Below are 144179 nucleotides of genomic sequence, written 5' to 3'. Positions count from 1 at the left end.
GTGAGTGCAGCCACAGTCCTCTCTCAGCATTGTCCTCGTGCACGTCTCTCTGCCCCTCTTCCCAAAAGAAAGTGTGCAATCTCCTCCTTTTCATCACTTCCCTCACCAAGAGATGCTTGCCTGTTGTCCTGGCCATGCTCTGGGGGTTTTCCCATTCCATAGGAGTCTGTTACAGGATTCAGAGCTGGGGTGGCTTGTCTGTGGATACCACTCCGAAGTTATCAAAAGCGTTTGCAGCCATGCTCAAAACCAAAACCATGCCAAAGACCTCGCTAATTTCAAATGAGGTGACTGTGTCCCTGTGTCCCAGAGTGCTTCTGGAACTGTTTACTCTTGCTGTCATAGGCTTTACATTTTACAGGAAGTACTTTTTCCAAATCAAATGTCTTTAAGTGCAAATTATGAAAATAATTATGAGAATAAATAGCGTATCAAGATCTTAAAGTCTTCTAATTTACTGAGTGTGCTACCTGAACACCGAGGATATTTCAGATTATCATACTATTTTCTTCTTTGTGTCTTCTATGACCATATTATAAGCATTCAAATGTCCCCTACTACTTAGTTCTGTTTACCAATTTGCCTTGTTAACATTGATGATGTGGTGCTATTTGAAACCACTGGTCTTATTTTAATGCTGTCCTCACAAGTTTAGCTAATCTGTTTACAAAGGTATTCTCTGTCTCTTCTTCTTGAGAATTTCACTCTTGTTTGAAGAAGCCAAAGCCTTTCCCAGTACCAAAATCTAAGTCAGACATTCATGTTCTAGGTTCTCCTTGTCTTCTGGACCTTTTTAATCTGCTGCCACTGATGGTCACTAGTTAGTGGCGAGTAGAGCCTAGTCAGTCCCTGTAGAGAAGCTGGTTCACCTTCTGAGGCTGTTCAGCAATGCTCCTTCTAGCCAATTTATCCTTGTTCCTGCTTTGTTTACACTTGGCTGACTATGCCAAATACCTTTGAATGCTTTCCAGTCTAACTTCTTTTATTGGTATTTTTACCTCTGCTTTCTGAGAGATTGAGTAGGAGGCATGCCAGACAGCTTTCTCTTCCCTGCTTTCATTGATAGAAACCTTTGGCTGTAGTGTCCAAAAGTAGATAAAAGACAAGGATTGAAATGGGTGAGAAAAAAGGGGCAGGAAGCACTTAGAATCTTCGTATGGATGAGGTATTCATGCCAAGAAAATCTTTGTCATCATTGGTTGTGATGATAATCATAATTGACTTTTTTTCGTCTCTGAAGACTTTTCTTTACATTCTTTCCCAAAGCTACCTTACTGTGCATGTTTCTCTTCCAATGTCTGTTAAATATAATAGCCTGTTAATCTGTTAAGCTCTTTTGGGCTTACAGCAAGTCCTGTCCTTTTGCTAAGTATCACCAGACGCCAAAACTAGTGATGACAGGACAGCCAGCTACACCATTTTCTTCTCTGCCTCACACAGGAGGCCTGACACTGTCAGTCACTGACACACACCCTTCAATAGCTTTATGTCCTCAAGTTCTAAAAGAGGGTAAAGAGCATAAATTTAGATTATGTATTAGTCAGAAATTATTTACTGTGAGGGCGGTGAGGTACTGGAATTGGGTGCCCCAGAGAAGTTGTGGAAGTGTTCAAGGCCAGGTTGAATGGGACCCTGGGTAACCTGATCTAAGGGGAAGTTCCCTGCTCATGTCAGGGGCTTGGAACAAGAGGTTCTTTAAGCCTCTTCCAACTCAAACCTATGATTCGACCATTCTACCTTTGCAACACAAATAAAAATTTCTTACACTATTACCTTTGCAACACAAATAAAAATTTCTTACACTATTCCAGGAAATTTAAGAATGCTAATATTACTTTAGTTTTTCATTCTTCAGTAAAGGATTGTTTCCTTCATTGCCAGAATTCCAGAATTCTTTACCTCTATCTGACAAGAAGCAAATGAATAAAAGGCATGCTGTTCTATATGCAGTCATAAAGTGAGAAAATGGTGAATCAGGTTTCACAGGAACTCTTGTATCTATAACGTCACACCTTTTGTATAGTATCTTTGTCAGCTTAGGTATTAAAATTATTTTATTTAGTCCAACTGAAACCACTGCTCTATTAAAAATCATGTTCTTTTACTGCACAGTGGCTTCAATTACCTTTGAGAAGACAGTTTTTATTTCTTCTTAAATGCACAGAGATTTGCTCAAATTTTCATCTCTGAAATTCTTTAACAAAAGTACCTTGACACCTACTTTGCTCAAGAAACTCTGAACACATTTTTTTGCCCTGCCAGTGTGACCTTTCTATGCCTATTCTAAATACTCCATTGAATAAAATTCAAGCTGCTGCTTCTCAGTATCAAAGATTTTGTTCTCTCTGCTAATCTAGTATCCTGAAAGTTATTCAGCCATATCTCAACACCTTCTGGTCTCCCAGAAATGCAACATTTGATTAGACGTCTTTCCATTTCTACAGTTTTCTACAGTTTCTACAGTTCCACTTAAAAAATTGGATTATTTTAAATTTATTTGATTCATCAAAACACTGCAATATTCTTTAAAAAATCCATCAGTGTTTTCCTTAACAGTCCTCATGATGTCTTTAAGAAGGTGAAGAACTCCAAAATAGTGAAAGGGTAGTCATATGATATTTTTTCATGCATCTATAAAGAAAATACATAAAAATATATAATCATACATCTATTATCTGAATTGTCTTAATTTTTTGTATTACTTTTTTCTCAGTCCTTTGAAGTTTCTGCAAATACCATTTACTGCAATATCAGCAATATATAAAATAAATTGCAAAAATCATAGGTTATAATGATTTAGAAGTTTCAACACAATTGAAAAGAATAGATTAGTATAAAGACATGAGTAAGGGTATAAACATGAGCAGAATATCTCAAGAAACAGACCATTAGACATTCTGACAGCCAATATCATGTTATATTACTATCAAATCTTCTGAAATTAAATGCCAATTGTACCAGCTTTATTAGAACTATCCGAATCTCATCCAAAAGCAAATAACTGCAGTAAGTTTTGGAGAAGAACATACAGAGACAACATACTTGTTGAGATGTGTTGTATGACTGAAAGATGCCATGTTCAATAAATTAAATGTGAGAGATTTGGCAGCAAAAATACTGGCACCATCTAAGCTTCACACAGAGAAGAATTGTCACACTGCAAGGAATTATCCTCTATTAGTGTGGAGACACATGGTGACGCTACATGTGTAATAAAATGTGTGTCAAAAAAATAAAAACATGGACAGGCTAGCAGGTGTTCAGAGAACCACAAATTTTTTAAGTGCTTATAGAAGGAAGATTACAAGAAAAAATTAATAGAGCTTGTATTTTTTCTTTATTAAGATATGGGTAGAGAAAAGAATTATTATTCACAGTTGTTATTTATGTCTAAACGCTTAGAAACAAAACCTCAGCTCATATAAATCTGTGCAGTATATTTGAGTACACAGTAGTCATTCTGATTTTTTGTGGAGAGTAAGGCACTAAGGAAAGAAGTGAAATATAAGATGATATGGGGAAGGAGGAAGAGGATTTTAGTAGAAAATAATGGAAAAACCCAAACTGTAAAGAATCATTGCATTTTAGAGCAGATTCACAAAAGAATTTGACCAATCAAGACTGCCATAACTAAGAAAGTGAAAGGTATAATAAATTGCAATTCTTAATGGCACACGTGAAGGCCAGCACAATGTGACTGTGATTATTTCTTTCCCTATTTCAAATTTCTGGGGACAAACAAAAAGACTGAATTACAAGATTTTGAGGCTGTGATGTGTTTTTCTTACTTTTGCATGCATTTATATATGGCAATAAGAACCACAGATTCACAGTCTCTGAAATTATTATTCTGACATTTATGCAAACAAAACCAAATCATTATAGTTTAGAAAACTCCAACTAAAATATTTCAAAGCCCTGCTAGACAGCATTATCTGATACCTGTAAGAAGTGTTTATTATGGTTTATTAGGAACTAACAGCAGCACTGCTGTTGGCAACAATCTTAATTCTGGCATGTGCTAAAAGGAGGGCACTGTCCCTGTGTCACAGTCATGTCACTTAGGAATTTTTATTATGTTCTCTTTTACATGGCGCCATTCCATTTGTCAGACTCAGGTTTTTCAACTCCTTCACTTTCTTACCTCTCTACCCTTGTAAATATGACTGTTCCCTACAAAATGGGAGACGCAACAGGAGAGGCTCAGTGGGTGCCTCTGTGCTGCTGCATTGGCACAAGCTCCCTGCTCACACTTGAGTTCAAATTCTACCATTGTGCATACTGTTTATGCATTGAATCAAACCATGTTAGATGACTGGCTCAAGTACTTGGGGAAGTACTCACATTTTTTGCAAACTTCTAGGTGAGTAAACAATGGAAAACTGAAAGCAGGTCCTATGGACTGTTGCAGCATTCCAGGGTGTCCAGAGAAGGGCAACAAAGACAGGGAATGGGCTGGAGCATAAATTCTGGGAGGAGCAGTTGAGAGAGATGGACTTGTTGAGCCTGGAGAAAACAAGGATAAGGGAAACCTTATCACTCTCTACAACTGCCCCAAAGGAAGTCCCACTACTACTGAAAAGAAAGTTGTAGCAAGGTGGAGGGCGGCCTCTTCTCCCAGGCAACTAGTGATAGGACAAAGGAAAACAGCCTCAGCTTGTGCTGAGGGAGATTCAGGCTGGAGACTAGGAAAAAATTCTTTGATGAAACACTGGTTAAGCATTGGAACAGGCTCCCTAGGGAAGTGGTGGAGTCACCATCCCTGGAAGTATTCAAAAAATGAGTAGAGATGGAATTTGTGATGTGGTTTAGTGGGCACGGGGGGGTACTCAGTCAAAGGTTGGATTTGATGATCTTCAGGGTCTTTTCCAACCTTAATGATTGTATGACAAGTCTGGCACTAGGACAAGTTGAAATGTACAGCTGCAAGTGGGGGAGTGTAGCACAGAGATGGAAATGATTGAGAACCTAGAAGTAGGAGAGTGACAACTCTCAAAGCAGTGGGGGCAAGACAAGATGCAGTGGGGATTAGGAAGGTAATCTGATGAGTTGAAGGAGGATTGGTGAGGGAGAATGTGGAGTTGAGAGAAAGACTGTAAGCAAAAGACTGTAAATTAAAAGGAAGAGTTATGTAGATTGGAAGAAACCCAGAAAGAAGTAGAGTTTTCTGTGCCAGAAAAATGGGACTGGGAAGAGAATCAAGTGTGGGAAAGAGATGGGAATGGTTCTGGCTTCAAGTTAGAGAACACACAAAAAAAGAAAAGAGAACAGGCTTTGAATGAATGGGCAGAAACATATGTATTCACAAGAGATATATTTTCTGAAAGCCTTCAGTGGAGCTGACATGGCCTGAGTCTCACTCAGTTTAATCCTGGTAGTGTTTAGAATAATAATATTCATGTATAGTCTTGCAAGTTTCCGATAATCAGAATTTCTAAAAGTCAATAACAAATCAGATGTATAACTCTCTGTTTGTTATTAATAAATGACTGTATCATGAAGTTCTTTTAAAAAATCTATTTCATATGTTTAAACAGAAACCATAAAAACAGAATGTTGCACAATCTGCTTTGCTATACTCTTGGCCAGAGTTAAATAAAATCTCATAATGAAGTGGTTCAGTTCTAGCAACAGAGCTCTGGTGGCTACACAGTAAATGCTAGTATGCATCTTAAAAGTTTCCTTTATTTTTGCTGCAAAATGCATGGCTCCATGTGAACAGCATGGTAACAGAGGTAGAGCTAAATATTGATTTAATCTCTCAGATGGCCAAAGGAGAGTCATAACTGCTTTTACAGTTTTCTGTCCCTGAAGTCATATCCAGGGTGGAACAGCCAAGGATGATTATATTATTCATTACACTTCTAATAGGTGTAACTTCCTTCTCCTCTCCTATATAGAAAGGTTATTTGTAATATTTTTGTCATTATTGTCTTAGGAGGAAGGAAATGAAGTAATTCCCTACACTGGCAACATCAGGAATCTTAATCTAGCCTTTCCTAAAGAAAGTTAAGGACAGAAGCTGTTAAAAATCACCTCTTATGCACATGAAAGGAAAGACTGTTTTTGTTACTATCTAGTCATAAGGGCAGATATGGGGCTCTAAAATTATGATGATTATGATTTAAAAAATAAATTGATGAACTGGCATCATGCTTCTTTTTTCTTTTTTTTTTTTTGGTGTTTTATCTGTTCAGTTTACAAATAATAAATGTTCTTGCAATTCTGCCAAACTTGCATACTCATTCTGAAATGTCACTCTGTGGGCTTTCTCACGTGTGCATCAAAGACCTGGCACAAAAGTGGCTTGAAATTAGTAGGAATATATCCATTGAAATATATTCAACATGCTTAAGACTAGACTTAGAAGTTCCAGAGACAAAATTTTAATTTAAATACGAGTAATTTCAGTGACTTACATAGGTTTAAATAATCTAAGAATTTCACAGTGTAGTATGAATTAACTTTTTTATCACAATAGACAAGATAAATATCAAACATCAGTGTGCCCATTTCCCTGATCCAATTAGTTCTCAATGAACTGTCTGAGTGTCCAGAACACAGAAAAAAATAGTCTGACATACAAAACAGATGACAGTGTGCTGATGGGACACAGGACCTTGCTGTAAACGAGAACTTACTTAGCCACAGACACAAGATCCAGTGGAAACCACTGTACTTTGTATGTCAGAGATTTAACTCCCCTGAGCATCATGCCAGAATGATGCTGTTATCCTCAGAGCTGCCTTGGCTGCCCTCACACAGCACTGCAGCCTGGGGTGCCATCCAATCCCCTTATAATCGTAGAAAAACTACATGTGGAGGGCAGTGGAAATGACAAAATGTTAACATATGGGATTTTATCTTCAAATTTCCATCACTGAATTTACAAACCAGATACTTAACTTGCGCAGCAACACTTATTAAAAACACATAAAAACCAGCTTTGACATTGAAATAAGCATTAGTTTCTAATATGTGGAAATCAGATGCAGAGAGTAAGTGTGCTGTTTTTACAGCCTAATTTTAATTACAAATATCTCTAACACCAGTTTCCAGGACTCTGTATTGCCAATACAATTACCAACATCCTAAAAATGGTTAGGTAAAACAACATAACTATTGTCACTGCAATCCTATGGTGACATTAAGGAATCCAGAACTGAAATTTTAGAAGAAGCTTTTATCCTGAATCAGGAAAAAACCCCTCAATGAACACATTGAAGTTACATCTTATTGGTTAAATTCACAGCACCATTTTTGTTAATTACATTTTCAATCTTCTCCATCTCTCTCAGTCTGTGATGAAATCACAAGTAGAGATGGGTCTCTAGCTATATCATCAACCTAAAAACCAAACCCAGATCACTAGCAAGATCACTCATACAATTAGCAGGGTGTAAAATTGTTTTTCACAAGGACTACATCCTCTTCTTTCAGCTCTTTTCTTCTTCCAACTCTATCAGGAGTCCCAGTTCAAATCTACCAAGATCCTACCTCTCTGGTCTGCCCCAAGCTCTATGCACTAGCGCCCCAGTCCCCTTCCTCTCAAGCTGCTTCCTTAAAATCCTCATGCCACATTCTTTCTTTCTTTCTTTTCAGAGGAATGAGGCAAATAAATTCCTTCTGAGGTTAGCAGGACTACTGCAATAACATAAGAAAAAAAATTTCCTTTTTTTGACTGATTGAAATTTAAGAAAACTTGTTGTTTGTTACAATTTAGAATTCATGGGAGTTTAAAAAAAAATATTGTCTTCTATTGTCCATTTTGTCCTGCTTCCAAAATAAAATTAATTGAATCCTGTTAAGATTTTTGAAGTATTTTAATGCATCTCCTCATTAGTTTACTTCTTTTAGCACCCTTGACTCCTTGCATTGCAATCATAAAAGTACCAGGAAGATACATTAGCTGAAAACTAAAAGGTTTTTAATTTCTGGCATTACATTGCAAACTAACATTGTAGAAGATTGCACTACCTTTGGGGTAAACAATTCAGCTAATTAAACTAAAATATTTGAAATATTTCCCATCGACATCTTGATGGTAAACCGGTCTCTAACGTGAATTTCCAATTCTAGAAACAAGAGGCTAAAGCAAGCTGTTTTTTCATACAGAAAAACAAAAAGAAGACAAAGGAAGATATCAGTAAATTAAAGATTTATATTCTCTCTTCAGCACACATGAAGATTCAATCCAAAATATTTGGGAGTGGAGGTGGCCAAAACCAAGCAGTCATCCAGATACACACACTACGAACAAGCAGGTAATGATCTTGTACACGGGTTTATTATTTAATGGCTCCCTACTTCAACCAGAGACACTCTACAGCCAACAGTGTTTTTAATGCAACCAGTTTGTGTCTTCTTCTCCAATCACTAGAGTGTCATTCAGCTGAAGCCCCATTTATCAAGAAAGACAGGGGAATCATCCACTAAGAGCAGGGCAACATGCACTATTACTCCTTCATGTGAGGAGAAAGTGGAAAGAAGGAATTTTTTTGCAAACTCTTCTCTCAAGCATGACCTGTTGTCGATAAGTAGCAACAGCAGTAGTAGGCTCTGATCAAATGTGGTCCAGCCACTGAAACTGGGAACATAAAAGAATTAACAATTTTTACTTTTAACATAAAAAGAGAAGGGACAGATTCAATAGGCAACAAATTGAAATATTACTCAGGGGACTGTCATATGCAATTACAAAGGTAGTGCATGATGAGAAGAGAGGTCTGATGTTTAGTCTCTGAGCTTTCAATTTTAGTAAACAGTCTCCCTTTCCTGAAATACATTGTGGAGTAGTTTCTGTGGCAAATGGGCAGTTAGCCCCCTCTGTGACAAAAAGACATAAATTCCAGACTTGGCAGCTAAATACATCACATCCCAGACAAAAATGTGAAGATTTCATAATCATGTGAATTGCACAATTTCTGGTGTGCAATTTTCTCATAGCTTGCCCTTTCATTGAAAGAAAATGTTCTTATTTTTTCTTTCCTAAAAATACAACATGTAGTGTAAACGATGGTAGTGCCAATCCCTTCACCCAGATTTATTCTAAAATGCCTTCTGCCAACTGTAGATACAGGGAAAATAACTGTGGTGTCTCACTGAGTATAGCAGTTCTCAGGGTTGTGAGGGAGCGTAGAAGTTGGCAAAATTTACAGTTTTATAAAGCAGGTAGGAAAAACTGTAACTGAGAGCAAGGTACTTTTGAAAACTCTTGTTTAGTCCTCTCGTCTTCTTCTAAAAAAAAATCTCTCTCCATGCTTCAAAATACAATTTTCTACCACAGTCACTGCAACAAATCAGATCTCTTTTGTTGTTTCAGGTTCTTTTCCTTTGTAGTGGCTGCCATTAAGTACGGATAGATGGTGCCTTGGAAGACAGCAGTTAACAATCTCAAATGTTCTACTAATAGCCATTGTCACAAAGATCTAGCCAACAGTGAAGACAAAGTCTGCATATGTTGGATACATACCTGCAGAAACTTCTGCTTTTACTGTTCCCTCCTCTGAGTTCTCCACCAGTTCCTACTATTTTCTAACTCCGTGGTGATCTAAAAGTCAGCCCAGCATAAAATTAATTCCTTTAAATAAAAAAAACCACCAAACTTTGAACTCTGCATTTCTTCTTGCTGTTTTGAAGAATCAGATGACTGCCAATGCTGACAAGAAATGCAGTATGGAGCTGGAGTGGACAAATAGAATCCTGGCAATGCCAGTAGAGATTAGCTTAAAAATTATGTTGCAGCCTTACGCTCCTACGTGAAGTCCTCAGAATTAAATGTCTGATACACTTTAACTTAAATACTCTATCATTTTTTCATTCCCAAGGCTATTAATGATTATTTAGGCTGGGACTCCAACTGGGCTGAAGAATATATGTTAAAAATATATGTAGTATATAATATAGTTTGATTAGCTGAAGAACAAACTTCTTAGAACAATAGTACTAGAAAAGCATTAACATACCTATGTGGATTTTATTGGGAACAGAAAAGACAAAGCTGTGCTGTTTGCTTTTTAAAGAAAAATAATAAGAGTCATTAATTCTGTAAGAAACAGCAAGAAAACAAACTGGTGTGCTCTGTACCATATGTTCAATGACCAATGAATTTCATCCCATACTGGTGAAATAAGTCAAGGTGACCAGCACTACTAACACAACTGTGTTTTGGTTAATTGGAAACAAAACTGAAATTTGCTGTTCTGAGGGATACCACACTGCTTGCTAGAGCAAATTCAGCAGGGTATTTCAAGTCAGTTGTGGAAGACAACAGAAGGTATATAAAGTGAGTGTCAAGGTAGATATGATCAATCCATTTGAAATACGTACACTCTTTTTATGTACTTTGAACATATGCTGTTAATTATATTTAAATTATATTAGTGAGATTGAATGCAGTGAAACAAAAGGGCTATAACTGTGTTTTAAAGAGTCTCATGAAGGTTAAGTGAATCCCTAGGGTCCAAGCAGCCTGTTTTATTCTGCTATTCTGACATTTATTAGCATATGACTGCGCCAAGACATAGGCAGGATGCTTCTGCAACAGAGTCTAACCAGATATACTAAAACATTTTAAAAATAATTGCCTGTATGCTCCACTTACGCTCTTAAACAGATGCTGATGCAGTAGATTGCACTACACAAAATTGTTTAGCCTGTCTGTAGCCTGGATCTTAAAGGGAAGTTTGAGTCCAAAATGGAGAATTCTAGGAAAACTTATAGGAGAAATAATTTTACTTCGGAAAGAGGACAAGAATTTTGTTTTCACCCTTTGGAGGTATGTTCTAGTTCAATTCATCTGAGCTATATTCATCATGATTTACTGACAAAGAACTCTATGAAAGTGACCACAATATGCTCTAAACCATTGGCAGCAACAACAAAACAAAACAAAACAAAGTAGAAAAATAATGATTGCAGTCAACTTCAAAAAGAATTACCTAAGAGTAAGGAAGCCTGTTAAAAATATGCTAAAGAGGGTAGCTAAAAGATGATAAAAAACTGACTAAAGAGTTAAATCCGTGCCAGCAGAATGAGCACAATTTAGAGACTACACCAAAGGTAAAAAGGATATGCATACTTCCTGTCATGAAAGATTTGAGAAAGGCTAAAGGAAGCCAGCATGGCTAAACAACAGTACAAGAAAGATTAGCAAATGCAAGAAGGCAAGTTTGAAAACGTTGAAGTGGTGTCCAAATATGGAAACTAGAGAGGATGAAACTTTGGCAGGTTAAATATAAAAACAGAGTAAGGCAAACCAGAAGACCATTGGGAAAAAAAATTGAAAAAAAACAATAAATATTTTTTCAAATGTATCAGGCACAGGAAATCTGTCAGAGAGTCCAAAGAGCCAGCAGATATTCAAAGGATAAAAAAAGTACTGAGGTAAGACAGGGCCATAAGAAAAAAAGAAACAAAATTGAACCTTATTTTTTTTGTTTACTGTGGATGAACATGAAGAGACTTTCAGACCAGAAAATTTCTTTACTAAGAACTCATTGAAGAGTTGACCAAAATTTAAGTGCTAGCTATGGAAAGAATATGTAAAAAAGAGTGATAACAATCAGGACCATTCTACGGGGGCAAGGAGGGAGCAAGTGGTTGCATGAGACTCAGTTACCATGAGGTTAAACCATAACACAGCTGCTGCAGTCTACCTGAATCTCCAAAAAGCATTGAATGAGGTGCTCCATCAAAAGTCTTTGTGGGGACATAGAATAAGAATGAATATTTACACGTGAATTAAAGACAAGATAAAGATAAAAAACAGTGTAGGATCAATTTGATACTTGGAAGAAGGGCTGCATGTATGTGTGCTGAGATTGTGCTGCTTAAGCTTTCAGAAAATAGCAGTACAGTATTTCATGTGACTACTACATTATTGGAAGGAGAGTGCAAATAAGCATTAGCAATGATGTGCAGGAGGAAAACAGGAGACATAAATGGATGTTAAAATGGCAGACAAAACTCAGCAAAGTGCTGCACAAGAGAAGACAAAAAATGCTGATGGACCCCACAGGAATGAGTTCAAGCATGCAGATGTTTCTGTGCTCAGTACTCAGTAGTTGTCAGGAAAAAAAAATGTTTAAAAGTATTAAGAAGAAAACAGAAAGCATCAGTAAGCTACTGAATAGACTGTACCATCTTTCTTTGACAAAAAGATCATCAAATAAAACTTGTAATTGGCTGGGTCAAAACAAACAAGATAATGCAGCTGAGCTAAGAAGTTTTATGACAGAAATTTTCAAAGAGCTAATAAAAGACAAAATAATCAAGAGCAACTAAAAGAAAAATCATCCCTGACACAGCATTTTAGGCACTGAGCCACAAATTCTTGGAAGTCCAGAGAGTATTCCAGGGAAGTAATACTGTAAGCTCTCTTTACTGTATTTGTTGCCCCTGGAGAAAAGAAGACTTAGGACAGACTGAATGGCAGCCTTCCTTCCTTCCAGTACCTAAGAAGAGGCTACTGAGAAGACAGAGATTGAACTAGAGATCTTCTGAGGTGCCTTTCGACCTGAATGATTCTGAATTTCTATGATGCATTAAGTTTCAGAGCTGCTAGAAGCATGCTACTGGGCTATCTGGGCTTTAGTTCAATCCAGTGTACTACTTCTCATCTTATACAAATGTATGCATCAGAAACACTGTTAAAAATTTGTGGTCAAACTCAAGCTCAGTAGGAACGCTCCATCTCTGTGAGCTGAATGTGTCACTTATATTTCCAGCTTCAAGAAACAAGACTCACATTCTGAAGTTTACTTTCATGCTATCAAGAAGAAATAATATTGAAGTCCTCACAAATAACATAGATTCAAATATCCTATTTGAGTCCTTTGAGAGAAAACTTGAAAGAAGTTTTTTCTCCCCAGACTCTCCAGCAAGATATTGAAATATGCTCAGGCTCACAATTTTATCTGTAAGGTAGAGGGAATTATTAGGGGGCTACTGCCTTAGAGAAGAATAATAGGTAAAGGAAGTGGTTGAGAATATGAAAATGGAAAATAATTCGCATGCAACTGAACAGAAAATAGTGCAGTACCACTCTAAAAAGAGCAAGGAAAGGATGGAGTGAAAGTACGAAACAATGACAATAAATCAGTTGTTTTAAGATCTAACTCAGGCATGTGTGGGTTTGATCTCATGCGAAGGCAGACAAAAGGAAAAATAAAGCATAGAAGCAAGTACTTACTGAAAGAAACCTTATGAAACACACAATTAACCTGATACACAAAGAAGAGAGGAGGAATGGCTTTTGCTTCATTAGGTGCAACTGAAGCAGAAACAAATCATACAAGAGGTGGAACACATCAAAATATACATCAGAGAGAATTAGTATAAAGTAAGAGCAGAAGTGTATGAGGTAAATCAAGTGTTATTGTTAAGCCATTGAGAAGCAGCAGGTGAAGGGAGCTGGATAAGAACAAAAAGGATTTAGCAGCATGCTAGAAGACAAAGCAACAGGATTTTAAATGGAAGCCAAAAGAGGAGCATCCTTGTTCATATCCCTTAACTCCCAATCCTACAGAAAACTTGCTGTGCAGGAGCTGGGATGGGAAATAATCAGGACCTATATAGAAACTGCAGACCTGAGCCATATTAAGGATATGACATTTTATACTATTTCAGGATTTGTGTCACTTTGTGCAGAAAGTGAATCCAGTCAGACTTGAAAAAAAGAACAGTAAATTAAATAATCTGGCTCAGGTTCTCCTGAATAATTATCTGTTCAAAGTAGCTTGGGCTGGTGAGTAGCTAGGTTATGTTCATTACAGAAATTACTGCACTCACTGATGAGTCTTTTGGGCCTTTACTGGCTGAATGCCCCAGGAATGACAAAAGCATAGGTTGGGTATACTCTGGGAGGGGTGATGATGTCATTTGCATTTATATCTTAAGGAACATTCATACTGTCACATCACAGCAGAAACAGACACTTCTGGTTTCTACAGGAAGGCCACACAAGAGTTGTGCAGCAATACTGCATCCAGAGTAACTTCAGCCCAATTTAGGAATGACTCAATCCAAATCCAAGAGTCTTTATTTGTACTCTTTTTGTAGACTGGTGAATCCATCCATGAATATGTTTTAGTAACATGCGGCTTACTTCATGGGTGTATAGAAGTTTTTGTTTTATGGAAGTTGAGGATTTTCTGAATATGTCCTTGATACACGAAACTTGCTATTAAGATGTGTCACAATGAAAAATGAAAACATATTTTAGAATGACCTTTGAGGTTGCACTCAAATATAAAATATGCAGTACTGTAAACTGCAGAATTGTGTAAGCTTGTTTAGGAAAAAAAGGCTTCTGGTCTTGTTAGCACCAGGAAAACACAGGATATGCTTAGTACATTTGTATTACAATAAATATAATTATTCCATACATAGGGATAGAAAAAGGGCATTATTCGTATAGGTATTGAGTAGTGAAGCACCAGAGACATCCAGGAACCAAGCAGAAGTCAATGAAAATAATGTCTTAGAATTTATTTTCTTTTATATTCAGTGACATGGATTTCTTCACTTTCATCACTTTGAGGTCAGCCAATAAATAAGATTCAAAAGGTACACGGAGTATTATGCCTCCGAGCTTTTTATATTCACTGGCGAGTTCAAGAACTGATCAAAGTTTAAGCTCCCAACGTGGAATGAAAGAAGAGCATCTGAAAACAGAGCCTCTGTTTTGTGGAGTACTTTTTACTTCCCAGGAAATGAAGGCACGAAATATGCATTCCCACCAAACAACTTCATAAAACATAAGCCTCTAGGTATTCCCATAGACATCATCTACCACAGACTATCTAGTTTTCCTCTTTCTAGCTCTGGGCTAGTTCCATAGAAAGTCTGAAGAGCCCATAAATCTCTCTTCAGGCATTTAAGCCTACATGTACATTAACATGTAATTTATCAAACAGTACATTGGCAGACTGAAGCTACTGGTGTCCCTATATCCATATTATGTGTGCTTCAGGGCACATCCTTCAGGCTAGACCTGGTCTGGTGCCTTGAACTGAACATCTTCATCATGTCCATGATTCATAGCTGCTCCAAGGACTGGTCAGTTGCTTGGACCCTCAGTAGGGGTTAGAGCACATCTGAAAGTTCCTGCAGAAAAGTTTCTGGATGAATTTCACACAGATAAAAACTAGTACATGTACACAAAATCTGCTCTATAGCCAAGTCAATATGCATCAAGTGGGGATGACCGAGAGTTAGTTTCAGAACTGCACTGAATCAACAAGTTCAAGCACATAAAACCTATCTCCAATGTGGGACTGTCAACAGTCTTCTGATTTGAAGATAAAGCACATAAAAGTGCACATAAAATAAAACTTATGCTGGAAAAAAAAAAATTGGCTCAGAATTTCCTCTGTGCAAGTGAAACCAAATTCTACCTTCATCTTCAGAGCAGGAAAATTTGCCTTTGTATGAGAAATGGGCATACTCCATTGACAATGCCTTTCTGGAGGGTGGAAGTAAAACCCTGCTGAAAGGGCTGGTGTGGCTGCAATGGAGACATCTGCAGGGGAAGAGAAGGAGGGAGGGCTTATGGCCAGGAAACACATGGTCTTCCATGCTTCATGTTCTTCCTTCCATTGCTGGAGGTCCTCACTATTTGCATGACCTCCCAACCCCAGCACAAGGAGGACAGGGTGAAAGTGAGTGATCAGAGAAGCGCGGGATCATCCTTGCAAGCAGCAGGGTTATGGCTGACTGAACAAGAAAAAACACTTGGTCCTGTATAAGGATGACAATATCTGGAAAATCACCAACTGTAGCAAGCCATTATACTCCTGCTTCTCTTAGCTTCAGGCACCTAGCTCTAAAACTACTCTAAGGGTGTTGCCTGTTCTCCTTAACTTACTGTGTGATAAAATTCTGTGCTTTTTGGACTTCAAAAGTTGCCCTGCATAGAGATGACTCTGCTGTGAAAACAAGGCATAGGCAAAATTAACCTGGGGCACAACTGATCCTGGAAAAGCAGTGCTGACGTGGAAACCAGGAGGAGAATTTAAATGCTGTGCAAAGTAATGAAATGAAAGCCCCAAATCTCCAGCTAGGGCAACTCAATTTGTATTAACAGGTAACAAAAATTGTCTGACACACATCACTGCCACTGTCAAGGAAGAATGGTGGGTGCTAAAGGCCAGAGGTATAATAAAACAATTGTAACTGGAAGACTTGACAGAATGAAAGCCAAGGAAGAGAAAGACAGCATGGTTGTTGAGAAATTTTGTTTCTCAGGTTGAGAAGCAGCATTAGAAAAACTTACAATTTATCTGTGATTTTTTTTTTTCTGGGTTAACTGCTCTAATGTTTTAGTAACTTACAGCCTTACTTAGACAGTAACAAAGAAAACACCAAAATGTAATTCTTGGTATATGACTTTCTCTGTTCCCCCGTGCAGTTAGCTCAGCACTTACAGGTCTAACCTTGGCTAAAATGAAACTGGAGGAGGTCTCAGCAAAAAAAAAAAAAAAAAAAAAGAAAAAAAAAAGAGAGAAAAAAGTGAGAATGTTGTTAGCCCAACCAAAATGCTTAACACTGGCCTTAACTATTTTTAAAGCCCTTGTTTAAATTTTAAAGCAGTAAGGGATTAAGAACAAACACATGCATTTCTCCTCTTGTTTCGTTTGTGTGTAAGTTTAAAGGTCAAGCATGGCTTTTTTGGTCCCTGAAAAAGCTCTCTGCATTTTGAAAGTCAAAAAACATAGGCCAGTGAATGTAAACTAGCAAAGTTTATCATAGTCAACACAGCAGGACAATTTACACTGTTTGAGATTCTGGCTGCTGTTTTGTAGCATTCCAGAAGTAAAACATTACAATGTTTTTTAAAGAAATACAACCTGAAAGAGGAGAGACAGATTTCCTTGTTTGAGTCTCTGCCAGAGGGAATGAACTCATAAGGAACGTAAATCAAGAGAATGAAAACAGGCAGTTGAAATCCAGTTCTGGTGATGACAGGTATATTATTTTTTAGGTTTCCAGTAAAAAGCCAGGCTGTGCTCTCTACCGAGGCACAAAGAGCACCATAGCTTGAGATTCCATTAATTCCAGTAAGTATATTGATTTAGTCATTAGAAAACAATCACATATGCCTCTGAAAAAAGTTTTCTTAAAATATTTTACAAGACCACTTGGTGTTCCCTGGACAGAAGAAACAAGTCAGCAGCCCAAAGATTCCAAGGATTAGATCAGGAGTTTCCCAAAGCTGACTTTAGAATTTGGCACTAATTATAAGCTGTCTTTAGGATATGGCACTAATTATACTGCTTTCTTAATAATGTTTACCAAGTGTTTCTGCTGGGATATCAGAGATAAACTTTGCAATTTTTTTTTTAATTATTATTCACTTCTCAGGTGTCTTTTTGCTAATTCTTGTCAGGATGGTGAAAAAAAAGCAGAGTGATTTCCCAGGTCTCTCCTTCCAAATATGCCCCTAGTGCAGATCCAAATGATGCTTAGGACCTGATTCAAAAGGCAATCAAATCAACTTAATCAATAGAAAAACCAAAGACAATATTATTGGCCACATCCTGTTTCCATGGAAGTCAAGGAAGTAAATTTTCAATGCCAACAACATCAAACAGTACTATTAAGTTTAAAATTCCTCATGAATAAAACACAGAATCTCAGAATCAGACAATCATAGAATGTTAGAATGGTTTGAATTGGAAGGGACCTTGAAGATCATCAAGTTCCAGCTCCATGATGTGGGCAGGGACATCTTCCACTAGACTAGGTTTCTCAAAGCTCCTAGCATCTGAAAGACTGTATAAATAAAATTAGTAGATCCCCATTAAAAATTTTTGCTATTAAAATCAGGCTTTTATTTTCTTTCCCAGTGTCTCACAAGGAGACATTTGATGCTCTCGGAGAAGGATTTTTGAATCTGCCTTTTTTTCTCTGCTCCCATGCTGTAATCACTGCAGAAGTTAAAGAGCATATTCATGTGAGAACACTTTATTTTCTAATTAGGGACAATTGGTATGTTCAGATGATTATTCTTCTGAGTGTCTGAGAAGACATGATCCTTCTCAGACAGTCTGGTATCATGGGCTTAGGTCAAAATAAATATTTTCTTTCACTGTTTCTTTCCCATTTCAGTGCATGTAAATAATAGCTAGACTACAGTCAGTTTTTAACTTATTTTTATAAGAGGGCTGTAATCACAATTCAAGAATCTAATACAAGAAACACTTCTGTGACTACTGTTAACAGAAGGTGAATAGCAATAGAGTAGTTACATAAGGATTACTCCCAATTAATAAATGTTGAAAAGTATAGAGACAAATGCCCATCCTTCCTTCCTGGCTGCTTAAGAGATTTCTAATCCTAAATATAAGAGCAAGCACGGCCAAATATTAAGCTGCTGTACACTCCACATATAAGAACTCTTTCCTAGAACAAGCATGAGCAGGGTACTGGCATTTAGGCCACATGAATAGAAGCCCTCAATAGAATTCTTTAAAGGATCAGTTTTTAGTATTTTGCATTTTAAAAGTTCAAAGAATTTCTACACCAGGATCAAAGTATGGGATTCAACCCCAAAAATATGAATATCAACACACAAGCAAGGTTTAGAACACATCAATTTAATGAGCTTTTGCAATAGAGCACTCTTTCTGTGCTCAGGAGGTATTTCAGATTTCATCAGGCATGCAAGGCAATTTCTTTTGGCGCATTTGAGTTACAGTACTTTGCTCTTTGACACCTGGTGCGGTAAAAATTCTTCCTGTGTAAAAATTTGTAAAATTACGGGGTTTAGCTTTGATTCTTGGGGATATTTGTTCTAAGGTGACAATTTTTCCAATTGTCTGTTTTAACTCTGCTCAAAATCATTAATATATCTATGTAATAATTAATATAATTTAAGTTTTTTGTTTGTAGTGAGTGATATATACTCTGACTGTATTAGAATGTTATATATACATACACAGGCAGGGAAACTTTGTTCTGAGCGAAGCATCTTTGTTGTGTCTGCTCCCTCAAGAAACATTAATATAAAGTGTCAATATATAAGGAACCTCCAGAATCTCAAAGCTTGAGTTATCTCTTTAAACCACATACAGAGATTACAGCTGTCCTGGCATGCATTTTCCAGCCTATGAAATACTAAACTCAAAACTACCCTGCTTTTATTAAAATATTTTTAGAATGCAAAAGGACTAAGAATCTGAGGAAATGCCAAATCAATATTTAGTTTTGCATTTGTTAGTGAGGACATTTTATCTCTTTATGTATCTGTTAAATGGTGAATGAAAAGGAGAAGCAGTAGATGGACATGTAATTAGACAATCAGTAAAATTAATTCATCAAAGACACAGAAGTGTGGTTTCAACAGACACAGTATATGTACCATTTATTAAATTTTGGAACTTTGATACAATACAGGCTAATGGTCACGCATGCTGTAGGGAATTTTCTGTCTTTAATTTAAAAGGAGACGGTGAAGAATTTTCTGATTTGCAAATTAGGCAACATGACCAGGGAAAACCCCTAAACTCAATTCTTCAGCATACAAGCAGACCTGAGCTTAAGATGCCAGTCTAATTTGAATAGCTAGCAGCCAAGGCCAGTTTCTACCACGCATCAGAAAATGTGCTAGTGACTGCCACTGCCACCACCATTCCTGAAAGCCAAGTCCATCCTGTTTCCTTTTCTGTGCCATAATTAGAATCTTGTACTTTGTTGAGGCTGAAGAGCAGAGACAATAAACCCATCCTTCTCCTTCACCCTCCACTTCCATTATCAAGACTCTGAAAGCTTTAGGGCAGTTGCAGCTCTGCATGTACCCCCACAGAGCAGAGCAGGTTCATTTCCAGGTTGCTCATGTTCAGCTAGCACTTTACCAGATTGCTAAGGTTTGCCTGGGGAATACCAGTCCCAGAAAAGAAACTGCATTTTCTGCAGCTTCTAATTTAGACAAACTTAGAGAGAATTTCATGAGACAAAGGAAAACATATTTTTCTAGGCTTAATTGTTGATTTGCAGCATCCCTAGAGAAGATAGAACATTTTACACAAACACAAGGAAAATGTACAGTGAAAATGGGATATAGTAGGCAACCAGGCTGCTTTCCGCTCCCTGTATAATTATTATAAATGTGCTTCCACCCATCCTCTATAAGTTCTGTAAGTATGGAGACTGAGTGGAGCCTCCTTCCAGTATGCTAGTTTCCCTTGTATACAATTCCTTTTCTGCCAAGTAAGAAACCAAAAGACCTAAAGTGGTTACTGCATGCTCATGTGGGCACAGAATTCCAGAACTGAATACTGCCATTTGTCTCCTCCTAATTATCGTGAATTCTTCCTTTATACACTCAATGGAGATTGGATTAACGCAGCTATTCTGTTTAAAAATCAAACCTCAGCATTGTCACTAGCAGTGCTCTAGTAGCTAAATTTATCATATCTTATCTTGCTGAGGAATCTTTGCTGAGTTCCAGGGTCATTTGTTAATGTCACAGCAGGCATTGAAATGGCAGAAGTTCATTATTTTGTTATTGTTCATACAGCATAACGCAACTCTAAACAGAAGGTCAAATTCTGATCATGTGACTATGTATATAAATAAAGAATATTTCCACTGAGTAAGATGAAATTGTTGGAATAGCTGGCCAAAGATCTAATTTATTACTGTGGCATTCACAGAAATAGCAATTAGAAATAAACACATGGACACACATACAGTGACTAGAATATATAATACTATCTTGCTATAAAATTAGATTTCTCTTAAAAAGCAAATGGGAAAAGATAAAGACCGTGACAGCATTTTGCCATAGTTTACAAGAAAATCCAATATCAAGCCTAAATTGCTTGAAATAAAAACTTTATTTGGCTGAAGGAACTTTCCAATAGGATGAATATATTTTACTATAAACCATTTAGTTTAGTTTTGCAGTTTTTTCACTACTCCCTTAATCCAAGAGAACTGGTAATTATGATTTAGAATTGAGCACAGTCCTTTTTAATCCTGTACTTTGGCCAATGATTACTGAAGGCTTTTTTAAAATGTGAACAGAGGCGAGACCCATTTCTAAATCTGCCCATAACATTTTACCCTGCATTAGAGATAGGTTCAGCTCCCAGCATCTTTCTTAGTTCTTCAGTTTCTAGCACCCTTCCATCCTCTCAGAGCATTGAAATAGGCAGGACTGCTTGAGGATAACTGAACATGCCTGAAGCATCCAAAGCCCGGCAGATGTCATGTCTCCCCAGACAGAGGGAAAGCACAGAGAGAAGGGGTTTAGAAGGCTTAGGATCTAGTTTATGTCACAGCACCAGCAAAGGATCAGCCTCTCTTAATATGAAATATGGACACGTTCATACATGTTTTGAAAGATCACTTCTTGGTGGCATTATTCCAACACAAGCTCCTTCCTTATTTCATTTCTAGCTTACCTTTACTGTATGATTAGGTATTTAGCCTGATTCACTGCATTGCAAGGCATACCATGAAGAAGTTAGAACACATACTGATCCTTACAGCAGCCAAGAGATGTGCCACTACCTTGTGCAGGCTAGGCAGAACACTCTTAGACTTTATTTCCTTTGTAGCACTCACTACATCCCACATAAAATCACATCAGGTGGTTCTGTTGTAGAAAGAATGAGCAGAAGATTATAAAGGACTTTGGTGACAACGCTTGAGAGGGAAATGCTTCTCGTTGAAGAGATGTATTACACAGCACCTATAGAGGCATACTGGCTATTAGTAAAAACCAGATAGTAAAGAATTCATGCACTAATATTCTCCAGAAAGTCATGATTATTACCCTTCTGGAAGGAGAGCAAGAGATGGCATTGTTCTCCAGCTCTTGTCACCTATGATTCTTTCCTACTAGCACAACATATCATCCCTTCCACAGAGTCATAGAAACATTTAGGTTGGAAAAGAGCTCTAAGGTTACCAAGCTCTACCATTACTCCAGCACCACCATGTTCACCAGTTAACCATCACCCTGTGTCATATCCACACTTCTTTTAAGCACCTTCAGGGATGCTGACTTGATCACTTCCCAAGCAGCCTTCTCCAGGGCTTGTTTTCTGCTTTGGTGCAGAAATATTTCTCACATCCAATCTAACCCTCCCCTGGCACAGTTTAAGGATGTTTACTCTTGCTCTATCACTTGCTACCTGGGAGAAAAGATCAACCTGGCTGCACCCTCCTTTCAGGGAACAATAAGGTCTCCTCTGAGCTTTCTTTTCTCCAGGCTAAACATCCCGAGATCACTCAAATGCTCCAGACTTTCATCAATATCTCTGTCCTTCTCTGGACTCGCTCCTCACTCCAGCACCTCAGTGTCTTTATTTCTCCAAAATAAACCTTCTCTCCAGGTGTTCAAAATTTTCTTATGACAGTATTAATAGAATTTTTCACCCATTATTAAAGGTGAGACCTCAGGAGAGCCTCATACCACAGCAGCTCTGTATTGTTGCAGGGAATATGGGGGGACCAATTACCTTATCTACATTTTCCACAGCCACAAGTGACTCTGAAATATTTAAAAGCTTGGATGATCCTACTTTATTTCCTTTACAAAGTTTTTGTCCACTGAAAAATTTTATTCCAAACGTTGAAAAAAAACTCTGCTTCCTATATTTGTGATTTTTGTCTTTTAGGATTGGACTTATTATTTCATTTTCCGAAGAAAAGAAATGTGTTGGGAAAGTAAATGTCTTAGAGAAGTTGAAGCTGGCAGCTCAAAGCTGTCTATTTGTCACTAGCTGCAGTGTACAGCTGTAGAGCTCCAGGATCACACACTGCCAAGGGAACAGCAACCAATTTCAGTGCCAGGGCTGGGAGGCAAGAAGTTGGCAAGGATACCCTCCTCCTTCTATACAAATGGATCTACAGGGAAGCAGGGACAGCTAGGGCTAAGTCTCAGAAGAAGGAGGAGGAAAGGCCATTCAAGCACAGAGGGCCAAAGCTCCTGAGGAAAGGCTGACATTAGGAGCAACAGAATTTGTTGATAGAAATTTTTAGCTGCTGGCTCCTGTCAGATTTAACCACATCATATCCAGTACCATCCTGAAGTATTCTGTTTGCATCACTACATTAACTCCTTTCCTGTCTGAAAGAAAAAGCATGCCTTCATTCAGCCTCTTTCTAAGAGGGTAAGCTATGACAAAAGGTAGAAAATGGAATTTATCTAAGTTGTGGTGTGATTTTCCTGTAAAAAGGCACTAAAAAGGTTATATTATTAGTCTAGAGAAAATATAGACAGATATACGTTAGATGTGCCACAAACAATTGAGCACCAAAAGTATACTAAGTGCACTTCTATAAATTCTACAATATTCTAATACAAATTCTACTTTGTGTTAAAGAACACAAGTTGGATTAAAACAGAAAGGTGCTTATATTTTACAAGATGCAGTTAGCTTGTGAAATTGATAGCAGTATAATAATTGAAGAATAACTTCAGAAAATTTTAAGATTAAAATGAAGTGTATAACAAAAATATTTTCATTGCATTTCCTCTCTTTTTCACTCATGCTTTCCTAATGCTTTCTGAAATAACCCTTTACTAAATCTATGACTATAGAAGAAAATATGGGAAACTACCATTCTGAAAACAACTATCAGAGAGCATTGCACAATGAGAGAAAAATAAAGAAAGTGAAAGTCATTTACAGAGCTGTAAACTCTGGGGAAAGAGTTGTGACATGATTTTTTCCTTATAACAACAATACATTGAATTCATATTACTTCATAAATGAAAACAGACTGAACTACATTTCCTTTTTTTAACCACTTCTTAAAATGAGCAAATGACTTATTAAATGTATTGAATTAATACATTTCACAGATTGAATGTATTAAATGAGGACTACCACTCTTATACAAAATCTTAAGAGAGATGAACAGGAAAATATATAATCCTTTCAACATACAGGTGGCATGTTTTTTATGAAATAAGGTGGTTAACCCCACATGAAATCCATCTGTGGAATGATTTAGGCTAATTCATGTATCACAGCCCTACATTTTGCATTATTTTCAAACTGAAAGGTAGGAGAAAAATGTCATCTTCACATTTATTGATAATGTATCCTGTCAGATCTCAGGGCTTTGCATGGATTAGTACTGCCATCTTAATGAAAATGAAAATCAAACTAAAATAGTTTAGTTCTGTATTTCCTTATGTTGAAACCTGAACCATCAGTTTGGGTTTTGTCTGAACTATCAGACAAAAAAAATTAATTTCAAACATTTCTCATCATTCTTACCAGGACCCCTGTTTTGAACAGGGCGCCTCTCTAGAGCAGCACTGAAAACACCTGAGTGACAACGACTCCTTGTAAATGAAAAAAATCCTTAACTTTCTACCTTTCCTCTCTCTTTATCCTGCAAAGGATGTAGATTCACTGACTGGTCTCCCCATCCTCCCTTCTTGATCACTTTAGAAGCTTTAGCCAAGCGCTTCCTTGCAGTGATACAGGATGATGACCATTCCTCAGGGCACCACAACACCTTGTCGGTACAGCAAGATCTCATTCCTCTAGTGAGCTCCAAGAGCAGAGGACCTTAGTATGAGAGAGAATACTTCAGCATGAGGTCATTTTTGCATTCTTCCCTTTCTTCTTGTTAATAGAATGCTTTGATTGAATTTCCAAACCTCAAAACAGAGGAAATTCCAGAATTAAGGTTGGCTTTTACAGCACAGGTGCTGTGGTTGGGTATTTCCTGAACATCTGTTTTACCAACCTTTTTTTTTTTTCTCAGCATAATTTGCAAATACTATTTATAGTGTTTGCACTAGAAAAGAAAGTCCAAACCACAGCTTTAGGCCTGGACACATTCTCTGGCCGCAGGGTAAGTGGCAGAGGATGGCTTGCATCCACACAGCAAAACTTTCTTCCTTCCCCAGAAACTGCCTGCTCGAAACAGGCCCTGGCTTGTACTCTTCCTCTGAGCTCAGGCCGGGAGATCACAATGCTGGCTGGACTGAACACATGCCAAAATGAGTGCTAAAAGTTAAGCTGCAGAGACCATTGCATGCCAGTACTTGAGCTCAGGCTTGGTCTCTGCTTCATTTATTACTATTGTCAGTAGGCTGAGGAGGAGGATCAAAAAGCAGCGGAGAAAGGAAAAAGCTATTTACGGTAAAGCGTAACTTCAGCCCAAGAACAAACAGGTATAAATTAACAATGAATATATTAGGCTTCAAATTAAAAGATGGTTTCCAACCACGAGATGAGTCAAATTCTAAAGCAACATTCCCATAGAAGAGCAAGAGCAAGAAGGTTAACTCATTTTATGCTGGAAATGGATAAACCTTCAAATCAAGGACTGAATGATGCAGTTCTTCTTGATGGCATGAATCTCAGCCTAGAAGTCCTTCTACTCCTACCTATATTTTAATCCTTGCTACGGTCCTAACACAACCAGACTTAATAAAATAAAGAGAAAAGGGATGACATGTTATGGCTGTGAGGTCACTCTACCTGATACTGTACCTCTCCCTTCCTTCAGACTAAATACACTTTATGAAAAAAAGATGTCAATTTTTCATTGAAGAGGAAAATATAAGTTTTCCCTGTAAACAGTGAATATTTACATCCAATACCACTTACACAGAATTTTGTTTCCAAATGAACCCATTTTATCGTGAAACTCCCTAGGGCTGTAATTTGTAATTACTGTGACTAAGATGACACAGACCAGTGCAAATCAAGAGATGTAGGCAACAAATCTAGGAACACAGATATTTATTTCTCCTACATTTATCCCTTCCAAATTACTGGAATCAAAATGTGAATATAACAAGGAGCTATTTAATTATGGTACAAATTATAAACTGTTATTTTCTTTGGAAAAATAATTGTACAAGCAAAGTAACACCTTTTTTGAGCTTGTATAGCCATAATTTATGCATTAGGCATGACCTAATGAGAGGCAGAAAACAAGAATTTTAGATATAATAAGCAGTGATTGTCCTGTCCTGTAATAAACATCTAGTTGCACTGTAGTTGCTCAAGGGGATGTATCAGCTTGAACCTGCCTACCTCCAATGCTGCCTGGCTTGGTGATTGTAGTGCATAATTATTTTATTTTTTTCCCAAATTGGAAAATGAGCAAAATGCCAAGAACGCGAAAAATCCTGTGAATGTTGGGGAAATAACGATTATTTAATACAGTAACTAAAAGTCCTTGTGATTGCTGTAGGCAGTGTGTTTTACACTCTCCCTGGATATGCTCCTTGGAAGCTGTGGGCACATTAACTACTGCACTCTGAAGAAATTGCTATCTGTAGAATACAATAACTGCTCTATTTTCATTCAACATCTCTGGGGACACCCCTCAGCAGATGGCTGGTAAACTTCAGCAAGAGAATATTTTCCAGAGTTAGGGCTAATAACTGCATCTGCTGATCAGAGATTTGAGCACTGTTCTCCAAAACTCCAACCAAACCCAACACAAAAAACTCTGCAAAGAAGAGCAAATCATCCTTGTGGGCTTGCTATACCATCATTTCAGAAAAAGAAAAAAGGTGTTGATTGTACTCTGGTAAACTGAGCCATGCTGAACACTGTTGAACATAACCACTAGCAACTACCACAGCATGGTAGTGGCTGGAGGCTTGGAAAACAGCTTATCTGTCCATCCTCAGGTATACTCCAGTCTCTTCTTGAATGTCAGGAATCAGAGTTGGAGGGACACCATTTATCCCTGCTACCTCCCCCCCAAGAGAAAGAAACAGAGGCATGCCCTGATCTTTCAGGGGCACACACATAAGTAATTCTTCAAAAGACTAATGTTTTTTAGTGCAGTTCCAGATTCAGATCCCTCTTGGCACACATGTGGAGAAAACCCTGAGAGTTAAGACCAAAAAAAATCTTTGAAATGCTGCTGTCCTCTGATCTTCTGGGAACTTTAGTGGCTGCAAAATTTTACATGAGTTTCAAGGAGCTTCACATTTCTGCTAACATCTGTGAACATCATGAGGGTCACCAGAAGCCAAAAGGGGATTGCCAAGGATCAGAAAACTTCAGCAGCATCAGCTCTTCCCAGGTTTTGTTCTCCAAGTAACATTTTTTTCTTAGCTGAGAATCCACCCATACCAGTGAGATCTTCAGAGGCTAAAACTGTAGCATACTGAAAGAATAGTAAAAATAAGATTTCACGTAAGTCATAATGGTTACTTTTTGCTATCTACAACTATATTTTTACAGGCTCTGATTGAGTTTTAACAGCATCAGTGCAACTTCCTATTTTGGGCTTGTCTTCCTTGCCAAAATTTCTCTTAGTAAATCAGAGTATCCTCTGCATGCTAATTAAACTGTCATTTTACTGGAAAGTAAACCAGTAAAGACACCAATAGACAGAAGCACTTTTAAATTTCCAATAAAAGTCCATCATTCCTTCACTCCATCACTATTTCAGACCAGGATCATACTCAAATAAACAAAGCCCACCTTCCTTCTACTGACAACAAAGACTACACTCTAGCTTTTTCTACCTGCTTGTCTCCATATCTGCTTCTGGGCAAATAAATCTCACACACAATCATGTAACTCCAGCCTCCTTCACTGGCACTTCTTGAACAGATTTCTAATAGTTTGAAGCTCCCTGGCTCCACTCTTATGATGTACTGCTTGCTTCTTCTTTTTCCATTTAGATGGGTTTTAGAGAAGCATCATAATGAGATACTGAGCTATAAATTCTGTTATTTTAATAAATAATTGAATTTCAATTTATTTTTTTTCCTTTGGAGGTATCTCTGTTCATCCAGAATATTGCATTTTCCCTCAGCTGGTGTTAAGGTCTGATTAGTGAGTGATGCCCCTGCCTGAATTAAGGTACAAACATGCCAAAGTAATTAACACAGATTTGATTTATCAATGAATGCAAATTAGAGAGATAGAAAGAAACAGAAAAGAGGCATGGGGTGGGAGGAGAGAGAGACAGTTCAAGGAGAAGATAGTCACCACCCATGGATCCAGTGAGTGTTTCTGTTTGTCCTTCTTTACCCTGGGCTTCTCTGTGAAGGGGGTTCTGAGGTCATTCAAAACTTCACTATTTATATGTTTTAACAAGCAAAGGAATTAATACTCATTGGCTACAAAATTCTCTCATTCTATTGGTTAAATTATTCCCTCAATCCTACAGTTATTTAGTCCCATGCTCAGTCCTTTTTTTTTTACTAAGTGGGTTTATTGGGTCGATGGGCTGTGAGTCAGTGACTGCTACCTCCCACTGCCAAAATTAACTTTTACCCAGTCTGAGCTGATTTCAGCACAGCTGCTGAGTTGGCTTTCCTTGTGGTCTGTAAGTTCTGCATTCTTTATGTCCATTATCAGCGCTAGATTCTTCTCCCCAGCCTGCTAACCTCCGCCTAGGCCTGAGATAAACCCATCTTTTTCTTATCTCTAGCTCCCTGTGGTGGCTTAATTTACAGTCTAAATTCCAAGCATACATCAAGGCACATTCAGGGGGGTTTCAGTGGCTGTTGGTGGTCACAGATGCCATGTGTCCCATAACTTGGGGTGATCTTTGCTTGGCTGCTAATATGTGTATGAGCAGTTGCCTCTTTACAGTTTGCCACAGAGGGAATTTTTGTCTGGATGCATTAACCAGGATCTCATCTCCACCAGGCTTGGAGTCAGTGCCATCCTCTTGCTTTGTTCTGTGCTTATCTCATGACAAAGTCCTCCTGTGGCTCTAAGAGTGTTTGAGACAGGCAATTGGGCTCTTACAGCTGGTCTGCCAACTACTCTGCCAAATGAACTATGATTTTACTTTTAAGATAATTAATAACTTAATTATCCTTAAAATCTGAGTCTGTACTAATATATTATGAAGAATCCATGGAAACTGCTTCTTGCAAATCAATCTTTAGAGGCAGTTCATGAGAATGAAAAAAATACACCTGAATCCTGTGCTCTTATGGTGCTCAATGAGATAAAAAGTGGCTCTGTAGAGGTGTGTGCGTCCCTGTGGACTAAGTATTGATTGAGTCATTTGTTTACTTACTGACCAGTGATATTGAATATCAGCAGAAGTTTCCTGTCACTTGTATACAGCACAAAAGATGTATGATACTTAGAATAAACTAACAGTCCCTTTTGTAACTGTTGAACATAAGGCTCAATTAAAAATTCAAAATATGTGCTTTGACAGAATATTAAGTATTGGTTTTGGTTGTGCTCTGAAATTAGAGCGTACAAGTTCACAATCACAGAATAACACCTAGAACATTTTGTGGTATCAAAGACCTATTAAGGAGATAGTTATCCCAATGTACTTCCTCAATGTCAAAGTAATTAATGTAATTTTCTGTAAATCTTGCAAGGTTTGTCTTTTCTGTAGAAAGTCATTCCTCTACAATCACATACTTCTGTAAATAAAACCTAAAGAAGTTTGAGGCCATATTTTGGGTTTCTTAGCTCGACACACCTCCATATTAAATATATTTTTTTAAATTCTGTGTGCCTGAAGTAGGTTAGGAATGTGTGTACTTAGTACTCTATGTCCTTAAAAAAGACTGGTGAGAAAGGATTTAACTGAGCTGATGCTACAGGCCAGGTCTCTGTGCCAGGAAAGCGCCCACATGCTCAGTCTGTAACCGATTAGACAGGATTAGTGTGCTGTCTTTCTAATGCACACACACTGGTGTTTGCCTCCACAGCTTAAATGGTTTCATAGGAGAATTTTTTTCAATTTTCCAAGTTGACACAGAACACTTTTTAATCCAGCAATCTCAGTGGCTGAGGCTGGATGTCATCCTGCATATTCCCAAATTCCAGCTATTTCAGCCAGCAGCCAAGCTATCAACAGACTGTGTGCAGAGCTGAAGCTATGGAAAGCAGAGCAGATATTCCATAAAATTACAGAATTAAAAAAAAACATTTAAGAGCCATTTAAGAGCCATCACTCAGCTGGTAGAGATGGTGAGGCTTTTCATGTTAGACTGAAAGGCTTAATTTTCAGTTGCTGGTGTTTCCATACAGGTCCAACAGTATTCCTGGTGAGGACAATCCTGCTGAATGGGTGGAACTAAATCCTGTGAAGAGCCAGGATAACTAACAGTGTTTTCCATATCTTCCCTGTGAAGGAACAAGTTTGCACAAAACTATGACAGGGCCTGTGCTCACCCCCAAGCATTTAGAAATGCAAATAAGGTAAGCCATAGAAGACTGGATGTGGTTTGCAGTTGGGCTTTGGAAAGCTACCAGTCAATGCAATAACAGTCCATGGCTAATCAGTTCTCACCTCTGGGAAAACAAAAGTTAGTACTATGTTGGAAATGGGCAATACTAATAAAAACCTGCTTTCCTAAGGGATACAGATGCAAGATATGAATGAGTTTAAACGATTAAATCTGAACTTCATAGAAAAGTCTTCCCAAACCAAACTGAGAACAGTGTCAGCAGTAATACACTTGAAAATTGCAAACACAAAAGGAAGAGATGAAAAGGCCACTACTTCACTGTAGTTGGGCATTAAACGCAAGGGCAGGTTCAAGTAATCAGATTGGGAATGGAGAGAAAAGGTGCATGATGCCAGGGTGGTAAAGAAACTTAATTATGCCCAAGAGTGTTATTCACTCTGCACGGTTACCAATAATGCAACTGGATACAGGACATCCACAAAATTTTTCCTGTCATGACTAATGGGGAACTGTGATAGAGTGCAACACAGAGGAAGACCAGAAGCATTTTCCATAAGGTAGGTAACTGCTGTGACAGACTGCTCTTTCACACTTTCCAGGCCTTCTCCCCAGGAGACTAAACTGGTCATCTGTTCTAAGGAGGAAATATGCCACAACATTCTAATTTCCTGGCCCTACTTGGTTAAATGTGTAGACAGTGAAAGTGACTTGGTTGATCACTGCTAGATTATGCACAAACCGTCCTTTAAGTGAATGAGGTCCTTGATTTCTTTTGTTGTTACAGGCTTCCTCCCTTTCACTGCTTATCTATTGCTTTAGAGGAAGAGACTATTACTATATGCATATCAAAGTCTGACAAATTCAGCTCAGTAATAATCATGAAATGCAAAAAAAAAAAAAAGACCCTGACAAAAAGGGAATGAATCCATCAGTACTGTCATGCTGTAAAAGAAAATTATTGACCCATTTTTCTGGATTTGATGCAGAAGCAAAATGATGCTAGATCTTTATCTACAAAATTATATTAGATGTTTATCTGATGAACTCCAAATATATAGCAAAGTTGGGGATGAGTTGAAAACCTCTCTGTACCTGAACAGCTCACCTTTACTTTGGCAGAAATCAAGTCTTTACAAAACTTATCATTAATTCTAGGTGAAAATTAGACTGACTTTTCTAATGAAATCTCTTATTGTACATTCTGAACATGCCTAATCTCCTTCAGGAAATGACCATTGACTGGGTCATTCTTTCTTCATTTTAATGTTCTTTAAATTTCCACCTAGTATGGCTGTTTCAGGAGATACCAGTTCCATAAACTGCTCTACATTCCATTTAATTCACAGCCAAAATTTAATTCGTATTAACCTTGGGAGCTGCCTTCTCCAAAGAGGACTCAAATTCTGTGGCTACTGCTGTGATGGATTGGCCAGAAGACTCCAAGCAGTAAGTCAAGTCGCTTTTCCACACCCAACACTAATGCATTATTTACAGGGGATGCAAATTGTAACAGCATGTGAAAAGACCCGCAGGATCACCTTTGAAGAAGCGTTAGGAGGCACTGCTCAACAATTTTTTTCTGTCTCTGAAGCAGGTAAAGGAGTTTCTAAGCTGAAATGCTTATCCCAGCGCTTAACTTGCATTCACCGAGTATGGGAAAGCAGCACTGGAATGGCAACAGCAAACCCAGGGCTGCCACCTCGGCTGTGCGCGCCGCTGCAGCGGCTGCTCCGCTGGGAACACCGGGCACCGGCTGGGAGCCCGGCCAGCCTCCGAGCCCGCTGCCCTCCCCGCCGCGGGCCGAGTCGGCGCCCGGCGGCGGGTTCAGCCGGGGGGCACCCCCCTTTTCCCCAGCGTGGGTGGGGGGACCCAACCCAAGGACTTGGCTCGGCGCCCGCAGCCCGGCTGACCTCAAATGCCGCGGCGGCGTGCGGCTTCCCTGCAAGCTGCCGGAGCCCACCGCGGGCAGGGCCGGCGACCCCCGCCCCGCTCCCCGCGGTCGGCTGGGATCGCCAGTCCCGGGCACCGCGGAAGCCCCGGCACCGGTCGGGAGGAGCCCTCTGCACCCGCCCCCCCCGGGCCGGTACCCAGCGCCCCCCGCCCCGCATGCCCACACCCCCTCCGCATCCCCGCCCGCCGCTCCCCGCGGCGGCCCGCCCGCGGCCCCGCTCCCCTCCGGCGCTGGCGAGGGGCCGGCTCGGCTTGTTCCTGCCTCCAACTTGCCCCAAGTTAACTCGGGTTTCCCCCGCCCCGCAGGGTCTGCCTGGGCTCCCGGTCCTCCGGGAGGGCGGGAGGGAGGAGAAAGGCGTGTCCTGCCTGGGCTGCCGCCGCCGCCGCGGTTGGAGGCAGATCGGAGATATAAAAGACCTGGCCGGGGGCCGGCGGCGGCTTCAGTGAGCGCGGACGCTCAGGCCGTGGGGAGGGGGCGCAGCGGGGCGCGCGGAGCGGCGGCGGGACGGGCGGAGGCAGCGCGGGGCTCGCCGTGGGCAACCCCAATGCGTGGACTATCGGCTGCTGCATTATGCTGGAGCTACAGTTCCGCTGAAGGGAGTTTGCACACGGCCGGCTGGGCTGGACTGCAGCGCTGCCGTTCCTTATGAAGAAGGCACAAGTGAGTGCGGCCGGGCGGCGGCGGGGGGCACCCACCTGCCCGCGGGCGGGGCTGCCCCGCGGCTCCCGGCGGAGCGGGGCCGGGGCCGCAGGCGCGGAGGGGGCGCGGGCCGGGGCAGCCGCGGCGGGGAGTGCGCGTCCGCGGGGGCGGTGGCTCCCGGGCTGTCCGAGAGGTGGGGGGTACCCGCCGGGCGTGGGAGCCGCTGCCGCCGGGCAACGGGTTGGGGCAGCGAGGTCAGGGGGAGAAAAAAAATACCTCCCGGTGTTGCCCTCGGCGCTCCGCAGCCCGTGGAAAAGTTGCAGCAAACGGCCGGACCAGCGGCCGAGCCTTGGGAGATCTCGGAAGGCACCGGGAAAAATTGCCGTAGTAAATCAGTTGTCTGTGTTACCCTGACGAGTGCGAGAACATGAAATAATCGGGGGCAGCAGTGCAGTGGCTGCGGTTCCCGGTGTGTCCCCGCACGCCGCTCCAGCGTGCGGCGCCGGGCGGGTGCTCTGGGAACCCCGGCATTTCGCCCTTCGTCCTCCCGCATCCCGCCGGGAAGTGCCGCCCAGTGCCACTGCGGGGGCCCTTGCCATTATTTCTGCAGGTTCTGTAGAAATTTCAGTCACTACCCTGTGCGTTTTTTAGAAGGAAGCAAGGGACAGACATGAGTGGAAAATTGTAACAAGGAGTGGCTCAAGGAAACTCTAACGGGAGAAAGTTTAAGGCTGGACTTCGCAAGGTGCCGATACCCTCTACCCGGGCAGACCCCAGCGAGAGCCAGGACTGCTCCGGGAGAGAACAATGCATGGACACGCACACCGCTGCCTCTGCGCTGGGGGCTTTTCCCTCCTCCTACATTTCTGCGCTAGAAGCGAGATACTTTTTGCCTTCGTCTTGGCAATTGCTGGGTCACCTACACCTTCTGGTACACACCTACTGGTGTGTACCAGGGAAGACGCTTCAGAATGCAGTCACTGGAAAAGGCATAAAACGTATTTTTATAAAAGATCTTACCAAAATATTTTGGTTTGTTGAATTATTTTTCAAGAGATGAGAGGAATTAGAAATACTCACTTTTTGAAATATTTACATTTCACCTGACCGAAGCACTGGAGAATATACCCATGTTTAAGAACTTAAAACTTGGAGACTTAATTTTTGTGATGCTGAAGTACACCGGGGTTTTATCTTAAATTATCAGCTCTGAATTTCAGCAATGTATGTCCATTGCTGTTATTCATATTAGATTACTATAGATGCCTTGAACAAAGATGTTTCAGACCCTGTACACAATTATTTAAATGTGCTGAATAGATTATTATTAATTGTGAAGGGTCTCTTAAAGTCTGAGAGCGTGTTTATGTGTTTACGAATGAGAATTTATGAGTGGAAGCAGTCAAGCATTTTATTACATTTGAACTGTAAACTTATAAAAGTCAACAGACTACTTTTGCAAATTCAGAGCAAAGCAGGAACAATCCTTCTCTCCCAGTAAACTGGGAAAGACAGGCAGTCTTGGCATTCTGGACCATATGGCTTGACTCAGGGGCTCACAAGCTGTAGCCTGTGGAACAGCTTCTTGTCATGGTGGTGAAGCATCTGTCAGCCTTCAAGCAGTTATGCTTCCTGCTTTTTGGAGGCACTGACAGACTCCTAGTTCTCCAAAGGGTTGTTTCCTATATTTTAAGGAGTAGCAAACAAATGTGATACCAAACCATTTGTCATTCCAACAGGATCAGGGCAGGAGATACTTCAAGAAGACTTGCCATTAAAACCATGAAGACCCTGTGCAAAGAGAGAGCAAGTGAAGTGGGTACAAGAAAGAGGAGTTAAGCCCATGAGGGTACTTGACACATTAAAGTAAATCTTAACCTATATGCTCTCCTGTGGCTACTTCAGTCATTGTCTAGACTGGTAACTGTCATAGTGGAAAGAGCAAGATCAGAAAACTGGGAAAGAGCTTAATATTTCTTACAATAAAATATTCTGCAACAGACATAGTTCAGAAAGCAAGAGCCACACACTCAATGAGCCTTACAAACACTTGGTTATGCCTGGATATTGTTTAAAATAAATCAGGGATTTTTATCTTTGAGGTAATGTTGCACGGTGATAATATATAACTAGTGCAGCTGAAGGAGTAGCTGAGTCATACGTCAGTACAAGGAAAGTGCTGAAAGAAGAGTCGTGTTGAGCGCTAGACTCAACGTGAGCAAGTTGGTCCGTTTATTTAAATCAGTCTTAGCCTGAGAAACCACAGGAACTGCAGGAACTGCAGAAGCACATTCCCCAACAGTGTCAGTCCTAGAAGTGACGTTTATGAAACCCCGTGGTTTGATGGATACATAACCCCCGTTTTAAACACACCAACACCTGGATTTTTCTTAGTAAGTCATGATTTCCTTAAAGAAGTGATTAAGCATTTAGGGTTCAGTCATACAAATCCTTTTTCAATGAGGCTATTTCCATGAATTAATCTTATTGAAGGATTACTTGGATGAGAGGATTTGTAGGCTTATATACTTAGTAATTAAAACTATTATCAGAAGTGAGTTTATGTCCTTTTGCATGCTAATATGACAACAAATAAAACGTAACCGATGTCTGGACAGCCTTTTACAATTTGAATAAAACAGGGTTAGCAATTCCAGTGCGATATGATCTTGCAAAAACATGTAGCAGTTTTCTGATTTGCTTGTTCTTTGTGTGATTTGAAGACAATCTAAATAGGATTAAGTTACTAAGAAATATGTTGCAAAGAGGGGTCACCTGTGGGGTAGCTCTGAAGGCTGATAAGGTATCACAGATACATGGTTCAGGCACTTGATCTCCTGCAGTAACTTAGATGCACATCCTCTTAAAAACCTCAGCATTGAAAGTGTCTTAGATTTCAGCACAGCTTTCTACCTCTGAACGTGTGCATTATTGTTGGGAGTTAAATTACTGTCTTAGGTTGTCCTATCTGTATGTTTGTCTCACTAAAGTGGAAGCTTCTGTAGAAATGATTGTGGACCGGTACCTGGAAAAAGAATTAGTACTTAAATTGGCACTTCTAGTCTCTTATCAGCAGGCTAGATCAGAAATGCAAATCAGAAACCTGATACCTTGGTGTGAGCTTGATTTTAGGTGAAACGGTGACTTCTGATCATCAGTCTTGCTCATTCTGCAAAAAAATGAACACTAGGAACTGGAAGATGTTCGGAGCTCATGGCAGGTCTAGATCTGCTGCTCATTAAATAGAAAAAGAGAATTTGCTGTAGCCAGAAAGATGCTGTGCTATTCATGTTAAGCAAAGGACTAAGGTCTCTGTTCCCCTGGTTTTGACTCTGCTCAAGTGAAGCCAGTTTGCAAGTACTGCAGATGGAAAGAACATCCTGGAAGAAAGAGTGGTATGGAGAATAAGCAGTAGAGACCTGAAAGATTCAGGGGTGGGAGAGCATTTTGTAAGGAATGTTTAGTGATATTTTTATTTATTTCTTTTCTTCGCTTTTATTATGCACCACAAGTTTTTATCTCTGTGAACTATTTGGCACTTGGTTTTGTCGTTTCAAGTGAGGCCAGTAACCCAGTCTTCTCCTGACCCAGTTTTGCCATTGCACTGAAATCTGTTTTTTTCTTTCATGCACTGCATGTCAGTCTTTCAGGTACAGCTCTGCAAGCTGACACTGCCATTCTCCAAGTTTTGTTATGTGATTTAATGGTATGCTGGCTCATGTAATCACCATATTGTATGAAAGTTAAGAGTTGGCAAGATGCAGCCCTTGGCTTCGGATGGGCAATGCTCAGTATGCAGTATGTAAACACAACACCCATTTATTAGAAGCAAAGGAAGGAAAAATCTCCCTACGCAATTCCATTTGAGTGTTGTGGGAGCTAACATGAAAACGAAAGTGCTTGTTCTCGCCCTGGTCTTTGGTGTGCCAAACCTGAGATTAGTCAGCCTTTGAAACACACTGGAAAACCGCTTGTTTTTTGTTGGTTGTGCTTTTCTCCATGTGTTTGTGGGAAAAGGAGATGGATGAATGTGAGTGACAAGGGGTAGCGCTTCTCTTTTAATTGCGTTGTTTGGCCCATGTTTGTGTTGCCGACCCAGTCATATGTAAACCTGCAAAACTGACTTTTTGTAAATATTGTCAATGCTGAAATAACTGGCTGCAGGGAGCACATGAAATACAGATTCCTTTGCTGGATGGCTTTACTTACTGACAAATGTAAATAGTATCAGACATCTATTAGTATGTGGATGAAAATAGGAGAAAACAAAAATGGTGTTAAGTGTTTTATTTTATTAAAGCTGGTAGCATGTACAATATCAGAGGTCATTGATAGTATGATAATGAGGACATTAATTCTACTGTATGTCTGAATAAAAGCCAGTTTAGGAGGTCAGATTTATGAACACTTTGGATCATATTGGTATAGGAAATAATTGTCATCTGATTTCCTACACTTATCTAATAACCACTGGGTGAATGATTGGTTGCTGTTTCTGTTTAAACCGGGTTTAAATTATACAACGTAGATGAATACAGTAATGATTTTAAATCTCATTAGGAATTTTCTGCTCTATATGTGTTTTTCCATTATTGTTGCTGGGTGGAGCAGACCTAATTTTGGGTGCAAGGTGAAAATAGCATCAGGTCTAGCATCAGCAAGATACCACTGCAGGTATTTCCTGAAGAAGTCCCTTATGGTTCTCACTGCTTTGCAGCCACACTGTTTTGCAAAGTGGGGAGGTAAATGCTGAGCTTTGAGCTATTTCATTGCCACTTGAAGCAACAGTAAAAGTGAGACCATGTGGTGCAGGCTTGGGGGACTGAGTGCAGGCTCCTCTGTTGCAGGGCCAATAGCTAACTGCTGCTTCACGGTGGTCAGTGCTCCTGGAAGAATTCTCTCTGAAAGGTCACCTTTCACTTACCTCCCAGCCCTAAACTTTCACTGCTGAAGAACACTTGGTTATTTTTCTTTTTCCTCGCTTTTGTTGTAAAACCTACTCAGTGGAGAAAATCGAGTTTAGGACCCTCAAGATCATACTTAGCCCAAGCCACAAGAGCCACCCTTTCTCGCACCTGTAATCTGGCACCTGTATAACAGTCATTCACAAATATTTGTTAGTGTTCCAGTGAAGAATTTCTAGGAGTCCAGCTGGGTATTTCAGTCCTGTTCTACCTTCACTGGCTTCTCACTGGTTTTAGGCAGCAGAGCTGGGAAGTCAGAGAGAGGTGTTGTGTTGTGGCAGCCTTGGAGCTGGGCCAGGCGGTGGGCTTCTCTCTTCAGCTTAGACTGATGCTCTGCAAAGTATGCAGGTTTAGTCTGGGCTGTCACAAAAGGATGCATGCATGGTCTACAGCAGTTAACTCTGAGTTTGTGAACAGCTTTGATTCAATCCAGACTGAAAAGCTAATCTAGAAAAATTTACGTGAGCATATGCGCTAGAGTGAGAGAGACACACGTTCACATATTTTCTTGGGTAGCATCCTAAGTCTCTGGGGAGCTTCTGACTGTCTAGTTTATCTTGTTGAAGCTGTTCTGTTGAAGGTTTATTTGTTCAGTCTTGAGGGTGGCTTACACATGAGCTAAGAATGTGGGGGAGAATATATTTCAGACCACAACTCCTAATTCACAGATTGTGAATCATGCCACCCTCTGAACCTCCATTCAGAAAGATTTAAGCATTTTCAAGTCAGAGTCTGAAAGTATCAGTCTGTCTGTCATATCTGTTCTTGCAGCTTGGCCGATCCCATGTGACTGAACCTGGCTTCAATCACCTTAAATGTCTTAGTGACAATAAACCCTTATCCAGTGTCTTATTTAGCAGACCTTCTGCCTTTCATTTGTTCTGCTGCCATCAGCTCCAGGGACATCAGTTCACTGACAGTTAAGGCCAAGGATAAATTTAGTCCAATTAGCTCTGTCATCTCTTCTTTAGATATACTTCGAGAAGTATTTAGAAGCACCCTAAATACAGCTTTAGAGATATGTGAAGTGTATGCTGTGTGTTTATTGTGTACCAAAATTCTGCATTTGCTATGGCTGGAATCTCTGTACTTGATGTAGTCAGGATGACTTGTACTGATAACCTTCCAGTGTCTTTCCTCCTAAATGAATTGCACTGTTTTGTAACTTTTCTCATGAGCTTATGCTAGCTTTGTAGCAGCAGACCAAGGTATGTCTTCCTTTTATGTTTGCAGAATGATACATCATTACTGGATGGATTCCTTGGTCTGTTTTGTAACACATGACCTCTTAATTACTTTTGGAAAAAAGTTATTTTGGCAGTATAAGTCAGACTGTAAAACCAAGTTGTGCATGTCATGGCAATCTATCTCTGTTTAAAACACAAAATGAACTCTGTGCAAAGCATACATCAACTCTTTTTGTAAGACTTGTTCCAGGGCAAAAGAATGAACTTGATGATGTGTATATAACACATTCTGAAAATGTGGTGTAATACACTGGTACAAAAAATTCATTTAAAAGAAATTAAAATAATAAACTTAAACTTTAAATATTATATTAGTGTACAATAGTGATATAAAATAATATATAATGTTTGATATTCTTAAGTGCCTGTAATGTGGTGGGTTTAAAGTGTGCAGGAAAGTCTCTTCCACCATTTCATGTCGGTCCAAAAAAATTCCTGTCTCTTTATGGAGATTTCATAATTGTATAAAATGGGAGTATGATACCAAGGTGCTGGCTTTTGTGGTCTAACTGAAGTAAGACACTAAGGAGTCAGGCATGATACATTTAAATTAATAATATGCTGTATATATGCAAAATAATTCACTAAATGAAAAGAAGTGCTTAGAAATTTTGGGAGGTTGAAATTTAAACATGCTAATAGTCTATTGTAAAAAAGTCCTAAGTTCCAACCCTCTAATTTCCACCCTCCATTTGCTCATTATTAAGTGTACTCAGCAAAATTTGTCTTTTGCATTAAATAGCAAGCAGACAATACTATGCATTATGTCTTTAAGCTGATACAGATCTGAATGTCAGTTCTTCCTGAGATTTGTTTTTCTTTTACTACTTTGAAGCACACAGGAATAGGAGCATTAGTCAGCCAAATGAATTTAGGAAGCTTGTATAACACTGCTTGGCACCCTCTTTCGTTTGGATTAAAAAACATGTTCCTGAATAAACAGAGCTTTTTGGTGGTTATTTTAAAAAGGAGGGAAAAAATGTATCTCCAGTATTCATGTATCTCCAGTATTCATAATTGGGGTCTTTTCCAAGTTACCGTGCTTCAGCAATGTTCAGATTGCATTTCTATTCTAACAGCAAAAACTACCAGTGCTGTATTTGACACCAGTTTAAATGATTCTGATGGGCATTGCTTTATTTCTAGGAAATGCAAACCTTTCTTATAAACTGTAAATTTAAATACTGTCACTGAATGTGCTTTGATCTTCTGTATTATAATCCCTGGCAAAGAATGTGCCCTAGATTTGCCATGCACTCTCTAAAAATTCTGGCCAGAATTGTAGTCTGTTCCAAACTGTTTAGATGTATTTCTTCAGTGTTTGTTCCATTAATAGTGTAACACTAGGCACTGTTTCAGGCTACTAAAATCAGCTGAAAACTTGCTATTTTAAAAAATTGACTCCAATCTCATGTCAGATGATGTTCATAATACTCCATCAATTTTCTTCTGGATTTCTTTTTCCTATCATCATAGCTCAGGACCACATGTGAAAATGACAGCAAGTTTATCACCTCTTCCCCTTAAGACAGGAAAGTACCTTCATTTCTTTGTGCAGCTTTCCTGCCCTCTACTGTGTTTAAGTTGGTGTCCTCACCTCTGACAACAGAACTTCTTGTAGTATCCACAGTACTGAAGGTGTGTCTATCAGCATCTTGTTTGCTCCCATACACCTTAAGCTTCATCTCCACTATATGTTCTCTATATTCTTTCTGGCATTTTTATTTCCCATTACCTTTTTGGGCCCACTTCAAATGTTAGTCCTCTGAATAACCTGTTGTCACTATTTTGTATCACCTGTAGAAACACAATGTCTCTTTTGGACTGGATTAGAATGAATCCATTGTTCCATGGAATATGTTGGTTTTTTGGTTTTACAATCCTTGCAATCTGTTATTACAGTTAGGAAGAACCCTCTGAAATACTGGTCTGCCATTTCTAGAAGTGACAATACTTATTTTCTCTGTAAAATCAGTAATTTTCTTAATATAGTAAGAAAATTCTTTTCTTTTCTTTTTTTTTTTTTTCTTTTAATGGTCAGAGACTTATTGAGACCAAAGGAAATCCTTTCAGAAGTAGCTGTTATTGCTTTCCCCTGTGCCTCTCAGCTCTGTTACCTAACCAAGTGAGAACTGCCTGATTTGGTGCTTTCATTTTACTTCTAAAAAGTTCTGGTCTAATAAGTTCTTTAAATAATTTAAGTGAATTTCTATCTTTTCATTCTCCTCTGTGCATTAAAAAAATGCAGTCTTCTTATGTGCAAGTTTTAGGGGTCAGCTAAACATTTGCCAGTAATGGTCAGATTCTCTACAGTACTGTTGGTTATTTCCCAACAGAATGTTGTTGACATTTGCAAATGGCCTGAGACATATGTGAAGTTAATCTGCTTTTAGCCTACTAAAATCTGGTTTATTTCTATTGAAATGAGTCAATTACATCCAAGAACACTATTTCAGTTACTGTTGAATTAGTACCTGTTCAAAGTGCTATTTGTCAAACAATTATGTTCTTTTTGGCTTTATTCTCTATGATGGAGTCGTCTTCTTAACATGCATACTCCAATACTTATTTCAAAGTAAATGGCACAATTCCTGTAAAACTGGGAAGATTTTTTCTCCTGTAAAAATTGATGTGTCACTCAAGTAAACTTGCTAAAAATTGTATCAATTATGAAAATGCATAACTGGTCACTGGAATTTTAGTGTGCAGACATTGAAATGTGTATGCTCTGAGGATATTTACACTAATCTTCTCAACAATGGGTTATATTTTCTGTGAGATTAATTATGGAAGCCAAAGAAATTTCATAATAGGCTAGGAAAATTAATGTGTCTTCTTTGATAAGAATGATCCTAGGAGGCATTTGAGAACTAGGTGTAAAAATAATCCAAGAAACGATATTAAATTGTGTCAATACTGGTATGAGTTTTCTATCAGCACATCTGTAACAAAGATGCTGTTGAACTTGTACCAGAATAATTTCACCTCTGACAGTTGCCATTCTTTCTAATTCACATGAATACTTTTGACCAATTGTAAAGCTCTGTATCACACTACACAGGATTTACAATTCCATTTTTTAATGAGTAACCCCTGTGAAAGTTATCAGTAAAAATAAGGTAAAATAGCTGTTTTTTCAAAGTGTTGTGTTTTGTTGTATTGTTGCAGATGCTGTGAGAATAACTGATATTTAATCTCAGTTATTTAACTAAATTCATAATGCCGTGTTACTGGTGTAATAGTCATGTTTTATAGGCATTTGTATCTAATAGGCATTTATATTTCTTGAAAATTGTACAGACTTAGGGAGCTTTTTCCTCCAATTTTTTTCTGTCCAGTTATGTGTGTGTTTCCGTAGTGTAAGCTGAATGACTTAACTTCTTTTTGGAATGTTTACCCCACAATTTCAGTGTTTTTTAAGGAAAGACACAAGTAGAGCTTCAGGTTTAAGATTAGATATTTACAGTTCTCTCTAGTTAGCATAACTCAAACAAAAACATCGAAATGTCATGTGAATGACATTCATATTAATTCTGTGGTCACAATTCTGTGATGATGAAGTTAGCTGGGATTTACCCTGTGTCTCTTAACTGTAATCTGAGAGCACTTGCGTGTTGGTATATATCATAGTAATGTGCCTGTTCTTCCTGGACACATAGCAGAATTGTGGGGAAACACTGGAATACCAGAAACACTTTGATGGAGTTTGTTGTTGTTAGTCTATACAAATCCCAATCAAAACCAAAAACAAACAAGAAAACAGCAATAAAAAACAAACCAAAAAACCTCTAAACCCACCCACAAACCACCAGGATATTAAAAATACAGTTTGTGTGAGCAGATGTAAAGATAAGGGCAGGATATAAATTGTAAGTTGGGTTAATTTTAAGGTAAAGACAAGGTGATTTTAACTTATTAGATATAGGTGAACATGGTGGTTTTTTCATTTTCTTAAATATATAGTACCTCTTAACACATTAACTCTTAATTCTTGTCTTTAGAATTAATGAATATGTCCAGAGTTGAAAAGAATTTTTCTTACCAGCTTGCCTCTATTGTTGCATTGCTAGCAGATCTTGCTGTATTTAATTTGCTTGGTAGAAGGCAGATGGGAACTCTGTATTAATAGAGTTCAATGGAAGGAATAGAAAAGCCCAGTTTGTGTAAAAGAAATGCATTCAGTGCATGAAGTATATTTGTGGTTTGAAATGAATGAACAAAGAGAAAGAATGGAAATTGCTTATTTTGGATTCTTAAAAAATAAAGACCTAATAAAAAACCTAAGTAGCCCCACAGTGTATCTCCCTTATCGTAACAGTTTGAGGGAAAAAAAATTAATTAGGACAGAAAGCAAAGTGTAGGAACAAGTCATTAATTTGTAACATGGCAAAAAGGTAATGTTCTCTAATTGTCAGTAACCTCATATAGTTCAATCTGGTAATAGGGTTCACAGATTGATGACAACATGTGCAAGCTACATAAATTACTCAGGTTAATTGAAACTAAAAGAGATTCTGAGGAACTTTGTAAAGGTTTAGAGGAGATGGGAGAACAGATGGCATGATGGCAAGTAGAGTTTGTTGTGTTGAAGAGCAAGGGGATGCATTTTGGAAGGAATGTTTTGAACTAATTGTAACTGAATTAATAATGGCCATTTCAATTACTTCTGAAAGCTACTTACAAGCTCTTATTTATGTTCTTGTAGCAATGCTTGGTCAGGAAAAGGAATGAAAAATCCCTATATTGTGCCCATAGTAGAACAAATCAGACAGCATATCGGGATGCAGTAGGAGCAGAAAGAGAAATTTGAAAGGGGAGTGCTTTTATGATAGTGATCATCAGCCATCCCAAAAAAAGTTCTGGTTTTCCCATTGAAAAAAAGAGAAAAACAGAAATAGGATTCTTAAAATAGGCAAAAGCATTATAAGGGAGCAATTTGCATATGAAAAGAGACTGAAAGTTGATTGCAAGAAACTACTGAATGATATGCAGAAAGTAGTAGAGACTGATTGCTGGACATTACTGATCCTTTCTTGGTACAAGAATAAATAAATATTTAACAGAAGAGGCTAAAACTGGCAATGCCACCTTAACAAAGAATTACCAGTCTGGAAAGGTTTTTGTCACTAGATATAATATGGCCTGAAAGGCAGCTTGATATATGTTAGAGCAAGCCCAAGAGGTCACATCCAGAAAGGGGTAGTCCTCGTCTTCTCATCCTTGCACATCTCATCTCCTCCTCCGCTCATTCCTCAGGGATTACTTTTTGTCTCTCAGCTGAATTGGCAAGTCACTGTCTTTGAATTTACTGGCTCGCTTAGGGGTCGGGTGAATGTCAGAGGGAGGGAAGCAGCAGAGCAGGAGCCCTCTCTCAGCAGCAGGGAGCTGTTAGATGGCTTCAGACCATCTCATTAGCCTCGACTGAAGAAAAAGGGATTATACACTTAAGTAGGTAAAACGCCGTGGTTATTTCAGTTTACACTCTGTGCGTGAAGTGTTTCTTATCTTCTAATTCATGCAATTCAGAAGAAATTTTCATGTAGGCAATGTATTCTGTAAATCTGAATGATCAGGTCTCTTCAGTTTTCGGTGGGCACCAGGCTAATCATGTACTGATCTGACACTTCTTATTTTTCAAATCTTCATTGCCTTAATTGTACAAGTCAGGTTTGGCCTAATTTTAAACTCAGTTTCATATACAACCATCTGCCAAAATTACCATCTGTAACAAATCAGCCTTTAGCTTAGAGGAAAGGAAAACACTTTTAAGATATATTGTAACTGAACTTCAATTACATGTGAACCTAATGACAGCTGAGATGTTTATACTGAAAGATCGTTCTTTTACCCTGTGACTATCAATGGTGAGAAGTCAAAATTTTATGCAAAGTTGTTGCACAGCTCTAGCCATTGAAAACCAGTGAAGTTTCCATGCACCATCCCTGAAAGATACTCTTGTACAGCACTTCAGTGTTAGCAGGAAAAAGCACTTAAAAGTGTGTCCGCTTTTAGAGGTGCATAGGAATTTAAAATATGCTTGAGTTTCTGATGCAGTAATGCAGTTGCTGGATTTTTGTGTTAAAGGAAGCCTTTTTGCCATCTTAAACTTACATTTTTGCCATCTCAAACTTATATTTTCCTGGAAAAATGTTACACGTGGTTTGAAATTCTTAAAATGGCCATTCTGACAATTTGCTTTCTTAAAAAACCCAGCAACATATGCCCCAGGAAATAATTTCAGAAAGAATTTTTAGAATTAACAATGGCATGATGCATTTTAGTGCATCTTGAAAAAGGAATTGATGCTTCTTTTCTACTGTAAAAATATGCAGTTAGAATAATAATAACAACTTTTTTTCATATGCCAATATTTTTGGCATATGAAAATGCTTTTGATTTAGATAAAAAACCTGAAAAAAATGTAGTTGGTTTTTCTTACTAATATACTAATGTAATTACTTTAAGACAAGGCATAATGTGTTTGTAATTCCAGCTTGCCTAGGTAAATGGCTTATTGGCTGCCCAGTGCTTACGCTGTCTTGCAAGCATACTTAAATGTTTTTAAGATTAGTTTCTAATTTGATGTGTCTCTTACCTGATTTGTCTGCAGTCTCACAAGCTTCAAGGCATTTGAGAATAATCTCATACATTGGTCTATTGCTTTGGATAAATATTCTTTTCACAAAAAAATATAGATCCATTATTAATGTACTTATATTCTAATAACAGTGTAAATGTATCATTTTACAGATCATTACCTTAAAGCTAAATTGTTCACTTTGGTTTTGTATATGTATAGGAAGACATGCAGTTCAAATTATGTAGGAATAAAATGCTGTCTGACATATGAGAAAACTGAGTTGAAATCAGGATCTGGAAAAAGTTATGGTGTTTTGTGAGGCTTTTTTCTCCAGCAGAAAGTGTTTTAAATGTGATTTTTTTCTTACTCTGTGTTATTTGAAAAGAGCTAAGATAAACTTGTATGAATCTCACAAACATTTCTTGGAGCACTACTAGTATGTGTTTCTCAGGTAAACTGATAAGAAGCACATATTCTACTGATCTACTGAAACTTCAGAAATGTATAGTTTTAGGGGAAGTGGAAGCCTAGCAGTGTTTTTGTGATCAGCTCAGTGAAACTTTGTTTGGTTATTTACAAATATGGAATCATGGGGCTCCAAGTTTTTGAATGGTAAGGTTTAAACTTACACATTTCCAGGGAAATACCTTGACAGACATTACTCTAGCTAATGATCAGGTAACTACTGTACCAAGAAATGCTCTGTACAAAGAACAGAATTTTTGTTGTGACACAGATGTTCAACATGTTGAAAATCCTCACGAGTTTTCTTGTATCTCTTGATGAAGGAAGATTAAAACTTAATACCATGGACAGGGGATGCAGGTTTCATTTTTCCTTTTTTTGTTGTTTTAGTATGCTGGCTAGCTCTTAAGCAGCTTGCCTGTAAATGCTTTTAATATTTTCCTCTACCACAGTATCTTACCAAAACCTTTGGCAGTTTTTGTAAAAATTGACTATGGATAATGGTTAAAATGTCCACAGGAGCTGTTTATGTGACCAGAAGCTGACTTCATTGCCTAACAACATGTTTTGTTCAAAATAGATAGAACATGATGTGGAAAAAATTATGTATTTTATATAAATCTCAAACTGTTTCTGGCAAACAAGGCACTGTTTTGTTGAATTTTCCTCATTCATTCTCTCATGGCACAGTGTAAAAGTGCTTGTAAAACATAGCATTCAATCTGTAAAATCATGTTTCTAAATCATGAATGGCACATCATTAATAGACATTATGTGGGATAAAGTAAATTTTGTGATGAAAAATTGTGAAAAGGAGCAGAAATGCAGGCTTCACTATGGAAAACCAAACCTTGCCCCATTTCTGCAGCTGAGTTGTGTAATGGCACTCCCTCGTGCTACAGGAGATCAGTGTGTTGAGAACACTTTTCATCCTTGATACATGCCCCAAGGTAATAATTTAGGTTTAGAATAACGCTTATAAAAGCATCTTTTGAATTCTGAAACAATAAATAACAGTTTTTAATACTTATATTTAAAATTTTAGGTGTCACTACTGATGATAGAAGGAGGCCTAAAATATCTCTTACTTATTTCCCAAAAGATCCAAGATTTAATGCAGCTGTAGAGCAGAATGAACTTCTTTCATCAGTGTTGTAGTTGGTGTTGAAAACTTTCACCACAGGCTTGGCTAACTATCTGATTGGTTCGTTGTTTTATTTTTTTAAATCTCTTTGTCCTGGTTTGAGTGGGGATAGAGGTAATTTTCTTCCTAATAGTTGGAATAGCATTGTGTTTTGCATTTAGTTGAGAATAATGTTGATGATATGCTGAGGTTTTTAGTTGTTGCTAGAGCTTGCCTAAGTGAAGGACTTTTCAGCTTCTCATGCCCTGCCAGTGAGAAGGCTGGAGGGGCACAAGAATCTGGGAGGGGACCTGGCCAGGACAGGTGACCCAAACTGGCCAGAGGGATATTCCATAGCAGGTGGCATCATGCTCACCATGGAGATGGGGGAAAGCTGGCTGAGGGCCACTGCTGCTTGGGAACTGGCAGGGCAGCAGGTGGTGAGCAATTGCATTGTGCATCGCTGGTTTTGTATATTCTAATTATTTTGTTACTATTGTTACCCTTATTATTTTCTTCTTTTTATGTCCCCTAAAACTTTCTTGATCTCATCCTAGGGCTTTTCTCACTTTTACTCTTCCGATTCTCTCCCAGATCCCACTGGGGAAGAAGAGTGAATGAGCAGCTGTGTAGTGTTTAGTTGCCTTCTGGGGTTAAACCACAACCTCTTCAAAACACAAAATCACTTTCCTCACCAGCATACATGTTACATCATAATTTGGAAAGTTCTCAGCTGGGGGTTTTGGGGGATCAAAGTGAAAACTTTTTATTTCCTGTTTCAAACCTTTTTAAGTTGATGCAGGTGCTGCTGTCTGGAATATATCCAAAGAAGCCAGCTTTTGTGAAAAGTAGATTGGGTATACTTTTTATGTCCACAGTTACTTATCAATGGGAGAAACTGCTCTGACTAATGAGGAGAGATCCCATTTAAAGGTTGTTTGACTTAGCTTAGGTTTGTTTGGCTTCACTTCAGAAGCAACCACCTGGTTGGATGCTGCACCCATTGTGACAGTTGTAACAATACTTAGTAAGAGTTAGGGCAATCCAATATTTATATTTTCTGGAGAGGAGAATCTGTGAAACTAAGGTACTGTAGAAAGCAAATAAATAAAATTTGTGATCTGAGAAGAGGTAAGAGAGAAAATTTTGTTTATTTCCGTGAGGTTTGGGGGGAGTTTATGTTGCTTTCTTGTCATGAAGCAATGAAAGTCAAATGGACTTTTTAATTATGCATAGCAATGACTCATATAGTAGGGTTGATTTTTATAAGTACATGAAGACAACACACAAGAAAGATGGGAGTATAAATGCACAAACAAAAGAGCAGCATTTCCATGAGAACGCATTGATATAAACCACTGTCACTTACAATGGACAGTACCAGGCTTTTAATGATCAGAACAGAAGATCTGGGATAATTTCCCAAGATTCACTTCAGATCCTCTGTTCAGTTCTGAACACCTCACAGCAAGGAAGACACTGAGGTGCTGGAGCGTGTGCAGAGAAGGGCAGCAGAGCTGGTGACGGGTCTGGGGCACAAGAGAAACAGCTGAGGGAGCTGGGCAGCTGTTTTGCCTGGAGAAAAGGAAGCTCAGGAGAGTGATAAGCTCTCTACATTGACCTGAAAGGAGTTTGTAACCACGTGAGAACTGATCTCTTCTCCCAAGTAAGGAGCAGTAGAACAAGAGGAAATGGCCTCAAGTTGCGCTGTGGAGAGTTTCGATGAGGAAAAATTTCTTTACCAAAATGGTGGCCAAGCACCAGCACAGGCTGCCCAGGGAAGTGGTTGAGTTATCAGGCACGGAGGTATTTTAAAGATGCATAGATGAGATGCTTAGAGACATGATTTAGTGGTGGCAATGCTCAGTTAACAGTTGGACTTGATCTTAGAGGTATTTTCCAACCTGAATGATTCTGTGAATATTCCCTCCAATCCCACTTCACTCCACTCTTTCATTTGGTTTTATCCAGTCCTATTAAAAATGTAAGCTATCTTATCAAAGGAGTGGGATACAAAAAGTGTTATCGGGACCCTACCTATCCCAGGAGTCACCTGAAGCCCACAGTGTCTTTGAAAACTGATACCTGCTGTGGCATGGGGCAGATAAAGTCACTGAAGAGATTTATGCTCCAAGAATACCAATCTTCTGAATGCCTGTCAGGGAGACTGGCTAGACCTATCCCTGTATGTTGGAATTCAGGTTACTAATGTCATTTGCCTTTAGCAGCAGATGATGCCAAAGCCATTCTGAGTGGACTGCAGAGGACCACATTTGCCTGATGTTGGTCATGAGACCTCCTCAATGAGAGAGGGACTGAGGAAAGCTTCTGGGGCTGGATCCCATGATCTTTATCAAGATAAAAACCATATAATTAATGCAAACTCTATTTCGTCACCTTATTCTGAGTGTTCTTGTAAACCACTAATCTAGACAGCAACTATAAAAAGTCAGAGAATGAAAAGTCTTACAATATGTAGTACAATACTGATGTGAAAAGTTGTCATCCATCAGCACTGTCAAAGCTTATACTGGTGTTGGCATATCAAAGAGCTCCAAACAGTGTTCTTTAATCACAGCTAAGCTTGTAATTATAAAAATGTAATACAGTTAAGGTAGGAGCTTGAAACACAGTCTCGACTATTCTGGCAACTAGTTTCAGTCTGTGTTCAGCAATTACCCGTTTGTAACGAGGTCTCATATCAAGCAGGTCAGAGAAATTAGTTCTGGATTTAAATCCCTGTAAAGATACAGCCTGTCAGGGATGTTATCAAAAAAATTCAGAGTTCAGAAACAGAACAGTGTCTTGCTGAGAATGTCTTTGGTTTAAAACTAAGTTGACAATTCTGTGATTTAAATTTCAAAAATCATCCCCTGCATATATAAAAAAATATAAAAGAATTCAAAAGAAAAAAAACAAAAAAACAAAACAAAACAAAACAAAAAAACCCGCCTAAACTCCTTTTAATTTTGTATACGTATTTTTTTTCCTGATGTTTGCTTTCCACAGGCTTGAGCGTGAACTGAAAATTCTTCAGATTAATAATGCAGTTTATTATCTAGCAAAGTTTCTGTGCATGAAAGACCAAGAATCCACTTAACATTTTTTGCTTCATACTAGGAATGATATAGGAGGATGTTTTCAACATGTACATGGGTTCCGGTGAATGCCAAGTATCAAAATAGCAGTTTTCACTTTTCTAGATGATTTTATTTATTTTAATTTATTTTGCCAGTGTAATAGTTCTTCCAACCCAAACAACATATAATTTGTAGCAGATGGTAAGAATTAAAGATCCAGTACAGAATTTCTATAACAAGTCTTATTTCCTTTCCTTTACTTGTGCTTGAAAGTCCAAGATTAAAGAAGATTGCTTGGTATATATTTTCATTATAATTCAAAAGAATATTTAATATAGTGGATTTTTTTTTTTTGGCATGAATTTGGCAAACAAGCAAGACCTCTGAAATAGATATTTAGAAAAAAATCTTTAATTAAGTGTTTTATCTAAGAGAATGTCTTTTCATTCCCTGAGGAAGACAGATCATCCACCTCCATATAGTGTGAGTAGTGTGAGGAGCTTGTCCTCCCTGCAAAGATAATTTTGTATCTTATGTTGCCTTCCCTTTTAAATTACTTAAAAGTGCCATTGGATCTATGCTAGAATTCCATAAGTTCCCAGTAGGGGGAAAAAAAGACAACTTCCTCTTTGAAGTTTGTGGGAGGTTTTGTTGAGTCAACTGAATTCTGGTTGTCTGCTAATTTCTGTTTTGATCGTGCATGTATTTGGATCTCAGTACCTTTGATACAGGACAAGAAATTATTGGCCTTTATCACTCTATAGACAGAAAGATGAAAAATTTCAGTATCAATCCTGGATGTTCGCTGTGGAATTTTACAAACAGTGGAAAAGAAAATCTCTCTTGCCAGTACACGTCCTAAAAAGACTGCAAAGTGCAGGACCTATGGAGATCCTGATAATCTCTGATTCTGATTTTATAGGAAGATTTCTTTCAAAATATAGAAGTTTTTAAAATTCTTATCCTTTCTTCCAGCTGAAACACTTCTGTCCTTTAAATCTCCTGGTTCTTTTACTGAACTAGAATGCCACCTGATGGATTATTATCAGTAAATATTTATTCAGACACTTTTAACACTAGTTCCAGAGGCAACATTCGTGTATAATTACCTGTCTCTTGGTAACTTCATTTCCCAGTACTTGGGAACTAAACAAACTGGCTGTCTTCCAGGACAAGTTTAGGATGCATGGAAACTGCCTGAATCCCTGACTGTCAAGTGAGATTAAGGAGTGGACAAAATTTATTATGGATCAGATAACATTTTTAAGGAACCAGAGCTTATATTTTTAGAACAGCCAAATATTTTGCAATGGTGTCATTATAGAGATTGAAAATAAATATGTTAATTTACACATTAAAAAGACTTTCTTGTAGTTTACTGAATGCAATTGCAAAATACCTGAATTGCATTGATTTGCAAGGCAAACTCTCTATCAGTTTATGGTTCTTGCTTATCACATCCATCATGGTTTCAGCTAAAACACACAAACCAAACTCAGTAGGAGTTTGGGTGCTCCTCACCAAGTGCAGCAGTAGCACATTGGCTGGAGCAGCCAGCTACTTCTGTCAAGAAGAGCTGCAAGGGGTAAAGATAATAGCAGTTGGCCTGAGGTCATATGAAATGAAGTTGGCATATAGTCGTAAGCAGCTTCCAGGTTTTCCCAAGGTCTGGATGGTGGGAAAAAATGGTGTGACTCATCATTTTCTCAGCACTGTTAAGACTACATATCTTAATTTTGTCTGATTCAGGAAATAGATGTAACTTGGCAGAACTAGAGAATGGTTTCTCCTTCCAGCTGAAAAAGAAAAATATGGGAGAAAAAGTAGTTTTGCATTAGCACTTAACAGGTTTGGGACTACCTTCCATCCATTGACCTGAATAGAATTATTTCCAGTTCATTAAGAATGTACCTTAGGAAGGGAACTGACCTATAAGCATCTGAATGCAGCAATTGGCTTTTGCAAAAGCAATTGGCTTTGCTTTTGCACATATGGCTGGTGGAGTCCAGCAAGTGCCACCAAATGAACAGTTAGATGAAAACTCCCATTCTTGTCATTCTAGAGGAGTCCCCTGTGGTCACACAAGTGAGTGCAAAGGCATTCTAGGAGTCCCCTGTGGATACACACGTGAGTGTAAAGGTGTGGGGCAAGAGCTTCTAGGCTGGGAAAGTCACAGAAAGGCAAATACAATATTGCCCCAAAAAGATCAAACAGCTATGAAAGCGGCTTGCCTGTTGAACTCCTTTGAATGTAGGTAGCAATGGCGCCTCTCCCTGCTTATATTTGTAGCATAAAATTGTTAATTTCCTGCCCCTTAACCCCTTGAAATACCCTCATGTCATGTATTTTAGATATTAGATGCAGAACTGAGTGTTTTGTAAATAACCAAATATATGTTCAAATATTTTGTGCCCAAAACATTCTAAAACTTACTTTGAAAAAGAGTAATTAATATTTCTATAGTCTGTGTTTAAATCAAAATGCAGAAAAATATCTCTGACACTCTCTGTTGCTTACTTTTATCATCATACTCCTTACTAAACATCATTGTTAAAAAAATAAAGAGTGGTATCAGTCACTAGAAAAGTATGTGTCTGGATTTTGTAATCATAACAAAGCATGGAGGGTGTGATCCAGAGATTTTTGGGTGTCTCACCCCTGCAGAGTGACTCACTGAGCTGGAGTTATACATTTTGTTCGTTGGACTGCCAAAAGGTTGTTCAAGAAAACTCACAAGTTGACTGGGGAGCTTCTCAGAAGTTAGGGTGCCCAGATGGAAGAGCATGTGTGAGACAAGGGTGCGCACAGACGTTCTGATGCCTGTTCAGTGAACATGTCTATTTTTCTATGTACTGGCTTGACAATGTAAAATGCATAAATGTTGTAGAAAATAAGGGTCAGGAGTACCAGTGTACCCCTCGTTTGCCTCTTTTAGCCAGGAAGCCAGACAGGAAATCAGCTCCAGTGGTAGCTGTGCAGATGTGGCACTTGGGGACGTGGTCTGCTGGTGGATTTGGCAGTGCTGGGTTTATGGTTGGACTTGATGATCTTAAGGTCTTTTCCAACCTAAATGAATTTATGATTCCATGGTAATTACAAGGCAGATATATCAGAGGATCACAGCTCACCTCCCATGAGTTGGAATGACCTTGGTTGCAGGAGATGTAAGCCAGGTTTGTCACCCAGAGAGAACCCCAGTTGATAGACTATTGTATTTGGTGAGACTAGGGCCAGTTTTGATGGTCAGGGGGTGTACACTAGACTTAGTCCTTAATTATATGTTATTCAGCAGGGCTTCCTTCAGCTACTCTGAAATAATTTCCTGGGTACTTGAGAATGTGCAGGGGACATTGCCAATTCCAAATGTGCTTGCCAAGTACTTCACTGTTCCAAAACTAGGTGGTCCTGAGTGATTGACTTCTTTTTCCTCTCTTAACTCACTCTTTTGGTGCTTGAGCAATGTTTAGCACTTAAGCAGTATTTAGGCATGGCCATGTTGGGTATTAAAGTTAGCACTGCCATTTGCAGGTGTGAAGGTGTCACTGAACACCATGGAAATGGTAATTGGATTACATTCTGTATAAATGCTCTTCTTTCATTTAAAGATTTTTCTATTCTGGCAGTTAATTTCTTAATTGGTTTAAGACCGTTCTTCCATGGCTTTAATTATTTAATCCTTATCACGGCTAGATAACTAAATAGGCATAGGAAAGAATTGCTGTGCTTCTATGCATCTGGATGCTTTGTGGTTAAAAAAAAAATAGCAGAGAAATATATTTTCTTGCTATTTACATTTTCTCTAAATCTTCTTACAAAAGGTTTTTCAAGGCATAAGTATGAACATTGAGTTACCTGTCCATGGCTGACCAACCAGGGTTGTCTGTGGCAGAAGTTCACAAGCTGTGTCTCAGCAAAGCAGCATGTAAACACTGTCTGGGGGCCAATATTGAAAGAGGTTCCTACTCCAACGTTAACAGAGGTGGAAAATAAATTTGGGAAGCCTAGCCCAGGGTGTACTTTGTTCCACATTGTCAGTTAACCTTCTTCAGCTGTGGCTTGGTTGTGGTTAATTGGGTGATTTGCTCAGGAAACTGTGCTGAAAAATTCCATGGCTAATATGATTTGAATACAAGAAATTTTAAAATGGAGAACCCGTTCATCTGTGGAGTTACTACCTCTCCCTGTACTTAATGTTTTTTTGTGGTTTGCTTTTTTTTTTAATGTCTTCTCCCTCCTTGTGATTAGAAGTGTTATCAGGACGAACTAGATATTTGGGAATGTCCAGACTTTCCAAAGTATAGTTTATTTAGCAATGTGGTATTCCCCTTGCTGCTTTCCTCTTAAGAAATTAGCTGAACATTAACAAGATTGAGTATCTTTCATAGCATACTGTGAAAGAGATGCTAAACCACTCACTCAGCAGCCTTTGTCAACACTTCAGATTGCAAATGAAGTGAATAAATGAAAAGGATGTTGATTTACAACTGAAAGGGTGGCCTTCAGCACATTGGATCACTAGCTAAGTTTCTAAAATGCTGTTTGCTGAAATTCTAGATTCTGGCTTACAAGCAATAGTGCAAACCATTTGCAGAATAAACAAATGTGTATACTTGAAATCCTTAGTTTTAATTATTCTTTTGAATCTCATCATTATTTTTTTTTCCCCTTGCACACACTTAAATATTCAGTATTTAAGAGATTTCAGAATCTAAAGACAATTGAATAATTTTTGAGCCAAAAATAGGAAGAGGCAATTTGGTATACAGGTCTGCCTCCAGTCTGCTATATATCTTCAATTTAATGCTAATAAATGATGTGTGATTAAATTCTGAGGCCAGCTTTGAAAAATCCCATGTTAACTTAGGGGTAATTAAATATGGAAATCTGTTATGAGTGCTGTGTAGGTAACTTTAATTTATGCTTAGTAAAGTATAAAATGGGCATCTGTATTTATAAAGCCATTGTTTAAGGTTCCCATTTGTTCTGTCCTTGATTTAATTCAGTCTATTCAAGTTTTGCTCAAACAGCAGGTTTGGTCATTAGTAAATAACACGAAAATAGCTCAACCCTTTGATCTGTACAGTCCTTACATATAATGTGCCTGAAGGCATGCGTAATGTAAATATTTTCTAAGTGCAAATAATTAAAAGATTTTGTATAATAGACATGTTGAAACTAGCAGTATTTTGAAGATTTTTCAGTTCCTGTTGGATGACACAGGGAGAAAATAAGGAAGAAAAACCTCAAATAATCTCAAAATTTACAAATCATTTGGTTTTAATAGCAGTTATAAAATTATTATGCTTTTAAATCCCATCCATTTTTACATAGGAGAAAAAGTACTCTTATTTATTTACATAATTATATAATGTATAGTGATTTTAAGCTTCAAAAGTACAAAAATTGACAAGGTGCATCAAAGTTCTGGTTTTATTTGGAATGTGCTACTGTGTTTATTAATATTACTTAGTTGATCTGCTGAAAAAGCATTTCTAGTTAAAGAATTTTTTTTCTTTTTTGATTATTAGACTGTCAGGTTGAACATCATCCTATGACCATGACACAGTTCAGTGAACAAATTCCATCTTTACATATTAATCAATATACTGAGGAATGCAATAAAGAAATTGTCAGTTCCTGGTGTGAACTCCATCTCCAACGAAGATGTCAGGGAAAAGTCCCTGCCAGTGTAACTGCTAATGCACTGGTTTACTCCAAAGGTTGAACTACTCAGTTCCCATTCTTGAAAGCAGTATAGTTATCTTTATAGTTATAGTGTAGTTGCAGTATATAGTTGTCATTAACTTCTTGCCTTTTTTTACAGCAATTTATTTCCAAAGATTGTGAATGAGGAGGTAGCCTGTTAACTTGAGGTCACCTTTTGTTTCCTCTGTGATTCTGGAGCTTAGAAGGAGAGAAAGATGTTTCTCTTGATCACTTGAAATCAGTTCTTAAACAGGTTTGAGCTCTAATACGCTCCAAGGAGCTCTCAAAGGTCCTTTCTAAAACTAGCAGCATCTTTGCATTTCCCCAGAGCTCTAATTGTTCATATATATATATGTAACTGCAAAGCTTTCTGTAGCTTAAAACACAGACATTTTTGTAGAATGAACTATTAATTATTCTCAATCCTTCACATTGGCAATTATTCTCAGTAATTATTTGTAAAAATATTAAAATAAAATTATTTCTAAATGCTAGTTTTGTTGAAGCAAGAGACATTCTCAAAAGACATGCATATTGTAAATGCACTTTGCTCAGAAGAATACTTCAAAAGAATACTTTTGATTTCTTTCTCTGTGGTGTCTGAGGGTACAGTTTAGGGAAAGGCAAATGCAGGCTCCACTGAAATCAGCAGTCCTGGCTTGTCTCATCTTTGACAGAACATTTCAGCTGTGTCAGTTACTTGGATCAGAAAGCTGGAAAATACTACAGGAAAACAAAAATGGAAGTTGTCTGCCTGGTACAACTGACTAAACGATCACTCCCAGTGCAAGAGGTAGGGAGAGGAAGCTGGATTGTCTTTTCTACCAGCAGCCCACACTGGTTTTACCTAAATGTGTCTGGAAGCTGTATTCTAAGAAAGCAAACGACCAGTTTTACTTGTAGGATAGATACAAGATTTAAGAGATACAAGAGATTACTCTTGTCATTTAACAGCTCTTTTAGCTAAAGTGCCTGGCGCTGTTCTGTCAAGTTTATGAAATTCCTGAGCAGTCTTTATTATCATTCTTTCTTAGGCCCTCTAGATTACTATAATGATACATCTTCATAATCTGTGATTTTTCTCTAGTTTCCCTAGAGAAGTGTGTTTCTGTTGTTTCATTTGCTTTGCTCTTAAATCGGGAGGTTGGAGAGCACACGAAGGCGAGGGCGGAGGCTGGAGTTCTCTACCTGTCACGCAGAGCAGACGTGGCTGAGCTGTATCTCAGTTTGTGCAAAAGCAAACCCTGATCTCAGTCCTGCCCTTATGGAGGCTGAGGAGCCTGCACAGGCAAATTCCACACTTGCCGTAAATGTACACCATCATCGGCTTTTGCTGACAGCTTCAGTCAGCTGGCAGAAGAAGCTTCACAACCCGAGGCAACTTTTGATTATCCATAACTTAAATGCTTTAACATTCTGGAAATAGGGATCTGCAGCTCAAACTTGGCACAGGGCTCTGTGGGAAACCAGTGAAGCACAAGGAACAACAGAAGGCGAGGAAGTTCAGGCAGTGTAGCCAAGGAGACACCCAGGTGCATCGCAGCTTAGTTATCTGGTGCTTTTCTGTCTGAGTCTCACAAGCCTGTGTCAGTACATTGCATTGCTGTTTCCAACAGGATTTAGGAGGGGAATGTAGTGCCAAAGCCAAGCTGGCACTTCTGAGAGGCCAGAGCACGTCACTTGGAGAAGATGTACTGTATTGCTGCTTGAGATGTCAGTATTTGGGCAGAGTCCAGTTGTGGGTTTGCTTGCAGTTTAAGTACTCAAATGAAATGGCTGTGGTTATGAACTTTCTCCTTTTGTCTTGATGTAGTCTGGTATAATTTTGTATCTTATCATTTATCAAATTGGAGACACAGATCTATCAAGTGAATGGCAAGTATATAATCAATTGTATTTTGATGATATTGCAAGATTTGTATCTTTCTTTTCTTTGCTATCCATAAATTTTGCAAAATCCCAGCTAAGCGTGATCCTGTGCAAGTAACCTAATGGCTCAACACTAGACTAGGTTTTCCATTAACACTCTAAAGATATTTGCTTCCAGAAAAGATCAATTAAGTGCATTTTCATGGATTCCTGCCATGAAGATGATACTGTAATACTTCAAGAATGCCTTCATGAAGGATGAAGAGTATTGTTGCCATACACATATGAAAAACATTACTACAATCTCTTGTTACTTCATATTTGGCAATTGCTTATTTGGGGTTTCTTGTTTCTTGTTTCTTTTTTACTAAACAGACTTGGATTATCACTTGCTTTTGTCTTCAACTCCTCCTACTTAATCCTCTTGTCAAAGCCCAGAGTTCCTGCGGGAATCCAGTCACAGATGATGTGAATGACATTGCAAAATTGGTAAGTACCTTTTATTTTACATTACTCTGTAGGTTGAAAAAATAGTCCGTGTCTAAGGGCACTTACATTTCCAAGCAAAGTTAGTAAATCTGTATTGGAACTAGAGAATATTAGAAGAAAATCCATCAACACCTGTCACTTGAACGAAAACTTTTTTTGCAGTGAAAGTAGTTCCAGTGTTAACTGAAGGGATTACCTTGACCAAAATGAAGTGTGTATATATATAGAGAGATTCCTGACTCTGAAATTCAGTAACAATTGCCAAAAAATCTTTATTTCCTCAAACATTCTTTCAGAGCAGATTGTTCCCCATGCAGATGAAAGATTATTGTCTTTGTGTTACTGACTTGCATGGAGCAGACTGGCAGCAAACAGAGCTGAATTGAAGCAGAAGTCTTTACCCTGGGTATATGAAAGAAAAGTGCCACATATAAAAATAGTGTTAGACATCGTTGTAGCAATCGAAGCAATAACAATTGACCAGGTTTTGCAGTCTTTGGGTGTGGGTGTGTTACACACATTATATGTTTCTCTGCTTGCTGTACCCAGAAGTTTAAGTCTGAAGGACTCACAGCTTCATATAAAAAACTAAATTAATTTAAGGAAGTTTTAACTGCTACTTAATTTACCACTGCATTAACCTGAAAAACAGCATCTGCTTGTGAAGTCAATTGGTATTTAGCTCCACTGAAGTTAATAATTATGCTATTTCGCAGTAGTGCAGAATATAACACCAAAGTTTCTAAGAAATAATATATACTGAACACTTAGCAAGCATATCTGCATATTGAATCTAGCTGAAAATTGTGGCTTCGTTGTGGGAAAAAAGTTGCAGCATCAGCATTATTATTGTCAAACACATATTAAAATCCCTAGCCTTTGCTGTCTGTGCAGTGTTCTTAACTTGTTTTCTTTGGTCCTTTTTATACACATTGGCACATTGTAAATCTCTAGGTGTGCTCTATAGTCCTACTTAAATGTTTAGTGCTTCAAATTAGTCCCTTTAGGCAGAATTTTGAAGTATTGGATATTTATTCAGATAATATTTCATCTCTTGGAAGAGTATTAAGCTCTGATGTAAACCTGTTGAAAGCATGCAAAAACAACAGAATTCCTGTGAGGGCTGGTGAAATTGCGTAGTGCAGGGATAGTAATAACTTTTTGTCAACTATGTGTCCCGAGAGCAAATGCTTTTATGTTCCCCTTAGTACAATTTAAACTTCAAGATTGTATAAATACAGATTACAAAAAATCACACTGTCCAGGTTACACTGTTCTTCTGCTACTGCCAACCTTGAGTAGAGTGGGGCTGGGCTGAGCTGAGCTTCTTTGGACACTCCTCCATGAGGATGCTGTGTGGTCATTCTCCTGGCTTAGACCCATATCTTTCAGATCATCCTACAAATGCAAAATTGAGGTCAAGTTTCCAAGCAAGTTCAAAGATACTTTGGCTTGGAGAAATAACAGAAAGATGCAGAAAGTACAAAGCCCCAGACACACAGATTCTCTGTTTTGAGTTGCATGAGTTGTTTTGAAGAAAGTCTGTCTCCCTATTTTGTCTGTGTCAATATTTGCAGTAATAATTTCAATGAAGTCACTTGAGAATTAAAAGGATAAGGTGAAAATAAGTTTAATACCATCAATTTAGTATAAAAACTCTTTGTTTCAATTAATGTGACTAAATTGCATGTTGATCATTCTCTTTTGAAATTCTACAACATGGCAACTCGACATTGACAACAAAATTTTTAAAATACATAATGAGGTTTAAAGTACTTTATAAACAAAACTTTTTTAGCTGACAGTGTGAAAGGGAGAAGCCTACAGTGATCTGACTGATCATACTACTTTGTAGCAAGCACAGGTTTTTTTATGCTCTATGAACTATATCCTTAGTACCTATAAAAAGGACTCCAACATGATATTACTGAAAAATATGGTTCAGGTGACCCTATATCTCTTGCAAATTGAAGTAAAAATTTTGTACCATTTCTGCTTTTTGAAACACCAGATGCTCATTGAATTAAGGAGTGATATTCTGTTGACGTGTATCTTCAGAATTCAACCCAATCCTTCAGCCACTCCTTGACTCACTCTCTCGACTCCTCCTCAACTTTGCTGCCCTTCTCTGTTGTTCCTCTTGCAGTGAGGGGCCCAGAACTGGACAAAGGACTTGAGCTGTGGCTTCACCAGTTCCAAGTACAGGGAGACAATCACTGCCCTGGTCCTGCTGGCCATAGTATTGCTGATCCAGGCCAGGATACTGATGGCCTTGGCCACCTGGGCACATGCTGGATCATGTTCAGCCAGCCCTCAACCAGCACCCCCACATCCTTTACTTCCAGGCAGCCACTGTTCCCCTAGCCTGTGGCACAGGGTAGAGTTGTGACGAGTGCAGGACCTGGCACTTGCTTTATTGAACCTCAGACAACTGGTCCCAGTCAACTGATGGAGCCTGTCCAGCTCCCCCTGCAGAGGTGTCTCAGTTTCCAGCAGATCAACTCTGCCACCCAACTTAGTGACTGAGAGTGCTCTTGGTCTCCTTGTCCAGATCATCAATAAATATAATAAATAAACTGATATTGGCTGACCCCAATAATGAGCCCTGGGGAGCACTGATCACCACCTTTTTGTGGCACCATTCATCATCAGTCTTTGGGCCCAGCCATCCGGGCAGTTTTTACCCAGTGAAAGATGTACTTGTCCAAAACATGAGCTGCCAGCTTCTCCAGGAGTATGCTGTGGGAGACAGTACCAAAGGTTTTACTGAAATTGTGGTAGGCAAGATCCACAGTCTTTCCCTTTGTCTGGAGATTCTATGGGCCTGTAAGTAAGAGTTTTATTTCTTTGCTCATCCAAAGAATCTGTGCCTGTAGAACGCAGGGTCTTTAATAAATATCCTTCCCTTTCACACTGAGAACAAATTGTAGCCCAGAGGATTTCACAGAAGTGTTATGTGTACAGTTATTGCTCATAGTTATTATGATGTTATCCACAAACTCTGTCACATTTGGACACAGTGATATAATAGTTGTTCCTAAAGGCTTTATTTTCAGCCAGACTGTCATGTTCTTTAACCCTTTTTGTCCATATTTGTGAGTATAGCCCCATCTCTGTGTGCAATAAACTATCTGTCCAGCGGTAGTGCACAAATCCTATCACTTAAGGATACTGGCCTCTCTTCCTCCTGTTTCATCACAAATTATCAAACATAACTAGTCTAGAGCCTGGATTCAGTTTGGCATGAATCCTCCTCAGAGGCAGAGTATGATCTCTTTCATCTCCCCAAAATGTAAGTCTGTCCTGGGCCATTTCTCCTCACTGTAAAGTTACATCATCATCTCTCCCCAGCCATTCAAGTCTTCAACAAAAGTGTCTTATTTGGCTCTTGAAGCTTCACAGACCCCTCAAAGTTCACTTTTAAAACTTTCATTGTTTTTCTTGTCATAATAGGAGAAAATTTTTTTTGTAGTTCTCTGGACAAGCAAGTACATTTTTCTTCCAAATTCTTGGTGGATAAAAATCCAGTCTATGAAAAATCTTTTTCTAGCTTCAGCTTCTGTAATTTTGCTCTTCTGTCTGTTCACATGCTGCTCTGACCCTTTATGTTCTACTTATTTCCTTCAAGCTGTTCCTCCTTTTTTTTCCACTATCAATGGCAAGCTTCTTGAGTTTATCTTCAAAGGTACTATTAACACTGCCTGTGTTGTCATAACACATGCTGAGTTTGCCCTCAGCTTCTCCTCATTATTTCCATGGTATCTGTTACACTGTTTGTGGTCGCAGGAAAAATGCTCCTTGATGAACTCCAGGCAGATTCCCATCCTCTTCCTATCTCATGCTAAAAATCTTTGCAGTATGAATCCATATCCCTCATTTGGCTTTTTCTCCAGTATGCTTCCCCCCCTACACACACACTTCTGCTGCAGTGCACCTACAGCTTGCTAAACAGTGCCACATTTCCCTGTCCAGTCTTTGTTCATTTGGTCCTGGGCTTGCTGTGAACTGGCACTGTAAGCCCTCTACATCACTTGTAGAAAACTCCTGAGCATGACTGTGGCTGTGTTCTGCTCAACTTTATTGTACTATAGGGATCTGAGAGCATGCCTCAGTCAAGACCCTGAGTGCCTATGGACATTAGATGTCTACTAAGCCTAAGCTATTGGAGAATTAGAAGCATGCTGTGCAGTGCCTGAAAATGTGGGTCATTTGCCTAATCAACTTTGTTTTGTGTAGTAAATTGAGGACAGATGTGTGGCGTTACTTGTTTTCAGTGGTCTTAATCTGGATTTTCACTAGCACCATGCTAGACTCACACCAGAATTGGAGAGAAAGAAATTCAATAACCATAAGGTTTCTCACCATTAGTCAAAGACCAAAACAGACTGGTATCTCTCAGTAAAAAAAATGTCTTGTATATTTTGTAGGGTTAAATGTATTCACATCTAGGTAATACAATTTTGTCATATGAAGAATATATCCTAAGTAAAATGATCTTAAGAAGCAAGGAACAATTGAACAATCATTTTTGGTTTTTAATGGTGAGAAGTTTAAAAGAGCATAATTTCATACCTATAGAGAATGAAAGTATTTAGCGACCATTCATTCTGCACTACTCACCACGTGACCTCCTGCTTCTTTTGTAATGAAGGTGTCTGGAGGGAAGCACATTCCTTGATGAGCAAATGTTCCATATTATGAAAATGTAATTGCAGCACCTGTCAATAATGTCTGTCCCCATTGTTCTTTTCAGCACAGTAAGTCAGCAGAAAGCTGCATCTCTGTAATTGTACATTTGATTTTGCATAAGAATTAGGAATCAGTTGTATATATGTTTGTTAAATATGAACATCAAAACCTACATATAAATAGAATTTTCACTGAGCTGTGCAGTATGTACAGAATATACCTGCATACTTTTGTTTCGTCCGTTAACAAAATCTAAAATACCTCTTCTTCCATGAACTACTTCTCTAAAGCAATTTTCTTCTTTTGAATGTTGGAAACCCAAACAATAGTCAGGATTTACTGACCAGTTCCTTGCTGGAGACATGCTGTCAAATACTTTGCTTTCACATTACATCTTTGCTGTAAATATGTACTTTACACTCTCTGCCACATTCAATTTTTATTTTTAAATGGATTTAACTCTCCTGAGTGAAGGGGTTATAAAAAATGATCCAGAGTTGTTATGCTGCAAATAATCTGCCACTATGACTGTAAAAAGTGTGAACGGAAATCGTTAGCATGTTGTCTTAAGCCAAGTGATGAGGGTTTTATTAACTGCTTCATTAGCAGATGAGATAGAGGGGATTGCAGAGATGAAGGACAGACAGTGGAAGCTCCTGCAGGAAAAGAAAAGCCAGGGAAGCAGTTAGAAAGAGCTAAAGAGCTAGAGTGGGACTTTAGACAAGGGCATGTCGTGCTAGGACAATGGGGAATGGCTTTAAACTGAAAGAGGAGAAATTTAGATTAGATCTAAGCAAGAAATTCTTTACTGTGAGGGTGGCAAGGCACTGGAGCAGGTTGCCCAGTACAGTGGTGGGTGGCACTTCCCTGGAAGAGTGTCAGGACAAAGTTGAATGGGGCTCTGAGCAGCCTGGTGTAGTGGAGGATGTCCCTGTCCATGGTAGGGAGTTGGAACCGGATTGTCTGTAAGATCCCTTCCAACTCAAACCATTTTATTATTCTATGAAAAGAACAGGAAAAGGGAAATAAATAGAGAGATATTCAAGGTAGAAATTATATTCAAAAGCAAAGTATGTTTTTTCCCATCATATGCTTCAGAGTAAAAAAGAAAACACTGCCAATGGAAAGTGGTAATTTTACTTTATTAACATACTTTATATGTGTATAAAAAATTATATCTGTGCTTGTCTCCGTATAATTTTCATTAAAATCACAATAAAAGGAATTTTCAAGAGCAGTAGGCCTCCTTTCAAAGGATGTGACTGCAGATAGGTCATCTCTCATGTCTGCTGTTGCAATGAAGAGTAGTTTATGGAACCCAAATCACTTTTATATCCTTTTTTCATCTATGTGACCATGAGTATTTTTTAAAACATGTTTGGGCTATGCAATGTTAACAGTGCTGTATTAAATATTCAGACCTCTCTAAGTCAAAAGTAATCTTACATTCTCCAATTTGAGATTTTGTTACAACTGGGAATATAGCACTTTCTGTTGGTTTTATATGGATTTAAAGACATAAGTCTGGATTCCCTGCTCTTCAACTCTTTTCAGCCTGTTAGGATATCTGCAATCACACACAGCCACTAAATCAGGGGAAAAGGTTGTGACATTTTAATAACAATGCTTTTGGTTCTATACATTCCTTTGCAAGATTATCAGCTGACATTCTCTATAATAAAACTGTTACTTCTGTTTAAACCCAGGTAAGTTGTGCAGGCAGGCATTTTCTGGCCCCCCAGGTTTGTCTCTGTACTCATGGAGTTGAGTAGAGGAGCTAATAAAAAAGCCATTCCAGGACTCAGGTGGTTCCAAGGACAGTTCTATTCCGGACACCTTTGCTCAGGCAGGTCAGAGCCACCTTGTCATCTGCTCCTTGTTGGAAGCCACAGCAGTCAGGCACCCTGCACCGAGTGGGTGTGCAGAGTCCATTCATTCCTTTCAGGATCATTTCAGCAGATGAAAATCCAGTGGTTGGGTTTGGATCAGAGTCTTGGTGGTTAGTGTTCAACAAAATTTCAAGATACATTCCAGCAAAGCAAAGGAGTACAAAATACAGACCTGGTATAGAAATATCTTTTACACCAGGGGCTTTACTCTATTTTCCTTATGAGAGTTGGGAAGTCCAAGTGTGATACAAATGTAACTCCCTCACTCTGAGATCCATCGTTTACCAGCACAGCATCTGACATGTGGACTTCAGTCAACAAAACTTTAACAAGTTTCGTCTTGAGGCAGTGCATGTATTTTGTCTTTGACACCCTCCTCCCAGCGATCTTCATTTTTAGTAGTAAATTCAAAAATATCTTATCTGATTCACAGTCTGTCAAGGAGAGAAATATCTGAGGCTGAGCTGTTTGCTCCAGCTCTGATTGAGAAGGTGTAAGAGCTCTTGGGCACTTCAATTTTTTTAACTGTGCGTGAAAAGTGCCTGAGAGGCTCTGATGCCAGAAAAGTAGATTGTATACATAATGCATATCAATTCTTGTAGTGTTCATTGATATGGAACAAATTTAATCTTCCAGTGACCTTTCTTAAAGAACAGTGGTTTTGCTGGCATTGGGAAATGTGGAATCCCTCTAGAGTGAGTATGGGAAACTTTGCACATAGAGTAGCATCTTCGCTATCTGCACTGCCTAAAGTGCTGCTAATCCTACCTCTCTAGGCATGCAAAGGAAGCTAGAAAAATAACTGAATACCTATTAGTGTGCTGTGATGCCGTGATGTTTTAAAGAAGGGAACAATAGACAAAAAATTTGGATGAGGATTTAGAATAAATCTGATGCTCTAAAGAAAGAACAAATGTATTGAAATATTTTTCAGTATTTATAGCATCTTGAATCAACTCCCCAAAATGCCAGGTAATTAGAAATGAATATAGAGAATTTTAGTGGCGCTTCTGCTTCGGGAATGTATAGGTATAAAAATAAAAGAATAAAAGAAGAAACAAAACTGATTTATGGGAGGGAATTTTTAAGGATCATTCATACAGTAACTGTTCTAAAGCTGTAGGAGAAAAAAAGATGTCATTGAGCTGAAAAATTGTAGCTTAGCCCACATAAATTAAAAAATGTTTGAAATTCACTTGTGTTTGGCTGTGTATAAGCATTGCCCTTGATCATTTCTAGAACCATATTGTTTTGAAATAACTGGTTTAATTTTCAATTGAAACAGACTTTTAATTAAGAAATAAAACATTATGTTTTGCCAAACAAAATACCTAAAAACCGCTCAGGGGAAAAGAAATCCCTGTGCTGGTTGCTATAGCAGCAAAATCAAAAGCAGCCATAACAGAATGATCTTTAACCTGAAACAGAAATGCTTTTGCACCAAAGGAGCTACATCTGTGCATATTGTTTTAGACTATGTGGATTTCAAACCAGGATGAGAAGTATCAATTGACTCTTTCTTTGTTAGAGGATAGGTCTATTGTATCAGTAAGCATCATATTGTGACGCTTTTGAAAAGATATTTCAAAAGGCTGTGGATTTGTGGCAGTCCAGTGACTGTTGGACTGTTCATCTCCCAACCCAGCACATTCCCCAGATGTTCAGCCGTGTCTCGCAGTAGTGTTGGAACCCATCTGGGGCAGACTGTATAGGATAATTCAGTGGGAACCCTTCTTCCACTCCTTGTCTTTGCTGCAAGCAGCACACTTCATGCCCACCCCCATCTGCAAAGCTGCACCTTATGTATGTGGAAGCTCTCCTTTGCCCCAGGACATTGCTGTGATATAATGATATTGCTCATCATTAGTAAGAAGCCCAACTCCAAAGTTAAGGTTGTGCTTAAGTGTTTTTCTGACCTGGTACATAACTAAGCACAAGGCAGGCCAGTATTTAGGTTCAGATGCATGTTCAAGTTGGATGTTATTTGAAGGAAAAAGGGCAATTTACTTCTGGGTCCTCTACTGTCTACAGTAGAAGTTGTCATGTAAACACTTCAAGGCATTAAAAGATGGAAGGGCAGTGGATTTTCTGTAGTTATGAAAAACATCAGATCACTTCTCCTCAACCCATTGTTGACTTTAACTCTGCTGGGAGAGAAGAGATCAGATCAGATCAGATCTGGGCATATTGCAGAGCTGTGGAAAGGTGGTTCACTTGTGAGTAAGTAAGTGTCAATAGCAGTTCCAGAGGAAAGTAAGCATGCAAGTAAAATTTTTGCCTGCACCTGTAATTTACTGAAAATTTGTATTGATATTTGGTAGATTTTGTTGAATGCTGTAATGGAAATAAAGTCTTACTTTGTGTAGTAAGTAATAACATTTTTATTATCTGTTTATTTAGGTTGGAAATCTCCCAAATGATTATATGATAACCCTTAAATATGTCCCGAAGATGGATAGTCTGGTATGTACAACGACTTCAGGTTATTCCAGATAAAATAGCCTACTGGAACCAGTGATGGCTGTAATATTCTGTACCTAGTCCTCTGTCTTAGCAAGTTACAGTTGAATAATGTTTATTTCACTTTTCATATGATTCCCAAGTATTTACAATTAAAAGAAATGTAGAACGATTCCTGCAGTCCCTTAAAACTTTTTTAATTACAGGGATTCTAGGAAAGTATTTCTTCATATTAATTTTTTAAAATTTTTCTGGTGAAAAGTTAAATTTTCATTGCGTTATTATTTCGTCAATATTATTTCATCATTTCAATTGAAAAATATTGCTTTCTTGAAGAAATAGGTTCTCTGTAATTGTACTTTGGAACATACTCTAGAAGTTCTTGTTTCAGCCAGTGGAATTGCCACCAGAGCACAACAAATACTAAGCATCCAGTAAAGAGAGCCCCAAGTTCAGCACATGGTGGCGTCAGTAATTTAGCAAACTCTAGAATTTCAAACATACTTTATGTTATTCTTTCTTTATAATCCCATACTTAATACATTGTGGTACTTTCAAATAAGCATTATCTATACATCTTAAAATTATATAACTTTTTTTTAATAATATAATTTTATTGAACCATCTACTACATATTTTTTGTTTTTCCTTAGTTTAGTAAAAAAAATTTTGAAGTTTTGTATTGAAAACTTGGTTGTTGCAAACATTGTAATAAAAAGGAGGAAAGGAAACAAGGTGAAAGTACAAATTATGCTGAATGTTATATTGTTTTAAGTCAAGGAAAAAAGTAAGAAAATTATAATTTTGTCAGTTAAACTGAACAAAACTGTGCCTGTCTTAAGAATTAATCATTGTACACTAATATCAGTAGCTGAAAAATATCTACTGGATGTAAGAAGCTGTTTTTGTGTCTGTACAAAATTTTCACTGTAAAAATCCAATTTGTATGTGATACACATATAAAAATGTATCCTACCCTACAACAATGTGGCAAATCTAGCAATATTCCCTATTGATATTGGAAATCTGTGCCAGAAGCAACATTCAGTCCTGAATAACAAGAAGATGGGAGGAGGACCAGGAGGCTGCAGGATAGTGAAGGGCCCTGTGTTGTGAGGTTATGAAGGGTTATGTCAGATGTTGAAGTGTTTTTAAGAGTTTTGCTGGATGCTTGAGGGGTTCACTAAAACTTAGAGTATTTTGGAAAACCCGGTTTAAAGTTGGTTCTTTAGACAGGAAAACTCTGCAGAATGAATGCTGTTGAAGTCAGGTACTAGGTCCTATATAAATAAAACGAATAGAAAATTTTCCATTTCTATAGAATATCCAATATTTAGAGAAAAAGGAGCAAGATTGTCTGCCAGCATCCCCTGACTGCTGGGCTTTTTGAAATTCACTGATCTTGGTGTCTGATGTGATGATATTCACCTCTATGGAGGACAACTATAGCTTGAGTGCTGTTTCCCCAGCTTCCAGCCCATTCAGCTGTTGGGCTGGATTGAGACTGTTCCCTCCACTGCACTCCTGGGGGTGCTGGCAGATGAAGAAGGCCAGGGAACCTGCTTGAGCAATCAGTCCTGGTTGTTCTCACTCTTGCTTCTCTCCTTGGTTCAGTTTTGACTGCCAGAATGCAGGTTCTTTTCCATTCTTTTCAGTGCTATGTCATCTTGATGCATCATATCCAGACATTTAGATCCAGTTTACGTTTACAACAAGCAGCCAAGAAATAAAAAGGAAGAAGAGAAGTTCAGAGCTGAGACTTCCATGTTTTCTTTGCACACCACTTTCAGTCATGGTGATGGCAGGTGCAGTTCTTGGCCACATGCCTTCACAGGACAAAGTATTCAGCAGTATTCAGATCCCACTTTGCCAGATTCCTCTCTGGGAATTCCAGGTTGTGTTCTGCATACCACAGCAAGGCTTCCTGAATAAGTAGGCTTTACTCTGGTCCATGCAAGCTGGGAAACCCATGGCTTTGCCTAAAGTAAATGCCCTTTGCTCAACTCTGAAGGGATTGAAATGGTGATTTCAGTCTTCAGTGCGTGCATAAAGGGGGAAGTGTACCCAAGGTAGCAAGTCCCAAATGTAGATGACTAAGGGTAGGAAGGCAGGGTGAACACAAAGCAGATGGGAAGCCAGTGTAGTGCATGTAACAGGAACAGACTGACCCATCCATTAAACAGAAGGGTTGTTGCATTATGCACTAGCTGAAGGCAACTGAGTGGCTTTAAAAGTAGTCTTGTATAGAGTAAACTGTGTAGTTGAACCTGAAGGTTAAAAGGCAGAGATGACAGCAAAGGGCTGAATTCAGAAGAGGAGTTCATTTAAACTTTTACACAGATGTAGAAAGTAATAGCCAAATGAGAGCTACCCTGAAGTACAGGGGAAATCACATTTGCAATTGCCATAAAATGTAAATCTTGGTCAAAGTTTACACAAAATATCAGAGTTGAGCCTCTATTTCTCTTTGCAAATAATGTCATATTTTTCAATTAGAGCAGTTTTATCCATGTTTTTGGTAGGTATTGACATAGCAAGGGATTGCACAGCTTGACATTACTGAAAAGAGAACTTAGAGCTTTTGTGAAATACAGCTTTGTAGGTCAGAACAGTTCAGTTAGAGGAGACTCCCACACGCATGCTAAACCACAGGAGCAACAAAACAGACTCCCTGCTGGAATTGCCAAATGCTCACTGGAAGAAGCAGCAAGCTTATGCTAGTCCCTGCCAGAGGATAATGCTCACCCACAAAACCTCAAAGGAAAAGGTTTTCGAGGTTTCCAGTTCAGGGAAGCACAGTAGTTGGTTCTGTGTCAGTGTTCCCACCCCGAAGCAGAGGAAAGAAAATGCATTGCCTGTCTGTGGGGGCGGTGGGACATGGCACAACATACGCTGCCTGAGCAGAATATGTTTCAACAAGCTTTCTCTGATTTATTTGCTTCTGCCTCCCCCCTCACCTTGCTGTCCTTGAAGGAAAAAGGGGAAGCAGACTCAAGCCAAAAGCTATCCATTTTGCTTTCTGTTTCTTTCTTTTTTAAGTCATTGTTGAGATAATTGCAGGAGGTTATATCACTTACTTGCCACAGGTTGTCATTGTATGAGAGAGTGGTACACAGAAGTGGAAATTCAGGTGGAACTGAACAATGTATTTACATTTGGTTCTCTGAGCCTGGAAGCCTAATAGTCTGATTAGTCTTCAGAAATGTGAAGTGTATTTTTTCTTGTCAGAAACATTTACACATCAAAGCAGAACAACACCTGTGGATTTATTTTATTTTTTTTAAGGAATCTGTATGCAGGTTTATTGAAGAAATTGAGTAAATGAGATTAAGCCTAGAAGTGTGTACATTGCCAAACATTTGCTGTGTGTTGCAGAAGGTGGATTCAGTGGGTGCTGCCTATCCACTGCGCAGCAATTGGAAACTGGTTTAGTGATACTGAGAGTACTTAGTGTTTGTTGGGACAAGATCTTTGTATCTGGAAGGCTTTAATGAGACATTTTCAATATTGGGAAAAAAAAAAAGTCATATATGGAATAAATTCTCATGACATTTGCCTTTAAAAATTTAGCTTTTATTGGGAAGGTATTTACAGGTACAAATTGCAGTTCTGACTTATGCATTACCTGTATTTTTCCTGATAATGCCATGTTAGGGATTTTCCTGGGCTGGGTGAATATTTCCTCTATTTGACTACTGTTATATATGTTATATATATCTAAGTAAAAGAAGTTAATGACTTCCTCTAAGACAGCAAGATGAATTACCAAGTTTCAGTCATGTGATCAGCTGTACAAACTTTGTCTGCAGATAATTGCATAGGTGTTAGTGTATACAGTGACAGGCTCTGCAGAACACTTTTGTTATCAAAGACTCAGGAAGAAGAAAGGCTTTTAGATCTAAAAACTGCTCCCAGTAATGGCATTTAGTGAAAAAGCTGAAGAGAAAGAATTAACTCAGCTAACTAGTTTAAAGGTGGATAAAAGCACACAGGGATTTCATGCAAAATTTTTATGGAAAGCCTCCTGAAAAGAAATTTAAATCAAGAATCTTTGGGGTTAACTGAGTCATGTAAGGTAACAACAATAAATGAAAACTGATATTTAAAGAATTGTTAAGGCAGTAGAAATTGAAAAGAAAATAAATAGGTTAATGAAAGCATGGACTAGGGTTCATAGTAGCATGTTCCAAGGCTCAAATGCTCAACACACTGACGCTTGGCATTCATTGAGAATTTAATGAAGGGATGGCATATAACAGACAACCATAAATATGTCAGTATCAGTGAGAATAGAAATATTACCAACAGGACTGAAGAGAAAATTGGTCACATTAAAGAAGGAGAATTGTAATTTATACTTTTGAGATAGTTTAAATTGGAAAGAACAGTCTAATTTACTTTTGCACATTGAGATGTTTAACCAGTTTTCACAAATGTCTGATATTTAATTTACATCTGTTTCTCTTTTTATCCCCTGACAGCCTAGTCACTGTTGGTTGCATTTGATGGTGCCTGAATTTTCAAGGAGTCTACATAATCTTCTCCAGAAATTTTCAGATATTCCAGATATGTCGGATGTTTTAAGCAACTATTCAATCATCAATAATCTCACAAGGATAATTAATGATCTTATGGCATGCCTTGCTTTTGATAAAAACAAGGTAATTGTATACAGAATTTCAGCTTTTGTACTGGATACTTATTTTTTACTTTCTGTTGCACAATATTCAGTAATAGTTCAGGATTTTCCAAGGCTTTATTAGATTTGTTTTCATTTCTATTCCTGTGCATCTGAAATCCTGCTTTGTTTAGAAATGCACTGAGTACACTGTGCTAACATTTGTTAATTTTCATCTCCTGTTTCAAAGAAAAATGGCTTGGAAGGAATTACAGTATATATAATGACCTGTATGCAGTTATTTAAAGTCAGAAATGTGATGGTCGTCCCTAAGATAATGAATCCATTCTGATCTTTTTGAAACTAGCAGAAATCTTCCTTGTGTATCCAGATTAAATTATATATTTTGCTAGTGATCTTAATGTAAATTTAAAGATGATTTGGTTAAAGTTATTAATATATTTTAGTATGTATCACAGTGTGTGAAGCTCTGAAAGCTTCTCCATGGTTTAATTAACTTTTTTATATAAAGGCACAGCAAAGACCAGAGGACATTGGTCCATTTCCATGTGTTTCTGCATTCTGAAAGCACCTGGAAGTATTCTCACTCAGATGTCTGATTTTCTGTGCAGGCAGGGAAGGGGGGGGAAGAAATTAATTTTCCAGTCAGTTATCCAGATCTGACCAGACTATCAGTAATTAAAAATAAGTTCTGTAGTTGAAGATTCACTGAATAAAACAGGTAAAATACACCAAGTCCTTTAGAGCAAGTGTTTTATCTTCCAAACACAGTTGTTTTTATCAGCTAAGTCCTTAGTTTTTGTAATTGCAGCTTTTCAACCCCCAGAATGAATCAAATACGTAAAACACTCAGGTGCCTTTAGAGTGGAATAGCCTTGTAAGCTTGCCATGTCTTTGCATTGCACTGAGTATTTAGATATCCCCTACTTTTCCATTTCCAACTGAATTATCTCCAATCTTCAGTGTATATATATTTTTTTCTTTTCTATTTTTGTCCTGATGATTCAAAGCACTCAGCTGGGATGTGGTTGGGGAAGAGGAATTTTATTTTGTAGAATGGAAAAGTAAATATCCTGCAATTCAGCAAAACAACTAGCTATTGATTTCCTTAGAGAATAATGATCTTAAGTCTGGTACTTTCAGCATCGAACATAAAATAACTTTGGAGCCAAAACCAGGAGGTTTTCTTTAGGGCATACTTGGACCATGTTCTTACCACTGTCCTCCTCCTTAAGAGTACAGAGTAACCCCAGGCCAAACTTGACTTGCTGACATAAAAAAAAAAAAAAAGGAAAAAAAAAAAAAGAAGAAGAAGAAGAAAGCCATCAGTCATCGCCATGGATCTCAATCATGTTGTTTAGTCTGGCATAACAAACGTGTCTGTTAGACCTCAGAGTGGTGACTGGGCTTCCTTGTGCTTCCTTGTTTATAGTTGCTCTTATTTTTAGGTCTGTTATCAGGGATCTCAGCCTGTTTCTGAGCAGTGCTGTACCCCAGCTATTGTATTTTGTTCCCCGTTCTCTTGATGACAATACCAATGATTGTTGTGTTCATATGTTGAGATTAAAAGACTCATGTGAACCTTTGCAAAGGAAGGTGAAGTCAAGGGGAATTTCTTAATGAAGGGAATTTTAAAAAGTCTCTTGGTTTTCAGTATAGGATGAGAGACTGTCTTTCATTCCTTAGCAATTTTGCAACACTGTATTAATAATTCATTTCTATTTGCAAAGCTAATTTGAAGTCCTCAGATCAGAAGGCTTCTTTATTTTATGAAGATTGTATACAGCTAATGTAGTTGTCAGCAGGTTAAAAATACAAACAATTTTGTATCATCTTTGGGTATTTTTATCATTTGTTGAGGGGCTGAATTGAACATCTCCCTTGACCTTCTTTCAAGCTGAATTCTATATTTTACTCTAGGATTTTGTAAAAGAAAATGGTCACCTTTATGAAGAAGGTCACTTCATTCCTGAGGATTTTTTTAGGCACTTTAATAGTACCATTGAGGTCTACAAAGAGTCTGCAGACAGACTGGATAAGAATGACTGCATTCTGCCTTCAACAGTAGGAACACCAGAGAATGGTAAGAGGGGTCTCCTTTTGGGGAACAGAACCTAGGCAGATAAAAATGTGTGATTTTCCTTGGATTTCAGAGTTGCTAAAGATCTGGTACCATGCCTCCATGTCACCTTTTTACTGCAGGTTAAAATAACTACTGACACTGAAGGTTGTGTTTCTGTTCAAAGTCAAGTTCTAGTGCCATCACTCCTAGATACATCATTTCTCAGTATAATCAAAATAACCTCGCATTATGCTGCTCTGTTTCTATTCATCCAAAATATATCCTGAATTGTCTTTTTTACATTGTCCTTCTTCTCTTCTCTTAATGCTCTATTTAGTTTTATAAGGTGGTAAAAGAGCCTAAGATTGCACAACTGAAAGTAGAGGAAGTTAGGACAAGCAGCCTTGAGTCACCTTCAATTTCATCCCCCTTTTCCTGAACAGGGAAATGTTTAGTTCATTTGAACATTTTAACAAGCTCAGGTCAAGCTCCTGCAGCTCTTTCTTATCCTTCCAGTAAATGGAGGGTTTGTATTACCTTTTCTTTTACTCTCTCTGATGACAGATATTAGCTTTTTAATTAGGGCAATTTGTCTGGTTGTACAGTTACATCAGTAGTAACTAGAAGCAGATCAGTGCCATAACTTAAGAACTTGTAAGCAGTAACTGCTTTTCCAGATTAGTTATTCAGCAGCAGCTCAGCATGTAGACACTTCTGCCTCTTAATAAAACTGCCTTTTTTGGCTTAATCCACTTTATGAACAGTCCTACAGCCAGCTTTTAAAACAGCCGTATAGTCACATTAGAGTAGTCCTGTAGCCCATCGTCTTATATAGAGGGAACTGTATTTTAAGTTTCATAATTCTGACACATTCGTTTTCTATTTAGATTCCAGAGTCGCTGTCACAAAAACATTTTTGTTTCCTCCTGTTGCTGCCAGCTCTCTTAGGAATGACAGCATTGGCAGTAGCACTAGCAGTAACAGTAAGTACAAGTGATTGAATATATGTCTCCATTTTGTTCTGGTAGCTGGTTGTGAGAGCTCAGAGGAAAAGAATGTCATTAATTGTGCAAATTAATGGGAAGTTACATGTTCCTGATGGTGTACCATGTGTTTCTCAGCTGTCATACTGAAATGCAACGAACTTATCTAATCAAAATGTAGAGATGCTATCGAGTTACAATTATGTGACAGCAATCTACAACTTGGAGAGGGCAGGCCTCTCCGTTTTGGCTGTCATGAGGTCTCACTAGTCATATGGCCTCAGAAAATTTGGCCAGACACCTCATTTTAACTCTCAGCAAAGGAAGTTGCTCCAAATGAACAGAATAGCTATCCTAAATCAGATGAGGGTACTCACATGAACAAAGAGGATACCGATATATTGCATTTTGAGAGTACTGTCAATCCCAACCAAGCTTTACACCAGCCCTGAGGACCATCCCCGTGTTTGTTTGGTGTAGTTGCAGCAGGGCCACCTCCACAAATCAGCATGCTTTCACTTGGAGTTAATGACAAAGTCACTACTGTTCTGGCAGGCTGTAACCTTCTCGCTGGCATACTCATGTCCTCCTTTCTTATCTGTCTTGGTCGCTTATTACATGACATCTCCCTGATAAGAGTCCAGAATGGTCGCTGTAAAAGCCTCAACATTGCCTATCATGAGGTCAGGAAGGGTACAGGAATCTGAGGGGAGAGGAAACAGTGAAGTTTCAGGGGTTTTTAGTGACATCTTGTACAACAAGGTGAACACTATCTGGGGCTTCCCAGGTGAACAAGCGGGGATTTCCTTAGAGGTTCCTGAAACGGTGATCAAAGTTTAACCTTGTTGTTTCCTTGTTCTCGTTTCCCAGACAGGTCAAGATGTCACCATGTATCTAGCTCTCTGTCCAATTTCCCCTTTTCACTTCACAAACATCTGTGTTCTCTGAGTGTGCGGTGATGAAGTGTGTGACTGGTGCTCCATGTGCTTGAGGAAATACGTCCAGAGGGGCAGCCTGATGGAATCTAGTGGGCACAATGGTGGCTTCTGTTGGCAACACAGTTGCTACTAGGCCTGATTTTTCTCTCATGCTCCTTCCCTTTGGAATTTGTAATCTAGTTACCCTCTGGGCTTTTAGCACCATGCATGCTACCTCGTACTTGGCTCACAGCTGCTATCAGATTTGAAGCCTTTCTTGATTGCTTTCTAATTAAGAGTAGGTCTTAAGTCATCACAGCCCAGAACCCTCAGAGTAGAAGGAATTAAAAAACCCCCTCCACTCCTGGCTGCCAGCCTGAGTCTTTGGAAAAGAGAAGACTCACTGCCGTAGATTCCTTGCCAGGAGGTCATTGAGCTGTCTGCAAATAACCTGATGAGCCCAGGGCCAGCTCTGAGGCTCTAGGAAGGGGTTAAAGTATTCATACCTGTCTCTCTCTCAGGTCTGAACGTGGGATAATTTTTGCTGTCATTGCTAGAGGAAAAATATTCAGCCGCAGCCTGAAGCAATGGGAATGGATCGAGAAGCCAAAAGACAGACAGACTACAGGAGTAGTTGAGATGAAAGGAGTTTGACCCAGTACAGTGACAGGAGGAGGGATGCCAGGCAGTGCAGTGGAGTGTGGCACCTGTGTCTGTACTGTGGAGGAGAGTGCAGAAGCAGGATTATTAATCTTGTTTTATAATTGGAACTGATAATCAAGTTGGAAAAAAGCCTAATTAAAATAATGCAGTAAATTGCTTGGCTACCATATGCTGTACAGGTGTGTTTTAACTGATTATCAGTCTCTTAAGCAATTTATTGGAAAATTGGATATCAATTAACAGCCTTATGTAGAAATGACATGAGGACTGCATGTCTGGCTGGGTCTGGGGACAGTTTGAACTCATAATCAGATTAAATTACATTAATTTGGATGCTGACTGGTTGCACCGTAGTTACTCGTTTGGAGGTTTCCTGCAGGGAGGGAGCTGTGGAATCTTTATTGACAGCCTTGGTTTATTCCCTGAAATGGCCTTTAGTGCCAGTCATAGTTTTGTCTTGACTTTATTGCTAAGGAAATTTTGGTTTTAGTTAATCCTTACCTTCTTGGAATGAACAACAGTGAATAAACCTTAGTACTTCCCCTGTGAAGTCTCCCCAGCATAGCATTCCCCTGGCTTCAGTACTGTTCTCAGAAAAGCACCACTAAATTCAAATTTCAAAAAGGAAAACATTGAAAAGAGGGGAGGACTGAAAAAAACCATCTTCAGACACAAACTACAGTATTTTTTTTTTTAATTAGCCCTTTAATTTTAAACAGTTTTGAGTTATTTTTCAGCTTAATAGTTTCCAGGGCATTTAGAAGCATTCAGTGTTTTTAAAAGAACCCCTCCAGATTAATATACTTTGAATCTATTAATACAGTCTGTGTAGTCAGATGACTTGAACTGCCCCAGTTCTACATTCAGCTTAGAAAAACCCGAAGTGCATCATCCAATAAAATAATTTGTGAAATATCATAGAAATTGTATATAACTTAGCTAAGTTATGGATTTTTATTTTTGCTATTTTTGTTGAGTCATATTTCATGACTCCGTTGTTCTTACACAACAATAAAATTAAACTAATATAATAGAGTAGAATCTCAAGTAAATACACACAAAAAGTCTTAGCCCAGCCAAATGAAAAATAGAACAATTGTTTTTTGGATGGTAATAGTGCTTTATTCATTCTTGTATATTGAATGTAGACTTGTAACATGTTTCCACTTCATCTTTTCTCAAAAGCAGAAAGATCTTTTCTTATTTCTCATAAAATTCTCAGAAGACTACCGCTACCATCCCCAATTTATTTAGGCTGCTTTGTTTTTTTCCTTTTTGTGTTACCTGACTGTAATCCACTGACGTTCCAATTTGCTGTTAAAGTTCCAGTCTTGCTCATATTTCTTGACATGATTATACCACACATTGTCTAGAGAATGTAGATGAGATGGCTCCTATGTAAAGAAGAAGGTTCAGGATAAGAAGACTTGAGTCCTGATCTCTTCTTTCAGTGGTTGAAACCATCAGATGAACTTCATGTTGCTCTGATCAAAGCTTGAACTTGCTAGCTGCGACTAAAACTTCTTCAATTGAATGCCATAACATTCTTTATAATTTCATAAAGAGTTCAGTGTTGCCTCCTTACATTTTTGTCTGTAATTTCCTTACAATAATTTAGCCCTATTATTTAGTCCTGAGTAGCTCAAAGAACATGTAAACACTGAGATCTCTGTAACTGTTTTTAGGAAGTTCTCCTTTTTTAATTAAGTAAAAGATACCATAGTTTAATTCAGTAATTGCACAACAATTTTAAAATGTTCTCCCATAGCTTAATGCAATTTGTGCTGCCTTCTGTGCCTTTGTTCCTTTGTTCCAACTTAATAGTTAATGGAAAACCCTAATGAACAGGTGAGAGCTGCTCTGCATTTTTACAGATAAGATCTTGTGGTAATTGTGTTGGAACTGAGCAGAGGTAAACTGGAAATTCCTTTGAGACATATATGGCAAAAAAAAAAAAAAAAAGAAGTCAGTTCTTTCAATCATAATCTCACATGGCTCAAGTAGGAAGCGGCTCAATAACTTCATTGTGTAGATGAGTAGCTTTTCATGTAAATATATTTTGTTTACATCTTGACATCCCAATATCCAGGAAGACTCTACGTCAATCAGCATCAAATGAGCTCACTTCCTTAGGGAATCTTCCACAAGAGACAGAGTGAGAGCTCTGAGAGATGCTGGCCTGCATCCACTGCCCTTTTTCACTCTCCTGGATAGAGTCAGCAGTTCCTCTGGCATTGCTCAAAGAGCTCATAAAGTTATTGGTACACCTAGTTCCTGCTATTCCTTCTCCTCCTCTGCCTTTACAACTGATGGAAATCAGAATCTTTCTGTGTAGAGCTCCAAAGTTTTTAACAGAGGAAAAGGTCCCAATGTTAGCCAGTTTTCTTTCTTCTCTCCATTTTCTTCATTAAGACAAGTCTCTGGGAGGTTCTGCAGACTGAAAATTCTTCAGCCTGTTCTGTTTTAAATTTTAATATAAATAAAGGGCACATGAAGAAACCTGCCATGACTCATTTCATTCCCCCCAGATCTTTCAAGAGAATTTTTTCTGGACTTGAAAGTGAAATTAAATATTCTGGTTTTGCTTGCTTTTTAAGGTAGTTATGGATTACTTAACTTTCAAATGTATTCATAGACTGTCATGTTGTGGAAAAGAAAATCTGTTGTCATTTTTAAAAGGTAGGCTAAGGAGAGTGTCACAATGGGATTGTATTTAGGCTTGATCCCTGGATTGTGTATCCCCCTATGGAAAGCTAATTATAAATTCCTTTCAGTTTTCCATAGATGATTAAGAAATCATCTGCATTGGAGGTAACTTTTCAGAAATCAGATTTTTCCTCGTTGTAAAGGTGTCTCTTCTGTTGTCTTAAATTGCATTAAGCTTGTGAAAAATACTGTTAAAAACAAAGGTACAAAATTATCGCTGATTATCCTGCATGCAGAACATTTCTCTAGCAGTTCATGTAAAAAACAGCATGCTTGCCATGACATGCTGCCCAGCACTGCGGGTAGGCAGAGGGTTTTTGAGGTTATACACTCTACCATAACATGTTATCAAACACATTATGCTCTACATCACCTAAAGAGTTTTTCCTTTGATTTTTATTTCACTTTTTAATTTTTTTCTGAAGTTTGCGGGGTGGAATCCAGAAAACATAGCTATCCCCATGTGATTTACATAATGTAGCTGTAAAACTCAGCAGTCTCTCACTGAGAAGAATGGCATTAGGCAAATGAGGATTGCTTTTTACTTGCTTAGAGCACAAGAGCGACGTCAGAATTTTCTTCTGAGAATACAGTTTAGATAAACGACAGTGGGAGAGCATTTCTAGGGTTGTTCAGGCTGGCTCCACCCACTTAATTTTGCCTAGTTTTCTTGCAGATCAGTTCTGCAAGCAAACATCCTCTGTGCCTAATCTGAGACAGAAAGTTAGAAAGGTTATGTGTCCCCAGTTAATGTCTGCTCCTGGCTTTAATGTCTGAGCAGAGAGAGGCAGCCTAATCACTAGCCTCTCTTTTTCAGCTGATGTTCACCTCTGTAGAACTTTGTCTGCTATCTTTCCCTTCTGTAGACAGATTTCTTTCACGGTAAGCTGGCATTGGTTGTGCTTGACTGATGTTTCCTTTTAGTGTGCCGAATCTACCAGATATAGGTGAAACTCAAGCCCCTGCAGTCAGAACCTAGACTTTGTAAACAGAGATATGTAACAGAGACACAGAGATATATGTAGTATATGAATATATAAAATATAGACTTTATGTTGTCTTGTTATTTCTAACAATGTTGAGCCTAGAAAACACAGCTGAATTTCAGAGATAAAAAGAACATTTGTCTAAAACTTGAAAAATGTCAACAAGAAAATCTGAGAGTTGAAAATGAATTGCTAGTTAATTATAAGAACACTTCTTTCTAAACTAACGTATTTTCTTGGAGGCTGTTTAATAATGTACTAAACACATGTTGTTTGACCCAGAATATCATACTGTGTGTGCTTAGACATTTGCTGTTTGCATGAGTCACGCAAATTTGAGTGCTGTCAGTTCATTTTCATTTCTATGTATCCAATCACCTACACTTTTCCAGTGCTTACAGTTTGGTTCTTTTCCTGTAATCTGTCAATACCCCCACCATTCGAGGTGCAGACACCCAGTTTGAAATGAACCAAACCTGGGTGAACAACATCTAAAATACCCGTCTCCTGAGGTTCACTTTGCATTCCAGGAGGAGGGTCCCCAGGTGATTCTGTGGGACTTTCCACATCCTACTCTTGAAATAACTGAAGGGACAATTTTTAGTTTCAGCATGCATACAGCTCCCAGTGAGGGGAATGGAATTGTGTTCATAAAAGAATAGGATTGGTGCTCTTCTATACAAAATGTTAAAAGCTATCAAGAATTGGTTATAACCAAATAACACACTGTCAAACCTGAGGGTACAAGAGTTTGATCTTGCTGAAGTCAGAGGTACCTTTCCAGGAAGCTTTAGAAGTGATCAAGTTTATTTTGTTAAATTAACCTCCCTGAGAGCCCTCAGGTTGGTCATTGATTAGTGCCAAGGCAAAGTGCCTGCAGTCAGTGGGAGCAGTCTGATGGAACCAGTGCAAATGCATGAATTGATATATATTCTTTTCCAAATAATTCCTTTGTGTTTCAAAGTAAGACCTTTAAAAATTAAGAAATCCAAAACTTTCAAGTGTGGGAAGGAGATGATTCTCTACAAATGGCAAAAAGAGAATTGGTGTTGGTACTTTTCAACACTGTTGTTTCAGAAGTGGGTGGAGCATCCTTGCGGACAAAAATTTCCTGTAAGATTTTGTATGAAGTGCATCTCATGGACATTGCACTTTGAAGTATCTGATCTGCCATTTAAGTTGCTGTTATGTAGGTGGTGCATGAAAGTACTCTTGCTAATAGTGCTGCCCTAAAGACAGTTTTCTGCTATAAATCTGTCTTCACTAATGAGGGTATCTTTAATTACAGAAGAAGCACTTGGCTTCATTAACAGCTCCAGCCTGCAAGGGATCAGCATAGCACTGTCATCATTGCTGTCTCTCCTTATTGGCTTTATTTTGGGAGCCATATACTGGAAGGTAAGAGATACTACATATAATTGTTTACATAGTGATGCTACATTTCTTAGCTGTGGGGAGGTGGGAATAAGAGAACTGTTTTGTATTTGAAAGCAGTGATGCCTCTTTTGATCTCCACTTAACTGTGACTTGCAGATGTAAATCTGTGTGTCAAATTCTTGAATTCTACCATCAAAGTGCAAATCCTGTCTTATCAGCATGATTGCTCTCTAATTGGAAACAAAAATTTGGGGATTCACCCAATTTTTCATTTCTCCTATTGTATATTGAGAAAGGATTTTTTTTTTTCCTTTTGGCCCTTATGCCCCTGCCTACAATACAAAAACTTCAAAAGTAAAAATTATATCAGTAGTAGATGTATGTTAGAGGACAAGATTTGGCCTACATTTTGCAAGATGATTTTGATATTGAACATCTTTGAAACATACAATTGTTTAGTTACTAAAGAAAGCTTTAGAATATTTATAGCTTTAGAATATTTATATTTAGTGCATTTTCTTCCTAGAAAATACATCCCAAATCCAGACCAGAAAGTGATGAAACTACACAGTGTCATGACTATCAAGAGGAAAATGAGATAAGGTATATTGTTTCACTTAAAATTTGCATTTACAGGTGTAATTTTATCTCTGAGAATTACTTCCTGTTTAGCTGTGTGACAAACACAAAAAAACCCCAAACACAAGGTCTTGCTGCAGAGGTAGAATATGTGCTTAGAGTGCCATTTAAAGGACTTTCTGGTTTAAACACAGAAATTGGTGTGGAGGATACTTCTGCATACAGCATTTTATTATAGGGACTTTTTTTTGTCTATCTTTATTCCCACTGTGAGAAAGGATTGCTGAGACCTATAGGAAAACCAACAAAATAAAGTAAATGTTGTTATTTGCTCTGTGGTGTAAAGCTAGGTTGGAGTTATAGAAATAAATAGAAAGCAATGTCTTTCTGGTTTTGCTTCTAAATCCTTTCAAATACCTCTTACAATAATATTTTTTATATCCTTTCACTTTTTTACATTCCCCAGGGTACTATGTTTTCTGGTTGTTTTGTTTTAATATTTGTGGAAAGTTAATGAGAACTCATTCAAATGTTAATAACTTCTTAAGGTCATCCTGAAATGATTCACAGCTTTCTTCCTACTTATACACTGATTTATCTGATTTTTAAAGAGAGAAAGTTCTGAGCAAATCAAAAATATCTTAGAAATAACAGTTTGAGGTCAGATTTTAACTATGAATGATTTAGGGAAAGATCTGATGCAGGTGGCTGAAGGACATGCCCTGTAGTGTTCTCACACTGTGTGAAATGCCTGGTGCTGCCCATTGGGGAAGGGACAAACAGGCAAGGTTCTGATCTAGCAGTTTGGTCACAGGAGCTGAAATTTCCCATGTTTAAGCTTGCTAAAGTAATAAATTCTTAAAACTAATTTTCTTCCTATACAGTATATAGAATGGAAGGCTGTGCATTCATATCACCAAGTATATTGGTTCCTACAAATAACTCATTCTGCCCATCATCCTCATAGGTGTTAAAACCTGTGAAATGGAACATACATCTTCCTTTTAACTTCACAGAAAATACAAAACATTTTTTTATATGAAGAAAAGATGACACAGTTAAATGCAGGAGAGGGCCTTTGCAGGAACTTGAAACAGATTGCATTCTCTATCAGGTGTCTTTGTAAAAATATGGCATGTCTTTTGGCATACATGGCATAGATGACTATTACAAATTTCTCCTCCCTGAGAAATTAGGAATATTCATCTATAAGTAGGAATATTCTTCTATTCTATTTCCTTGGAAGGCTATTACTGTAGTAATAAAGTACCTTTTTTTTTTCCAGTATGTTGCAGCAAAAAGAAAAAGAACATCTACAAGTGTAGCTGTTGCTTTTTCTCCCTCAACACTGTTACTGTTTCGTGTACTGGTAAGTTGGCTATGGTGAGAGTTTTACCATAGACTTAATTACTTTCATCTGCTGCAATATAAAGTGATTCAGAGTCCATTTTCGGGAAAAAAAGAAATCTTGCTATCAGTAGGTTTCATTTAGCATTTAGTAGGTGTATCAGATCTTAAGCAGCTAATTTAATTAATCCTGTATCATTAATGTAGACCTTTGATTTTTAACTTGAATGCTTCAAAATGAAATTTACAAGAATTCCAGAATAAAGCACAGCTACTGCTTTTCATTTTTGGTGTTAGAGCTGATACAGAGAAGCCTTCAGCTGTTACTCGACAGCTGTTTCAAAGCAATGTGAACTAAAGAACACAATGTGAGCTAAAGAACACAATCTGGTAAAATTAGCAGGTGAGTGCAGGAGAACAGGCCAAATAGAGCTGAGCTTTCATATAATTGTAGCTTAGTCAGCACATTTCTGTAGTCCCTGTAGCATCAGTCTTGCTTTAGTAAGAATGAGCAGCAAAGGTGAGTGAGGTTTCTCAGTCCCAGCTGTCCTCTGCAGAGCAGCACTTCTCTGGCAAGAGGCTTCTCACCACAGAAACTGCTGTATTTAACCCATGGCACCTATGTAAGAGTCTGGGAAATTCAGACAGCGCTGAACTCTTCATTCTTTATCAGGAGTGGAAAGAGCACCATTAGAGTATAACAGACAATCTCAGTTTTGGAGTTTTTCCTGTAGCTGTTATTTTCAGGTGCTCAATATGATTGAATTATCTACAACTTGAGAGGTTTTTCATTCTCCTTAACTGCTTTGTTCTACCATATGCTCATTGAGAATCAAAGTTGCCACTGCATTGGACAAGTTGTTCCATTTTTCCAAAGATGTAAACTCAGTTTGGTTCGTCCAGATGACTTCAAAGGGAAGTTTGCTGCCAGAGATTGCCAATGCCAAAATGCCCAAACAGTTCTGTAAAACATGAGAGTGGTTCCATTACCTTAGATGACATCAATGAGCTTTTGCAGGCAAGTGTGTTCTTGCATCAGGAAAGTACATCTTATAACATTTTTCCTTCTCAGTAAAGAATTTCCTATGCAAGTATCATTAAATTTATTTCCAAAATTATAGGAAAAAAATGTCTATGTTGTATGTCTGTGAAAAGATCTACTGTTTAGTAATACAGAAGGGAAAACTAATCAGCAAAATCAGAATTTCTGTTTTTCTCTTCAGGCAGGTAACAGTTCCATGTTCGCTTCATAAATGAAGCAGCTTTAAGCACATTCGTATTCCTTCTGGAGTGACAGACTGAGTCTGCATCTGTTGTTGCTGCCCATGACTCCATAGACATGATACAGTGATGAGGACAATTTGTGTTTGTTACTGTGAAACCAACACTGAATTGAACAATGACAAGAAGAGTGTGCACTTAGCAGGACTGTATCTTATGTGAATATCTACCTTGTGTGACATTTGAGGTTTTTTAATTGCATTAATACTTTCAGCTGACTCTGGCAAACAAAGTATGTCCTGAACAAAAAAAGCATTTTTCAAATGCCTCCGACAGTGTGTAATCATTGCAAGTCATAAATACCTTTGCATCCTTAATTTAAATTCTGTGTCCTCTACCTTAAATTGATGTCTTCAGATGAAGGTCTCTGAACTGACAGAAAATGCAGAAATGGATACAGATAACATACTCTTCAATATTGTATATAAAACTTGAAAGCAAAGTCATGCCCTGAGCTCGTGTTCTAGACCTAGACTTATAAGGAGCTGTGTTTATGCCTGTCAAAGGCAGTGTGTACAGCAACACGTGGTCTCTATCGGGTGCCAGGTGGCTGGCTGCCCACCCCAGAAAGCCTCAAGAATTCATCAGCGTTGGTGGTCTCTGTTCAGGAGAACCAAATACTGGATGAAGACAAAGTAAACAGGAGGTGAATGTACCTCGTGGAGCTTCGAAGAATTAAGTGTAACTGCTGGCTGTGTGAACACTGGTGAAATTTCCAGTCGTGCTAAGGCAAAGTAAAGAGTCTGAATTGCGTTCAAACATCACAATAAAGACAAACCCATGAAATGCATTTTAAATTCTGAAGATGCATGCCATTTATACCTTGTCTGTAAATGTATAGCATAGAAAATCGGAGAGATCCTGAGAGTGTATTTAGCTTTTACTTACATCAGCTGTAATAAATGTTTGCGTTGTGTTTTAAGTGATTAGTAAGCTTTAATATCCTGGCATTCTCCATTCTAGAAAGTTAATTCTTTTGGAACAAAAGAGAAAGGCTTTGTTTCCCACCTGTCTTCTGCATCTATTACTGTTACAGTATCCATGGAATATGAACAGGACTGATGTACAGATGTGCATTTTCAAGTAAATCTTAAAAATACCATGGTAAAAGTTACAAGTGTAGTTGTGCATCTTTTCATCTTGTCTCTTCCCAGATAATGAGTATGAATTATTTACCTGTATTAGGGGTTGTAATTCAGAAGGGTAAATGGTAAAAGCTCACATGAGGTGACAAACTGTCATCTATAGTGATATTGACCAGCTCAACAAGAGTTTTAGTTTAAATAAATTGAAAACTTAAAAAAAACCCCAACCAAACAACCAAAAAAAACCCACCAACCCTTTTAAAGTTTTGCATAAAGTCGGAGTTCTCCTTAAAATGTATAGTTACTAAATTTTTTAAGAGTCCTAGTGGAAGTTTTATTCTTCTGTTCAATTTCCTGAGAACCATGCATAAAAAGAATATGTCATACATATAATAATATGTGTGTGTGTGTGTGTGTGTGTGTGTGTGTATCTGTATTATTGGTAAAACTGTCCTTCAGACTTGCAAAAAGAAAAAAAACTCAGAACCTTACCATACTTGATGATGTTGCATGTAGCTACACTGCATGGAATTTTGACCCTACTGCAATAAGGTTGAAATTTCTCATGAATTCATGGATGGAAGGATTTGATCATGGGAATTTTTATTTATACTCAGGCCTTTTTTGCACTTTCTGTTTGTCATAAAAGGGTCTTCAAGTCCTACTCAGCTAGTATAAATTAGCATAGTTCTATTAAGGATAACAGAACTTTGCGGTTTGCATCACCTGAGGAACTTCTCTTAGACTAGATCAAAAGAAGCTTAGTGTCAGAATTAGGCCTTCACATTTATTCTGAAGATGGTGGAGCACTCACCAGTGTTGCTCATCACTTCTAAAAAGCAAGTGCAATCCTCACGCAGTGGAATTCCCCATCTAAAGCTGAGTCTCCTTTGACTCTGTGTAGGTCTTTACTCACAAGGCCCTCAGACTTTGACTTTCAAACTTTTTTAAGAGGTACCCTAAAAGAAATGTCAGCATGATCTAACTGATGGAAATTTGCACCTTATTGGTAATGCAGAGAGTAAATGTGTATTGGTTTTGACCGAATGGAAAAGTATCCACAGCAAATGGAAGCAATTATCCTTACATATTGTATGAAAACCTTAAATACTTCATACAATGTGTACTTGAGGCTAGCTTATGCATTTGAGGGTTTGGGTTTTTTCCTTAGCTTCAGTAAAACAAAAATTTTATATTTATTAATGTTCTTTGTTGATAAAAATGCTCATTTTTCTAAAGACATTCTTTCCAGAAAATCAAATAATAACACTTAATTTGGGTCACATTGGTGTGTCCCAAATTATACTTTGATATTCAAAAGCAGCCTATTCAAATTTTAGGCTTCTTAATCTTCAATACTATAGAAAATATCAGCTATGAATTGAAACAAATAAAAATTGACTATGACAAAATGTTCACTTTCCAGTCACTTTCAAATAATGTCAGACACTTTAATCTCTTCCGTGGAGCAAGGTAAATTTTAAATTTTATGAGAACAGAAAGAAAGCTCATGTATACTTTTGACCTTCACATCACAGCCATTATTCTTTGAATGTGCACAAAAGTTCATGCGACACCTGGAGTAGCAGAACTGTTGTCGGACCACATGGTTTTCCCATTCTTTGCCCTCATTTCGAGAGTTCTGAACACAAGAGAGACCTGGTTGGGTGTTCTCAATCCTTTTGCAACCCAGAAGGAGACTTCAGGACATTCATGGATACACTAGGTAGCATGGAACTTTGACATGGCATCATGAATTTACTGGAAACTTTCTGTGCCCACCGAGGAGATCTTTACTGTGGACATAGTGAGATTCTGGGAGACTACTGACTTGTGAGACATCTTTGAAATCAGTGGAAATAGAGTAATATACTCTTCAGTTGGAGATGGGGTGGCAGACATAGACCTTTAATTGCTTCTTAACTTCTAAAGAAGTTCAACTTCTAAAGAGTGATCAGTTTTTCAGTCTTCTTTTTGGGTAGACAGAACCCATGCATTAACGAAGGTGGAAAATCAACACACTCCCTCTTAGAATAAAACTGGGGAAAAAAGGGGTATTTTTTTTTCTATATAAAAGTCAACCAAATTTGGCTTTTGGATATCTGTGGTTTGGTGAGAAGTGTAACATTTTTAGGTTTCCTTTGAAATAGTTGAGCTTTGCATGCAATTACTAGTGGCCTTGTGAGAATAAAAAAGCAGATAGGCTTATACTGAGTAACTGTTCTACTTTAGATGTGTGTTTACTTGAATGAATTAATGGTACTTATTTCATCACGAGGTCATTTTATAAGCATATAAAATGTGCTTTACTATAGAGTATGTGTACAACCTGCACATGTTTTATCATCTGCAGCAGCTCTGTTTTCTCTGTTGCTCTACATAATATGCTGAAACTGTTCAGTACACAAAACAGAATTATTAATTTAAAAATTTAACAGTACACATAAAATACTGATATTTTGAGTTTGATTTATGTTTAGGAATTATCCAATATTTTTCAATTCATAAATATAATTAAACTGTCTTAAATGCAGATTTACAGTAATGGTGGCATGTTGCTATTTTTTTATCAAATTAATGGAACGTGGAAATTTCAGACTCTTTAGTGATAGAGACACAGACGTTTGCTGGTTGCATTATGGGCAAATTCATTTATTTCAATGTAAATGTCAGCACAGTTTTGCATAGTTACATTCTGACTGAAGGTAATCAACAAAGTTTATAAAATGTGATGTGTATGTACATATGTGTCCTCTTAAAGATAGATGTTTTCCCAGATCCCTTTTTATACCAGTTCAGATTTGGAATTTACATTATATACATATGCTTTATTGTTCTAAATAAAGATATTATGCACTGTCAAATAATTAGTATATTGCATTGTGTTAGTCCCAATTAAGACATTTTTATGTCCTGTCATCATCTGGAAGAATTCTCTGTCAGAACATATGCTGCTTGATGCGGACTCCTTCACTTAATGCAGACATTTCATGATAATGCACTTCTTTGGCAGGGAGTGGCATTTACCAGGATCTTTCAGTAGAAAGCAGAGCTTATCCTGGTAAGGATGGCAACCTTCCTTTAAGTTTTCAGCAGTTTACTGTGGGTTTTCTGTAAGAAGTCTAGGATGGGATGGGTTTGGGAGGAGGAAGCGAGCTGCTCAGGGAGCTCTGGCACCTCTCCCTTCCTGAGAGAGAATGGAAAGATGACAGCTAAAGATGAAGAGGTAAACCTGCTGAGACTTTCAGCCTGCCTCAGAGAGCATTAATGAGACTTGGAAGACAGAGGGGACGTTGCAGTAGGCAGATACAGAGTGATTTGCAAATAGGAATAGAGACAGGACTGATGAGGAAGAGCAGAGCAGAGTTAATGGACTGGGACACAAGGGAACAGAGTTCGGAGGTGCCAGAATTTGGGGTATGGATATGAATGAAAGCTGTGGCTGCTGATCTGGGCACAGCCTGAAGTGCAGTTGATGGCTTGAAGAAGGCCATGAAACAGCCCTCACTGATGGTCTAGCAGGAGTAGAAGGTGCCCCCAGGCAGGGAATAATGTGCTCTGACTCCATGATTCAGAAGGCTGAGCAATTGCTTTATTAAGCTACACTATATTACACTAATACTATATTAGAACTATACTAAAGAGATGCTATACTAAATTACATACGAAAGAAAAACCCGTGACTGTCTCCAGACAGTCAGATGCAGCTTTGAGTGTTTGGCTAATCACTCAAAACAACTTTCACCCATGTCCAATAACCAAATCACTTTGGGTAAACAATCTCCATAACACATTCCACAGGTGCAAAACAACAGGAGCAGTGAAAAGAGATAAGAATTGTTTTCTCTTCTTCTCTGAGGTTCTCACTGCCTTCCCCAGGAAAAATCCTGGAAGAGAGAGTTATGTCTCTCTCTGTTCAGAGAATGTGAATACCACAATGCCCTGTGGAGCAGCACTGGTGTCTCAGGTGGATCAGCAGTAGGATGGCACTGGATTCAGCTAAGGCCCCATGAGCACCATGTAGCTGCAGAGTTGGAAACTAGTGTACTTCATGAGCAAGCTGCATTAATGCCACAAAAACTCCAATTTGGCCTGGAATTTCAGGAAGGCAGAAGTAACAGTAGGAATGAGATGTGAACATTCTTAGCTAACAAAACAACTCTTGCTGAAGTCAGGAGGTGGTAACTCGTGATCTGGTTCAATGTCCAGATAGAGATTGGTGGTGAGGGGTGTTCTTCAAAGGTCTCTATTGGGAAAGGTAGTGTTTAATATCTTCACCAATGCGACAGACAGTGGGATCAAGTGCTCCCTCACCATGCTTACAGACAGCACCAAGCTGAGTGGTCTCAAATGTATCTCAAGCTCCATAAACAGGAAGCATGGCCAGCAGGTTGAAGGAAGTGACTCTGGCCCTCTGCTCCGCTCCATTCTGGTGACACTCCACCTGAAGTATTGCATCCAGCTCTGGGGCCCCAGCACACAAGAGGAATGGACCTGTTGGAGACTGTCCAGAAGAAGGACTCAAAAATGGTTAGGGAGATGAAATATGTCCCTGTGAAGAAAGGTGAGAGAGTTGGGGCTATTTAGCTTGGAGAAGAGAAGGCTCTGGGGAGACCTTAGGGCAGACTTCAAACACTTAGAGCTGGCTTACAAGAAAGATGGTGACTTTTTAGTAGGAACCCTTGCAATAGGACAAAGGGCAATGGTTTTAAACCAAAAGAGGACAGATTCAGACGAGATATAAAAGAAAGGATTTTCTACAGCAAGAAAGGTGAAACACTGGAACAGGTTGTACAGAGAGGTTCCCTGGAAACATTGATGGTCAGGTTGAATAGAGCTCAGAGCAATCTGATCTTGTTGAAGGTGTCCCTGCTCATTTCAGGGGGGCTGTTCTAGATTGTCTTTAAAGGACTTCTCCAAGCCAAACTAATGTGTGATTCTATGAATTGTAGCATATGCAGATGGAGTAAAGGGCAAGAGGGAAGGTTTGGGAAAATGTGCAGCTCTTCAGCCAAAGTGACACCACCATAATATTTTTGGTAGTCTGTTTAACAATGTTTGGAGTCTTACATAATGCTGACTAACTGCACACCACCATCGCTGCTTAATCTGAACCCTGCAGATTTAAATGTGCTAAAGGATTGAGAGAAATATTTACCTTCAGTTTTCCAATTTTAGTTTTTCCAAAACAATGAATATAAATATCTTGTTCAGTAGATGGAAACAAAGGCTGTCTTTGTCCAAATCATGGACAGCATTAATAATGACATTTTCCTACTTCTGTCATGCAGAAAAACAATGCTTATTATAATAAACAACTGTTTCTTGATAGCAATATGTTTTAACAGCTTAACACTTCCATGAAATGACTGTATTTTAGATGAGCTGGATATATGCCCACTCTACACACACTCCATGCTACACTCCAGTGTAATTTTATTCCATGCTAACAAATGTGTGTTACTAAACATATTTTTGCCCAAAGCTTCTGAATGATAATAAATAATATGTTTTCGTCTTAACAAGATGGGTTGTTTCAGGATTTCGCACTACATTAACAGCTTATAGAACCACTTCCTTACTACTCTTCATGTAACTGTTTATGACAATTTTTCTCCCAAAGTTCAAACGTTTTTAAAATGGATTAAGTTTCCTAATGGCTACGAAGAAGCATGTGCTAACACAATCAACTTTTATGTCATTACATACTTAAAAGGAATTATTATGTGGTGGTGCATAGTGGAAAATATGGTTAAATTAAAGCAGACTGCCAAAATTGCAGAGAGTGCAGAAGAAAAGTTTAGCCTTCTTTTTCCCGTGCCATATCCCAAGGTAAGTTATTTCATGTAACAGGAAAAATCCCAAATGTGATTATAGTTCCTCTGACTTGTGGTCCCTTCTGCAAAATGCCACCATAAGCAAGCAGGAACTAAAAATACAGATGAGACTTTTTCCAGACAGACATGAGCCTTAGGCTTCTGGCCAGTCACAAAGTGCAGGGACAATTTTCATTCTCTTTTGGCAAGATATTTTCTTGAGCTCATGGAAGAATATTCAGCTGAGATCACAAAAGCCTCTTTGTTTGTCACCAGTTCTGCTCTGCAGGATAATAGCATGATAGCAAAATTGGCCCAATTAGAGTAAAGAAGCTGCAGAGCACAATGTATAGCTTTTGTCATTTTAAGTGACTACCACAAGTGACAAAATGTCATCTTAGAAATTTCCCCTTGTCATCTCCTACATTGTGAATGATGATTATTAGGACCCCCCAGGTTATTTAATCTGTCATGTTCTTAAAGTCAAATATTTTAGACCTTCCTTTTTCTCAGCAGTGCTGTCATCATTAACAAAACACAGAACAGCCTTCACCTTTAGAAATGACAAAAATGGGGATGTGTCTCAAAACCAATTAATAGCATCAGTGAAGGCAGAGGCATAGCATCTAAATCTTTTAAATATCATCCCCAAGAATAAGCAATGAGTTCTTAGAGGCAATTACTCCTTTGCCAGAAGTTGAGAAGAAAGTATCTCATTGACATGGTGACAACCATTTGGCAATTTGTTGTTAAGTCTTGTTTCATATTGTTCCAGAGGAATGCAATTGCCTCAGTCAGTAAGCACTGGGTTTTCTTGATAATATTTTAAATATTCCAACCTTTGGATCAAACAAAGAGTTGTGGGAATGAAGAATGCTATTAAGCACTATAATTGGGTACTCACTGCATTTCAAATAGAAACTTGTGCTACAATCAGTTCTACATAGCAAAGTTTAAGTGGGCATCCTTATGTACCTGTAATGTAGCGTGCACGTGTGTGGGATGAGGGGTGCTGGTGGGGCTGGAGGAGGAGGTGGTGCTTCAATGTAGCAAATTTTTTTAGCAAATCAGGTAACTGCCACAAACTTCAATCATATACCCTGAAGGAATGGCTGCATATCACAGAATCTCTTCACAAATCCAGCCCTTGGCGAGAGCGAGCCTCAGGATTGCCAAGTTCCTTGCACGGATCAAAAGGTTCACTGGGCATCCCACGCTGTGCTGTGCTCCCCAGCCTTTGGCAGCTCAGCACCATCGCCCTTCCTGCTCCATGACTGTCTGTGCCAGAACCACACACACCTACCATGTTCCCTGGGGGTTCAGGTAATGAATCCATCTATATTTCCATATAGGCCACCAACGTTATTTCATTGAGAGCCAAAAATCTGGCTCAGGGTTGCATAACTGGTGTTCTGTATTTCAACTTGGACCATAACTGGAAACTTGGCAAAGCCCCAGTTTTTCTCTCTTGCATATACACACCTTTGTGTCCTGTTATTACCCAGTCCCTCCTTCAGCCCCCACCCAGACTTCCAGTGCTCTGCTGTTGAGTCATACTCTGCAATTAAAGCATCATGTATCCTGGTTGCAGTTAGCAGCCCTACCATTAGCAGTTTTTATGTAGACAGTAAACAATTGGTTTAGTATTTAGGAAGAAAACACTTCAAAATGTTTAGCAAAAGATTAGACTTCTGGGGTCAGCTAAAACAGGGGTACTGCTAGTCTGACTGCAAACTGCACTGCACAGCAGTATGCGTGCCAGCTGCGAGCACAAAAATTCCCACAGCTTTCCTCAGAGGAACAAACAATTTATGCTGAATAAATATGTCAACCCTGTTTTCCTCTAAAAATATTTGCCCATCAGATTTTAAGATAGCAAGAGCTAGTCAATTTAATCAGATGCTTCTTTGTGCAGTCCCCTCTCATAGGGTTCCTGCTGATAAAACTTCCTGAAGAGACTGCCTGAAGTCTGACCTCTCCTTCTGGTGCCCCTCGTGTTGATGTTACTCAGACTGACTATAGCCTGCAGCCCTTTTGCCAGGTTTCATCTTGCTGCATCCCCACCAGCTCCTGTGACCCTTGCCTATCCAAACAAGGGTCAACTCAAGCTCTGTGCTCTTCCCACCCCAAACTCCATGTCCATTACCTGACCTTGCTGTGCTGACCGAGGCTGAGGAGCAGCACATATTTCCAGACCAAAGACCCATTCTAACACCTTCTGCACCTTCTTATGGCCATCCAGGCCCAGCTTGCATATTCTGACCAGTCAGACACAAAGGCATATGTTCTTGGAGGCAAACACTGTCCATGCCTCCTGATGCCACAGCAGCAGGGCTGCTCCACAGGCTGTGGGAAGCCATGCAGGGCCAGTCTTTGGCTTCCGTCTACCCTGATCTTAGGAGTGCTGCACCATATTTTGCACAGCAGTCCAGATTCAAAGGAGAGAGAAGCATGGCCATGTACCCAGCTTGGTCAGCAAGGGATTGAGAAGCCCTTTATTTCATTTTCCCTCTTTCACAGACAAAAGCTTTAAGGATTTGCCTATTGAGTAATAGGAGAAATATATTCTCCTTGTGTGCAATGATGGGGCTGGGATGGGATGGGGAGCAGGTGCCCAATATTAAAATTGAAAGCAGCAAAATAAAAGCACCATTTCTAAAGAAAATGTAAAGATAAGCAATAATGCAGGAAGCCGCTATGACTGAACGCAGTCCAAGATTATTGTTGAATTCCCCCTGATGGTTTTGTAAATATCACATTTAAATATCATGACAATGGCTTAAAAATAAACTTTGACTTTTCTACATTACGAAAATGAAATATCTTTGAGAAACTGTACATCAGCAAAAAAAAAAAGTAAATAGCCCTTTCAAAACTGGTAATGTTTTAAATTCTGCTAAGTCTGTCTAGCCCTGTAAATAGTGGCAGAAAGCAACCCAAAAACTTAAAAAAACAACATCCAATAAACAAGTCATATACAGAAGCTATGCACTCAAGCCGTCACGTTTTGGAGGTTGTGAATGTCATTTATTTTTTAGACAAAATTGCTTCCAGGTTCTGGAATTTTCTGACTTCTTTGGAGGTCAGAATAAGCATAAAATAAGAGGAGATCATAGGGAATTATTAATTCATATTTACCAGTTAGTTATATGAAACACTTGCATATAAATCATGGAATTTCACACAGGGATTCCTGAATTCAATCTGCCAGTTTATAATGGACATTTTACATTGCAAATAACCATTTAATCTGAATTGAAAGTGATAAGAGAGCAATTTTGCTATGCGGAAAAGTATTAACTGTCATTATGTAAAAAAATGTATAATTTCCACTTCAAACTTTTCTGTGTGGTTCTATAAAGTGATAACAGTGCTCAAGTAAGGGCAAAGTTCAACTGCAGGACACAGAGGCAAGCATCATTTGATTTTGGCAATTAAATAAAGCCTTTGGAATATCAGAACATGCCATCTACTTGATAAGATGTTACTTTTCGTGGAAATGTAAAAATCTGCTTGAGGAGGAAGCAGCGAAAGAACACAAGTGTTTTCTCTTTGAAGACGGCAAGATATCTTTTCTGTTGACAACCATTTTCATGACCCTAAATACTTCTCTGCTCTACCAGTAAGGTCAGCAACTTGCCTTCACAGCCACCAAACACATTTCTGAACTGAACTCCACTGCAGCTTTCTTTATGAATTGCTTCCAGTCTCATTACAAGATTCTTTCTGTTTAAACATGTTTTGGATCTAAGCACTTTGGAAATCAACCAAAGCTACGGTTCTAGTGAAAACTTATCTGCAGAGAAGTCTCTAGTTGTTGTATGTTTCAGTTTCCCACCATTTATCACAGCTCCTCTGCCTGAGGTTACTGCTCTCAGAGCAAAGCTGGCAGAACAGCTCAGGTAAGCCTTTCCCACTGCTTCAATACCAAATCAACCAGGAAAACTTGAAACACTTTAAAAACTGCTGCTATTTAATGAATGAAGCTGAGGTAGGTGATAGAGCGCTACAAGGGTTGAGGATTTCTCTCATCATACATTCTGCCAGTTCTGAAGGGAGAGGCAACATCCAGCAAAGGACTGACAATGGACACCTGAAAATGTGAAGAAATCACACCACAGCTTGTCTGCAGTCTGCTACTGAAAATAATCACACAAACATGCTGACAGAGGTGGCTGGCAAATCAGCCATCCTGAGAACAAACTGAGTGTAGCAACACAAAAGCTGATCATACTACAAGATCTTAAGAAACGTCAGAGGATGAACTCTAGTTTTGAAATAATTTCCTAGAAACTAGATTTACAATTATCAAGAAAATTAAACTCTGCCTTCTTGCCTAGTTTCCCGTTAGTTAAAGCCCACTTTTGCTGGAAAGTGAAGCACACTTTCCAGACAGTTTCTCAATGACAGCCAGGACTTCAGAGCACCAGTGGGGCAAAAATAACCAAACCTCCTGGCTTTTGCAGCTGGAAAGAGATATGGAATGGAAAAGAATTTTTAAGTGCTTTTTCTAAAACATTGCATCTCTGCGTTCAAGAAAAGCTTTTGAGTCACTTGGGTTGTTTGCAGCAAGAACTGATGCGCAGATTTTGCTTTCTGCAGTAACCTTGAGGACAAAGACTCAGTTTTCGCCCTAGAAAATAACATCAGTTACATTTTATCCATCTACTGGGAATATTTACTTTACCATGTCCGAATTGATTACTGTCTACAAAAAATGTTACATTTAGAATTCAGCCAAGCATAGTATCTGCATTGTTTATTTCAAGGACTAGCATACTTTTCTTTTTCCTTTTTTTTTTTCTCCTTTTACACAATAGTTTGAAATCTTTTCCTCTTAAATCTAACCCACTTTTGTTGTGTCTTCAAATCTGGTTTGACCTTGTCTGCCTACCTCTAGGAATGAAAAACGAGAACATTTCATCAAGTGACAGTGTTAAAAAATATTAAAGCATTTTCAGTTAAAAAAATAATCTTTTTTTTTTTTTGGAAGAGATTTAATATTATGTGGATCTAACTCAGGTAAGGTGGGTCTAGATAAACCTCATTATATTAAGTAGGTAGAATAACCAAGATACAAATATTAATAAGCCTCAAAGTAATGAAAGACAGATATTTCAGGTTTTGACATAACACCTTCTTTTCTTCCCCCTACTTATGACTATCTCTAAGTTCTCTTCTCCCACATGTCTAGAAATATAAAATGAAATGTTCTATCAAAAGTTCCTATGTTGTAAATCCTTAAAATTGCTCAGTTTCTTACTTTAGTACTTCAGGAAAACAGGCTAGAAGAATAATCCATCATTTCTCCAGTGTTATCTTCATCAGTTCTGAAATAAGTAGTTTTTACTTGCCAGTGTTAAAGAGTTCATCATCTGTGTGGGTCTACTCAAATAACAGCAATCTTTATTCTTAAAATAATGTCCTTTGTGGTATCAATTAGTGCTCCCTTACTGCATAGTGTTACTTGCTTTCCTAAGGCATGGAGAACAGACTACTACCTTTCTCTCTTCAGAAGCCTTCTATACATTTAAAGTCTATTAAATTGGGTGAATAAGTTTCTGGGTGTTTTTGCTTTAATTTAAACTGTGCTTTGATAAGAATTATTTTTGCAGCTAAGTCACCATTGCAAGCGCATTTCTGATGTAATGAAAATGCCAAAAATGGAAAAGTATCAAAATCCTTTAGGTCAATGGGTTGTACAAAGCTGGAAAACACACATTAGCCTGGGAACTAATTATTCAACCAAGATATAGTAATACATGTGATTATTACAGGAATTTTTCAAAATATTGGTATATTTTTTTCACTGCCTTCAGAAAGTGCAGATTATAGAAATGATATAGTAATTATGTCTCCAAATACCTGTTCAATTAAGTCAAAATGCTCTGAACTTTTGGACTTAGCCATCCTAAGTTATCAGCTTTTATGTTTTTGGGCAGATTAATCAAAACAATGAGGAGCTCTCTGAGTCACACTGGAATGAGGACAGCTGGCTCTGACATTTCAGCAGCAAAGTGCAGTAAAACCTTTTGGACATGGGCTTTACATTCAGTTTTTCTCTTGCTTAGATGAAGAGTCACTGTCAAGTTGCAGCATCACTACAGCACCCTTTGGAGTTCTAACTTATTCAAAGTATATTAGAATTGTCTGTAACTGACTTGTATTATCAATGGACATACATATGACAAGGTCTGCTTCTCAGATAAAACCTCTGGATTTGTAGCCAATTCTGTGCCACAGGCCAAAAGCACAAAGAAATCTCCTTTTGAGCAGAATTTAAATCACACCAAAGTGTATTTGTATGAATTTGTATGAACATATTTGAATGGTCTCCTTTTCTCTGGGAAGAAACTTATGTTCAGGGGAGGGGTTTAATGTTTCAAACTGATTTGTATTTGCTTATCCACCAGCAGGAACCTGAAGCTGATTCAAAACACGGGTGGGAGCAGTGTGGTAGTACCAGACTTGGCAGACAGTGTGGTGACCTCTCTGGCTGTATGAAGACCTTCACTGCTGGTCATGAGGGTTAGACACCAGGCCTGTCCACCAGAGACTGTGGAAAAGTGATACCTGCTACAGACACTGAGCAGGTCTGCAATTTCTTCTTTCCTATGTCTTCTCCTCAAGAATCTTGCTACTATCTTTTATTTATTTTTTTTTTTTTTTTTTTAATCCCCACAGATTCACCCATTTTTGCCAGGAGAGGCTGAGAAACAAGTAAACACGTAAGATGAAATCCAGGGAAGCACAGACTACCTTTGCTCATCCCCTTCACCCATTGGTGAGGGTTTCTTGTAAGACCATTCCTGGTGGTGATGTATTTGACCTTGTGCATGCTGGGGACATTATAGGAGGAATATTCCATCCTTCTCAGCCACACATTAAACCCAGCTTTCTCTGAATTCATTTGCAGCTTGGTCTATCTAGCTTTTTCATCTCACCTAGCAAGGAGCAGCTTGTGGCTGCTAGCAGTGACATGAGAACAATACTTTATGTAAATAACTAGCAAGTGGAAGTAGTCATTAATGCAGACAGTTCTGAAGGCAAGTGAAATAATGTTTGGCAGAGAGCAACATTAATGAGACTGTTGCTTAGTATTGCAGTCTGATTCAGAGCATGCCTTTCTGACTTCCCTATTTTTCACTGTATTTCCAGGAATACAGCTCCCCAAATGGACTTTCTGCTGTTGCAGAACAGATTATTTGGGAAGATGCTCATCTCCTCCTGACTGAGCAGGACAGATAGAGGAGTGCAGCAGAACACACTGGAGTGTACATATTTCATCTGAACATGCACAGCCCATGAAACATTCTTGTGCCTATGCCAGCTTTCAGTAGCTGGCAGACTGGTCTCAGCTGAAGGCAGGGCTCACAGTCTCATGGGAAGGGTTTTAGGGGAGGGTGAAAGGACAAGTTCTCCATTGTTAGCAGAAATACTGAGAGCACTTGGGGATGTGAATGGTTTTGGTCTCGATTTTTTTCCTATAGCACATTAAGAAAGCTCAAAGATTATCAGGGAAGCAGGTGAATATCTGTTTCCTCAGGCATGTGCACACATAAAAAAACCCAGAGCCAGCAGTAGACCCTTAAAAGGGACAGTTCAGTCCCCAAAGTAGAAGTCTATTTGTCTATGCTTAAATCACAGTATCTGACCAAAACTACAGGATGACAACGTAGGTTGGAAGGGCTGCATGGAGATTGTCTGGTCCAAAGCTTGCCAACACTTAGTGTACTTTTAGAAGGGTACAATATCCACACTGAGCGGATTTTTGGTCTCTGTCTCATACTGTGGGTCCCTCTCCCCTTCATTTTATGTAATGAAGTACACTCAGTGATTGCATTCCTCCTGTTTAATAGAACATTTGTTGGCATACAAGGCACTACATAAATACTTTCACTTCACCCTTCGGACGAAGAACTGTAAGACTCAGACCCATTGCACAATCTGCTTTACACTCAAATATTACTTCTCTGAGGGTTTTTTGGTTTTGCATAAGCACCAAGACATAAAATAATTTTGTGCAGTAGCTAGGGAGACTGAGAAGAGAAAGAGCTTTCAACCTTTTAAAAGAGTGAGCTTGCATTGCATTGTGGTAAGGTGTTGTGTTGTGTGTACAAGTGAATGAATCAGAAACCTGAGCCTGGATACTCTGTAGTTGTTTACAGTTACTGCCTCTATTTTCCCAAGGAGAAAGCAATCCTTTCTGGCCTGTGACAGCATAAAAAGCATAGAAAAGTTTAACTCTCTATCCTTACAGCAAAAATCTATGTTCTGCCTCACTTCAAAACTATTCCTAAACTAAGCTTTCAAAGAGTTTAATCTCTGTGAAACTCAATTTGCACTCCTTATTAGTTACTGGAAAGTGAAAAAAAAAACCAAAAATAAACCAAAACTATAAACCACAAACCCACATGACAATTGTAAACAAATAGTATGCTAGATGATGTGGAAGAAGAAGGAAGAGCTAAGTGAAATTATTTACTGATTTCACATAGAAAGAAAGACTAAAATTACGTGGGCTGAGTGATCCTCAGTGAAGAAAAAAAGAGAAAATATGTAGCATATGAGATATTAATTTTTTCTAGAACAATCACTAAAAAATTATCTTTTCTATACCAGCTATCCCATATATTTCATATGCAAGTGAATGTTCTGCCTCTTCAGTGGAAAATACTGAAGCTACCAATATACAAAGAGAGACTTTATATACAGGATTAAAAGCACTCTAAGACAACCACCATGGAAGAGCTCTTACTAAAGTTTATATCCTGATCAATTTTACTATCTTACCAAGATTCAGAGTAGTATTTCTATGTTTATTTACAACATCTTGTTTTGCAGAAGGGGGCAAGCAGCTACAGTTTGACTCAGGTTCTTGAAACAGAAGGAACAAGTCATACAGCCTGTTACTTTCCCAGCCACACTTCGTCAGGCTCAACAAAAGAACAATTAATCTCTTTTGAATATTAAAACAACAACTAATTTGGAAGGAAATGCCAGAGTACTGAGATGTTAGATACTAATACTCAATGAGGATTTTCATAAGTCTCCATTTAGTTTTGTATTCCATCATGTCTGCACAACAAGCCCAGAACAAAATAAGATGCAAATGAAAAGAGTCACTGTTCAAGCATTTCATCATGAGTTTTTTCCAAATCTAATCTAGGATACAGTGTATCCTAGATTGGCAGTATCAACACCAGCTGTGGCTTTCTGAGAGGGCAAAGGCAGATGGACTTAAAACATGACACGAGGAAGAAGGAAAGAAGCCAAAGCTTCTTCAGCAAACATCTTACTCAGGTGTCATACATGAATATTTCTGAGCTAGAAAAATGTCTCGTTGGTAGTTTTGGCTTGCTGGCAATTTTATTTCTCTGGTCATGCAAGCAAAACGTTGTGATTATATTGTGAATAAAAATTTAACTAAAAACATAGCTGTTTCATATAACAAACTTTTCAACTTAATTGAAAAAAAAAAAAAGTAGCAGAATTCTATTTTGGCCTCTAATAATACTTTGAAAAAATTAACCTCTTAGTATCAAAATTTCAGAAAAATTTTCTCATGCAATATTATTTCACAAAAGATGTAGTTAACTTATTTTATTTTGCTCTGAAGTGAAATATGAGTGCATTTATAGATATGGTTTATCTGTAAATACACCAGAAATTACAGTATCTGGGTTAAAAGGTGTTTGCCAGAAATTAACTGCCAAACTTGCTCACAAGACCCATTCTTTAGATACTCAGAACCTCACTTAACTGCTGAGCATCAAATAAAACCATTGAAGACTGTAGGTAGCTGTCTTCTCCATAACTTCTGAAAAGCAGACCCTGACATAAAGCCCAGGTTAGACATTTGGAGCTGCTCCCTCCATTCATATTTTAACGTATTTATAACCATGTAAATAATTTGTCACTTAAAAGTTTGAAACTTCTCACACAAAAAGTTGGTTTTTTTATTGAAATAAAAAATATGTAATGATCATCTATTGCTAGAAATCACAACAAGCACTGAGGCTGGGCATACTCTGAAACAGCAGTACATTTATGAGTGAGATAGGTTACAGACCAGGGAATCTACAAATTGGCAATCTACTTAGTGAGGTAACAGACAAGTATCAAGAGAAAATCAAGACCTTTCTATAATCCTGCCCTATCTTCTGCCTTCACTAAGCTTACAGGATCAAAAGTACATTTCAGGGCAGCTTAGCAGTTAGCAGACCTCAAACAGAAAGACACATCCATTCAGCTAGTGTTGAGGCTTTCCCTTATCCCAGTGAAAGCTGGGAGCAATGAAAGCTTTGCACAGCAAGGCTAGAAGGGAGCCAGCGCCACTCTCGGCTCGGGGGGACTCCTGGCAGCACCACAGTTTGCCCCAAGCTCCCAGCATTGCTCTTTCCACAGACAATACCAGAAGAGTCTCAGAGTTTCTGGCTGGCCCTCCATGACCATCCTCTCGTCTGTCCTCAGTGATGGTGTGACCAACCCTCATTGCATTCTCCTACTGCCTTTAATCATACATATCCTGCATGTGTCAAATTCTCCCTTTGCCCTCTCCTCCCTTGCTCATCCCCACCAAACTGTTCAACACACCATGTCTCTCTTAGGTGGTTCCAGGTAACTCTTTCTGGAAAGCTTTGCCTCCTCTCATAAAGGAGCAGCTGGGTCAGTAAGTGGAAGGGCGTGAGGAGGACCCAGCACAAGGGCCCTTTCCAGGCAAGACTGGGTGAGAGGAGCTGGGAATGAGGAGGAGGACCTGACTTCCATCAGCTCTGGCAGGGTGCAAGATCAACTCAGATGCTCACAGGCATGCAGCTTCAGCCTAGGGGGATGCATATATAAAGTCTGAGTGTAGGATTCTGCAATTCTTTCTATGGATTGCAAGAGGTATGTGACAGAAACTGGTCAGAGAGGGAAAACATGACAAAGAACCATGACAGGCCAGGTGAAAGAGGAATGCCCAGAGACATTAACTGAGACCATACACAGAGCCTCCTGTTCAAAATCAAACCAAACTCTTTTACAATAGAATTCAAATTTAATTCAGATATGGCATTAATGACAATTGCCTGTAGGAGACTGTTTACATACGGAATTACTTCACTATTTACAAACTCCACACATAAATCTTGAATCTATATCATTTCATTGGAGAAATACTACGTAATAAAATTTAAAAACACCCTAACAACATGACAAAGGCAAAAAGACCTCAAACACATACAATAGTATTTATTCCTCAAAAATCTTACTGTCAAAGACTGATTTCACATTTTTTATTTTTTTGATTCTAGTATCTCAGACTGACAGAATTTCTGTCATCTCTCTTTCCTCTCTACCATCCCTTCCTAGGAAACTTACTTTCCCTCTTGGCAAACTTGTCAAAACTGAGGGACCGAGTGCTTCTAATTATGACAGAAGATTCTCTGTCTTTTTTCATCCTCTTTCATCCTTTTTTGATTCCCTCTTGAGGAACCTTATCAAATCTGCTTCCTTCCATATGGAATATTTCTGAAATACTGTGAGGAACAGCCAACAACAGCCACTTAGATATGTTTAGCTTGTTAACTCCTTTCTCCCTTGCTCAACTCAAGGATTGGGTATGCCAACATATAAAAGTATTTTTGTATATAAAACCACAATTTTTGATAGTTTTCATAATTGGATATTTTTAAATTAACAATATTGTTATCTGAATCCATAATGTGCTAAGCTGGAGGAATCTCTACAGATAGAGAGTATAAATATCTTAGTCAGAAAGCCTGCAAATAACTAGGGAGTTACTACTACACTGTTCCCATCCTCCCTTTCCCATCCCCCCTCAGAAAAATCTATAAAAACTCCTGTGTGAATGAAGCTGCATAAACTTAAATTCGAGGGAAGGCACGCTAAAAATAACTTGACCTCAAATAGAAGCAGCTTTTTCTTTTTATGCAGGCATTGCCTGCTAACAAGCTGGATCAGATCATTTTCATCAGGAAGAGTATGTTTTGCAGGGTCTTACCTGAATACTAAAAAAATCACATCACAATAATCAAAACTGGCATCATCTTTCACTACATGAAACAGCATTGAAATATTCTGAAGCACCATGAACACAGCCTATGAAGTAAGCAGCATTTCAGTCATTGCTTGAGTAATTCTGCATTTCAAAAGCAAAATGTGTTTCCTGTTAAAATACGTTGGCTATAATTTTAAGGATGCAAGATGGAAATAATTCCCTCATAATCTTGTGAAAACTCAGAACTCTCATCAAGTATTCACATACACATTGAGGTAAATCTAAGAAGCAGATATCCCTAGAAGTTTTATATGATTAAATGTCACAGCAGTGGTACTGAAAATGAGGGAAAAAGAGAGAGAACAGGCTGGCCCAAATCCATTTCATTAATGCCTGGGAAGGAAGTATCAAATGTATCTATTCACCTTAGTTTACATGATGTTTTTTCACTGAATAAAATTGTCTCTTTATGCCTTCATTTAACCCCAACATATATCAATTGGATCTCTGCAGTTGCCCATGAGACAGCGCCCAGCTTTTTCAGCAGCAGTTTTCACTGAAAGCACATATTACTGGATCCTAGCTTCATCTACACTGCCAGTGACAATGTCCCTGGGAGCATTCCCTGCAGCCCAGGCCAGGCTGCTGAGCAAGGGTCACATTCTGGCTGCAGATGGTGATGCTCCTTGAAGCATGTACGCGTGCCGAGTATGATGAGTGTGCGTGCCATGGCAGTATCCAGCTAAAGGCTGGATTATTTTGTTCTGACTGCCCTTGAAAGCACCAAATATTGCTGAAGAACCCAGCAGGATGGTGGGATGCACATGGCACACATTCCATACACTGAAGTATGGCAGAATGGAACAGAGAGGCTCAGACCTCGTCCAAGGAAATTTTGAGAAATCATTACTGGACCAAAGCACTTCCTGGGCTCCATTACAGAGGTAGAACTGACAAGTTTGTTCCAAACAAGAATTTAGGAAAGAATTATCAAGTTTATAATGTACTAAAGAAGATCAGGCCTGAGGAAAAAGCAGAGTGAAGTCACTGGCAGTTTGTCCTCCCGAATAGCTGTCTGCTTGCTCTGAGCTGGGGAGACACCTGTCTTTTTCAAATTCCTAAGAGGATCTTTGAACCTGCCACTCACCTACCAAAAGCTGGCATTGCAGAACACAATCTGCATCATCTGTCACAGTTCCTGTTTATGTTTCTATTTTTAGGATTATATTTTTGTATCAAAACCAAACTTTGCAGACAGGCTTCTGCTGTCTGCTGTTTTCTTTGCTTGAGGGAACTTTTCATAAAGAGTAGTCCTCTGAGATTGCCCAAAAAAAATACAAAAAATAGTTTTCCCTTTAAATAGAAAAATTCTTTTCAATGAGTAATTATTGGGTAGGCTTAGTTTTGTCTTATTTAGCAATGGCTTTTATTACCTAGAGAGGGAGCAAAAGCTACCCATGAGAATTTGGTCCAAAAGAGTACGATACCACATCTTGGCTCAGTACCTCCAGAAGGTTTCTGTGGGTGAACCAAGGGCTCCCAAGCCTGCTGGTTTTCAGGAAAGCCCCGGCTTTTTATGGCTTGGGCCCCTAAATCATATTCCTGGACTAGATTTCTTTCTCAATTCTTGCATGAAGCAGGGATGATGCTGCACTCAGGTGCCTGAAATCCTCTAAATATCTTGTTCTGTGCTTTCTGCCCAAGAATAAAATGGTGTTTGGGCTAAAGGGGATCATCCTTGCCTCTCTTTGAGCCATGTTTTTTCTATTGTTGTCTTCCCCAATATAGACTATGGCTTTAATGCCTTTTGAAATTCTCCCCATGCAGGCAAACTTTCTCAAGAAGCAGCTTTAAGTGTTCCTAGGTTTTGTATAGGCTGTACAGGCTCTTTTGGTGTTTTTATATAATAATGTGAAAATATAAATAACAGAAGTTATAAAAAATGTGGTCTGTGGAAAAAAATTCACTTTTTTTTCTTTCTTCTTCTGCATGATTTTCTAGTAAATGAGATAATATGCCATTAGCTTTGAATGTTGTGCTATTAAGTGGTCATCTTGAATTAGAGCTGCTTTACTAAAGAAAAGTGATAGTGAAAGAAGTACTAGAAGACCACTTGAAAAGATTTTTAATGGTATTAAGATTGTTGACCTTTTCACAATGAATTGGGAGAGTGTTGTGTTATTTCTTTTCTGAGAGACCAGTCTTATTTTTGGTGATCCTGCAACTGTCTGCAATAATTTTTGAGTGTTTTTTATTCATGTACATTACTCATAATACATGGAGATTAAAAAAAAGTATTGCAATGATACATGATACATGTTTCTTTAAAAAGAAAGGAAGACATGTATTTGTTTGTTTTTTGTCTGCTGGACAATACAATGGTGGGAGGCAGTTTATTACAACTTTTCCCACAGTCTTGCCCTTGGGAATAGCTCTTTATAAAATCCTGTTCTTGTGGCCCTACAGAAATAGAACATAGTGCCTTTTTTAAATTGAGAATTACTACACCAGGCATTGTAGAAAGCAAATGAGCTAGAACAAAGCTGTGTCCTGCAGTGTGATATGCATTTCTCTGAATATGTACATATGCCTTCATAACAGAAAATTCAGAGAAAGTGGCACAGCCACAAAGCATATAAACAAAGAATAAGTAGAATAAGTAATGTGGCATTCTCAGCATTTTTCTGGTGTCCTAAATGGAAGTGAATTTTAAAACATAAGGAGTTATTTTAACTTGACCTTTCTGATAGGGTCTGCCACAATCACCCTAGCTGAGACATGAAATACCTACTCTCCACCTGTATTGTTTAATATAACACAAAAATAAGAAAATATTTATATAGCATCACGAAACATCTATCAGCAGACTGGCATGAAGTGTATACAATCCCCAGAACAGTCTACAAGGAGCACAAAGCCCAGCCAAACCCCAGAGATGCTAATGTAGATTCCTTGGGATTCTGTAGATTGTCTCCTAGTGGCTTTAGATACTGTATGGAGCTTGCCAGAATTTAGCAGGAGAACGCAAGAGGGAAACGCTTTTTTCACACGAGAAGGTCACATGATATATTCAAAGTGACTTTTATCAGGGTAAGGTTTTCACAGCCTCCTAAGATGTTCAGAGTAATCCCCTCAGATCAGAGATTTTCTCAGCTTTTAACTAAGAGAGAGAATCGAATTGCCTCTCTCTTGTTCTCCAGTGTCATTCTGTCTGCACTTGTGTATGCAAAGTGCATGCTTCTTCCTGAAGTTCTGCACAATCTTCTTGTGTATGCTTCTTCCTGAAGTTCTGCATAATCCACTTGGCCCTTGTAAGGAAGGGGAGAAGACACAAAATAGAAGAAAAGCAGATGGAAAAGTAGATGTGAGTTTTGCATAGGTTGCCACTTCTCATTTCTGTGGAACATATTTATGCATAAGCTGCTAAACTCAGGGTTGTAGCCAAGTATTGAGACACTCTGTGATGAACGTGGAGATCAATTGTTTGTGAAGGAAGAAAGGGTTCTAAACCAAGCTGATGCTTTTAAGTTAAACAAATTATGCTAACTTTTTTTGCTTAACCAGAACATTTGCAAATGTTGCCTGCCTGTATGATACAATCCTTTCTTTTTCAGTAGGCATAGTTCTAAACTAGGCTAATGCTGTTTGCTGTGAAAATCTAGGGGTGTAATCAACATACTTTATTTGCAACAATGTTGTGAAAATGCTATTTCTAGAAAATAGCAGGGTCAATGTGAAGGGAGACCATTCATTGATTTAGGGAATAGGAAATGCTTTTACCTAACAATAAATGACTTAGATACTTGCTCAGCTCACCTTGAAAATAATCTTCCATTTGCTCTAGGGAAAAATAAAGTTAGCCCGGGATCATACTCAAGAAACATTAACTTTTCCAGGTTAGATTAAGCAGATACTTCTCTGATGGCAGCAAAGTTGAAACTTTGCCCAAAATTCCTGTGTCTTACAGGGTGAATTTTAATTCTGTTAAACCAGGAGAATTATGGTATTTGAGAAGTAGGAACAGCAAATCCAGGATTTTCTTCCACAAATGTAGCCAGACTAAGTCAGGTTGTTTGCAAAATAGACTTCAGACATGAAGGCTGTGAAGCATCTTTCACCTTCCTAGATGACCTCTGAAGGGTGAAATGGCCCTTAAAAGCTAAAATGCTATATAGACATATGTTGCTTCCTTTTAGTTCTGAATATTTGAGAAACAGTGTCATGTATTTACATTTGGTAAATAAATACTTCTTCTGTTTGTTCTTACATAGCTCAGTTTGAGATAAAGGCTGATTTAAGTGTGTTGCCTGACCCCAGAGCATTCCATTCTTACTTACATGAAGAGCTTAAAAGCAGGTCCTGGTCCAGGCTGACAACATTCGGTTCCCCAGTGCATTTCCCTAAAGGATTGAAGAGCAGTAGTAAGAGCACACTGCCTTGTAAGCTGAACAAGCTGTTTTTAAGGGTGTTAATGCAGATGTCTGAGAAAAAAAAGAGACTTTTCTGGTAAGGTGCTAATATAATTTGATTTCTACCAAAAAATAATTTGTTTCATTAATTACACCTCAGTTTTTTTTAGTAATGGACACAAATATTATTGAATGCAGCCTTAGCATAGCAATGCAAGGTAGCCAATCAATGCAATACAGTAAAGGTGCCACTAATGATACTTGCACTGTATTAAATGTCAATTTCCCTTTATTATTGCATACGTTCCTATGCCATATTTTATTCTATAAATAGAATTGATAAAATAAACCCCATTCTGTTTCCATTACACATGGCTGAGGAAAGCTCCAGTTGTTGTTACTGAAATCATCATAATCATAAATAACGTATTGCTTCTCATTTTCCTGATAATATGGTCAAGACGATATAATAATTTTAGGAAGTTGCTTTCTGAGCCATCCTGGGGATGCTCTTCAGTGACAATAGGCCTAGTTATCATCCCTGCTGCCCAGTAGACATAATGCACTTTGATTCTGAGATGAAAACAGCACTTTCAAAATTTATTCAAAGAGGTCATACGTAACACCTGTGTGTATGGATTTGGGTTGGGTTTTTTAAAATTTGGTTTTGATCGAACAGGAGAAACAAGCAGAGACTGGCACAGAACAGCTGTCCAGCAATAAAATAATCATACCCCAAAGACCTCCACACTTAATCTGAAGATGTTTATCCCAAACATAAATTTTTTAAAAGATTTGCAAAGTATCGTGGCTGAAAAAACAGATGCCACAACTATCACAAAAGTAAAATACTTATTTTCAGATAAATGAAATTAATACATTTAACTAAACTTGTGCAAAAAATAATATCTTCTAATTTTAAACTTGGTTACCAAATTTAACGTAAAATTTTTATACTATCCTTGCTATTAATCCCATACAACATAAAAATATAAAATATATATAAAATATAAAAGATACAGATAGACCTGATACATCCTCCTTCATTTTAATGTTCATGAAACATATTTAGTTACATTTGCTGGAGCAAAGTATACCAAGAAAAATAAATTTGAAATAAGGCTTTGCAGTTAATTACAGTGCAAAATTACGTGTCCTCCCCCAACATATCCACAGCTGAGCTGCTGTGTTTGACCACCATTCTCTACGGCTGCTCCTTCCTTGCAATTTAGCAGGCTCCCTCCAGCCCTTGATGGAGTTGTTCACACCGTGCTCTTCTTGGGCCTTCCAGGAGTGTGGTACCATCCAACACTCATCCCAGAGCTTCTTGCTCGCGTGTGCACCATGCACGCCCCACAACCCTCCATACTCCTCAAGACAACTCTGATTTCTCATTCTGGCACAGTTTTTCCTTTCCCTTCTCTGTCTCATTTGCCTATGGAGGCTTTCCCTCTGTTGCCATTAAATTTTTTTTAAGAGGGCTCAGCCCACACAGGTCTTCTCCGTTCTCTTCCATAAAAAACCAAAACAAAACTCTTGTTTGTGAGTAAGGGACTAAAATATAACCAGTCATCTACTTTCCTCCAAGTTTCCTCCAAACTGAACCCTGTGGGGGTTGTCTTTCCTCCTACCCCTTGGTGCTCGCTGCCCAGCCTCACATTATCCCTACTCTGTATTTATTCTCCTAAGTACATGACTTGAGGGTCATATTAAATGCTCCCCCAGCTGGAGCAGAGATCCTCCTTGCCCAGATCAAGGTGCCAATGGCTTTTTTACTCCACCAAAACTGGGGAGCAGAGATGGAAGGCAGACAGCTAAAAGTTCTCCCTAGAAGTCAAGCGAACAGACACACTGTTTTGAAGTGCAGAAATATTTTATTGTCAAATATTAAAATATTTTCCTTTTGGCCAGTACAAAATGTGTTGTCCCTGAAAACCAGTCCAGGCTTGACTTTAACCTCAAGGACTGACGGCCCTCTTGGAAAACTAACAGAAAACAACAGAGAATATTTACATCTTGGCCAGGCCTTCCTACTGTCCAGCACACATTAGTCACAGTGCAATGAGAATACATCAGTAAAAACTACCCTTTCCTACCAGGGCCATCTGGACTCTCTCAAAACCTTTGAGATTTATGTTCCCAGAGGCCCTCTTCAGGCTACGGTGTGGGGAGATTTCTCAGAGGAAGTCATGGAATACACATAAAGGCAGTGCTACTACTTGGCCTTTCAAGGCAGTTAAGGAATAAAGAGTCACCTACAGTAGTTACTCAGGGCCAAAATGCAGTTAATAAAAATAAGAGTTGTTTCCTCTCTGCTGGAATTGGAATGTCTATGACAGCCATCAATAAAAACTGTCCATGGGAGAGGACAGAAAAAAAACTGTCGAGCCTTTACTGTCCTATGGATGCATCCTGCCAGGCACAGTTCCCAGGCACTCCCTTGTCTCTTCCTGCCTGTCACAAAAGCTATTCCTTTAGGGCAGGAAGCCTCTGGCAGCACAGCTACTGTTCTGACTGAATGCCAAGACCAACATGGCCATGGATATCTATGGAGTTCCCCTTTAGGGAAACTGTAGGAATGCCTCCTGTATGTTATGAGTAGGGAAAAGAACTTCTCTGGTCTGGCTGGATTGCCAAGTATTTGGAACCTATGGCTCTCTCTCTCTCACATTCACAGCCACTCTGCCATTTACATGAGTCAGACAGCTGGATCTGCAGGTCTGTGATACCAGGAGAAGATAAGGCCTCTCACTTCAGCTGAGGAGCCTATCACATAGTTAAATTCTGAATTTGAAGCAGCACCACTAGAAGAGACCTGAGCAAAACTACTTGCCAGATGCTTTCTTCACTACATAAACTAACCCAGCACACACTCCTGATCACAGAGTGGAGAGGTGGCAGCTCCCTATTTATGTTGCAACAGCAGCTGGTACTGCAATATATACTGTAGCTAACGGCAGACTTCTTGAATAATACATTACAAAAAGCTGCAGACAAATTCTGTACGCAACCCAGTGTTTTATGTCTAAAGTATTGAAGTCAAGGGAGGTAAAAAGAATGACTGTGTTGTTTTAATTTGAAGGTTATATAAATTATTTATAGACAGGTCAATCCGTATACTTTCAATAGGGTAAGATGCTGTGAAAAGAGGAAGAAAGACCTAGGTGTCTTTCAGTGCATCATGATGCTTATTTTTAAACAGGAGCACTGTTTACACTGAAGGGCTATGTCTGTGTTGTTATCAGATGCATAGAAGCCAGGATTTAAAAGATTGACTTAGTAATAAGCTTAGCTCCAAATGAATACGGCTAATCTTCTAAAACACCATTAAAGTATGTTCTTTGACAAAATGTGTTAGAGAAAAAAAATCACCAACTCTGCTTCTGTATGGAGCATCCAAGTCATTAAAACATCATATAGTAATTTATCCCCCAATTGACTGGGTATGCAAAAAATCTTATGGATAACTGACAGCTGGAGTTTCTCAGATCATATAGAGAACAATAAAAAATGCAACTATCAGATTTTCTGTTGAGAAAGGCTGGTTATAATGTAGCAGTTGTGCAACTAATATTTACAAAAGCTATCCAAAATAATAGAATACTCACCTTATAGGGTAAAATGTCATGTTTTGAGGCTTTACAGTACCTGATTAGCTGAGCTAGAAGACAGAGGATTTGCCTATATTTCCTAACAATGACGTTAGGAACCAACAAAGAGTTATCAATGGTAATTAGGGAGCACGTACCAGCCTACATGTGAAATTGACAATAATTAGACAGTTCAGAGGAGTTTAAAGTAATTTCCAGTGAATCATATCAAAACTGAAGTAAAAAGTGAGGGGAATGTTGGGTAAAAGGTGGGTCAAACTGAGAATGATAGTGCTGTTACTTCATTTTTTTAATGGGCTTCTTAGAGTAAAGAAGATAATAGTAGGACTTTTAATCTGATTAGAGTGAATATCTGGTTAATAATCTTGTCTAATTACTCTGTAGTTGGTTAGAAGTGTAAGAGTTAAAACTCTGACTAGAAATATTTATAAGATTATCTCCTTCTAGTTTATACCATTCACCTAGAAAGAAAACTCTTTGAGGAAAACCATAAATATTTATTTAAATTCCCTGGCAAACATGTTTTCTTTTTAAGCACAGACCTGTGACTGCTCACAGAGTGGAGGAAAATGATTTACCTGAGAACAGCAAGAACAATTTCTCCCAAGTAGGAAAAATAATTAAATTTTGACTTCTCACTTCCTCTTGAAGTATTTTAATCACATCAGAAGCAAACTCTTTCGTACCGTGATATATCTGGGGGAAGGGGTGAGAGGTGAGGGTTGAACATTGATTTGATGCCATTAACATCAAATCAATTTGAGAAGAATCAAATTTTAACAAAGCACAAGCACACTGGCAACTCTACTAGGCTATTCCTCTCTGTATTCCTTCTAAACAATTTTTGAAAACCCATGCTGGGAGTTATCCACTCAGTTGCCTTGATAAAGATGCAATATGTTCACAAAACAATTCATTAAATACACCCAGAGAACTGTTAAATAAAAATGGGATGATCTATTTAGCTGCTTTCATGTTTGGGTCATTGCTGAGTATTTCAGATAGTAATTTAAGATTTGGGCTCCTTTGGCCTTTAGCAAATCAGCCTCATGATTTTGATACTTCTTGAAATATAACTGTTCTGAAATGGTGCATCAATACACGGGCTAATTTTAAATATAATAGTCAAGGTACACTAAAATGTGTATTTTGCAACGTGGGAAAGAAGCTTGCTGGGACAGGGATGAATGTGAGAAGCAATAGGAAGGAGGAACACATCTTTAGCTGTTAGAAAGGAGCCACACAGCCTTATGTTTGGGTATTCCTTTGGCACACTCTTAACAAAACTATGAACCATACTAGTAACAGACAAGATAAGTGGTTATATTTCTGTAAAATGTGGCAGAGAATTCTCAGAATCTAAAGGTACTTGTTTTTAACAAACAAATTTAATGAAGGAATTTACAAAGGGATGGGCCTCATCCTTTCTAGGTATTACTCTGCAGAGTTCCACTGATTTTTAAGACATTTATCTGTTTTACACCATACGAGAGTGTGGCTCAATGAACAATGCCACAACTGTAAGAACATTTTAACTAAACAGCCTGGAGTCTACAACTAAAAAACCATTATCTCCATTATTTCTCCGAAGTATCTGCACTCAGGACTTCCATAATGTGTTGAAAGACTTCAGAATGCCTGATGGTTTCCTGCTATTTTGATTGCTAATCGGGGTACTTCCCAAGAGTTCTGTGCTGATTTTAAGACCAGCAGGAAATTAAACTCCAAGTCAGTCACTCCCCTTCCCTCACCCTTCTTGTAAGGCAGGAACAAAAATGGAGAGACTATGGGTTGAGATAACAATTTACAAAAGCACAAAGCAATGGAATAAGGCACAATAACAACAGAAACATTAACAGCAGAAGAGTACAAAAAAACGTTAAGGTATTTTACTGACAAAAAGACATTCACTACCAGGAACAAAAAAAAGATGCCAGACATTCCCTGCTGTTGGATCCACACTGTTTCCCCACAGAAGGGTGCTATGGTGGCTGTTCCCACGTGCCACACCACACGGTATTTGGGAACAAAGGCAATATGCTGGGGAAGCTCACACAGCCAATGTTTCCTGGCCCCAGCCTGAAATAATGGAAACCATCATGAAGGAGAGCCCTGGCTGCAGTGTCAGCCAAGCAGAGGTCAGCTGAGCTCAGTTCTGCACAGGTGCTGGCACAGCCACTTGTAGCTCTCCACGGTGCTGGGGCTGCCCTGCAGGCCACCAGTGCTGCTGCATTTGTGGGTGGCAGGGTGCTGCTGGGCTTCCTTCTCAAGAACCTGGATGGGATTTGTCTCCTGGGCTGTATTCTGTAGGAATACCATTTAGTCTTCTCAGACTGTGCTGCGTGGGCACGCCAGGCTTCCAAACGAGCATTCTTCCTGATCTGAGGGGGGGAGGCAACAGCAGGGTATCAGTGATGTCCTCCATCCTTACAACGTGACCAGGCAAAGGCGTTATGTTTTGTGATGCTATGAGGATGTTGTACTTCCATTAGCACTTTTTTTTTTTTTTTTGATAGATCTAAGTTTCCTTTTGTTGGGTCAGTGTTGAAAATATTGAACCTGTGTCTTCACTTCGGCAGTCATAAGCACAAACCAGAAGGAAAACTGTTGCCAGGCAAAGAAATTTGTCTTCCAGCTTCCCACAGCAGCCCACTGGCTTCTGGTAGACTGTCCCTACCAAACTCCAACAGAGAGGCTGAAAAAATGTGCATGGTTCCCACACTGGATTTTACAAAAGGTTAAGACTGCACTTGCAGTTTTGGCAATCTATAGGCAAAAGTGACAGTATTTTGGAAGAGCTGAATTTGAAGAAGGGCTGAGTTTGAAAAAGGGTCTAATATTTGTGTAAAATTGTTTGGGTTTTTTGTTGTTTTGTTGGGAGTTTTTTGCCAAGAAATAGAATATAAAGCAAATCCCATCCTTTTCCTATAGAAACTTGGATCACTTTGAATATGTGATGGGTTCCAGAAGCCAGATACACTGTGTACAAATGTATGCATTACTGCTTAGCACAGCAGTGCTGAGTGACTGTACACAGAGGTTAGTTCCAGAGAAGTCATGCTGCATTCTTTCTCTTGTTAATGGAAAGAGATGAGCTATTCCAGAGGGGCAATTCAGAACATCTGAGAGCTTCTGAATTGTCATCTGAAATAGCTTCTTCCTATTAACCTCTTTCTATCCCTCTTTCTAGAATCCTCCTATTTTGCTGTAGGGAGATTGCATAAAAAATAAAATTACTCTTTGGCCCTGTTCTCTTTCTCCCAGGAAAAAAACACCTTCCTTCCTTCCTTCCTTCCTTCCTTCCTTCCTTCCTTCCTTCCTTCCTTCCTTCCTTCCTTCCTTCCTTCCTTCCTTCCTTCCTTCCTTCCTTCCTTCCTTCCTTCCTTCCTTCCTTCCTTCCTTCCTTCCTTCCTTCCTTCCTTCCTTCCTTCCTTCCTTCCTTCCTTCCTTCCTTCCTTCCTTCCTTCCTTCCTTCCTTCCTTCCTTCCTTCCTTCCTTCCTTCCTTCCTTCCTTCCTTCCTTCCTTCCTTCCTTCCTTCCTTCCTTCCTTCCTTCCTTCCTTCCTTCCTTCCTTCCTTCCTTCCTTCCTTCCTTCCTTCCTTCCTTCCTTCCTTCCTTCCTTCCTTCCTTCCTTCCTTCCTTCCTTCCTTCCTTCCTTCCTTCCTTCCTTCCTTCCTTCCTTCCTTCCTTCCTTCCTTCCTTCCTTCCTTCCTTCCTTCCTTCCTTCCTTCCTTCCTTCCTTCCTTCCTTCCTTCCTTCCTTCCTTCCTTCCTTCCTTCCTTCCTTCCTTCCTTCCTTCCTTCCTTCCTTCCTTCCTTCCTTCCTTCCTTCCTTCCTTCCTTCCTTCCTTCCTTCCTTCCTTCCTTCCTTCCTTCCTTCCTTCCTTCCTTCCTTCCTTCCTTCCTTCCTTCCTTCCTTCCTTCCTTCCTTCCTTCCTTCCTTCCTTCCTTCCTTCCTCCCTCCCTCCCTCCCTCCCTCCCTCCCTCCCTCCCTCCCTCCCTCCCTCCCTCCCTCCCTCCCTCCCTCCCTCCCTCCCTCCCTCCCTCCCTCCCTCCCTCCCTCCCTCCCTCCCTCCCTCCCTCCCTCCCTCCCTCCCACCTATCTTCCCTTCCTTTTTTCCCTCCCACCTTCCTTCCCTTCCTTTTTTGCCTTGGCCTGTCGTGTAGCTTTGTCCAAACTTGCTTACACATCCTGTAATTTATTATCCTACAGATAATCAGGGCAGAATTCAAATTTACCAGACATTCTGACTTCTTTCACTTAGTCAACAAAACAAGTATCACACCTTCACAGATTTAAATTGTCGTAATTAAAATTGATCCAGGAATTTTCCTGTGAAATAACATTTGTTGAAAGATGCTGATTGACTGAAGCCAAAATTTTTATGAAGTTACTCAGTTCTGGGATGAGATAGCTGATGACAACTAGTCCAGCTAGAATGGATCATGCCTCTAACAGTCCTACAGGGATTGCAGCAGCTCAGTTCAGAGCTGTGAAAGCATTTGGACTCCATCAGCTCCTACATGTAGTCATTTGTTCTAGCTGCATTTTCTACAAATTAAAACTGATAATTGGATTCTCCACTTTTCATTACTTGTTGTTTTAGAAAGACAAAATAAAAAGTTTCATTAACTACTGGCAAGTCCACTCCTTCAGACTGTGGGAGACCCAGCTTCAAGTTCTACCTCTAAATTAGAGAGGCCATAACATAGTTTATATGAATGGTTTGGTTATTCAGTGGTTTCTCTTCTTGCGGAGGTGTGAGAAATTTCAGAAACATCAGTTTCAGCTATAGAGAGTACAACCAAATTCCCTGAAGCCACATTTAAACATGAGAGGGCCTGACTATCACCAACCAACCTAAAATTGTAGGTTCTGATGTTCCAAAACCTCTACTGTTTTTTCTTTTATGCAAACCAGGGATCAGATGTGCTTCAGTTCTTTACTGGCCCTTTTCCCACCAGTGGTGAGAGGCAGGCCTAGAAGGAAAAAGATATTTGAGCAAATTATTTCACATTATTCTATTTCTAATTTGTATAAATGAAAATTGTTGCCAACAGGATCTCCAGTTGATAAGAAATTTTTGTATCATTTTAACTTTATGACAGAAGCATTTTGAGGGGGAACAAAAGGAATTTTTTAATGGAGTAGTGATGTCTCTCAAAGCTATGCAAAATATTATGGTTGCTAATGATATTCAGTATGATCAGCACATGTCAGAACACAACTATGTCAGAGCAAACGAAACGTCCCTTTTTGGTACAACAACGTTTTTGAAATATTTTCAAGTTTCAGAATTTTCTACCATGTAAATATAGTAGAGAAATATTTCCATGGCAAGCCAGACATGTTTCTATTTTTCATCAGTCTTTTGCCTTAAAAATGATTTAATTAAATTCCACTTACCAAAATAACTCATGAGCAGGCTATTTCAAAGCAGCTGACATTTGGTAATCCTCTTGAACATATTTCGCAGGCATAAAGATAGAGATGTTGGCTCTCATTAACTGAAACAAAGGAATACACATTGTAGTGTAGCCGCACAACGATATCCATAAAAGATGTAAATGGCAAAATATGGAAGTAAACACCCCGTTCAAAACCCTCTAAATCACTTTTCAGTTATTGCCCAATTCCTAAGGCATTAAAATAGTAAGGGCACTTAGATTTTGCAAATAAGAAACTTAAAGTTCAGCCTCTGGATGTGACCAGGAGTGGTGTACCTCACCTTCTGCTAAACATCTGTCTCATGTCTAAAACTTGCCAGAATTCAGACAGGACATAGGTTTCTCCCTTGCGCTGCCTGTACTGCAATCCAATGGATCCAAGGGCAGAAGGTGCACCAAGTAATTTCAGGGAAGTGTGGGATGGAAGAATAAAGATCTCCTCCTTCTACTGTTAAATGTCATCCACTACATCACAGAGAATCTCCAAACAAGCAATTCTCAAGCCTTTTGTAGCCAAAAATCACATTAAAAACTGGTGCTCTATATTCCATCGACAATCATCTCAGAGTGGCTATCTCTGCTTTTTGCTTTCCTGTACCCTGATCAAGACTGCTTCCTACTCCTTTCCCTCACTGCTCTGTAGATTTAGCTAGTAAAATTTACATTCTCATCTTCCACACTTTCAGAAGTTTGGGTTGTACCTACCATCTTGGGTGAAAAACATGGTTATTATATGTTCAGGAATTAGGTTTCTCCTTATCACCCGTTTAAGCTGCTTCACTCTAGATGGTAGAATCAAACATTAATGAAACAAGAGAATGTAAGAAAGGGTGAGATTCTGAGGGAATTCACCTGGGAAGGAGAAGAACTGGACTCCAAAGTCTTCTTGAATTAATATTTAAATTTTTTTTCTTCATTTTTCTCTGGTTCAGTGAATACTTCACTGCAAAGCTTAACAGCTCTCCTGAGAAAACCACAGCCAAGAGTACTTGTCAGAAAAGACTCAGCCAAGGTTTGTCATGTCATTTCTCATGTAGTAAATGGAGAGTTGATTCTGAGTATCTACAACTAAAGATTTTGAGGAGTCTCCCTCACTAGAGATACTCAAGAACCATCTAGAAACAATTCTGTGCCATGCACTCCAGATGGCCCTGCTCGAGCAGGGGGCTTGGAGCACATCACCCACTGTGGTCCCTTCCAACCTTGTCCTTTCTGTGATTCTGTGTTTCTCTGACTGCAGCCCTGCCCCTGTTCCCCTCTGTGGCTGTCACTGCCCGTGCTGCAGAAGGGCAAAACCCATGCATAACTCCACTGTGCTGCACATAACTGTACATAACTCCAGGTGCTGAGGGATTAGACAGCAGGTGACAGGAGTTTGTACCTTGCCTTTGGTGTCCGAGTTGTCCCCATTGAAGGATATTGTGGTTTTCAGCGACGCTGTACAATTAAATCCCAAAGTAGTTGTACTTTCAAGAAACACAAAATAGGGATTAATCAAAGACCTCTGTATGAAAAACAAGGTGAAGAGATTGAAGACAATAGAAAAAAAAGGTGCAAGATGTTATAAAGCTGTTAGTGTTGGTCACTTTGGCTACTGTCAGTGAAGCAGGTCAGGAAATCTTTGCTTCCCAGTCAGTGACCGTAGTCTCATGCCAAAGCCACTCCTACTCTTCCTAACTTCTGCTGCAAACTGAATTGTTCAAAAATTTTATCAGACATGGGAATATAACTAAGGCACAAGACTCATCACCACAAAGAATAATTTGCTTTCTGATGGAAACAAAAGGGTAATTGTGTCTATTGAGAATCCAGTATGATGAACACCTAATAATATATTATTATTTAACAATCCCCATGTGGGCTTTTAAGTTGAAGAATGGTACATAGATTATTTCATATGCAATGTTCTTTTATTGCTTTCCTGCTGTTACAAGAAACTGTTCTATAAAATTTATGCTAAGTATCACTTTCTCAGCTCTTATTGTGCCCTAGAGAGGTTAGTTTAATCATTAGTACATGAGGGAATTTTTTTGAAGAAACTGAATCTTTTTAAGGAAAGATGAGATCAAAAGATATTCACAAGAGACCTGTATGATGCAATTAGGAATAAGAAAGATATTTATGCCCTATTGGCTTAATTAATGACATTCTCCAGTAAAATATTTTTTTAAAAATAAAGAATAATAATAACAAATTGATAGGTTGTGAAGGGCTTCAAAGTGAGATTATAAAATAGGAAACTTGTTGGAATATGAGTTGCTGTTGAGCAGAAAACATTTTCTATTATAAAGGGATTTATTAGAATATCTAAAACTCATAAATGGAAGACAGCAAAACCAGGCCTGAATGTATGTCAAATAACAATACAATTCTGATTCTCCTTACGATGTTAAAAAACTTGTTTTCCAAAATCTTTTTCATATATGTTGATTAGTTTTCCCCTGTAAAGTTGTTATACCATTTTAATTGCTAGACATTTTATGTTTGGTTTAAAGGACAAGAGATTTTGAATCAAATCCAAAATACTTGCATTTTTCTGGTTGACCAGTTGCAGTTGACTTATCAGTTAACTACTTAAAAATTTAATAAGCTGGAAATAGTTTATGTTATGGGCAATTGGGATTATAACAGCCAAAAAAATGTTGATATTAAAAAAATAAATTGATGTAAATAATATAAAATTGCCTGCTTGTTCAACATCAAATTTTCTAGAGTGTTTAGCTGGACCCCACTAGTCTTTTTTGGGACTGATTTCCCATTTAGTCCATGTTTATCTTGAAATGTCCTTTAAGCATTCAAATCAGGATTCTGAGAGCAAGAATCTACTATCACAAATTTGAAATTAGAGATTACAGTCTATGTGTATATAAACCCTTACAAATAGTAGGTGTTTAGTCTGTACTTAGTGAGCTGCTTCCCCTTTCAATCTCCAAATTAAGTTTGTGTACTACTTCATGCAAGTCTTCTTCCACAGATAAAAAAAGCTATGCCAAACATTTGTCCAGTATTTCCGTAATACCTTGCAGCCATGGAAAAAGAACAACCTGAGGTGAACTTTCCTGCACCTCAGCCTATTTTTATTATTGGAGACAATTTTGATGTCTATTTTTGTTGTAGTTTATATATAAAAAAACAAACAACTTTTGATTTTATTTATTTTTTACTACTTCCTTTCTATTTTCCTCTGGAGTAAGTATACCATTTTCTTTCAAGAATTTCATCCAGATCTTTTTTATAAAATTTGATCACACAGCACCGGATTGCACAGACCTACTTCATTCATTTAAAAGTAAACATTTTGATTTATTTCTAATGTGTGGCTTTTGTCTTTTTTAATAAAAGTATGAGAGATTTACATCATTTTCAGCATGTGATTTGCTATAACTGTATGTTCTGCTGTGAAGTATTTGTGTATCCTACCCAAGCTATATCTGTACAGACAAACATTTCTCTATAACGATAGATTTTTCACTTATCCTATTGAATTGCAGCATTTTTTTATCAGACCAATTCTCTGATTTGTCAAGATGATCTTGAATTCTGAATTTGCCTCAGAAATGCATGCAGCCATTCCTCCAAGTCAGTAACAGAAGTGCTGAACACTCATAGGTGAATCGTGGGGTTGTGCTTTAAGAATAACTGGATAAGACACAAAATATCTGCCAATTCCCCTCTTGCAAAAAAAAAAAAAAAAAAGGATACCTACCAAATAGAAGAGGATTTTTAAAAAAATAACATATTTGGAGAAGTCTATCTTGATTGTTACTTATCTTCTTATTATGTTCTATTTGATCAGAAAATATTTGCCTTTTTTGTTTCATCATATTTTTTGCTTGTTTGGAGATGAAATTAAATGGACCAGCCTAACAATGACTAGTTCCTTGCTTTTATTAGATAAATTTGGATGATTCTATTAGATCTTCAAAATATTTGCAACTCATGCAGCTATTTTGTAATCCATTCTTCTCTTACTGAAGCAGTGTAAACACATTTTTGTCTCTGCTGCTCCACCTGTACCAATTGGCTGACTACAACTTTTTAACTAAGAAAAAAAAAGAAGAAAAAAAAAAGAGAACATAAAGAACATGTTAAAACCAAGATAATAGTTCTCTGTCCTGCCTCAGGAACAAAGCTTCTTCTCTGAGTCAAAACTAACCCTTGCTCATTTTCACCTCGGCCTTTTTGACCGTGCTTCTTTTTGTCTGTATTTCTTTTTGTCCGTGCAAACATTTTATATGAGTCTTTAGCAATATCAGTTAGAATCTCCTTTCCATGCCCTCCCTTCTTATTTTCAGGCTGACTGAAACAAGATTGCACCATGACAACCTTCCAGTCTGTGTGTGACAACTGACATAACCCTGTTTCACATAAATGCAAATGGTGTGTTTTGTAACAAGATTGTGGCTGAGCAGCCAAGGGAAAGGCTGCCAGAGCTGGCTGGGATTGTGCTTTTTGGTGCCACCTCTTCTGGGAAGGAACAGGGAAGTGGAGCTTGCTCTTCTTCTGAGGTAGGCTGAGCATAGCATAAGTGCAGAGAGGGCCTTGAACAGCAGCCAAAGACAGAATGGGAGCATGAAGCATGAAGACAAATAGAAGTTTTGCTCCTGATAGGAGCAAGGGAACTTTAAGAAGGACGACTTCCAAAGGTAAGACTGAGAAAAAAAAGAGAGCAGGATACCCAGAAGGAACTGTGTAGAGTTTGTAGAAACCTGGAAAGATACTGTAAGCTCCTGAACAGAATAACAAAGCTGACAAAAATTGTGCTCTTGCAAGAGCACAACTGACAGGGTACTGGTTTGTTTTGAACTTCTAATTTCAGTCTCCCTTGACCAGGAGATGTGAGGTTTTCCTTTGTACATAACAACATTGTGGATGCTTCATATTTCATATAGTAGTAGTACCAAACTTCAGACATTAGTTATATTTTTTTCTGTCCTTGTGTAAGGAAAAGGACTAGACAGTTGCCCCTCAAGGCTTTGATGAATTTAGGATTTTTTCATAGCATATATGGCAACCAAGTCCAAAAAACACCCCCGTGTAATTATGCATCATCTGAATTCTTGCAGGCTCTGAGAGCTAAGTAAAGACACAAGACAGTAAGTTTTTCTAAACAAGCAGCAAAGAAGGAAGAAAAGGGAAGAATCATCAAAGTCTTGAGACATGTTTTGGTGTTCTTTTTGCACTAAAAGGAAACTGTGAAGCTTCCAGGTACAATTTAGGATTCAGAGAACCACAAAACGACACTGTATTTGAAGTGCTGCTGAGTCAGGTCCTTAGTTCCCACAGATGATCTACAATCATAAAAGTCTCTAAACCAATGAACTTGGCACAAAGAACTGCAGAAAAATAATTGCTATCTAGAAAGTTCCTCCATTTGTTGTCTATGGATCCACATTAGGTGATGTACATAGATTTAATTTGGGTATTAAATTGCTTTGAAGGAAAATTAAATAATTTGTCTATTCTCTAGAGGTAGTTTCGTAGAAAAAAATTACAGCATTCATATGATATCAGTAATGAAGCAAGATATGCCAGTGTATATTTGGGATCATGATGATTATATTCTGCCCTCTAACTCCTCTAAGTTTGTCAGTGCACTTTCATGGAAAATATGTCTTTATCATGCATGCCACCGCACCATAAATAAAGTACATTTTTACATCTGTGTGTATTCTTACTGAGGTGCTGAGATACTCTCTCTAGCTTTAGTCTGTACTTTTTTGAGAGTCATTTAAAAGTATTAGAAAACATTGCATGACTTTCTGAAAAGTAAATTTTACTGTACACTGGTATGGCTGAATAAAACACAAATTCCTGCATTAAAAAGGGAAGGGGATAGCTAACTAAAATGCTAGATAAATAATATATAAATATATATATAAATAATATATTAAATGTTTTAGCTTGCATATCACTTTTAGTAAGATTTAATTTGCATATGACTTTTAGTTAGAGAATGCTTTTCTTTCAAGTCAGTGAACTATAAAGAAATTACTTCCTGACAGATGTTATAGCTGAATATCTTCTTTGTGTTTTGCATGTTCTTACAGAAACATATGAAAGTAGATGATAATAGAAGGAAATTCCTATTGGAAAATCTCTACTGAAAGTTTGATTAACTTTGGAAGCAGTTGGAACTTCAGCTGCTGTTTACCCATCAAGGTTAGGTCTCTTATAAACCAATGATTCATATGGTGACATTTTAGCTACATAAATAAAATTAACTAAAGCATGAAAAATTGTGTTTCACTTCTGAATGGTTTTGCATCTCTTCTAGACTCTTGCATTCTAATTTAGATTTATATTTGTAAACTAAATTTATATGTAGCGCGCATATGTTTTTGCTCCTATGAAGAAGTTGCCATGTTAATGTGCGTTAGGAATGCATGAAAGATCCTTTTAGTCTATGGCAGAAACTTGTTTTGATTATTTCACAGTGGTATAACTGTAGGTTTGCTGTCACTGATTGCTAGATTTGTTAATAGATAATTAACGACAAGTTTCTTTGTATACACAAAAAAAAAAGTTGCATATTGTATTATTTGTTTATGTTCTAAAATTCCAACAGTAAAAATTATCAGCTTCTTGGTATCTTGTAGGTATTTGTAATTTGCTTAAACCACAAACTAATCTTTCAAGTACTGCTATCATCATATATTCTCCAGTATCTTATTTTCATTTTTTAGCTTCTTAAAGAGCTATGTTTTAACTTTCTCCATGGTTCTTTTAAATGAAAAGATGAATTTCTCATCACTAGCCGAGATGCAACTTTGTTGTGCTGCAAAATGAAGTCTTAAGTATTTATTAATATTTACAGGCATTTAAAGTTTTTGCTATGAAGTTTATGCTATAGGCATTCTTAGTTTTTGCTATGAAGCATACCCATTGATTTGTACACAAATATGAATAGCCTTCATTTTTCAACTCTGAGTTGACCATACATCCACAAAATAAGCTCTTACATGGTTTGCATCAATGTTTTATGGAGTTAAAATATTTCTAGAACAGAGTGAAGAACTCCTTCCTGCAAAACAAGAAACCATAAATAACTTTAGTTAAAGATATAAACATATCTTTTTCATTTAAATCAGAAATATCTGGTTCTAACGAAAGCGTTTTAATCACTTTTTCTAGTATTTCTATAGGCATATCAAAGTCAGAAGAAATCACAGTAAATTTCTGCATTTTAAATACACTGAACTGTAGTTTTTCTCAAAAGCTAGAAACTATAGAGAAAAGGAAAAAAACCAACAAAATACCAGTTAGTATAAACAAGAAAATTAAAGTTGCTGCCAGAACATTTTTCCTGTTTTAAACTTTGTCCCATGCCTGTCATAATGCTAGAAGACATTTTTCAAAGAATTTGAAACAATGTTGAAAATAACTCAAACTGTAAGATGGTTTGACATACACAATCGGAGAATCACAGAACGTTTGAGACTGGAAAGGACTTCTGGAGATCATCTTGTCCAATCCCGCTGTTCAAGCAGGGGCAGACCAACCAGGTTTCCCAGGACCACTCCAGTTTTCTGTTCCTCAGAGGATGGAGGCTGCATAACCTCTCTCGGCCATGGGATCCAGTGGCTGACCACCTGTAAAAAGAAAAAGAAAAAAAAACCTGTTTTCTTGTCTTTGGATAGAATTTCATGTATTTTCATCTGTGCCAATTGCCCTTTTCAGAGGGTGCAACTGAGACAAGTTGGTGATGGTCTCCTTTCCCTCCTCCCAGGTTTGTATGCATGCATAGGATCCCCTGAACCTTCTCTTCCCCAAGCTGACCACTCCAGCAGTCTTGGCTGCCAGGTGCTGCAATTCCTTACTCATCTGCATGCAAGATGCACCAGATTCACTCTAGTGAAGTCTGTGTATTTCTTGTACGGTGAAACCCAGTGCTGGACCCAGCTATTCACGGCCTTGCCGTCCTGAGTAGTGGGATCACCTCCCTTGACCTCATGACAACACTTATTCTAATGCAGTCAGGATACTTTTGACACTCTTTTCTGCAAGGGTGTACTGCTGGCTCTTGGCTTGCTTCTTGCCCACAAGGACACCAGAGTCAAAAACCATGCTAAATATGAGATAAGCAACATCTAGTGCTGTCCCTTCATCTATCAAACCAGTCATCTCATCGCAGAAATCTATCATATTGGTCAGGCACAATTTCTCCTTTATAATTGTCTGATGGTGTACTGGAATTTGGTTAAATTTGGCTATTGTTATGCATAATTATACAAAATCACACTTCCATTCTGTTCAGTTTAACCAAAAGTTGAAACAACACAGTCTATATGAAACAAGCATTGACCAATTGTTGATTAAGTGATATTTTTAAGCATTCCAGCTGTTGCTTTCAGCTGCAAAGCAGCATTAGGGAAAACTTAACTATCAGGGGAAAAAGTACTTAAATTTGGACTCTGTGGCAACTAACAGTGCTAAGTGAAGGTCTCCATTAAACTACTCTTCTGGGAGTTTCCCTTTTTGCTTCAAGGGTGTGGGAAATATGTGCTAAAATTTCAGAACAGTATACAAGAAAAGATGTTAACTAAAATTTACGCAAGGGCTTAAACCAAATTATTATCAACATTTTCATATTCAGTCTTCATTGTACTTTGTAGCGTTATATTTCTGCCAATATTCAAGCTCTGATGAAATGGAGACTATATAACAAAGAGATTTCTTTTTAATAATCTGTCAAATGAGTCTCATTAACACAGAGTCTCATAATAGTAATTACTTAAGAACCAGGCATTAGAACGTTTAGCATCTAAAAAGCATCTAACGTTTAGCATCTAAAAATTATATTCAAATGTTGTGAAAGTATCTTTGAATATAATTTTATCTCCTTATTTATTTTTGGCAAGATAGAAAAACTAGAAAACAATATATAATAAAAGAATAACAAGAAAACAACGGAAACACAAAATTAATAAATAAGATTTTAGCATTTTATGCAGCAGATTCTAATACCAAATGTAAATCACCTAATTGCTAGGTTTTGTCCTTTTGAAATGCCTCAAGCAATGATAACTGTGGGGATTAGACTGATGGATAACTCTTGCAATATCCCTGTGGTGGCATTTGATAATATAATACCTTTGATTGTATACTTGTCTTATGTATGCATTTGTTGCAGTAGGTTCACAAAAGTTGTGTCAGGAATTTTTCCACTCTCAATAAAGGAAGGAAGTAAATAAACAATGAATAGAAAATATATCAAGGCAATTTTGCAGCCTGCAGCTTCATTGATGCCAGAAGAGTCTGCAAGTATCTAGAAGAATCTAAGTTTTGGGGTAAATCCTGACCCTTGCTGATCAGATTTAAAAGTGTGCTTTCTAGCATAGAGAAAATGTAATGTAAATTCTCTCATGAATAAAGCTAGTCAGTCCCAATACAGAGAACAGAACTGAATTGATTAGATGTGAGATTTGTACTCCAGTACTGACTCCTGTGATCAAGAGGCAGCATATGCGAATTCAAACCACTCTTCAGATGAGCTGCTGTATATTATAAGGGTTTCTCATTAGTAATGCCCATCATTACTGCATTTATGCCATTAGTCACTCCTAACCTTAACAAAAATTACAGGATAATGTTGAGTTTTTTCCTACTGTTTTTTTCTAAAGTAAAGCTGGAAGTTACAGGATGCACCTCAGTAACTGTCCTTCTTCTTCAATGATTGTGGGAAGGTAGCTCTTCGAAAACACCAATCAAATTGAAACTCAAGTTCCTTTTTCCCTGTCTCAGTCTTTGAAATACCTGCCTAAATTGAATGGATTATCTCAAGTCACACAGAGCACATCTCTAGAAGAAAGGCAAAAAATTGCTTCAGCATGTAAGACCTTCCTGCTATCTGGGAAGTTAGCCCGTGAGAGCCAGGCTATTATGATTTTCAGTGTTTTCAGTGGGTGGATGATTTTACTTTTACTATATCTGAAAGATGTAATGGTGTTAACATTCATAGTGAGGAATATTTTGAGGAAGGTGCCTCCCATGACAGCCTATTTTCTTAGAAAGATTTCTACAGAGAACAAAGTAAAACTTGAAAAGCACTGACTTCTTTGAACAGCAGGAGAGTTTGTTAGGAAGACAGGAAGGCTAACTTCCATAACTTAGTCAGTTATGGAAGAAGGAAAATTAGAGTCTGAGGAGATGCTTCTAATAGTTGATGACAGAATAAAATATTTGATATACAAAATAAAATTTTTGATATGCAAAATAAATTGCTTACATTAAATGGGAAATTAAGAATCCTGCTCATGTCAAAGCCACTGGGATGTAAGGTCAGAGGTAGAAGTGGAAGTTTCTACTAAGAAGTGTCATACTATGTATGAAATACTGTTTTCAGGGTAGCTTGACTAGCGCTTGGTTCAGTATTGTTTAGAAAAATGAGATATGAAAGTGCATTTTATCTTTCCTGTATTTTGATGAAGAGAGAGAGGGGATATTCTTGTACATGCTGTCTAAAGTAAGAAGATATATTTAAAATATTTTAAAACTCTCAGTTTCCTTTTACATTCATGTGCCTTTATAGTGTTAATCATGTGAAAGGATAGTTTACTTAAGAAGAGGTCTAGAGGAAGTGTGATTAAGCAAAGACTGTCTTAGAGAGACCCCTTTTTGAGGAGTATCAATATTCAGAGATTTTAGTAGGAATGTTAGCAAATTTCCAAGGAATTCAGAGATATCAATTCAGAGGATACAGGTTGGTTAAGAATAACTTTTTTAATCATCTCAATGGCCTTTCTTTATGACAAACAGCTTGTGATGATCAAAAGGAAGGACACAAAATGCTAATTCAAAGATAATTTCCTTATACTGTTTCTTGCAACTTTTTGCAACTCTGCATCTTTCCACCTTCTCCATCTCTTTTTTCTCATGAGAAGTAGCTACTTGCATGACTATATAAAAGCTTCCATCAAGACCATGACTGTCCTTACCTTTCCTCTTATTTTATCTCCTTTATTCTTACTCAGCACAGTAAGGCCAATCTGGGGTCTCCATAACTATGCACAAAACCAATTTCTTGTTTCCCTTTAAATTCCTCTTTAAAGCTCTCCTTTTCATTTATGCCTACATCACCACTCATTTCTCAGTGCTGATCTCATATCTCTACTCTTCTGTTTACGGGCAACTGCCTTCAGAAGTTGCCAATATTTTTCTCTATATTTCTGCAGTATTTAAATGGTCAGGACTGCTCTGTCAGTACTGTTCACCTATGAACATCTGCTATTAAGGCCATGTGCTGTTAAAGCAATTAGTAATAACTTTGTTAGTCTAGTTCTAGAGGTTCAGAGATGGGATTTGAGCAGGTAGATGGTGTGCAGCTCAACATGATATAATATCCAGGGAAAGGAACAGCAAATATGGCTAAAGAGTTGGTGACAATCAGAGATTGCTACAAGAATGCTATTTCCTTCTAGCCTTTTATTTCTGCAAGTTTTGAGTCTGATAATCTAATGTGGTAAGGGGCAAACCCTGTCAAGGTTTATACCCCAAAGTAACACTGCATACAATTAGTCCCATTAGCATCAAATATCTTAGTTACTTACAGTTAAAATATATGAAAAAAGGAAAACAATTATGTTCATGCAATCAAAATATCCTTTTCATATGCACTTGGAAATGTTTTATTCCTCAATTATTAGAAAACAAAAGTAAATAAAAAGAAATGACAGCAACTGATTTACAGATTAATTTATGAGCTAATGATTGGTGGGAGGATCCTTGGGTTTTGCTCCAGATCAATTTTGTCTTAAGTGAGGGCTCAGAACCTAAACACAGATAAGTGCACTTAACAGAAAAAGTACTTAGCTGTGGCTGCATAAATGACCCACAGCATTTGCCATTCCAGGTAGTGAAATGTCATGGATCATATTCTCATAAAGCTCTTTACTATACCTTTTTCACTTCTTATGACAATCAGTTTATTCTTTCAAATTCTTGATAATGAGAACTAAAAACATGTGGCTTTAATAAAATACTGATTTTCTTTTCTCACTACAGCATATTAGCTTGGGCAGAACCCACACTGATGTGTCCAAGTTTTGAACTGCATCTCACTGCTGTGGAACATCTGTTTGCACTTGACCATGTTAGGTTGCCAGAAGCATGATCAAATTAACTGTGGAACCAGGGTCAGACCCTCTAAATTGCTGTAAGCAACTATTTTTTTCTAATTATTAAGAAATGTAAAATACTTATGGTAAAAATAACCTAAGATTACACCTTTTGCTGTGGTTCATATTTGTTTGAGAAACTAAAAAACAAGCACAGTTCAGTACCGCCTTCATTTGGCTTTTCCTATGGCTGCATTCTGTACTAGGGGTTGGGCAACTTTGGATGAACAGACTGGAGAACTGGAGGCTGGAGAGCAGAGCTGTGGAGAGGGACCTGGGGGTTATGTTTGACAGCAAGTTGAACATGAGGGCATGAACATATGGCCATAATAGCAGTGCCCTGGCAGCCAGGAGGGCCAGCCTGGGGTGTCCTGGGGGCATCAGGCACAGCATCACCAGCCAGGCAAGGCAGGGGACTGTCCCCTCTGCTCTGCACCGGGGCAGCCTCACCTCGAGGGCTGGGGGCAGTTTTGGGTGCCACAGTATAAAAGAGAAATGAAGCTATTAAAGAGTTTTCAGAGGAGGGACATGAAGGTATGAGGGCTCTTGAGTGGAAGCCATACGAGCAGTCACTGAGGTCACTTGGTCTGCGTGGCCTGGAGGACACTGATGGGAGGAGAGACTGATGGGAGACCTCCCTGCAGTCTTCAGCTTCCTTGTGGGGGGAAGAGGAGGGGCAGGCACTGATCTCTTCTCTCTGTGGTGCCCAGTGACAGGAGCCACAGGGACAGTGTGAAGCTGTGTCAGGGGAGGTTTAGGTTGGATAACAAGAAAAGGTTCTTCTTCCCCCAGGGGGTGGTTGGGCACTAGAACAGGTTCCCCAGAGATCCAACTCAGGATATTTTATGATTCTATGACATATTGTCCACTTCTGTCTCAGGCAGAACATGATCATATCCTGACAGAAGAACAATTTTAGGCAAGGAAAAAAACCCAACAAAACTTTTCTTTCTAGAAGTAGGAGATACTTAAGTAGCATATTGGCTATTTACCATTTAACTTTTTATCATTTTTCTTAAAATGATTCCTTTTCATTTGTCAAATAATGTAGTTATAATTAAGTTCAACAATCTAAAACAATCTATCTATGCTTTTGTATAAAAACTTTTTACGTGACTAGCAGATAATGAGATTATGTTCAAAACTAGGAACCATCATTTAAACTGGGTCTATCAGTACAGCAATTACTTTTGCTGTATTATAAAAATTTTCTGGCCAGAATATCTAAACTGACAACTAACAGTAACTAAGCAATTAGGGACATCTGTTCTTCTGTGCTCCTGTAATCTGTTTTATAAATAGATTTGCAATACGTTCTCTTTCTTTCAATAGAGTAGTTGTCCTGTAAATCTTATTTAATATCAAATTCTTAAGAAGCAAATCCTGAAAATATAAACTATAAGTTTAACTCTTTTAATGCACTCTTATTTTTATAGGAAAGTCTCATATTTTAAAATGTTATCTTTGCATATAAATACAGTTCTACTTTGTTAAATATGTCCCATTATATGTCCATGCATTGACATATTCTTTCTGTTTACAACAAAGCAGCTAGGATTATCTTTTTGCATATAGAAATTTTGAGTATTATGTAAAAATGAAAATGTGAACTTAGAGGGAGAATCCACTGGGTAATTTTCTGCTATATACATGATATTTTACCCAAAAAAACCCCATGCAGTATTATTTCTTACCTTCAATACAGCCCCGCTTTGGGCAGATCAGCGTTTTCATGTCTTAGAGATCAAGGGCTTTACTGGCAGCCTGGGATTTACTATTCAGTTTTCTGTGACCACTCTGCTTAATCTCATTCTCCAAACACAATAGCTTCCCTATATAAACACTAAAATGTGCATCTAATTTATGACTACATGTAGACTTGGAACTTATGGAATTTATGGCCTAGAAGAGCAAAGCCTGTTGTCATCTCTATGGATCAAAGCATTTCTTTGTTAGTAGGATGAACTCAGAGAGCACTGCTGATGACAAAGTTGTACCTTCAGAGCAAGCCCTCTGGAAATGTAAAGCTGAAGCAGTATTCAGAGGTAAAGGGGAAAGGACATGTCAGAATCAAAACTAATAAGATGTTTTAACTTTCTATATGCAGGTTACAATGAAGTGGAAGAAAATTTGTTTTCATTCATAGCGGTTTTATACTGATGGCTGTACTTTTTTTCTTGTTTCCTAAATATACAATCCATGTTGCCAAAGGTTCCCATATTTTCAAAGTGACAAGGTGAATTCAGCATTCTGCTTTTCAGAGGCATTATAGTGCTGGTAGTACTAATAGTACTATTTCCAAAGAAATAATTGACACACAAGAATATCAATCACAAGAAAAGTGTTCAGGCTTTTTCTCTTCATGAAATTGTTACTACAGTGTTTTCCCATATGTCTAACTCCACAGATGTCTACATTTTATAATACAGAGCCATTTTTAGTCAATATATCATCCCTGCCTTACTACAGAAAGTACTTTGTTACAGACTTGCATGAAGATTTAAGAAATCTATCTCCTGAATCAGAAGGGTTAATATTTACATTCACGATCTCATTAGCTTTAGGGCTTTTGCAGGTTCTACAGCTGAAATGTTGGATATCAGAAGATAACAGAAGTATGCAAAAACCAAAAATATTTTGTGAAGTTTTTTATTAGGGGATATGGTAAAGTACTGCAAGACAGAGCTAGAGGACAAAACTACATGAAGGCATTTAAGTTAACTCTAAAAACACATTGTCACTAAGAGAGGGTGGGATAGTCATGCCAATGTGTTATTCTGCCTTGGCTGTGGTGAGTCATTTGTCAGAAAACTAGTTTCTTTAGATCTGATTCTGTAGAGATCTGCACAGCTCTCCAGCACTGACTGAATGAGAGAGCTTTGTCCTAGCCTGGTATCTCTGTGATATTCCACTTTGCTGTGTAGATTAACATATAAGGTGAATTTTGGACATTTGGTCCGCTGTTAGATCTTTCATAGAACATGATCATTCACAGCTCTAACATGAATTAGTAAGGTCTCTAATCATGCAACTCTGAAAATGCAGAACTTGACAGCCCTAAGGTCACAAAGAGAAGGAGAATGCCAGAGCATTCTCAGAGTTGTTTTCATTACAACACAATCCTGAGTATGTGATGAATATTAAATTTATATATAAGAAAGTAAATAGAAATGTGCAGGTGAATTTGAGAGCCTCTAACATGTGATTAAGAGATAATTAATATGACAAGGTGAGAAGCTGAGCAAAAAATTTATTTCCATTAATTGATCTAGCTGCATTTTAACAGAGAAATTATGTGCTTACACAATTGGAGGGTGGGTAAAAAATACTAATCCTTACCAATTGGTTGATCTATCATAAATTTGTTTTACAGAAGAGGACTCCACCCTTTAAGGGCTGCTGACTGAACTACTCAGGGTGAAAATTATCCTAGAATGACTACTAGGATCAATTTTTACATAAGACAGGTAGTATGTTTTAAGAATCACTGAAGGTTTTTTTCTTAACTAATGTTATAGGAATAGAAAACCAGATAAAATAAAGAATTTGCAACACCTTTTAAAACCCAAGTTTCTATAGAGATATGGCATAGGTACATTTCCTCTTGGCAATGGCTTAAAGGACTTAAAAACACACAAGTTGTGTAGAAGTCCTAAAGATCTGAAAAGATGGAAGTGTGAATAAAGAGGATACCCCAAGAAAATCTAGGACTAGGTAAAAGTTCATTTATCTTATCTAACCAAGGTGCTAAAAGATAAAATGTGTTTTGAACTGGGACTGTGCTATACGGGTGGGAGGGGAAGAGGTTATGTTTTGGGAAGTGGCTTTTTCTAGTAGGTAACTTGAATGATATAAAGTTCTGTTTTCTGTGATTTCCAAAAGACAGTTTGGGGTGGGGAGCACAAAGAAAGGAAAAGCGTCCTTTTTTTGGTTCACTTTCTCTAATATCCTGATTGTGATGAGATCATTCCAGCTGGCACATATTAGATCCTCCTTTATCCCTTGTGGTAGCTCACCTTGGCTGACAACCAAGTGCCCACCCAGCCACTTTATCACTCCCCTTCTCAGCAGCTTGGGGGGACAAAATAAGGTGAAAAAAGAACTTGTGGGTCAAGGTGGAAGCAGTTTAATAAAGAAACAGCAAAGGTTGTGCATGGAAGCAAAGGTAAACAAAGTGATTTTAATCACTACTTCCCATCAGCAGGCGATGACCAGGCACTTCCTGGCAAGTAGGGCTTTAGCACTCCAGAAGACAAATGCAGCTTTTATTGCTGAACAGGTGCCATATGGTAGGGAATATCCCTTTCCTCAGCTTGGATCAGCTGTTTTGGTATGCTCCTTCACAAACTCTTGCCCATGCCTCAGCCTACTGTCCTTTGAAGGGGAAAGGAAATACAGCTTTGGTGCCATGCCAGCACTGCTCAGCAGTAGCCAAACACTGGTGTGTTATCAACACCTTTCCAGCACCAACACACCCCACAGAAAATGAGGGCTGCCATAGAGAAAAGTAACTCCATCCCAGCCTGAATCAGTACAGCCCTGCATAATCTGAAGAGAATTCAAAATTTATTTCCAGAAGGCTATTTTAATCATAAATCTTTAAAAATGAATGAAGCAACATGTCACTGGCTTCTGTAGGAGGAGGCAGGGTGGTCTGAGCTCTGAGAGATGTTAATTTGAATGTTGCTTTTCTGCATGCAAACACAACTCTGACATGGTTCAAATTTACTGGGTTTTTGCAAGAGATCTATGGTTTCTTTAAAGGACAAACTACTTTCCATACCTGAGAACAAACACATCTGCAACTATGTTCAAATATACAGAATGAAAAATTCAACACCTTAAGCAAAACACAAATTCCTTCTTCCCCAGATTAGTCAAATTTGTCATTTCAGCTACTATTGCAGCAGAATTTTTTTTAAGGCTTAGAGGCATCAACATTTTCCCAGATGCAAAATGGTTCAGCTGATGAAGGTGTGACAGCTTTATTGCCAATTTAACATCCAGCCTTCAGGAGGACTTTATAATCCCCCCAATAAAAGCATTCCCTCTAGTCCTGACAACTAAAATCAGGGTCTGAAATATTCAGCTTATTGGAGGACTAGAGAACAGTGGATTAATGTCTCCCATGATTCTGAAAAGGGCTGAGCTAAAAGACACGCATCCTTTCTTGCTGGTAATCCCCGTAAAATAAAATCACACATTTTTCAAACTGTGGAGCCTATTTCCATATAAAGCCCATGTAAGTGAAGGCATGCCATGTCTGTGGTGTTTAACTGCATGTAGACAAGCTTTTAAACAAGCATGGGTACATCTACCAAATCTGATCATCCTGAAGCTGGACCAGTTACACAGGCAACAGGATAACTAATGTTAGTTTTTCTAATGTGTTTTAGGAAAGATCCATCTGCCTGAACAAAATCAAAAGGCAGATTTATGATGAATTCCTTAAGAAGTTAGTTAGACTTCAAGCTTCTGGAAGAGACACATAATAACCTGTCATAGAAAATAGATGAAAACACTGATGAACGCCCAGCATCTCATTACAAAGCAATGTGAACATAAATACAGATATACATATTTATATAAACCAGAAGATACTTACATTGCGTTACTTAAACTGTCTAAAGTACTAAACATTTTGCATTGTACTGCAAAAGGACTCTGGAATAGCATGCCAATTGATGGCAAATACAAGGAAACCTCATGCAGCAAACCTTGCTGCATTCTTATTAGAAGTAGCACAGGCTGGTAAAATATGTGCTACAACATCCATCAGCCATCATCAAACCACAACTACCACATGTTGTCTAACCTCTGGCATATTAGGTATTATTTCCTGCACATCTTCACTTGAAAATCTGCCCCATCTGATACAAAAGTTTTGAAACTGAAGTTTTCTTTGTCTGCTCTGATTTAATTCATCTTATCTCCTGTTATGGTAAAAGTAGAATACTTTCTTCTCATTAGTCATACCTAATACAAGGATAAAATGTAGTAGCCTTTCACAATATTCAATGTGAAAATGATGGCTTCTTAATAGCTCATTTTTTTCAATATGCAAATTTCAAAATCAAACATTTCCCATCAAACTAAAACAGGTGCATTTTTTTTACATGATTCAGAGGTCTAACTGACTATTCCTAATTTTTTTTTGCTAAGATTGTTAGATCAGATTATTCTTCTATGTCATATTTTACTGATTTGAATTCTCAGCTGTCTTTAGAGCTAGGACAGAAATGTCAAGAAAGTGCCACAGTGTTTTAGATGTCAGAAACAACTTTTGCCATGGCATGGCTTTAGATGTAACTTGTTTGTTTTACCTGCTATTCTTCATATTCTCCAGATATTGTTACAATAACTCAAAGCATTCAATGCCTCAAAGGATGTATATAATCATATATATGTGTGTGTGTATATGTGTCTATATATATATATATATATGGCTTCTTGTGTCCATAGATTAGAAATAAAAAACGTCTTTGGCTGAAAAGTTTTAATCTTATTTTAGCCTTATATGATTTGGAGTGGTTCTTATAGAAGGCATGAAAAATAAATTCTTCTTTTTATAAACTTTTCTGGATATAATTGCTGTTTCATCAGCCAGAGGTTTTCTGCCTTGGATGAAAGCTTCCGAAAAACATCCATAAAAATATTTTACAAGAGTGTCAATTATGGGTTTGTGCAGTAATTTTTACAGAGGATACAACAACCAACATGGAATATGGGTGTGTATCCCGCCATTGAGGATTTTTTTCCCCAAACTTCCGAGTCACATAAGAAACTTGTGAAATATCTGGATGACTGCCCTTCCATTTTATTTTATTTGTATATTAGTCATTTAGAATTTCTATTTAACTATATCCTCACTTCATCCTCAGCTAGATCTCTTATAATTTATTTATTAAAAAAATAAAAATAAAAATTGCTATTACTGAGAGATTTCATCTTTCTTTATGGATAGCTGAAGGGGGCTCTATACCATATTGTTTTATCCTTACTTGGATAGATTAAAAGACCAAGTTCTCACAGATGTTTCTACAGTTTTTCTCAGGCTAAATGAATTGACAAAAATAAGTAGGGATTAGCCATGCTGATCTTTGCTGCAAGAAACATTTTTACTTGGATCAAATACAGTAGTTTGTCCTTTAATATATTCCAAAATATTCCAAAATGCTGTTTTTCAGAATATTGGAAAAATTCTCAGTCTTCAAGTTTCTGTTTTTGTGTTTTATTCTGGCTGCATAATCATTTAGGGAAGTTATATTCAATAGTTCTGAAAAATATCCTGTATTTGACATTATCTGTCCATATTGTTAAGTGGGAAAGAAATGTTTGATTGAATGGCATAACAAATCTGTATCTCAGATGAAAATGCCTCATGTTGCTCTGTGATAGCTCTCAAAAAGCAGAGATGTCCTTCAGCTCAAGTATTTTTCACTGGGCTGATCTATTAGCATATCAGTAGGGCATAATACAGCCTTTTCATCAGACAGAGGCTTAAAGGTCTGCTGCAGGTTTTTTCTAGTGACAGAAGAAGATCTCAGCAGGGAGGAGGCTGGAGTCAAATGTTTTACTTAGTTATAAATAAAGGATTGGAAAAGCAGTTCTCCATTCTTGACAGATCCATTGATTTCTTGAATTTTTGGCAGATTTGTTATGGCAGATGTGCTCAGTAGAACTGTAGGGTATGCTCATAGCTCATTACAGATTTTTGGAAACTGCTGTTTCTGCTAAGTTATTCAGTTAAGAAGTGGAAATCCACATTTTATAATAAAACTTGATGACATCTGTCACAGCTTGATTACTTACACTGAGGTAGTAACTTAAGTCCTTTCATATGAATAAATAACCGTGTGATAGTTTATGTCTGAAGCTGCCATCTATCCAAAGGCTCAAATCAGTTTTTAATCAAGTCTTGAAACAAAAAAAGGCTCCAAATAAGGCCAATAATATAAGGCCAAACCTTTTTACCACGAGGATGGTCAAGCTTTGGAACAGGTTTCTCAGAGAAGCTTTTGTAGTCTCATTCTTTGAGATTTTCAACCTAGACTGGTTAAAGCCTCAACAATATGGTTTGATCCTGCTTTAAGAAGGACCTCTTGAGTTGCCTTCCAACCTGAACTTGCCTATGATTTTGTAAAAACTATTTTGTTCCTGATTTAGGAACATCAGTGTATTATTATTGCTCTATAGAAATTCTAAGCCAACTGCACATCATCTTAATCAGACATTGGATAATATGACACCTCAAATGAACTACTCTGTAATCTTAAATATTAAAGTTCTAGTTTATAGATATAACATCAAAAGAATTTTTTAAAAACTTATGCAAACTTGGGATGACTTTCCCCCTAATCTGTAATTCTTAAACTTAGGCAACAGAAATTAAATTGCTTGAGATATGATAAGGAAGTACAGTGAAATACCAGACTTCTATTGATAGCCTGGTTTTGGTCTACAATTTTATACTTTTCAGTGCTAATCCAAAGGAAAAAAAAAAGATTAATATTCTTTTTCTCATAGTTGGCAATTCCATACTGTAAGAACATGAATTTTTTATCAGAAAAAGATAAAATCAGAGTGTAAGAGCAGCCATGACGACAAAAAAAATGTTGACATGACTTGAGACGTCTCCAGACGCAAGACTGAATTCAGACAAAGCAGAGTAACACAGAAAAGAGGAGAAATTATGTTTTTCTTGAAGAGCATTTTTGGTAGCAACAGTGGTAGAAAGGCACGACTGAAATTTCAAAATATATTGCTTTACTCTGTAGGCTAAAGGGAAGGGTATGAAAAGATTTTATAGCAGTTCTTCAGAAATAGAAAATGCACAATGTAATTTGTAACAGTTCTGCTTTCATGTACCAGCTCTACCTGCAAATTGCCCAAAGTTATCATCTACATGAGAATTAAACAGAGTATTTTACAGAACTGGCACTGAAAAGCTAGAATTTTGGGTGGATTCTGGGACATTAAATGAGTTTGTGGTGTCAAGGAATCAAACACTAGTGTAGTATTCATCATGTGACCAAAACTACTCTCTAGAGACTGAATTTCTCAAATAAAAATGGAGCTCATTAAAATTTGCTGAAATATGATAAAAACAGACTACAGCTTGAGAAGAAAACTACTTCAGTTCATGTGAAAAGTAAATTGGACTTATCCAAGATTTTTGCTTCTGATAAAAACAGAACAAAAGGGAAATATATACCAAGATTTCACACAGTTCATCTCTTTAATTTTTCATATTTCAAGTATAAAATAAGGAGGAATAAGGCAGTTATCATTATACATGAGCAGCTTGAGGGTTCAATTACAATTCTCTTTGTAACCCTAGAACTGGGTAACTTCTGAGCATTCACATAGAACTAAATTTGTTCTGCTGAGTTAAAAAAAATATTTTCAATGACAGTAGTAATTTAGAATCTATTTTGTGGAAATGTGTCCAATGTAGATAACTGTTTATCAGATTTTATAGTGGTTCTCAGGCACATAATATTTATTGCAAACTCCATCTGTGGGTACCTTTTGTTGTGCTTGGCTGTGAACAGATGCATCTAACATTAGCATCTTATATTAGCATCTAACAGTAGCTCTCAGAAGTTCCTCCACACACCAAAAAAAGAAGAAAAAAAATGGAAGAAAATGTCCAGTTTATATCAAATTGACCTCATTACTAGGAGTATGGCAAATGTAATAATTTTTTGGCATGCTCACAGGTAGGCTACACAGAAGTACACTGGACTTCAGGATTTAAGTATAATACAACTAAATAAAAATATTAGTTCTTGTCCTGAAAAGCAGTTAGATGAGATGGAGCTGGGAACAAGTACTAAATCTTTCAACAACCAAACTCCCTACAAACTGCTTCATGCAACAGATGTATTCTAAAAGTGGAGGTGTGAAAAGTGTATTTCTAGTATCCTTTAAAAGAAAGCAGACGGCCTAACACAAACACCCCATACAGGAATGATTCAGATCAGAAGTCTTCCTTCTCTCAGAGCCCATACTGATCTTTGGGGGAGCAACAGCCCATAAGGAAAAGGATGCTATGACCATAATTATTTGCAATCACACGGAGAATTTACAAGATGAGGCAAAGACACTGGCTACAGCATCCAGACAGACTGTTCCATTTGCACTTGGTCACCCAAACCGTGAAGGACAGGTGATATTTTAAACTATTCTGTGGTCTTGCAGAATTCTATACACCAACAAGGCAAAGAGTGTTCTGTGGAGGTGGGTTGTTTCCGCAGAGTACAAAGAGTGTTCTCTGCTGCTGCCTGCGCTGTGGGCTGCTGTGCCTCATGGTTCACTCTCTGTGCTGATGCCAGGGGCTCCTCCTAATGGCACTTGACTCTCACCCTGCCAGACACAGCAGGGGGATCTGCAACTACCAGAAACCCTCGATGTGCACATCTCTATAAACTTGCCATGAGTTCAGCTGGTGCCAAGGCGTAAGGGGACTTGTTGGTCTTCAGCATGGACAGAATAAGACAACATGAGATGGCATGACTGGTTAGAAAACAAACCAGCTTTTTGATAGCCTGAATTTATGAGGTTTCAGCAAAAGTGATGCCTGTCCCATGGTTCTTCTCCTCACTATCCCCAGCAAGCTGGTTTTCTCTTTCTGGTGCTTTCTCTTTCTGGCCACTGTTGTGCTCAAAAAATCCAGAATTCTGAAGCTGCCTCACCTGGGACAATACCCACAGCCATGGGTCCAGAAGAGACCTTGGCCTGAGCTAGAGGAGTACTGGTGGGTAGTTTAGCCAAGTCATAGCTGGTGGCCACCATGTTGACCCAGCCCCAACTGCAGGCTGACTCCCTGGTTTTACTGAGCCTTGCCTCATCATTATGCACCTATCAGGCTTTTTCTGGACCAGATCCTGATCCACAGATTGAATTCCAGGCTTGACTTCAGACCTACATCCTCACTGTACTACTGATCTGGACTGGAGGTCAGTCCTGGCTGCCCTTCATGTGTCAGATATGCTCCCTGGCTGGTCCATGCCAACCCCTGCTGTTTCCACTCCTCTTCCCAAAGGGAGCAGCTGGCCTGGTGGCTCAGGTGTGTTTTATTTGCCAGTGTGAATTTATATTCACACAGTATACATTCATGCAGTGCCTGTGCTGCCAGACTGCCGGCCCCCCAGCTCCAGTGCTGGTGCTCAGAGCAGTTCCTCAAGGAAGCATTCTCCAAGGAGAGTCCCTTGGGCAGTCCCTCTGTCAGTGCCATCAAACCAGTTAGGGACACAGGTGTGTTCCAGGTTCTGTGCTAGCAGTAATTTGGGAAAAGTTTCAAAGCTGGTTTTGTTGTCTTGGGTTTGGTTTGGGTTTGTTTGTTTTGGGTTTTTTTTGACACAGAGGTTTTGTGAGGACTTTTGCCAATCTGTTCTGATTTAAAAAAGGAGCTCATGACGTTTCTGATGGATCTGGCCAATGTGGAGGCTTGACATCCAGTCTTCCCCCAGCAGGCTGGTTCTGACTCTCAGTGCTACAAGGGGCTGGTACACCTGCTGTAGTCTTACAGTCACATTTAAGAAAATATTTCCATGACATAAGCACGAGGAGGAGAGTGGGAAGAAACACTCTAGCACAGAGGCATCATCTAGAGCTTGCCATGCATATGAGCATATGTTCTCAGCCACTGCCACTATGTTTGACTAAAACTTTTAACAGGTGATTTTTATGCTCAATGTTTCTGTTGCAGGTCTGCAAGAAGTGTAAGTTTGTTTGCCTGAGAGCTGGGTAGAAAATAAACTTAAAATGCAAATGTTGGGATGAACAAGCAGTGCTAACTTATATAATCCTATCGTGCACCATTTGCAGATCTGCCCAGAGAAAGCTTTTCTTTGTATAATAGGCATCTGCTTCTAGAATGGCCCACAACAAGCCCTCTGAGAATTCCTGGTAATTACACTAAAGGCTGCAGTATTAAACACATCCTAAAAAACCAAGGAAGATTTTGTACCACTTAAGGTACTTTCCTCTATTAACTACTTTCGTCATTCAAAAGTAAATTACTTCTTTGATAATTCATCTGTAAGTCTTCTGGGTTATCGGCTATTTGGAAAGTGATTGATTTTATGGAAGATTGCAATTTGTGGATTTAAGCAGCCTAATGTTGTGTGATGAGTCGTGAAAATTCTGAATTTAGTATCTGGTGGCTGTAAGATGAACAATTGTTTTACCAAGAAATGGGAGGATAAGAAAAAACCAGTTTATTACAACATTTCAAAGCACAACTACCCTTGCACTGAGAGTTAAGTTTCTGACACCATAACAAAAAGGGCAAAAAACATTTAAATTTGAGTCTCCTCCATGTGCTTCTTCCTCATCCTAGTCCCTCTGCCTTACATTCACATGCACACATGCACGTCTTTGCATCCTGTTTCCTCACTGCTGTGGCTGCCCAAGTCATTATTTCCTCATGCAGCGCATCGAGGAGGTGCTAGCAGCCCTCAGCAGGAGGCTGCTCCCGAGGGAGCTCTGGTTCCTGAGAAAAAGAAACCCCCTTTTCAGCACCATGGCATGCTACGTGTTACATGGCTCCACAGCTGAATCCAAAGAAATTGAACATGGCAGTCGCCGGAGCACAGCACCGCTTTGGGAAAATTACAGCTCGAGTAGAGTGGAAACGCCGACACTCCCCTATGGCAAATACTCCTGAAAAATTGAGAGTCTGAAAACAGCCCTTGAAAGCATTTAACAGCTGCAGACAGACTCAGAGCATAATAGCTCTTTGATCTTGTGTATGATGGGAAGAGCACCACTGGGAGCTTAATGCCATCAATTTATGCAAATGTCATGGAAGGAGACTCCATGTAGTTAAATTGTTCCGTCTCAAATGCAACATTTATGAAAGCCATCACTTCTTCATTAACCTCCAGGTGGATACAATAGATCATTATATAATAGAAATTAAATCTAAATGTTATCTTTGAGTTTGAAGAACTAGAAGATGCTTTAATTAGAAAGAGAAGTGCCCATGATATATTTAAGCCTGTTTGCAAAAAGCTACTGTTGAGAAATGCTGACTGTAACAAATAATTCAAACCCTATAATATCATAAGGAAAGCCCCATATAAAGTAGCAACTTAAAATGCACAAAACAAACCCCTGTCATTGTAAGAAAAAGAAAAATCTGGGATTCAATTTGCATTTATTTTGTGCAATCTTATTGTGGCTGAGATCAGCCGAGATTTTTTACAAAATGGGCTCTGCAAATAAATTACTTTTGAAAATATTGTCATCGATGTTTGCAGACAATGCCTTTATAGTAAAGAATAGGATTTCTCCTACCTGATGTTGAAAACAAAATAAGAGCAGTAGGGCAGTACTGACTTCTGACCCCACATTTTTTAGTTTCCCTCCCCCGCCAGAGACTTCAAGGGAATGTTTCTTTTATTCTTTTATTTATCTAAATAAAAGTGTGTTTGCTTGGTTATAAATTTCTGGTCTTTCATGGGATGAGTGAGTTTTAAAACTCCATGGAAACAACAATGATCATCTGAAAAAACTGCATCTTTTAACTTGCAGCAAATATTTTTACAGTACAGATAGAAAACGTTTTTTCTGCACCAAAAAAAGAGGGAAAAGTTAAGATCAATATGTAGAACTTCTAATGAAAATAATGTATCCAAAAACCACAGAACCAAGCAGTGCATCTCTGTATTTATTGAAACAAATTTCAAGTCAGAAATAAAAATGGAAGTTAGCAAGAGAGAAAGATGTATAAGCTAGAAAACACACAATGAGAAATTTGAAGACAAGAAATTTACTCAAAATTGCTTGCTAGTAATAATAGAAAAATAATTTAAATAAATTTCTGCATAAAACCCCTTGGTTAAAAACAGATGAAATCATACAATTTTTTGTTCTGTCCTATGCAGCCATAAACAAAGCCAATTGAAATATAAAAGTTAAGGGTCAATTCTTATCCTAGACACAAAATTACTAGATTTTTTCCTCTCGCTGTTATTGTTGCAAGGTACTGATTATGACGTAAATTTAAAAAGTAACGTGGATATCATTGATAGGTAAGATTTCTTCTTTAAGCCCAAGGATTTGACAGCTGTAGATAATGACTCCCTGTTAGCTCCAGTGTGGATAGATCCTGCACTTTTAATGACCAGCAGCAAAGCAAATGCAGCAATGCAACGACTGGGATCCCCATGTTGGAGGAACAGCAGAGCTTTAGATCGCATTGCAGTTAACTGGCACTACCACTCAGAAATAAAGGGATAGATCGGTCATGCTGGTTCCAGTGGAAAGTCTGTGGGTTTTATTTATTTGCTCACTTATTTTTGCAGTAGCAGTAGTAGCAATTGCAGTAAATATTGCACTTCAGCAAGTATAGAAATGAGGGAGCGCAGTAGGAGACGAGGATTTGTAAACTGAGCTCCGCTCCAGTGGGTTAACGACCTACAACGCCTTATTCCTCTGTGATTTATGACAGTGCTGTCCCCAACACTAGAAGTAGCCAGCTCTGCACATGAGCCATTCTGCAGGAGCTCCAACTCTTCCACTATGTTTTCCTCTTAGCTTTGGATTTTGGGATGTGACCACTGGCCACGCACACCCCATTCAACTGTGTGCTGCACTGATTTCTTTTTCCTTGTGTGCCAGAGCACATCAGAGCACAGTAAAACCCTTCTTTGGCTCTCCTTCAGAAACCTTTCCTAAAAAGGAAAGAAAAATAAATCTCTCCTCTGCCCAACCTCAATATTTTTACAAAGCTTATACAGTCTGGTGTAATTTTGATAGCTCTACTGCTCTGATAAATTTGGTTGCAATTACTATTGGCAAGAGATAAATATGCCATCTCCATCATATAACTGAAGTTATATCTGCCAAATGAAATGCACTGG

General features: G+C 38.3%; 1 protein-coding gene across 2 annotated transcripts; it reads left to right on the top strand.

The window, feature by feature from the left end:
• The first annotated feature begins 32534 nt into the window (after positions 1-32534).
• KITLG (KIT ligand) lies at positions 32535-88688 on the top strand. Of its 2 annotated transcripts, XM_084206235.1 has the most exons (10): positions 32535-32738; positions 58127-58240; positions 67219-67281; positions 71760-71939; positions 73838-74000; positions 74867-74962; positions 81523-81632; positions 82138-82214; positions 83476-83559; positions 84761-88688. In XM_084206235.1, the coding sequence occupies exons 1-9, from the start codon at positions 32724-32726 to the stop codon at positions 83513-83515; spliced, it is 858 nt and encodes a 285-aa protein (XP_084062361.1). In that variant the 5' UTR covers positions 32535-32723; the 3' UTR covers positions 83516-83559; positions 84761-88688. The 2 variants fall into 2 exon arrangements, with proteins under 2 accessions (XP_084062361.1, XP_084062362.1); XM_084206236.1 differs by lacking the exon at positions 74867-74962.
• The last annotated feature ends 55491 nt before the right edge of the window (positions 88689-144179 follow it).

Source organism: Fringilla coelebs (genome assembly GCF_963513975.1).
Source record: "Fringilla coelebs genome assembly, chromosome: 5".
NCBI classification, from domain to species: Eukaryota; Metazoa; Chordata; class Aves; order Passeriformes; family Fringillidae; genus Fringilla; species Fringilla coelebs.
This window is presented reverse-complemented; position numbering and strand designations above follow the sequence as displayed.

What these genes read in the sequence shown, in the direction of transcription:
- KITLG (XM_084206235.1), top strand. An exon ending in TGAATGACATTGCAAAATTG is followed by an intron (nt 58,241 to 67,218) that starts GTAAGTACCTTT and finishes CTGTTTATTTAG; the next exon opens with GTTGGAAATCTCCCAAATGA. An exon ending in AGTAGGAACACCAGAGAATG is followed by an intron (nt 74,001 to 74,866) that starts GTAAGAGGGGTC and finishes TTTTCTATTTAG; the next exon opens with ATTCCAGAGTCGCTGTCACA.